At 41.1% G+C, this 144,179-nt stretch overlaps 2 protein-coding genes across 2 annotated transcripts in view; both read left to right on the forward strand.

Annotated features, from left to right (window-relative positions):
• The first annotated feature begins 14,799 nt into the window (after positions 1–14,799).
• Positions 14,800–104,764, forward strand: LOC131748077 (nuclear RNA export factor 2-like). Its single transcript, XM_067023160.1, is given in 18 exon segments — positions 14,800–14,830; positions 21,010–21,026; positions 23,951–24,034; positions 24,150–24,260; positions 24,371–24,451; positions 96,101–96,170; positions 96,317–96,405; positions 96,525–96,632; positions 96,818–96,927; positions 98,727–98,760; positions 99,169–99,237; positions 99,322–99,377; positions 99,517–99,624; positions 99,731–99,789; positions 99,898–100,057; positions 101,637–101,804; positions 104,524–104,584; positions 104,720–104,764. Coding segments are annotated over 18 exon segments (1,461 nt in total).
• Positions 104,765–127,624: 22,860 nt separating this feature from the next.
• The window catches only part of LOC131748078 (melanoma antigen preferentially expressed in tumors-like), a 17,239-nt gene continuing 684 nt past the window's right edge, over positions 127,625–144,179 (forward strand). The window contains exons 1-5 of the mRNA XM_067023161.1: positions 127,625–127,721; positions 129,260–129,381; positions 141,322–141,461; positions 142,186–142,485; positions 142,940–143,539. Of these exons, the coding sequence (XP_066879262.1) occupies positions 127,625–127,721; positions 129,260–129,381; positions 141,322–141,461; positions 142,186–142,485; positions 142,940–143,539 (1,259 nt within the window). The remainder of the gene's footprint in view (positions 127,722–129,259; positions 129,382–141,321; positions 141,462–142,185; positions 142,486–142,939; positions 143,540–144,179) is intronic.

Raw genomic sequence — 144,179 nt, forward strand, 5'->3', positions numbered from 1 at the left:
AATCAGACGAAAAAGGAAATAACATGTACCCACACTGGAAAGGAAAAGGTAAAACCTTTACTCTTTGTGGATGACGTTATACTTTGTATAGAAAGTTCTAAAGCCTCCACCCAAAAAGTATTAGAACTAAAGAATGAATTCATCAAACTTTCAGGATCCAAAATTAACATACATAAATCTGTTGCATTTCTATACACTAATAGTGAAATATCACAAACAGAAAGTTTTTTTAAACTCTGTTTAAAATCACATTGAAAAGAATAAAACACCTAGGAGTAAACCTAACCAGGGAGGTGAAAGCCCTACCTGAAAACTATGAAACACTGATGCAGGAAACTGAAGATGAACAAAGAAATGGAAAGATATACAATGCTATTGGATTGGAAGAATTAATATTGTTAAAATGCCCATACTTCCCAAAGTAATCTACCAATTTAATGCAATCCCTATCATGTACGCATCGTATTTTTCACAGAACTAGAACCAAGAATCCAGAAATTCATATGGAACCACAAAAGACCCCAAACTGACAAAGCAATCTTGAGAAAAAGAAGGAATGAAGCTGGAGGTATAACCCTCCCAGATTTCAGACTATCCAACAAAGCTAATCAAAACAGCATGGTACTGGCACAAAAACAGATATATAGATCAATGGAGTAGAATAGGTAGTCCAGAAATAAACCCATGCAGATATGGTCAATTAGTCTACAGAAAAGGAGGCAAGAATATACAATGGAGAAAGGCAGTTTCTTCAATCAGTGGTATTGGGAAAACTGGTCATCTACATGTAAAACAATGATTAGAACATTCCCTCACAGCATATACAAAAATAAAATGGTTGAAACACCTAAATGCAAGACCTCAAAACATAAAACTCCTAGAGGAGAACATAAGCAGAGCACTCTTTGACAAATACCATACCAATATTCCTTTGGATAAATCTCCTAAAACAAAAGGCGTAAAAACAAAAATAAACAAACGAGACCTAATTAAACTTAAGAGCTTTTGCACAGAAAAGAAAACCATCAGCAAAAATGAAAAGAAAACCTAAGGATTAGGATAAAATATTTGCAAATGATGTGACCGAAAACAGGTTAATATCCATAATATATAAACAGCTCATAGAACTCAATATCAAAACAACAAACAACCCAATGATAAATGGGCAGAAGACCTGAATAGATTTTTCAAAGAAGATGGACACATGGTTAACAGGCACATGAAAAGATGCTCAGCATCGCTAATATTTAGAGAAATGCAAATCACAACAACAATGACATATCATCTCGCCCCTGTCAGAAAGGCTACCTTCAAAAAGTCTACAAAGAACAAATATTGGAGAGGATGTGGAGAAAAGGGAAGACATGTATGCTGTTGGTGGGAATGTAAATTGGTGCAGCCAGGATGGAAAACAATATGGAGCTCCCTCAGACACTAAAAACAAAACTACCATATGATCCAGCAATTCCACTCCTGGATACATATACAGAAAAATAACAAAAGCAATGATTTGAAAAGATACATACACTGCAAGGTTCATAGCAGCACTATTTACAATAACAAGGTTATGGAAGCAACCCAAGTGCTCATCAATAGATAAACTGATAGAAAAATGTGGTATACACACAGACACAGACACACACACACACACACACACACACACACACACACACAAACACACACAATGGAATTTTACTCAGCCTACAAGAATGAAAGTCAGCTATTTGCTGCAACATGGATGGACCCGGACAATAATATGCTTAGTGAAATGTCAGATATAGAAAGACAAATACTGTATGATACCTCTTATATGTGGAATCTAAAAAAGAATACAAATGAATGCATATGCACAATGGAAACAGACTCACAGATGTAGAAAACCCATTTGTGGTTACCTAAAGGGAGAGGGAAGGTAGGAGGGACAAATTAGGGTCATGGGATTAAGAGATACAACTACTATGTATAAAATGAGAAAGCAACAATGATATACTGTATACCACAGGGAATTATGGGCATTATATGATAATAACTTGGAGTATAATCTGAAAAACTGCTGGATCAAACTGCTGTACACCTAAAACAAATATAATATTGTAAATCAACTATATTTCATTTAAAAGAAAAGATAGAAAATTATTTAATAATCTGTTCAGATTGCTTACATATTGAGATGAAGCACTGCATTTCAAACACTTACAAAAAATAGAAAATTAAAATTAATTAACCATGGTGGTTAGCACCATGCTTACATAAAACATCTTTAGTTATGCCAGTCTGCTTTAAGATGATAACAGCTTAACTTTGATCGCATGCAAAATCTCTACACTTTTACCACTTCCCACCTCATTTTATGTTATTGATGTCCCAGTTTTTATCTTTTATATTGTGAGCACTAATGAATTATTGCAACTGTATTTACTTTTAATACTTTTGTCTTTCTGTTTTTATACTAAAGGTAAAAGTGTTTTACCCACCACCATTACAATGTTGGAATGTTCTGAATTTGTCTATATGCTTTTATTATGTATGAGTTATATGCTTTCGTAGGGTATCATGTTGATAATTTTTTGTTTCCACTCAAAGAACTCCCTTTAGCATTTTTTGTAAGGCAGGTCGAGTGGTGAATAACTCCCTCAGCTTTTGTTTGTTTGGGAATGTCATCATCTATCTTTGATTTCTGAACGACGGCTTTTCTGAATAGAGTATTCTTGGCTGTCGGTTGTTTTCTTTCAGCACTTTGAATATATCATGCCACTCTCTCCAGGAGTGCAAGGTTTCTTTCCAGAAATCTCCTGATAGCCTTCTGCTGTTTCCTTGTATATGACAAGTGGCATTTCTCCCACAGACTTAACAATTCTCCCCTTGAATAGATAACACTCTTACAATGTTGGTGGGAATGTAAATTGATACAACCACTATGGAGAACAGTATGGAGGTTCCTTAAAAACCTAAAAATAGAGCTGCCATATGACCCAGCAGCCCCACACCTGGGCATATACCCTGAGAAAACCATAATTCAAAAAAATACATGCACCTCAATGTTCACTGTAGCACTATTTACAATAGCCAGGACATGGAAGCAACCTAAATGTTCATCAACAGAGGAAGGGATAAAGAAGGTGTGGTACACATATCCAATGGAACATTACTCAGACATTAAAAGGAATGAAGTTGTGTCATTTTCACAGACGTGGATGGACCTAGAGACAGTCATACAGAGTGAAGTAATTCCCAAAGAGAAAAACAATTATCATATCATATAACTTATATGTTGAATCTAGAAAAAATGATACAGATGAACTTATTTGCAAAGCAGAAATAGAGACACGGATGTAGAGGACAGACATATGGATACCAGGGCGGGAAGGGGCGGTGGGTTGAATTGGGAGATTGGGATTGACATATATACCCTAAAATATATAAAATAGTTAACTGATGAGAACCTACTGTATAGCACAGGGAACTCTACTCATTGCTCTGTGGTGACCCAAATGGTAAGGACATCCACAAGAGAGGGGATATATGTATATATATCTGGTTCACTTAGCTGTAGAGCAGAAACTAACATAGCATTGTAAAACTACCATGCTCCTATAAAATTTAATTTTAATAGAATTGACAAAACTACTAGATTGTTGTTAAGTATTCAAAATAAATAAGTAAAATATCAAGACAGTTAAGAAGAGAAAAACAATTCTTTCCTTGTCTTTTGATATTTTTATTATAATGTGTCTTCATATAACCACCTATGATATGATGCTGTTCGAGGACTTTTGTGCATCATAAGCTTGGGGGTCCATGTTGCTCCCACAAGTTGGCTGGTTTTCAGCCATTATTTCTATAAATAAAATCCCTGCCACCTCTCTCTCTCTCTCTCTCTCTCTCTCTCTCTCTCTCTCTCTCTCTTCCTCTCTTTCTCTCTCTCTCTTCCCCCTCCACCTCCTCTAGGGTCTCCCATCATCCACCTATGAGTCCATTTAACAGTGTTTTAAAAATCCCATAGATTTTCCTGACTCTTTTTCATTCTTTTTTTTCTCCTCTGAATAGATAACTTCAAATTACTTCTTTTTGAATTCATAAATTATTTCTCCTACTTGATGAAGTCGGCCGTTATAGCTCTCTATTATATTTCTAAATTCATCCATTGTATTCTTCAGCTGCATAATTTCTCTTTTGTTCCTTTTTATGATTTCTATCTCCTTGTTGACTTTTTCATTTTGTTCAGGTATTGCTTTTCTGATTTCATTGAGTTGTGTTGTAGCTGCCTGGGCATGTTTAAAAATATCATGTTGAATTCCTTGTCAGGCAATTCACGGACCTCCATTTCTATGGGGTCAGTTATTGGGAAATTATCTTGTTTCATTGGTGGGGTGTTGGGCTTCCTAGATTTTTCCTGCCCCTGAAAATCTGGTGTTGGTGTCTTCACATTTAAGGAAGAAATCTCCTCCATCAGTCTTTACTGAATTTCTTCAGGAGAGAAACACGTGTACCAGTCAGCCAAGCTAGGGATACTGGGGGGTCTCTGAAGCCTCTACTGTGGATTCACTTGCTCTGCCCCTCTTGTTCCAACTTGTGAAGGAACTGTTTGGATGATACATGCCTTTTCTCAATTGTACAAATCCAGGACACATGCTGTCAGCCTCCTGTTTATTTTCCCCATTTCGGTACCCTGAAGTGTTTAAGGTACGTCTGTTCTCTCCATCGAGCAGAGTGGTGCCAGTTCTCTTTATGCACATGTGCATGATCTGTTGAGGCATGAGTGCACCTTCTGCAGGGGTGCCCATGAAATGCAGGTTTTGAGGGGAACAGGTACATGGAGTGCTGAATGGGCTCATGGGCAAATTTAGGTTTCTGTAGGTGATGGGTCCTATGAGTTTTGTAAGGTACCATCTGTGAGGCAGTTAGTAGAAACTGCAGCCCTTTGTTGAGCTTGCTGCCCTATTTGCTGTGATCCCTTGCTCTCTCTCCCTCTCCTCGCTATCCCAAGACTATTCAGACATGCTCATCACCTCTGGGTTCTGGGTTTGGGCAAGAAAGGAGTGAGATTCCAGGGCAGCATCTAGCACCGCTTGGTATTCATTTGCTCACCACACTCTCACTTTCTCCAATGGGAGGAATTGCAGGCTTAGTGCATAAATCTAGGCATTGATATGTGTAGCCTGGGTGGAAGTGTGATATTGGGAAAGTGAAGTTGTTCTTCCTACTCTCTTCAACGGTTCTGTTTTTGGAATTTTTTTTAATGGATCACGGTGTTGGGACTTCATCACTGGATACCAGAGCTCCCACATAAACACCCTCGCCCACGGCTGATTAGGCAAAATATTTATTTGGAGAAACCTATTCTGCCTACTTCCTGATGTCACGCTCTAGAACTGTTTTGAATGGAAAAATGTTTGAGTGGACAAAAAGAAGCAGCCCAGGAAAAAGTTCATTCTCGACTACTACTATGAAAATCGATGAACCACAATTTTATTTTCAATGGTTTTCACGTGGAAGGGATTTCCAAGTTGTACCAGAGAGTCATATCATCACAAATGACACAGTGCACAAATAAACACCCTGTAAAGAATCCCTATCTTCTCACTTCTCTCCATCCTTTGCCTGGAAAATATTTTAATTGTGGATGTAATCTCCTACTTCACTGCTATAGTAATACTCACAGGATAAGCCTCCTATTTGACCTATTATATTCAACCTAGGCATGTTGAATTTTACATCGTGATGACTGGTGGGTAGGAATATTCAACTCTACGCCACAGGACAGTAACTGCAACCGTTTCTCTTCTTTCTCACTGCTTAACACTGACAATAAACTTACTTCCATATATCTTAATGAATTTCACAAAGGAACAAAGAAAAAATGGTTCTGAAAGCAATTTCCATAATGATACAGTCCCATCTGATGCTATCTCCTGTGTACTGTGGCTAGGTAAATCAACTTTGCTTTCTGAAATTAAAGTCACTTAGGACATCTAGTTCAGTTGCACATATGTGTTTTAGAACCAGAAGAATTGGATTATTTACCTTCAGGTAAACAGCATCACAACTGTTCTGTTGCTCCCCTTTCCCACTTCTCTGTGTTAGATAAAGCCACTCCTCCTCGTAAAACCACTGGCACCAACTTCCAAAGTGGCCACCTCAAAACAAAAATGATAAAAGAAGGAAAATGTGTTCCTGTGAAATCCTGCCAAATCACATGCAAGAGAAATGGTTTATCATGCTGCCTAAACACAGTGCCAGATAAATGTAATGCCTAAACTGGACCCCAGATACACAGATGTTTAACCATAGAGTTTCCTCCCTGCCCCTACGATATACAGTAGAGAGTGGTGACAGGGCCCCACTGATATTAATAAATGTTTTTAAAAGGTCGTGAGGAACTCCTGAGCATCATCTCAGAGAAAGAATGATTGATTTGAGTTAGGTATGAGAGGAGCAAAATCTGACTTAAGAGGGATAATGAGGAAGCCAGAATTGGTCTTTTGGTCTAAAAAGTTGACCCCAATCACCATCGGGTGAGCATAGTTAGGCTCGATAACATTGTTCTACATCTTACACTGTTGATGTGCTCATGTGTATCTAATTATAACGTCTATATCAGATCTTGGTGTCACATTCCATCCTAGGACTACATGGAGATGTTTCCTAAATCCAGCATAAAGTTTCATAATAGGCTGTATTTCAAAGAAAGATATGCCTCCTTTTCTGGCTCCTGAATTTATGTGTCCCACAAATATTTCTCCACAGTTACATGAGACACAGTGACTTGTATGGATAACTGTCTTCTCTTGCTATTCTTTACCCCAAACTAGGACATTTTTCAGTAGGCCTAGAACCACAGAGTCTCTTGTCTTTTCTAAATAACTCAACTTTAACCACAGTGGAAAATGTGATCTATTGCATTTTCTTCAGCTCAATTATGCAGGCATGCCACATTTCAGGCATCTAGCAAAAATAATCCTAACATTGTATAGCGTTGTTTACTGAAGCCAGCAAACCAGAAAGATCAGATCACACTTATACTGGATATACTGATTATCCTGCAATTTACCAAAGAAATCAAAAAAATAGGTGTTACTGGATTTGCAATAACCCCCCCTAAATTATATCTTCTCCTACTCGTTTCTCTGTTCTTCTGGGGAGACACAGACAGACTATACACTGTAAAATCTAATGAATTCAGATTCCACTCATTTGTAATTGTTGTAATTCAGGCACGGGGTGTAGGGCGACTAAACTTTATGATACCTTCTTTTCAGTGTTTATTTGAAAGAAGGAAATGTTTTCAGCTATAATCAAGCAATTCATAAACCACTCATATACACATATTTCACATATTAGAGATACGTTTATATCTATACACAAACCTTAAATAGAGGCCATGAAATAGATTCAAATTTGACTGGGTCTAATTAGCGTGGCATCCCAAAGAGATCTCTCATGAACTCAAATTTTCAGTTACTGGGGCTGATTTGCCAGATTTTCTGAATTAGTAAGGCTGAGCCCAATGTTAACCTTCTGGTGAGGAACCTGGTGGGTGAGCAGAACACAGAGTCTGTAGCTGGCTGGCCTGTGGGCCACTCTTGGTGTGCCACCTGCAATATCCGAGACCTCTTAGTCAACTGATTGATTTAAAACCTCTGGTCTTCAGTGTTCGCATATGTAAAGTTCTGTAACAGTACATAATCTATAGAGTTACCTCTCATAAATGAGTTATCCTTCCCAAGTGCATGGCCCGCAGTACTCACTATACACTTTACTGGAAATTAAAATTACAACTCATTAGATTTGCATTAAATTCCTTTAGACCTGCATTAAACTGAAGTCAATAGCGCTTACCTGTACGCAGTGCTTAGGCTCTTAACAGTAGTTTCTATAGCATGCCCAGGATTGTGGCTTTGGGGAGGACTTATTTCATCCTTATGTGTTAATTTGTTATGTGTTAAATTGCATGTGCTATCGGGGGGAAAAAGCACATAAAATTAATACATTAGAGAGGGGTTGGTGTAGGTAAAGCCCAAGATTGTGTGCTTAGAAGGTCATTAGAAGGCACCAACATCACGGAGGAGATGAGGAATGTGGGCAATCTCTGATCTCCTGTTCTCCCAAAGGTCATGTTCCCCTGAAACATGCAGATCAAGTAGAATCCTACTGTCATTGGACACTCCTGTCAGAAAGCTGACTCAGCCCTCCCAAGCATATGAGCATTGTGGGTTCCTAAGGCTGTCGGTCATCTGGATGCTGCCATCGTGTGGACAATAGTTACTTGACAGACCCAGCCCTTCTTGTCTGGTCAGAACCCTGGGCTCTTAAACCCAAAGGGCATGTGGTCTCTCTGGCCCTGTTGCCGCCATGACCCTGTTGTAGATCCAGCCCTGCAAGTCACTAGAGCAAAGTGGATTCCTAAACCCTGCATATCACATGGCTCTTTCTCTCATGTGACCCTGACTAGCTACCAGCATGTTGCAGCCTCAACCCTTGATGTCATCTACTGCTTAGGGTTATGTGGATGCTATGGTCTGGTACCCTTCCCAGCATGGCACATGTCAAGTTCAGCAATCTCTATCATGTGAAGGTTGTAGGCTACTAAACACTGTAGATCCATGTATGGGCAACAGTGTGGCTCCTACCACACGTGGCACCCAAATTTTTTCCTCATGTGAGCTCTGCAACTTCTGGACTGCTTATGGTCAAGTGGAGCTTACAGTCATGTGCCAAGATGTTGTCACGTGAGACTCAGCTCCCTCAGACATGTGAAGATTGAGGCCTCCTCAGTCTGGTGGTTCAACTGTCCTCCGACGTCATGTGATCACCCACAGTCCTGCAGGAGGGTTTGCCCTTTAAGAGTAGGGAGGGTCTATTGAACTCCAGGTCAGCTAAACCTCCAGAAAAGTCAGACCCATACATGCCGAAGACCTTTAGACCTGTGGTGGGTGCTCTGGCTGAGGAGGGAATTTGAGGAGACTCTGGCTCAGATCCCAACTTTTCAACCAACTTTTATATCCTGCCACGATGGGTGGTACTCAGGAGGGAGGTGTTCCCGCTGGTACTAGAGGTTTACTCAGGGAACTGGGCATTTAGAGGCACCCAAACAACTCCAGACCAAGGTCTGGCAAAGAGCCAAAGGCCAGAGAGAGTGGGACAGAGGTTGGGGTGGGAGGGGGCTTCTGGATATGGCCTAACTGTTGTACAGCTGGCAGAGAAAGCCTGTGGTTGTGTGCAACCTGAACCTGGAATTACGGGATTAGCTGCTGGTAGGGAGTGAAGTGGAGGAGGAGGAAGGCCTGGCCTGGGTGGGTGGGGTGGCCGTGGATGGGATGGCTAAGTTTCATGGACTTGGATGTCATCTCTCAGCAGCAGGCTCCTGGCCGTCATGAAAGTCGTATTGAATGAGTCAAGTGGAGCAGATAGCGAGATTATGTTTACATTTATGGGGAATAAATACTTCTTGATACATGGCTCAAGAATATTGTCACTTGTGATAATTTATATTACATGAAGCTTAAATAATTCACTTTATTTTACTCTCACTTCAGCATTTAGAAGCTTGTTCTGCAAAACACTAGGGCCCCAAAAAACCAGCAACAATGAAATTGGACTCTACTTCTGAGACATGTGGAACATACAGAAATAAAGGTAAATGAATTTCCATACCGTAGGATGTTTTTTATATAATATGCTAATATGCAATATGAATGTCAAAGAGAGGGATAGTTTCCCGAACTTATGCGGGGACAATACATTTTTCCACAGAGCATCTGAGGAACGAGTGTTCCCATAAAATATACTGGGAAGACCTATCCACAGTAAATCACCTACCAGTTTACAACCTTGTGCCTTTGCTTACTAAGAGCAAGAGACTGTATGTTTATAATTATTAAAATCTATTCTTCTTCTCTTTAAGAAATTACTTATTGCTCTGAAACGCATTTTATCTTATCTCATCAGCCAGTCTCTCTCCTGCTTAAAACTATTCACTCTTTAGTCTTCAGAGATAACCTCATTTTCTAAACATATGTCTGATAGCGTGGTGGCAAAGACAAATGCATAAGTGCAAATCATTAAGCAGTCTGATCTATAGCAACAAATATAGTGCCTCCCTCTGGAAAGCGAAGTACAACTTACCTGTCAGGATGTGCAGACATAATACCTCTCATTATGTACAAGTATCCCACACCTTTCCAAAAGAGTTATATTATTATGTAATAATTAATGCTGCCATGTTTTGAGTCCCTATTATGTGTCAAGCACTGTGATAACCTCATCATATAAGTTTAGTCATTTCACCCTCAGAAAAATCCTGAGAGGGTGTTATTTCAGTTGGCAGACGAGATATGTGAGTCAGGAGGGGCTGAGCTATGCTGTGGTTAGAGACAATCCCCAAATCTCAGTGGCTTATTCCTCACTCCCACTACATGTGCATGGCAGGTGCACATCCATCACAGGATGGTGGATGTAAGAGATCTGATCTCTTCTTATTGGAATGACTTCGAGACTAAAAGTGACAGAGCAGACACCATCTAGAAAGTTGTCGATCGCTGTGCCTGAGGGAAAGAGGGCCCTGGGCCTGGGGCGAGGTCTCACACCAACAACCATAGTTTGTGGCTAAGAATTATTTCACATATCACTCAAACCCATTAGCCAAAACTAGTCACACTTATGACCCCGCCCTAACAAAGGGGATAGAGCAAACGTGCAGTTCTGCCAGGGACCTGGAACAGGGCAGAAATGGAAACACTTGGCAAACAGGACCACTGACTGCTGCATGATGCAACTGAAATGCAGAGAGATTGAGTACTTGTGAAAAGTCACATGGGCAGTAAGGGACAGAGCAGGATTTGAATCCAGACAGGTATGTTTTCAAAGTTGATGTTCTTTACATACTCTTTTCTATATTGTATGCTAGTCTCTTAAATTAAATACATATATTCTCTTGACCCCTGAACAACGCGGGGGTTGGGGACGCTGACCCCCTGCACAGTAAAAATTCCGCAGATAACTTTGGAGGCCCCCCAAAACATAACTACTAATAGCCTACTGTTAACTGGAAGCCCTCCTGATAACATAAACAGTGGATTAACACATATTTTGTGTGTTATATATGTTATATAGTGTATTCTTGCAATAAAGTAAGCCAGAGGAGAGAAAATGTTATTAATAAAATCATAAGGAAGAGAAAATACATTTACAGTACTGCACTGTATTTATTGATATTGAACATTTGCATCATCTACTTACAAAATGAATCGTCTTTCCGTCAGTACCTACATCAATAATGTCTTATATGATACAAAACATGGTAGATGTTATATGTATTACTAACACTAGATACCAAAATGGAAAGATCATGTGAAAAGAAATTCATATTTTTTTACAGGTATAGGGATTCGTGCATTGATAATGAAGAAGCAGTGGTATGACTGCCTTATTTTTGTCTAGTGAGATGGATACCATTGCTTCATGGTAGGCTTGAACATATACTAATGAATGAATCATTATAAAACTTTTATGGCATACAGTATCACAGTCATATTCATAATACAGTATTGGAAAAATCGTTATACTAAAAAAAACACATACCAGTGGTGACTATAGGCTGATATGTAGTTTCTCCCATTATGAGAGAGACAGAGACAGAGAGACACAGAGAGACAGAAAGACAGAGAGACGTACTGTATGAGTATGTAATTCTTTGAAAGCAAGTTTATAAAACAGTAAGCAAACTAACACATCATTATTTTTTTACTAAATATCACTCACCTTATGCCTGTGTAACGATAGACTATCTATCCACTTCAATACCTGTCTTGTACACGATGTTCTACACGTTTATTATTTACACATTTGTTGAAAAAAATGCACATATAAGCAGATCCACTCAGATCAGACCCTGTTGTTCCAGGGTCAGCTGTACTTATAGTAGAGATCCTATTACTTCAGTGCTCCAGTTCCCTCTTCCTTAAACATCCGATGTGCCAACAGTGGAACTGAATAGACATGGTTGCAGTGGCAACATTGCAAAGCTGCAGGCCTCCTCCGAACAGATGAATGGATTGGATGTTTGAGTGTTCATAATAGTCAAACATAAAAATTAGAAAATAAACCCTGGTGGTAGAGGAAAAGCCGTTCATGGATCACTTACTTTATAAAAATTACTCTCTGGGCTTCCCTGGTGGCCCAGTGGTTGAGAATCCGCCTGCCGATGCCGGGGACACGGGTTTGTGCCCTGGTCCGGGAAGATCCCACATGCTGCGGAGCGGCTGGGCCGCTGAGCCTGCGCGTCCGGAGCCTGCGCTCCGCAATGGGAGAGGCCACAACAGTGAGAGGCCCGCGTACCACAAAAAAAAAAAAAAAAAAAAAAATTACTCTCATGTCTTTCCAGTCTCTTAAAGGGAAAGTAATAGAAATAAGAACAGAAATTAATGGAACTGAGAACAGATATGACAAGAGTTCAACAAAAACAAAAAAATGAGAGCTATAAGCACTTTAGAGAGATAAGATAAAAAGGAAATATCTAGCAACAAGGGTCAAGAAAATTAGAGATAAGGGTAGGAGAAGCCACTCTGAAATGAGAAAAGCTGTCACACGTTCAGTTTCAGCAAAGATTCAAAAGATACAACAGTGTTATGGAAAAGATATGCTGATAAACTTAAAATTTAGAGAAATCAGATAAATCCCAGAGAAAAACAAGATTTTCCATGAAAAAGAAACAGAAAATTGTGTTATTATTAATAATATTGTTGACAAAGAATACACAAGAAAGCAAAATTTTTAGCCAATCTCAGTTAGTTACACAAATGCAAAACGTATACATAAATTAATAGCAAGCTAAATCCGGCCATGGCTAAGACAGGAAACACAGTATGATAAAGTCGTGTTTAATCCCAGGCATGCAACGTTGCTTTAACATTCGGAGATCTGTGAAGTTAATTTAGCCCATTAGTGAAATAAAGGAAGGAGGAAAGGAGGATTATCACAAAATATTCAGTAAAACAAGGCCAACAAATATTGAAACAACCAATCAGCCGTAAGACTGACAATAACAGGAATTCTCAGCAATTCATAAATAGAAAGATGTTTCTTTAGACTGACAACCAATATTAAAAATAGATTAACCTACATTATACATCATACTTAATAGTGAAACGTTGGAAGCATTCCCTTTAATATCAGAAGAGAGACAAAGATGACTTACATGACCACTTTGTTTTAGCATCATATTACATCTCCTAGTCAGTACAGTGAGCCAGAATGTATATATACAACTATACACATGTGAATTAATAAATGTGTGCAAGTGAAAATAAAGCGGTGAAGATAACAGTGTTACCTTATGTAAATTCAAGAGAGGCTAAGGAAATTAAGATTAATTATAGAGATTAATAAATTTGTTGAGTATAAGTCTAATATACACAAAATAATTGTAACAAATAGAAAGTACCGTTTTCATTCTGAAGGTACCATTTACAGAAGCAAAAATTATAACGTTCTATAAAATCAACTATGAATCGGATTCCATTGGTAACTCTTCTGACATACATTTACACTCATATGCTTTCTGTTCTTTAGTGAGGAAACAGCTAAAAACATGAAACCAGTGTGTGTGTGTGTGTGTGTGTGTGTGTGTGTGTGTGTGTGTGTGTGTGTCTGTACATTAACCAGAGGCCCTTACAGCTCAGGTTCTAAACGGGATCTCGGTTATATGAAGCACATGCACCATCCTGAGACTTGCAGGCGTAACTGAATGACATGGGAGCCACGTATGGCTCAGTGACATGGTCAAGTGTGTATGATGGGAGGGGTCTCTGGTTCTTATGGAAGAGTCACAGCAGAGTGCCTGCACTGCATACATGTCAGTTAGCACACAGGCAGCAGTGGCGTTTCAGCTATAACAGTCCCAAAGCGTCAGTGGACTTCCCCTGGCTGTATAGCTTCCAAGCTGTCTTTTCGGGCCTTCACAGAGTTTTTGTCAGCTATGTAATATATTTTATTACCAACCTCTTATTTTTATAAAATAGCTATTAGAATGAATAGCTGCCATAGGCAAGTGGGAACTGTGATTGATAGAGTACTTGACACCAAAATTTGTTGCAAGCCAAGGGACCTGAAGGAAGTGGGATTCTGAGCAAAGTTATTTGGCTTAGGTACATCTGAAGACAGTAAGGATCCAACTGACATTAGAGGAGGAAATATTGGTGTTCCATGGCACACAATGGTGAAACAGTTGCAGGAGTTGTCGCCTGTGGTCACTTGAATGAAATGCCTTTGAAGTCAATGTGTCGGTGGACCAAATAGATGCTCTTAGGGACTCAGACGACGCTCCCTGCCCCACAGCACTGAGAAACATATTAGTGCGGAGGTCATTTTCATCTTCGAGGTACTCTGAAGTGGCTGACTGGTGTAGGCCACAGATGAGATGGGACATCCCCTCATTTCAGGGAGTATGTTGGAGTCCTGGGGTTGCAGGCCCAGTAGGAGCACTTAACCTCCTGCCTCAAGGTGAGTGCTGTCTATCTTAATAAGCAGCAAAGCTGGAAGAGTAGTCATATTGGTTTGAACTACAGCAATCTTTGAAGGTGGCTAATTGATCAACAGATCCCTTGGATCTTGAAATATCTGAACATACTCCAATGTTACATTTGATTACTGTAAAAATAAATAAAATATTAAAAAGTATGTATTTATAATAAAATATAAGAACAAAAAATAAATAAATCAAGCTCTAAATCTGGTGACTTGAGCTATTGTGATGGTAAATGGTAGTCCCTTACTCAATTCCCACACTTGACCCAGAACACGATGAATGAGTGGACTAAGAAAGGACCCACCAGTGCAGTCGCAAGAACCTACAGTAAATCTTCTTCCCAGGCTTAGCCAAAGGGACTATCAGCCATTTACTGCTGTTACTGTGCATTTGCTTAAAGGACACTTGCTCTAAACCAGAGCTCAAAAACCTTTTCCTGGAAAGGGTCAGATGACAAATATTTGAGGCTTTGTAGGCCTTTCAGTTTCTGATGGAGCTATTCAGATCTGCACTGTAGAGCAAAAGCTGCCACAGACACAGCATGTCTGTCTTCCAAAAAAACTTTATATACGGACAGGAATTGTGAATTTCAAATAATTTTCACATGCCAAGAAATAAGATTCTTCTTTGGATTTTTTAAACCATTCTACTATGAAGAAACAATCTTAGCTTGCAGGTCAGGTCATACAGAAACAGGCTCATGGACCGTAGTTTACCAATCTCCACTGTAAGTTAATGGAATCACTAGGTCCCCAAAAAGAGCACTGAGTGGAAAGTCAGCAAAGTGAGGTGGCAGGCATCCCTAAGGTCTTCTGCCAAGCATAACCCCAAACCAGATGCCTTTTAACATAGTGGTTTTCAACCGTATTTGCACACTGAAATCACATGAAGAGTTTTAAAAATGTGATTGCTTGGGTCTGCCCCAATCTGTTTTAATTGTTGTGGGTGTAGGCTGGTGCTAGTAATTTTTTCAATCTTCCCAAGTGACTCTAGTGTGTAAACAAGTTTGAGAAGAGCCTGAACAATTTAAGTGAATAGAGTGCAAGTATTTTACAATATTTAGTTTGAACATGTTATAATTGTGGTTTTGGAATAATAATATTCCATTAATGAATACATAGAATACTCCAATTATAATAAGTATATAACTGTGCTGGAAAGTATGAAATAAGAATTCCCATGCAATAAACGGAGAATGCTCTCCTTCAAGGAAGGAAAGAAGGAGGGAAGGAGCGAGGGAGTGAGGGAGCGAGGGAGGGAGGGAATAGGAAAACGCAGTGGTAAGGCAGGGGCCACCAGTGGTAGGGTCAGGGAGGAAGGCTGAAACACTGATGAGCCCAGAGCCAGGTATGGGTTAAAGCCAAACACCCAGGAGCCCAGGGCTGACTCGACAGTGAGGTCTTTTCTTCAGGAGACGCTCACAACCCAGGGTAAGCATGGAAGCGACAGAACAAATACAACACATGGAGTGATTGGTACTGAGGGAATAGGAAGAATAGAAAAGTCTGGAAAAGACCTAAAGATAGTATTTCCCTAGAGAGATAAAGGAGTGGTAAAACTTGAAATTATATCCATTGTATAAGAATAGAACACTGACCAGGAAGATGGCTGATTGAACACAAGGGTGGACTTTCACTTCCTCCTGAAACTTCATTAAAACAACATTAAAGGTAAACAAATACAATGGTGCATTACCCAGCAATGAAAAGGCAAGGACATAGGTGGATCTGAAGAAAAACATTTATGCTAAGTTAAAGACGCCAAACACAAAGGAGTACAGGATGTGTGATTCCATTTATATGAAATTCTAGAGCAGGAAAAGCTAATATATGGAAATGAAAGCTGATCAAAGTTTGAATGGGGACAGAGGAAGAGGAGGTGATTAACTGGGAACCTTTAGGGAGTGTGGTACGTGGTCTATATCTTCATTAAGCTGGCGGTTAGCCCTAACCACTGATTTATACATGTAAGGAACCGGGGATCAGGAAAATTTGGGTGAGTCATGTAAACTGTTGCGGCATATTAATCAGCAAGGAGGCACTCATATCTGCTTATCAATGATAATTTGTCCTTGTTATGCTGCGTAAGGAGTCAACAGCTATAGTGCTTCACCCTAAGCACCTGGGAAGACGCTGACCCAGACACAAACATCCTTTTATACAAGCAAAGCATAGATCTGAACGAATAACTATTGTGCATTCCAGTCACCCATTTATAAATGTAGTTGACACTCTCACATGTTCCTTTGGTTAGAGTTCTTAATATTTATAATCACACATAAAAACATAAGCATTCATTAATATGAATTAATATGGTTCATTAATATGAACCATACTGTAATATAAAATTTTATAACCTGCCTTTTTTTTATACACTGTACCATGCGGTGTCAGAAATATTCTGTCTTGCTTTTTGTAATCTACCACTTAAACCCAAACTCTTTCTTGAACAATAATGCTTTTTCTTTCCTTGCGTAGCGTTTGGAAATGGGAACTTCAGCTCTTCCCTCATTAATCCCTCCACATGCCTGTTTCAAGCTCTGAACCTTTAATTTTGTTCCCCTTAAACAGTATGTCAGTGTGTTTCCCACTGCGGTTGCCCAGTTTTACTATTGCCACTTTATAACATACATTAGTAGCTGAAACTGCATCTTGCCCCCATACTGCCATCCACTTTCCTTTTCATAACATCAAACGCTACTAATACACATTCATCCCTTACTGAACAGCAGATACTGTATTAGGTACCTGACCTAGGAATTGATAACCTACTTGTTGTGCTCATTAGGTCACAGGCACTTCTTCAGGGGCTTTCCATGTATTTCCCTATACCAACTCAATTCTCACAATTACCTCACGAGGTAGAAACTATTACTGTCTTCACTTTGGCAGGGGAGGGGGGACGGAGAAACTGAGTCAGCATCAGGTCCAAGTTACTTGCCTTGGACCATAGAATTTAGCAGCAGTATTCAAACTCTTATAGACCTGACCTCAAATCTTTTGCCCATAATCATTAATGTGTGACTCTGTGTTCAGACTGAAACGAGCACTGGGATGGGACTCACAAAGTCGGGTAGGCAGTGATGAGTGTGGGGTCTGGGACCAAGATGCTCTGAACTCCGCCTTCTGTCTGAGAGGCCGATCATTGCATGCTGTTGCCCTGTAAAGTCTCTCCTTTCTAAGACTCTGTGGGAAATGTTTCTCTGGTGTTCAAACTGAAGGTGAAGTAACAGAGACAGACAAGCTACACATGGAAAGAAAGGAAGGTTTCCAGAGGGTGAGTGCATATGGCCAGGATGAATTCAGTCCTTAGAGGCTTTTTTCATTTGTGTTTCATTCTCTTCCCAGTGCTCAGGCTCATTTTTCCAGCCCCTACATCCATCCCTTGGCCTTTACACTCTGTATGTCAGGTACTCACGTCCCTTCTTTTCCACCTGTGCTTGAGTCCAATGACAATCATTCTGCCCCCCTTCTGACAATAGCAGCCACTCTGGTCCCATCATCCTTCTCTGCCAAAGAGGCTGGAAAGCACAGCCGTGTAGCTGTAGGTATATGTTTAGGCAGGAAATATTTTGTATGATAAATTCAAAAAGGGAAATATCTGGGTCAAAGTATAAGAATGACTTCTGAATGGTATAAGCATACTATAAGCAATTACACTCTCATACACTGTTAGCGGAAATGCATATTGCTGTAACTATCATCACACGTCCTTAGAAAACTATGTCTTACATTGAGAAATATTGGTGTGGTTCTTCTGGGAGGCAGAAGAGCAGGGACTCAAGTCCTGGACCTACCCTGAAGCCCAAGCTGTGCTCCACTGGGTTATTTGGCCTCCACCACTGGGGATGCTCGATATCCCTGGTCAAACCCTGGGTATTGTTAAAATTTTTTTGGCACAGAGAACTCTATCACAGTACTTGTGTAATTTAAAGAAATCAGTCAATCACCAATATGAAAAAAATCATTAAAGAGCATATTAAGACTAAGACCAAGGAGCAAAAAATGGTCATATGTAATACAGTGGGATCCAGAAAATGTAGAGTAGGACCAAGTTTTGGGCGCAGTGCATTTACCAACATGATTTGGAATATATGTATCTGTAACCTAGTTATAAAAGCTTATAATGCAAAATATTAACACACACCCATGCACATTCACACTTTTCTCTTCCTCTGAGAAGTAAGCCATGCCTACTGTCTGTCACACAGCTGAGCACCACAGTCATGCCTGTGGGTTCGGAACTTTCTTCCCCCACCCACCAGGCATCCTGGAAGAAGCTGTGTCTGCTGGATTCAAGGAAAGTTTCTCCTTGTCTCTGTATCCCCACTGTTTGCAAAAGCCTCCCTTCCTGTGATCAGAAAAGCTGTAGTTTTAGTGTTAGTCAGCAGGGTGGGGCTGAGTTCTATTTCTAACTGTACATGAATGAAAAATATTAATTTTGCAAAAGCAAGAATCAACACATGGTACTTTTACAAGCAGGTTATGAAACAATTTTGCAGCCCAGTTTTTCTTTTTTTTGTCTGAAATAAATGGATGTGAGTGGAAATGGTTGAGATCTGTGGCTTCTCAAATGTGGCTTTGTTGATGATCCTAAGTTGCTCTTACACACATTCATTTAACAGATATTAATTAGTTGTTATTCTATGCCAGGCATTGCCAGCCCAAGGGGATTTCTAATCTGCAAACCCTGTGATCCAGACAGATTTCTCCTCGACTTCAAGAAAGATATCTCCACTTCATCCGAGGTACATGGACCCACCCAAGCAGGAGTGACTAACATCTGGTCACAAAACATCATCCCAGGTCTGCACACAGAAATCTCTCCCTGAGACCTGAAAGCTCACCGTTAAAGGAGAACCAGTTCAGTAGCTGGAAGTACCCTTAGGATGTGGAGGGAGACTGATAGGTGAAGACACAAACCCCCTTCTGCCACTTACTTGGCAGAGAATCCTGGCACATTTATTGTATCTGACCCCTGTGAACCTAAGAAGGGACCATGGATACAATCATCATGGGGTATTTGTGAAGAGGTCAAAGAAATCTAGTGAGTCTGCCCAACACTGAGCAAACGTAGGTTGCTGCTGGGCCAGTGTAGGCTTACTTCTCACCATGTTCTCTCCCTATGATAGAGAGGATGCTGTTGCCATGTACTCAGTGGCATCGCAATGATGTAGGCAGAATTCCAAAACGACACAAGAAGTCGCCATATGAATACACATGATGTCATAAAGGATACTAACAACTCTTTCTTTGTGGGAGGATCAGACATAAGTGGTGGAGCCTGAGGGGCAACCCAGGCAGCCTGAGTGGGAGGCACTAGTTGCTTTATAATACTCCTGTCATCACCTTTGATTCTGGCAGCCCGACTGAGAGACAGGGAACAGACTGAGTTGCAAGTGGTCAGTAAGTGAATGTATGTGTGTGCGTGTAAGCGTGTGTGTGTGTTGCCCCCTCTGTGGCTTTTGATCACATATCCACTCTCCTGGAAGAGTTCCCAAACAAGGAAATGCCTGAGATTCCTATGTCTGAATCACCTTGCTGAGGGAGGTCTCTAGCCCTGCGGAGGCACCCGAGGTATTTGGTCAGCCGGGGGACTGCGGTAGCTGTTAGCTAGCTCCCTTTTATGCTTTCCCCTCGGCAACTTTATTTCGGAAGGATTGTGGGTTCTTGCAAATGACTCTGATTCTTCCTATACACCGTATGTAGACCACATGCCCTTACTGCTCCCTTGAATATGTGAATTTTTCCCTTTCATTGCTGGATTTTCCTGAAAACGAGTTGGCTGCCTTGCATTCTCCAAAGGTCACCAATAAGGTTCCTCTTTGTTGTTGTTATTGTTGATGTGTATCATTATGAACTCCTGGCTTTTGTATATGTTGGTGGGCTTCAAAGCATTGTTATGTGGTGTTGACCAGATGAGTGAAATGATTTGACTTGCACTCTGCTGCTGGGTTGATATCAGACAGATAAGGGAGCCAGTATGAAAGAAGCGGGGCCAGCTGGACAGCAGTACAGTCCAGGAGATAGATGTTGGTATCATGGCCAGGGTGGTGGTAATTCAGGTGGTGGGAAGTGGCTGGCTTCTGGACATACTTTGGGAGACGGGCCGAGAGAATTTCCTGACCAGTTGGATGTGGCGTGTGGGAGAAAGAGAGCACGCCAGGCCCCCTCCGAAGTTTGGAGATTGAGCAAGTGACATTTATGGGTCAAATGCCCTATTTGTGTTTCCTTTCGCTTCCAGTTCCACACAGGGTAAATCCCAAAGTTGTGAGTAGAAGGTTTGCCCTGACAGCAGGCCACACAGGGAAAGCAATGGTTCCCCAGAGGAGGTCATCTGAGGCCTGGTTGTAATCACTCCATCGGGGATTGATAAACAGTAGATGGATCTTTACTCATAAGTGTGCCCTGAGACAACATGGAATAGTTAATGTACAAGAGGCACAGCACACAAACCTAGAGAACCTTAAGTATGACACCCCAAAGGAAGCTGGTTTCTAACAGTGTAATTATCATAATCCTCCCTCCCCACAAGCCACTAGTATGATTATCTGCTGGTTCACTGTTTCAGTGGAATGTGTTAAAAATAAAATAGCCTTAGTGAATCCACCTATGGGAGAGAGAATTGACACGATCTTATTTCTGCAGGTGCTGAAAGACTTCCAAATCTTTTCCCATGGTGAATTAGATATGTTGGAGGAGAGAATTTGTGGATGAAGGGGTGGACAGCAACACAACTCCTAGGAGTGAATACAAGCTTAGGTATACCCAGGACACTTTCTCAGCATGCCTGTGGCTTCAGTATCCAGTACAGTACATCTCAGAGTAAAGAAAATGAACAAGAGCCAAAGAGAGGCCTTACAGAATGATGAAAGGATCAGGACACCAGGGAGACATAAAGATCCTAAATGTGTACGCACCAAACAACGGAACCTCAAAGTACATGAAGCAAAAACTGATGGAACTGAAAGGAGAAAAGGCCAGATCTATAATTATAGTGGCAGCCTTCCACACCCACCTCCCTCTTAGCAAAGGACAGAATTACTAGAGAGAAAATCTGCAAGGATACAGGAGACCTGAATAACACTGTAAACTAACGAGATGTACATGACATAAATATAACAGTCCTCCCACAAACAGCAGAGTACAGGTTTTTCCCAGAGGGCCTCTAACTTCACCAAGTTAGACCAACTCCTCGACCACCAGACAAACCTCAATAAATTCAAAAAGAATTGTGGTACTTCCTCGGTAGCGCAGTGGTTCAGAATATACCTGCCAAAACAGGGGGCACAAGTTCATGCCTTGGTCAGGAAGATTCCGCATGATGCAGAGCAACTAAGCCCGTGTGCCACAACTACTGAGCCTGCACTCTAGGGCCTTCGAGACACAACTACTGAGGCTGTGAGCCACAACTACTGAAGCCCGCACACAAAGAGCCCATGCTCTGCAATAAGTGAAGCCTCCGCAATGAGAAGTCCGGGCACCGCAACGAAGAGCAGCCCCCACTAGTCACAAGTAGTGAAAGCCCATGTGCAGCAAGGAAGAACCCACACAGCCATAAATAAAGAAATAAATTTATTAAGAAAAATAAATCTAAAAAAAGATGAATTAAAATCTCGCAAAGTGTGTTCCCTGGCCACAATGGAATCAAATTAGAAACCAGTAATAGAAAGCAAAAAGAAGAATCCCTAAACAATTGGAAAAGGTGGTTGACACATCATTCCAGGTTATCATTCACACCCTTGTTATAGAAGAGCTGAAGTGAGGAAGAGATGCCTGCTGAACAGAAAGGCATTTGAGTCTGGCCCAAAAGACAGCTCACTCGGGCTCTTTCAAACAGAGTATTGTTCAGGGCAAGTCTGGAGGGAGGGAGACTGTTCAGGAGGCTGTTACATCAGTGCCACCTGACATTAAAGCTCCTAATGCACTGGTAAATGATGTACAGCTAGCTTGCTGATTGTTAGTGGAATCGGTTTGGTGGCTGATTGGTTTTGGGAGGCACGAGAGAGGTATTGGTGTGGTTGTTGGAAAGTCCTGAGAGAAAGCAAGATTCGGGTGCCTTCCTGGTATATACATGACTGTTGTCCAGTCTAACCCATGGACGCATGCACCTCCGTTCTTTATCAGTCCTGCTCCACTGTTTTAAATATTTCAATGCAGTTGTCTTCTCCTCCCTCCCCTTTCTCCTCCTTCTTTCTCCTCCTTATCCTCCTCTTCCTCATCCTGCTCCTCCTCGATTCTTGCCTTGACAGTGCCATCTGTTGGATAAGGCTGTCCTCTCTGGACAGGCAGAAGAGTGTCCTTTCTGTGGTTTGTGGGATTGGTCCCTTAAGCCAGGTAGGCACTTTGCCTGCCCTACCATCCTGTTAGCCTAAGACATGGTACGTGGTAAGTGGACCACAGATATATCTTCAAACTTGTATTTTTGTTCCTCTTTTCAGAATACAGTGATGGTGGTAGACCACCTCAAGGAAGAAAGAAAGGTTGGAGTTCTTTCCAGGTAATTCTGGCAAGAGGCACCCTCATTATGAACACGATGGGTGTGAGCCTCAGCCCTCACACCTCCAGGAGGATGATGGAAACGTGGTGAAGAGGGATGTCCAGGAGAGCCCTGAAGTAAGACAGTATGTGGCCAGGCAGCAGGGTTTGTACACAGCAGTCCCTGGGACTATGCACCTCTCACAGTCTCCGTGGACTTGTTTTTCTTCTCTCACTGCAAAATTGAAGCATGCTAGAAGTGATATAATGGTTGAGCCATCCTAATTGTAGTGCTGGTGTCAAAGAGATGAGGGTGCACATATGACTTTCTTAGCGTTTGTGGCCACTCACCCAAAATGTATGGAATGTGCAGGAGAGAAAAGCCAGGGGGAGTTGCCTTGATCTCATGTAGAGATGCTGGTTTATTTCATTTGGGACAGTTTGTAATCTGTCCTTTTTATTACCAGGAGTTAACAGTCTTGTTCATCTAAGGGCAGATTCCAAGAAGCAGTGTAAAGGGAACAGGCTGACTGTAAGGAGAACGGAGGAGCCTCTCTCAAAGCAAAGATGGAAACTACTGCCAAGGATATAGAGCAACTCCACATTGGAGTTCTCAGTTTGGCAAGCTGAGTGTGGTAGATGGAGGGTCGAGCCTCTGGAGACCTTGTCTGAGGGGCAAGCAGTGTCTGCACTTAGTAGGGTCTCATTGAAATTTATAAAGTGAAGATCGTCTCTGACACCTTGATTATTTGAAAGAGGGTTTGACTGGAGAAAAAGAATATTTAGGAAATCCATATTATGCAGAACCATAAGAAATCATACCAGTGGTCACTTCCCTAGAAGCCCTTTCAAGCTCAAGAGAAGGCTGGAAAAAACAGGAAAATGTTCATCCTACAGCCTAAATTCCCTGTTGTCTGTCCACCCTCCCATCCCTTCTTTTCATCCATAGATTCCTTATGGGATAAAGTATGACAGGACATGGTTAATGAACTCAATCCAGAGCCATTGCAGTGTCCCCTTCACTCCAGTGGACGTAAGAGATGATGCCAAAGCCAGACGCTTGGGCACAAGGAAGGGGGAGAGAGACACCTGGTTCAGCAGGGTCTGTTGGCTTCTGATACTATTGCTGTTGCAGTCAATCCCTGTAGTTCCACCTCGTGAAAAATGCGGCTCCGTTCTTTGTCCAGGAAGCTAGCACTGCGTGTGCACTGATAGATGTCATCTACAAGATTTGTGATGAGGAAAGCCAAAAGGTGTGTGTCCATGGCATTACACGTACCTCATCCTGAAGAAGGAGTACAGGCCAGGGGCTGGTTGTCTTCTTTGGAACTAGAGTTCCTGGTGCTTACCCCACCTCTTCTTCCTGCAGATACCTGTCTTTGTCAGCCCCTCCGCTGTTCCCTACTCTGTGCGGGATAAGTTGAAGCCAGAAGAAATGGAGCAGCTAAAGGTAATGCAGACTCAAGGCATGTTGTGTGCCAGCGCTCAGACCCACCTCTCCTTCCTCAAGCCCCCCGTCCCCCTTACCCCCAATTTCGCTGCCACCACCGCAGCCTCAGAGCGGCTCTCTCCACCTCTCTCTCCACAGCTGCATCCCGGGAACTTGTGAAGTTGTTGTCAGGGGTCCTGTCACTGGGCTCAGACTGCTCCTATACTTGACCTCCCCATTCCCGACACCCTGGAACCGTGAACAACTGCCCTCTCAGCCTTAGTGTCCAGTCGTACCCTGACTGGGCAGCACCATGTGAGCATGTACAGCACGTGCGACTCTGAGGGGTACTATTGTTTGTTTGCTGTTGAAGTGGAAGGAAGTTCTCAGGGCTGTGTGCATGCCTTCACCCGGACTTCATCACTACCCCTGCCACCTATGCCAGGTGAGAGCCCTGTTGTGGGGAGGAAATCCCATCCCAGACTCGGCTCAGGGCTGTGGGAATGTGGTGGCACAGACCTTACATTTACTAAATATTGTGGAAAGCCAGCATAGAGAACCCAGGAACAGTCTAGCCAAGTGTTTAAGAATAGCATGGATGGGCTTCCCTGGTGGCACAGTGGTTGGGAGTCCACCTGCCGATGCAGGGGGCACGGGGTTGTGCCCTGGTCTGGGAGGATCCTGCATGCAGAGCAGCGGCTGGGCCCATGAGACATGTCCACTGAGCCTGCGCGTTCGGAGCCTGTGCTCCACAACGGGAGAAGCCACGGCAGTGAGAGGCCCGTGTACCGCAAAAAAAAAAAGAGTATGGGCTCTGGAATTGGCCTATGAATTCTCTCCTTGAACCAACACTCACACACTGTGTGACCTGGGTCAAGCCATATGACCACTCTGTGACTCAGTGCCTTCTTCTGAGAATGCGGATCAGATCATCCACTCCTTGGGCTGTGGTAAAGGGTAAATGCTAAATTGTCCGTGGTTTGGGGATAAACTTATAAATCGAGTGAATGTGGTAGACAGTCTCTCCAAAGGTAGGCTCTGTGGGGAGGGCAGAGGTACCAGTCAAGGAACCTCGGAGAGAGACACAGCAGGGGTATGGAAGGAATCTTATTGCTGAGTGGCAGTGGGAGCAGGATCGTTGTTTGGTGTGTGGGGTGCTCCATCTGTCCATTTGTCTGAGGGCCCATTTTTCCTCCAGTCTATGCATTGTGAATGATGAACTGTTTGTGAGGGATACCAGCCCCAGTGAGACTCAGAGTGCATTCCCCATCCCAATGCCTACAATCTCCTCCCTCTCTCAGGAGCAGCAGGAAATGGTGCAGGTTTTCTCCACCATGTCTGGGATGAAACTAGAGTGGTCTCAGAAGGGAGTGCTGAGTGCATGGGAATGAGGTTGGGTAGAAACGGCAGGGGAGTGAATCATGGAATCTCGATAGCAATTTGGAAAAACATATTTTTGAATATGTTGCTTCCAAAAAATAAAAGTGAGCCCATGAAAAAGGAATCATCCTATTATACGTGTAAAGGGATTTCAAGAGAGTATAATGCCCAGTGACATTTTCCTGTATACAGAAAATACAGGACAATCTGCACACACACCAACCAAACAACAAACAAACAAAACACCCCACTAGAACTGTTAACCAAATTCACCAAAGATGCAGGATACAAGACCGATATACAAAACTTATTTGTATTTCCATGTACATTCAATGAACAGCCCAAAAATGAAATTAAGAAAGCAAGCCCAGTTACCATAGCATCAAAATGGTACAACGCTTTGAAACAAATGTAACAAAAGAAGTGCTAATCTCATACTCAGGAGTCTGTAAAATACTGTTGAAAAATATAAAGAAGACCTAAATAAATGGAAAGACACTCCATTTTCATGGGTTGGAAGGCAATATTATTAAGATGGCACTACTACCCAGAGCAAACTAGGTTCAATGCAGTCCCTATCAGAATCCTTCTCTGCAACAATTGAAAAGGTCATCCTAAACTTCATATGGACGTGCACGAAAACACTCTCAAGAAAGAAGAAAAAAGTTAGAAGATTCACACTTCCCAATTTCAAAACTTGCTACAAAGCCACAGTAATAAACACTACGTGGTACTGGCCTGTGGACAGTGTATGAATCAATGGAATAGAAGTGAGAGTTCACAGATAAATCCTCACATTTATGGTGAACTGATTATCAACCTGACAGCGTACTGAAAAAATCTGATGGGAAAGTAATAGTGTTTTCAACAAATGGTGCTGGGACAAGTGGGTATCCACGTGCAAACCAAAGAATTTTGACCCCTGGCTCACACACCATGTACAAACATAGCCTGAAAATGGATCAAAGTTCTAAAAGTAAGAGCTAAGACTATCAAAATCTGGGAAGGAAACATATGTGTAAGTCTTCACAAATTAGGCAATCATTCCTTACATATGACACCAAAAGCACAAGCAACCAAAGAAAAAAAGTAGATACATTGTTGACTTCATCAAAATTAAAACTTTTGGAGCATCAAAGTACAGTATCAAAAAGGTGAAAAGCCCACCAACAGAATGGGAGAAAATATTTGCATATCACGTATCTGGGCAAGAATATGTGAAGAACCCTTGTAACTCAACAATAAAAAGGCAAACACCCAATTTTTTTAAATGGGGAATGGCTCTGAATGGACATTTCTCCAAAGAAGACATATAAATGGCCAACAAGGAAATGAGAAACTTCTCAACATCATTAGTCATCAAGAAAATGCAAATTGAAACCACAGTGAGTTACCAGGTCACACCCACTAAGATGGCCTTCATCGATGAAACGAATGATAACAAGTGTTGGTGAGGATGTGGAGACATTGGAATTCTCATGTGTTACTGATGGGAATATAAAAGGGAGCACTGTTTTGGGAAAACAGTTTGGCACTTCCCCAAAATGTTAAACACGGAGTTACCAAATGACCCAGTAATCCCACTCCTAAGTATCCTACTGGGAGAAATGAAAACATGTGTTCACTGTAAAACTTGTTCAGGAACATTCATAGCAGCATTATTGATAATAGCCAAAAAGTGGAAACAACCCAAATGTCCTGTAGCTGATGAATGGATGAATAAATCTTGGTACATCCATATAGTAGAATATTATTCAGTCATAAAAATGAATACTGTTCTGATACACGTCATGACATGGATGAACCTTAAAAACATTATGCTAAGGGAAAGAAGCCAGTCACAAAAAGTCAACTATTGTATGAAATGTCCAGAATCAGCAAATCCACAGGCACCAAAAGCAGATTAGTGGTTGCCAGGGTTGGGGCGAAGGGGAGGAATAGGGAGTGATCACTAATGTTTAAGGAGCTTCTTTTTGAGGTGGGAAAATTAGTTTGGAATTAGATAGTTGTGGTGGTTGCACAATCGTGTGAATGTACTAAAAAGCTCTGATTTGTATACTTTAAGATGGTGTGTGCATTGTATCTCAATAAAATATGGTTGGAGACTTGTACTTTAGAATTTTTCATTTGTTATTTCTTGAAAAACATCCTTGATCAGTATATATTGAATTCCCTTGTTCTTTTGCACAGCTCTACTTTTCTGTTTTGAATTCTAGTGGGCATGAATGCTAGTGATAGATGCTTTGGTTTTCACTGGGTTTTTCTTCGTCATTACACATAGTGTTCATACTGGTACATGTGTCCCAGCAAGAAAGTGGCATAGATTTAGCGGTGGCATTGCATGGTCAGTGTGACTGTCCTGTGGTACTAATGGAGACCACCTGTGGTTCTCCTACTGCAGGTGCCTTCAGGACAACAAATAGAACTACACGAGAGCTGATCATGTCTTAAGTATGCTCAAGGTGATGTCTGGGAGTCAAGTGGGTTAAAGATGAACATTTCTGGGCCTTCAGGGAGGCCAAAAAGTTGGAGGCTGGTGGCCTGGTAATGTAACTCGGGGAGCAGGCTCTTCTGACATTCCGACTCCTTCTCTCTAGACTGAGGGCAAGATCCTAGAGGAGGCCTTCAAAGAAATACCCTAAAAGGAGCCCTTGGATGCCATCTTTGTCTTCGTCCACATCATCAGTTCCCTCCAGCCTCAGGCCACACCCAAGCCTGGGGTTGGATGCCTGGATGACCAAGAAGCCAATGTTAGGTTGTAGGCCAGGTAACATTGCCACGTGAAGGGTCAGGTGTTCTGTGTCTCTTCCCCACTCACAATTGTTGTTTGGTTTCATAATACAGAGTGCTGGTGCAAGCTGTATGTTGTGTGTCCTCCATTGCTCTTCCCTGCCCCAATCATGAGCCAGTAAGTCCAGGACTGAAAGTCCCTGCCCTCCGCCCCGAGGAGGAGGCACCTTCTAACCCAAACAAGTGGGTTGTTTATACACTTTTTTTCCATTTATAAAACATTAATATTCTGCACAAAAATGGGATAACAATAGGATTTAAAGTGCATGCATCAAAACTCCTTTATGGCCCAGCTAGATGGGTGTACATATATCAGGCATCAAGTTGGGAAATTTAAAAATACATTTACACAATTGAAAATGGAAACACAGCATACCAAAACTTGTGTGACAGAGCAAAAGCAGTGATCAGAGGAAAATATGAGTGCCTCCTCGCTGATTAATAAGCTGCAATACTTTACATGACTTACCCAACTTTTCCTGATCCCCGGTTCCCTACATGTATAAATCAGGGGTTAGTGCTAACCCCCAGCTTAATCAAGATATAGGCCAAATACCATACTCCCTAAAGTTTCCCAGTTAATTTTCTCTTCTTCCTCTGGCCCCATGCAAACTTTGATCTGCTTTCCATTTCCATATATTAGCTTTTCCTGCTCTAGAATTTCATATTAATGGAATCACACATCCTGTACTCCTTTGTGTCTGGCGTCTTTAACTTAGCATAATTTTTTTCTTGTTGAGATCCACCCGTGTTCTTGCCTTTTCATTGCTGGGTAATACACCATTGTATTGATTTGTTTACCTTTTATGTTGTTTTAATGAAGTTTCAGGAGGAAGTGAAAGTACACCCTTGAGTTCAATCAGCCATCTTCCTGGTCAGTGTTCTGTTCTTATACAATGGATATAATTTCAACCTTTAACACTCCTTTATCTCTCTAGGGAAATACTATCTATAGGTCTTTTCCAGCTTTTTCTATTTTTCCTATTCCCTCATTACCAATCACTCCATGTGTTGCATTTGTTCTGTCCCTTCCACGATTACACTGGGTTGTGACCATCTGTGAAGAGAACACTTCACTGGCGAGTCATCCCTGGGCTCCTGGGTGCTTGGCTTTAACCCATACCTGGCTCTGGGCTCATCAGTGGTTCAGCCTTCCTCCCTGACCTTACCACTGGTGGCCCGTGCCTTACCACTGTGTTTTCCCATTCCCTCCCTCCCTCGCTCGCTCCTTCTTCCTTCTTTCCTTCCTTGAAGGAGAGCATTCTCCGTTTATTACATGGGAATTCTTATTTCACACTTTCCAGCACAGTTAAGTATTTATTTTGATTGGAATATTCTATGAATTCATTATTGGAATATTATTATTCCAAAGACACAATTATAAGATTTTTAAACTAAATATTGTAAAATACTTGCACTCTCATCATTTAAATTGTTCAGGCAGATCTCAACTGTGGAGCACGCCATGCCCGTTAAGGGTATTCGGCCTGGAGGAAAATGACTAATTGAGCACAGGCTCCCAAAATAGAGGCAGGCATTCATGCATGCCTCAATAAGGTTGAGCCTACGCTCTTGGGACTTCTCCACCCACGTTTTCCCCGAGGTGATCAGTGCATGACAGGTGCAGGTGAAGCCCATTCTGGACGGATGAAAGCCCCTTTTTGCTAATGTTTATCAGAAAGTCAAGAACAGTATGCCCAGTCATAACAGAAACTTTGGGTACAAACAGAGACGGTAGAAATATTGTTATCAAGAAGTTAGCAGGATGAAGGATAGACTGTTCCCACGAGAAAGAAACTAACCTAATCTTAAACAGAACCTAGTGTGCTTTAACTCCCTGAACTTCCTGTATCTGCATTTTATAAAAGCTGTGCATATAAACAATAAAATTGACACTTGTTTGCAATGGCTCCTGGTGTCCCTCCCGTCCTCACTCTTTCCTCTTAAACTTTTTCCTCATTCCCTTGTCGCCTGAATTCGAGCCCTCGGTCGTGCTGGCAGCGACACTCAACCTTGTTTACATACTAGAGTCACTTGGGAAGATTGAAAATATTACTAGTGCCAGCCTACACCCACAACAATTAAAACAGATTTGGGGGCAAACCCCAGCAATCCCATTTTTAAAACTCTTCATGTGATTGCAGTGTGAAACCGAGGTTGAAAACCACTATGTTAAAAGGCATCAGCTTTCGGGTTATGCTTGGCAGGAGACCTTAGGAATGCCTGCCACCTCACTTTACTGACTTTCCATTCAGTGCTCTTTTTGGGGACCTAGTGATTCCTATAGCTTACAGTGGGGATTGGTAAACTATAGTCCATGAGCCTGTTTCTGGGTGACCTGCAAGCTAAGAATGTTTTTTTGTAGTCGAATGGTTAAAAAAATCCAAAGAAGAATCATATTTCATGGCATGTGAAAACTATTTGAAATTCACATGTCCCTGTCACTATATAAAGTTTTATTGGAAGACAGCCATGCTGTGTCTGTGGCAGCTTTTGCTCTACAATGCAGATCTGAATAGCTCCATCAAAAAGTGAAAGGCTTGCAAATCTTCAAATATTTGTCATCTGGCCCTTTCTAAGAGAAGATTTTGAGCTCTGGCTTAGAGCAAGTGTCCTTAAAGCAAATGCACAGTAACAGCGGTAAATGGCTGATGGTCCCTTTGGCTAAGCCTGGGAAGAAGATTTACTGTAGTTACTTGCGACTGGACTGTAGGGTCCTTCCTTAGTAATCCACTCATTCATCGTGTTTTGGGTCAAGTGTGGGAATAGAGTAAGGGAGTACCATTTGCCATCACGATATCTCAAGTCACCAGATTCAGAGTTTGATTTATTTTTTTTAATGTTCTTATATATTTTATAAATAAATACTTATTTTTATTTTATTTATTTATACAGTGATCAAATGCAACTTTTTAGTATGTTCAGATATTTCAAGATCCAAGGGATCTGTTGATCAATTAGCCACCTTCAAAGATTGTTGTAGGTCAAACCAATGTGACTACCTTTCCAGCCTTGCTTCTTATTAAGGTAAACAGAACTCACCTTGAGGCAGGAGGTTAAGTGCTCCTACTGGGCCTGCAACCCCAGGACCCCAACATCCCCACTGAAATGAGGGGATCTCCCATCTCATCTGTGGCCTACACAAGTCAGCCACTTTAGAACACCTCGAAGATGAAGATGCCCTCAGCACTAATGTGTTTCTCAGTGCTGTGGGGCAGGGAGCATCCTCTCAGTCCCTAAGAGCATCTGTTTAGTCCACTGACACATTGATTTCAAAGGCATTTCATTCAAGTGACCACAGGTGACAACTCCTGCAACTGTTTCTCCATTGTGTTCCACAGAACACCAATATTTCCTCCTCTAATGTCAGTTGGAGCCTTACTGTCCTCAGATGCACCTAAGACAAATAACATTTCTCAGAATCCCACTTCCTTCAGGGCCCTTGGCTTGCAACCTATTTTGGTGTCAAGTACTCTATCAATCAGTGTTCCCACTTGCCTATGGCAGCTATTCATTCTAATAGCTATTTTATAAAAATAAGACGTTGTTCATAAAATATATTACATAGATGACAAAAACACTGTGAAGACCAGAAAAGAAGGCTTGGATGCTATGCAGCCAGGGTAAGTCCACTCACGCTTTGGGACTGCTAGAGCTGAAACACCACTGCTGCCTGTGTGCTAACTGACATGTTTGCCTTCCAGGCACTCTGCTGTGACTCTTCCATAAGAACCAGAGACCCCTCCCATCATACACACTTGACCATGTCACTGAGCCATACGTGGCTCCTATGTCATTCAGTTACGCCTCCATGTCTCAGGCTGGTGCATATGCTTCATACAAACAAGATACAATTTAAAACCCGAGCTGTAAGGGGTTCTGGTTAATGTGTACACACACACACACACACACACATACACACACACATACTGGTTTCATGTTTTTAGCTTTTTGGTCACTAAAGAACAGGAAAGACTATATAAGTGTTCAAGTATGTCAGAAGACTTGCAAACGGAATCTGATTCATAGTTGATTTTATAGAACGTTATAATTTTTGCTTCTGTAAATGATATATTCAAAATTAAAAGGGTACTTTCTATTTCTGACAATTATTTTGTGTATATTAGTCTTATATTCAACACACTTATTAACCTCTATCATTACTCTTAATTTCCTTAGCCTCTCTTGAATTTACATAAAGGTAACTATGTGATCTTTTTTTTTTTTTTTTTTTTTTTTTTTTTTTTTTTTTTTTTTTTTTTTTTTGCGGTATGCGGGCCTCTCACTGTTGTGGCCTCTCCCGTTGCGGAGCACAGGCTCTGGACACGCAGGCCTAGCGGCCATGGCTCATGGGCTTAGTTGCTCCGGGGCATGTGGGATCTTCCTGGACCAGGGCACGAACCCGTGTCTCCTGCATCGGCAGGCGGATTCTCAACCACTGCGCCACCAGGGAAGCCCTATCATGACATCTTTATTTTCACTTGTACACATTTATTAATTCACATGTATATAGATGCATATATACATTCTGGCTCACTGTACTGCCTAGGACATGTAGTATGATGCTAAAACAAAGTGGTCATCTAAGACATCTCTGTCGCTCTTCTGATTTTAAATGGAATGCTTCCAAAGTTTCGCTATTAAGTTTGATGGTTTCTTTTTAACATCTTTATTTGAGTGTAACTGTTTTACAATAGTGTGTTAGTTTCTCCTTTACAACAAAGTGAATCAGTTATACATATACATATGTTCCCATATCTCTTCCCTCTTCCGTCACCCTCACTCTCACCCTCCCTATCCCACCCCTCTAGGTGGTCACAAAGCACAGAGGTGAACTCCCTGTGCTATGTGGCAGCTTCCCACTAGCTATCTAATTTACATTTGGTAGTGAGTATATGTCCCTGCCACTCTCTCACATCGTCACCGCTTACCCTTCCCCCTCCCCATATCCTCAAGTCCATGCTCTAGTAGGTCTGTGTTTTATTCCCATCCTACCACTCATCTCTTCATGACATTTTTTTCCTTAGATTCCATATATATGTGTTAGCATATGGTATTTTTTTTTCCTCCTTCTGACTTACTTCACTCTGTATGACAGACTCCAGGTCTATCCACCTCATTACAAATAACTCAGTTTCGTTTCTTTTTATGGCTGAGTAATATTCCATTGTATATATGTGCCACATCTTCTGTATCCATTCATCTGTTGATGGACACTTAGGTTGCTTCCATATCCTGGCTATCGTAAATAGAGCTGCAATAAACATTTTGATACATGACTCTTTTTGAATTATAGTTTTCTCAGGGTTTATGCCTAGTAGTGGGATTGTGGGGTCATATGGTAGTTCTATTTGTAGTTTTTTAAGGAACCTCCATACTGTTCTCCATAGTAGCTGTATCAATTTACATTCCCACCAACAGTGCAAGAGTGTTCCCTTTTCTCCACACCCTCTCCAACATTTATTGTTTCTAGAGTTTTTGATGAGGGCCAATCTGACCGGTGTGAGGTGATGTCTCATTGTAGTTTTGATTTGCATTTCTCTAATGATTAATCATGTTGAGCATTCTTTCATGTGTTTGTTGGCAATCTGTTTATCTTCTTTGGAGAAATGTCTATTTAGTCCTTCTGCCCATTTTTGGATTGGGTTGTTTGTTTTTTTGTTACTGAGCTGCCTGAGTTGCTTATAAATTTTGGATATCAATCCTTTGTCAGTAGCTTCATTTGCAAATATTTTCTCCCATTCTGAGGGTTGTCTTTTGGTCTTGTTTATGGTATAAGTATGATGTTTGATGTACTTTACTCTTTTTAAAATATTTGTTGTCAGTCTAAGAAACATTTTTCTATTTATGAATTCCTGAGAATTCCTGCTATTGTCAGTCTTACTGCTGATTGGTTGTTTCAACTTTTGTAGGCCTTGTTTTACTGAATATTTTGTGATAATCCTCCTTTCCTCCTTCCTTTATTTCACTAATCAGCTAAACTAACCTCACAGATCTCCTAATGTTAAACCAATGTGTTATGCTTGGGATTAAACACGACTTTGTCATCCAGTGTTTCCTGTTTTAGCCGTGGCAGGATTTAGCTTGCTATTAATTTATGTATACTTTTGGCATTTGTGTAACTAACTGACATTGGCTAATAATTTTGCCTTCTCGTGTATTCTTTGTCAAGAATACTTTTAATAATATTAAGATTTTCTGTTTCTTTTGCATGGAAAATCGTGTTTTACTCTGGGATTTATCTGTTTTCTCTAAATTTTAAATTTATCAGCATATCTTTTCAATAACACTGTTGTATCTTTTGAATCTTTGCTGAAGCTGAACGTGTGACAGCTTTTCTCATTTCAGAGTGGCTTCTCCATGCATTATATCTAATTTTCTTGACCCTTGTTGCTAGATGTTTCCTTATTATCTTATCTCTTTAAAGTGCCTGCAGCTAGCATTTTGTTGTTGTTGTTGAACTCTGTGAGATCTGTTATCAGTTCCATTAATTTTTATTTTTATTTTTATTATTTTTCCTTGACAAGAGTGGAAAGACCTGAGATTAATTTTTATAAAGTAAATGATCCTTGAACAGGCTTTACATCTACCACCAGGTTTTCTTTTCTAATTTTCATGTTTGAATATAATGAACACTCAAATATCCAATCCATTCATCTGTTTGGAAGAGGCCCGCAGTTTGCAATTCGGCCACTGCCACCACGTCTATTCAGTTCCAAGGTTGGCACATCAGATGATTAAGGAAGAGGGAACGGCAGAACTGAAGTAATAGGATCTCTACTATAATTACAGCTGACATTAGAGCAGTAGGGCTTGAAATGCGAGGGTCTGCTTATACATGCATTCTTTTTCAACAAATGTATAAAACATACATGTGTAGAACATCGTGTAGAAGACAGGGATTGAAGTGGATAGCCTATCCTTACATGGGCATAAGGTGAGTGATATGTAATAAAAATTAATGATGTGTTAGTTTTCGTACTGTTTTATAACTTTGCTTTCAAAGAGTTACCCATACAGTACGTCTCTCTGTCTCTGTCTCTCATATTTGGTGAAACTACATATCAGCCTATCATCAGCACTGGCATGATTGCTTTAATATAACAGTCTTTCCAATGCTGTATCATGAATATGCTGGTGATACTGTATGCCATAAAAGTTTTATAATGATTCATTCATTAGTGCATGGTCTAGGCTATCATGAAGCAATGGTATCCATCACACTAGACAACCATAAAGCAATCATATTGCTGCTTCTTCATTATCCATGCACAAATCCTTCTACATGTAAAAAAATATGAATTTCTTTTTCAAACTATGTTTCTACTTTTGGTGTCTAGTGTTAGTAGTACATATAACATCTACAGTGTTTTGTATCATATAAGAAAGTATTCATGTAGGTATTGCCAGACAGATGATTCATTTTGTAAGCAGATGATGCAAACCTTCAGTATCAATAAATACATTACAGTACTGTAAATGTAGTTTCTCTTCCTTATGATTTTCCTAATAACCTTTTCTTTCCTCTGGCTTACTTTATTGCAAGAATACAATATAGAACACATATAACACATAAAATATATGTTAGTCCACGATTTATGTTATCGGGAAGGTTTCCAGTCAACAGTGGTCTATTCGTAGTTATGTTTTGAGGGGATTCAAAAGTTATCTGCAGAGTTTTGACTGTGCAGGGGGTCAGCGTCTCCAACTCCCACATTGTTCAGAGATCAAGAGTGTATATGTATTTCATTTAAGAGAATAGCATACAATATAGAAAAGAGTATGTAAAGAACATTGATTTTGAAAACATACCTGTCTGGACTCAAATCCTGCTCTGTCCCTTACTTCCCATGTGACATTACACAAGTACTCAATCTCTCTGCATTTCATTTGCATCATGCAGCAGTCAGTGGTCCTGTTTGCCAAGTGTTTCCATTTCTCCCCTGTTCCAGGCCCCTGGCAGATCACTTCTTGCTTTATCTCCTTTGTTTGAGTGGGGCCATAAATGGGACTTGGCTAATGTGTTTGAGTGATATGTGAAATAATTCTGGGCCACAACATATGGTTGTTGGTTTGAGACCTCCCCCGAGGCCCAGGGCCCCCTTTCTCTCAGGCACAGCTATCGACAACTTTCTAGATTGTGGCTGCTCTGTTGGTTTCAGTCTCCAAGTCATTCCAGTAAGAAGAGATCAGATCTCTGACATCCACCAACCTGGGATGGACGTGCACCTGCCATGGACATATTGTGGGAGTGAGGAATAAGCCACTGAGATTTGGGGATTGTTTCTAACCACAGCATAGCTCAGCCTCTCCTGACTCACATATCTCATCTGCCAACTGAAATAACACCTTCTCAGGATTTTTCTGAAGGTGAAATGACTTAACTTACATGACGAGGTTATCACAGTGTTTGACACATAATAGGGACTCAAAGCATGACAGCTTTAATTATTACATAATAATAAAATTATTTTGCAAAGGTGTGGGATATTTGTATAAAATGAGAGGTTTAGTGACTGCTCATGCTGACAGCTTAGTTGTACTTTGCTTTCCAGAGATGGGCACTATATTTGTTGGTATAGATAATACTGCTTAATGATTTGCACTTATGCACTTTTCTTTGCCACCACGCTATCAAAAATAAGTTTATAAATTGAGGTTTCTTCTGAAGACTAAAATGTGAACAGATTTAAGCAGGAGAGAGACTGGCTGATGAGGTAAGATAAATGCATTTCAGAGCAATAAGTAAATCTTAAAGAGAAGAAGAATAGATTATAATAATTATATAAACATACAGTCTCTTGCTCTTAGTAAGCAACGACACAAGGTTTTAAAGTGGTAAGCGATTTAGTGTGGACATGTCTTCCCAGAATATTTCCCGGGAACACTCGTGCCTCAGATGCTCTGTGGACATATGTATCATCCCCGCATAAGTTGTGGAAACTATCCCTCCCTTTGACATTCATATTTCATGTTAGCATATTATCTAAAAAACATCCTACGGTATGGAAATTCATTTACCTTTATTTCTGTATGTTCCACACGTCTCAGAAGTAGAGTCCAATTTCGTTGTTGCTGATTTTTTGTGGCCCTAGTGTTTTGCAAAACAAGCTTGCAAATGCTGAAGTGAGAGAAAAATAAACTGGATTATTTAAGCATCATGTAATATAAATTATCACAAGTGAAAATATTATTGAGCCATGTATCAAGAAGTATTCATCCCCCCAAAATGTAAACGCAATCTCGCTCTCTGCTCAACTTGACACATTCAATACCACTTTCTTGATGGACCAGGACCCTGCTGCTGAGATATGACATGAACCCCAGCCACCCCAGCCACGGCCACCCCACCCACCCAGGCCAGGCCATCCTCCTCCTCCATTTCACTCTCTACCAGCAGCTGCTCCCCTAAGTCCAGGTTCAGGTTGCACACATCCACAGGTTTTCTTTGCCATAGGTACAACAGTTAGGCCGTATCCAGAAACCCCTTTCCACACCCACCTCTGTCCAACTTTGTCTCCTGGGCCCTTGTCTCTTTGCCGGACCCCGGTCTGACGTTGCTTGGGCATCTCTAAAAGCCCAGTTCCCTCAATAAACTTCTAGTACTGGCGGGGTTCCCTCCTACCCAAGTACCACACACCTCGGCAAGATATAAAAGTTGGTGGAACTGTTGGGATCTGAGCCAGTCTCCTCAAAGTCCCCCCTCAGCCTGAGCACTCACCACAGGTCTAAAGGTCTTCTGCACCTATGGGTTTGACTCTTCTGGAGATTTAGCCAAACTGCAGTTCAATAGACACTCCCCACTCTTAAAGAGCATATCCTGGGCTTCCCTGGTGGTGCAGTGGTTGAGAGTCCGCCTGCCGATGCAGGGGACGCGGGTTCGTGCCCCGGTCCGGGAGGATCCCGCATGCCGCGGAGTGGCTGGGCACGTGAGCCATGGCCGCTGGGCCTGCGCGTCCGGAGCCTGTGCTCCGCAGCGGGAGAGGCCACAAGAGTGAGAGGCCCACGTACCACACACACAAAAAAAGAGCATATCCTCCTGCACGACCGTAGGTGATCACATGACATTGTGGACCACCTGAACCACAGAAGTGAGGAGCCCTCATTCTTCACATGATTGAGTGGGCTGATTCTCACGTCACCACATCCTGGCACATGACCATAAGGTCCACTTGACCAAGAGCAGTCCAGAAGAGGCAGAGCTCACATGAGTGGAAGAACTGTGGGTGCCACGTGTGGTATGAGCCATACAGTTGCTCATACATGGATCTACAGCATTTAGTAGCCCACAATCTTCACGTGATGGAGACTGCTGAACATGACATGTACCATGTTGGGAAGGGTACCAGACCATAGCATCCACATAACCCTAAGCAGTATATCACATCAAGGGATGAGGCTAGCACATGCTGGTAGCTGGTCAGGGTCACATGAGAGAAGGAGCCATGTGACACACAGGGATTAGGAGTCCACCATGCTCAAGTGGCTTCAGGGCTGGATCTACCACAGGGTCATGGTGCCAACAAGGCCAAAGAGACCACTTGCCCTTTGGGTTTAAGAGCCCAGGGATCTGACTGGACAAGAAAGGCTGGGCCTGTCAGGTAACTATCGTCCATAGGATGGCAGCATCCACATGACCAGCAGCCTTAGGAACCCACAACGCTCATGTGCCTGAGAAGGCTGAGTCAGCTTTCTGACAGTAGGGTCCAATGACAGTAGGGTTCTACTTGATCTGCATGTTTCAGGGGAACATTACCTTCAGGAGAACAGGAGATCTGAGATTGCCCATATTCCTCATATCCTCCGTGATGTTGGTGCCTCCGAGTGACCACCTAATGGCACAAGCTTGGGCTTGACCTACACCAACCCCTCTCTAATGTGTTAATTTTATGTGCTTTTTCCCCCCTCTACAGCACATGAAATTTAACACATAAGAAATTAACACATAAGGATGAAATAAGTCCTCCCCCAAAACACAATCCTGGACATGCTGTAGAAACTACTGTTTAGAGCCTATGTAGTGGGTATAGATAAGTGCTGATGATTTCAATTTCATGTAGGTCTAAAGGAAATTAAAGCAAATCTAATGATTTGTAATTTTTAATTTCAGAGGAAAAGTGTACAATTACTGTGGGCCACGCACTTGAGAAGTATAACTCATTTAAAAGTGGTAACTCTATAAGTTACATACTGTTACAGAACTTTACAGATGTGAACACTGAAGTCCAGAGGTATTAAATCAATCAGTTGGCTAAGAGGTCACATATATTGCAGGTGGCACACAAAGAGAGGCCCACAGGCCGTCTGGCTCAAGACTCTGTGTTCTGCTCCCACACCAGGTTCCTCACCGGAAGGTAACATTGGGTTCAGCCTTACTAATTCACAAAATCTGGCAAATCAGCCTCAGTTACTGAAAACTTGAGATCATGAGAGATCTCTTTGGGATGCCAGGCTAATTAGACCCAGTCAAATTTGAGTCTGTTTCATGGCCTCTATTTAAGGTTTGTGTATAGATATAAATGTACCTCTAATATATGAAATATGTGTATATGAATGGTTTATGAGTTTCTTGATGATAGCTGAAAACATTTCTTTCATTCAAATAAACATTGAAAAGAAGGTAACATAAAGTTTAGTCACCATACTCCTTATGCCTGAATTAAAACAGTTACAAATGAGTGGAATGTGAATTCATTAGATTTTACAGTGTATATTCTGTCCGTGTCTCCCCAGAAAGAACAGATAAAGGAGTTTGAGAATATATATTATAGGGGTTTATTTATTTCAAATCCAGAAACACGTATTTTGCTGATTTGTGTGGGAAACTGCAGGATCATCAGTATGTCCAAAATAAGTGTGATCTGATCTTTCTGGTTTGCTGGCTTCGGTAAACAATGCTATAAATTGTTCGGATTATTTTCCTAGGTTCCTGCAATGTGTCATGGATGCATAAATTAGCTGAAAAAATGCAAAAGATCAAATTTTCCACTGTGGTTAAAGTTGAGGTATTTAGAAAAGGTAAGAGACTCTGTGGTTCTAGGCCTACTGAAAAATGTCTTAGTTTCGGGTAAACAATAGTAAGGGAAGACAGTTATTCATGCAGGTCACTGTGTCTCATATAACTGTGGAGAATTATTTGTTGGACACATAAATTCAGGAGACAAAAATGGAGGCATACCTTTATTTAAAATAGAGCCTATTATGAAACTTTATGCTGCATTTAGGAAACATCTCCATGTAGTCATAGGACGGAGAGTGACACCAAGACCTGATATACTTGTTATAATTAGATACAGATGAGCAGATCAATAGTATAAGATGCAGAACAATTTTATCGAGCCTAAATATGCTCACCTGATGGTGATTGGGGTCAACTTTTTAGACCAAAAGACCAATTCTAGCCTCCTGATTATCCCTCTTAAGTCAGATTTTGCTCCTCTCAGACCTGATAACTCAAATCAATCATTCTTTCTCTGAGATGACGATCAGGAGTTCCTCAGGAACATTTAAAAACATTTAGTTACATCAGTGGAGCCCTGTCACCACCCTCTACTATATATCACGGGGGAGGGGAGGAAACTCTATGGTTAAACATCTGTGTATCTGGGGTCCAGTTTAGGCATTACATTTATCAGGCACTTTGTTTAGGCAGCATGATAAACCATATCTCTTGCATGTGATTAGGCAGGATTTCACGGGAACACATTTTCCTTATTTTATATGTTTTGTTTTGAGGTGGCCACTTTGGAAACTGGTGCCAGTGGTTTCACGAAGAGGAATGGCTTTATCTAACACAGAGAAGTGAGAAAGGGGAGCAGCAGAACAGTTGTGATGCTGTTTACCTGAAGGTAAATACTCCAATACTTCTGGTTCTAACACACATATGTACAACTGAACCTGATGTCCTATATGACTTTACTTTCAGAAAGCAAAGTTGGCTTACCTAGCAACAGAACACAGGAGATAGCATCTTATGGGGCTGTATCATTATGGAAATTGCATTCAGAACCTATTTTTCTTTGTTCCTTTGTGAAATTCGTTAAGGTATATGGAAGTAAATTTACAGTCAGTGTTAAGCAGTGAGAAAGAAGAGAAACGGTTGTAGTTACTGTCCTGTGACGTAGAGTTGAATATAACTACCCACCATCCATCATGATGTAAAATTAAACAGCTCTAGATTGAATATAATAGATCGAATAAGAGGCTCATCCTGTGAGGATTACCATAGCATGGAAATAGGAGACTATATCCACAAATAAAATTTTTTCCGGGCAAAGCATGGAGATAAGTGAGAAGATAGGGATTCTGTACAGGGTGTTTATTCATGAGCTGTGCCGTTTGTCATGATATGACTCTCCAGTACAATTTGGAAAGCCTTTCCACGTGAAAACCGTTGAAAATAAAATTGTGGTTCATTGATTTTCATGGTACTAGTCGAGAAAGAACATGTTCCTCGGCTGCTTCTTTTTATACACTCAAACATTTTTCCATTCAAAACATAATTCTAGAGTGTGATGTCAGGAAGTTGGTAGGAGTCTCCAAATAAAACATTTTGCCTAATCAGCCATGGGCGATAGTGTTCTTTTGGGAGCCCTGGTATCCAGTGATGAAACCCAAACACCCTGATCCATTAAAAAAAATCCAAGAATAAACACGTTGAAGACTGTAGGAAGAACTGCTTCACTTTCTCAATATCAAACTTTCCCCAAGCCTACACAAATCAATGCCTAGATTTATGCACTAAGCCTGCAATCCCTCCCATGGGGGAAGTGAGAGTGTGGTGAGCACCTGAATACCCAGTGATTCTAGACACTACCCAGGAATCCAACTTCTGTCTTGCCAAAGCCCAGAACCCAGAGGTGATGAGCATGGCTGAATAGTCTTAGGATAGCAAGGGGAAGGGGAAAGGGCAAGGGCTCACAGTAAACATGGTACCAAGCTCAACAAAGGCCTGCAGTTTCTACTAACTGCCTCACATACTGTACCTTACAAAACTCATAGGACCCATCACCTACAGAAAAGTCAATTTGCCCACGAGCACATCCAGCACTCCATGTGCTGTCCCCCTCAGAACCTGCATTCCATGGGCACCCATGCAGGAGGTGCACTCATGCCTCAACAGATTATGCCATCCGCATAAAGTGAACTGGCACCACTCAGCTGGATGGTGAGAACAGACATACCTTAAACACTTCAGGGTACCGAAATGGGGAAAATAAACAGGAGGCTGTCAGCATGTGCCCTGGCTTTGTGCAATTGAGAAAAGGCATGTATCATCCAAACAGTTCCTTCACAAGTTGGAACAATACGGGCAGAGAAAGTGAATCCACAGAAGAGGCCTCAGAGACCCCCCAGTATCCCTAGCTTGGCTGACTGGTACACGTGTTTCTCTCCTGAAGATAGTCAATAAATACTTATGGAGGGGATTGCTTCCTTAAATGTGAAGACACCAACACCAGATTTTCAGGGGCAGGAAAAATCTAGGAAGCCCAACCTCCCACCAATGAAACAAGATAATTTCCCATTAAGTGACCTCATAAAAATGGAGGTCCATGAATTGCCTGTCAAGGAATTCAATATGATTTTTTAAGATGCCCAGCCAGCTACAATACAACTCAATGAAATCAGAAAAGCAATACCTGAACAAAATGAAAAAGTCAACAAGGAGATAGAAATCATAAAATGGAGCAAAAGAGAAATTATGGAGCTGAAGAATACAATGGATGAATTTAGAAATATAATAGAGAGCTATAACAGCCGACTTCATCAAGCAGAAGAAAGAATTTATGAACTCAAAAAGAAGTAATTTGAAGTTATCTAATCAGATGAGAAAAAAAAAGAATGAAAAAGAGTGGGGAAAATCTGTGGGATTTTTAAAACACCATTAAATAGACTCATATATGGATGATTGGAGACCCTGGATCAGGAGGAGGGGAGAGAAAGAGAGAGAAACAGAGAGAGAGAGAGAGAGAGAGAGAGAGAGAGAGAGAGAGAGAGAGAGAGAGAGAGAGAGAGGCGGGGGCGTGATTTTACTTATAGAAATAATGGCTGAAAACCACCCAACTTGTGGAAGCAACATATACCCCCTAGTTTACGAAACTCAAAAGTCTTCGAACAGTATCATCTCATAGGAGGTTATATGAAGACACATTATAATAAAAATATCAAAAGTCAAAGACAAGGAAAGAATTGTTTGTTCTTTTCTTAACTGTATTGATATTTTACTTATTTATTTGAATATTTACAATAATTTAGTATGTTTTTCAACTCTATTAAAATTAATTTTTATTGTGGTACAGTTGCTTTACAATGTTGTGTTAGTTTCTGCCCTACAGCAAAGTGATTCAGATATATATATATATATATATATATATATATATCCCCTCTTCTGGATGTCCTTCCAGTTTGGGTCCATCACCACAGAGCTTTGAGTAGAGTTCCCTGTGCTATACAGTAGGTTCTCATTGGTTATTTATTTTATATGTAGTAGTGTATATATGTCAAACCCAATCTCCCAATTCAACCAATCCCCCTTCCCACCCTGGTATCCATATGTCTGTCCTCTACATCCGTGTCTCTATTTCTGCTTTGCAAATAAGTTCATCTGTAACATTTTCCTAGATTCCACATATAAGTTATATGATATGATATTTGTTTTTCCCTTTCTGAATTACTTCACTCTGTATGACAGTCTCTAGGTCCATCCACGTCTGTGTAAATGGCACAATTTCATTCATTTTTATGTCTGAGTAATGTTCCATTGTATATGTGTACCACAGCTTCTTTATCCATTCCTCTTTGATGGACATTTAGGTTGCTTCCATGTCCTGGCTATTGTAAATAGTGCTGCAATGAACATTGGGGTGCATGTATTTTTTTGAATTATGGTTTTCTCAGGGTATATGCCCAGGTGTGCAGTTGCTGGGTCATATGGTAGTTCTATTTTTAGTTTTTTAAGGAACCTCCATACTGTTCTCCATAGCGGCTGTATCAATTTACATTCCCACCTACAGTGTAAGAGGGTTCCCTTTTCAAGGAGAGAATTGTTAAGCCTGTGAGAGAAATGCCACTTTTCTTATACAAGGGAACAGCATAAGGCTATCAAGAGATTTCTGGAAAGAAACCTTGCAGTCCAGGAGAGAGTGGGATGATATATTCAAAGGGCTGAAAGAAAACAACAGACAACCAAGAATACTCTATTCAGAAAAGCCGTCCTTCAGAAATCAATGATAGGTGATGACATTCCCAGACAAACAAAAACGGAAGGAGTTATTCACTTCTCGACCTACCTCGCAAAAAATGCTAAAGGGAGTTCTTTGAGTGGAGACAAAAAATTATCAACATGAAAACCTACTAAAGCATATAAATCATACTTAAAATTAAGCATATAGTCAAATTCAGAATACTCCAACTTTGTAATGGTGGTGGGTAAAACACTTAATTTTAGTATAAAAATGGAAAGACAAAAGTATTAAAAATAAATACAGTTGCAATAATTCATTAGTGCTCACAATATAAAAGTTAAAAACTGGGACATCAATAACATAAAATGAGGTGGGAAATTGTAAAAGTTTAGAGATTTTGCATACGATCAAATTTAAGCTGTTATCATCTTAAAGCAGTGTGGCATAACTAAAGATGTTTTATGTAAGCATGGTGCTGACCACCATGGTTAATTAATTTTAGTTTTCATTTTTTTCGTAGTCTTTGAAATTCAGTGCGTTATCTCAATATGTAAGCAATCTGAATAGATTATTAAACAATTTTGTATCCTTTCTCTTCTTTTAATTGAAATATAGTTGATTTCCAATATTATATTAGTTTTAGGTGTACAGCAGAGTGATCCAGGATTTTTGCAGAGTATACTCCACTACAAGTTATTATCAGATAATGCCTAGCAGTCCCTGTGCTATGCAGTATATCATTGTTGCTTTCCCATTTTATACATAGTAGTTGTATCTCTTAATCCCATGCCCCTAATTTGTCCCTCTTACCTTCCCTCTCCCTTTAGGTAACCAAAAATTAGTTTTCTATATCTGTGAGTCTGTTTCCATTGTGCATATGCATTCATTTTTATTATTTTTTAGATTCCACATATGTGGCATCATACAGTATTTGTCTTTCTATATCTAACATTTCACTAAGCATAATATTGTCTAGGTCCATCCATGTTGCAACAAATAGCTGACTTTCATTCTTTTAGGCTGAGTAAGATTCCATTGTGTGTGTTTGTGTGTGTGTGTGTCTGTGTCTGTCTCTGTGTGTATACAACATTTTTCTATCAGTTCATCTGTTGGTGGGGACTTGGGTTGTTTCCATAACCTTGTTATTGTAAATAGTGCTGCTATGAACCTTGGGGTGCGTGTATCTTTTCAAATCAATGCTTTTGTTACTTTCTGTATATGTATCCAGGAGTGGAATTGCTGGATCATATGGTAGTTTTGTTTTTAGTTTTTGAGGGAGCTCCATATTATTTTCCATACTGGCTGTACCAATTTACATTCCCACCAACAGCATACACGTCTTCCCTTTTCTCCACATCCTCTCCAATATTTGTTCTTTGTAGACTTTTTGAAGGTAGCCTTTCTGACAGGGGCGAGATGATATGTCATTGTTGTTGTGAGTTGCATTTCTCTAAATATTAGCGATGCTGAGCATCTTTTCATGTGCCTGTTAACCATGTGTACATCTTTGGAAAAATGTCTATTCAGGTCTTCTGCCCATTTATCATTGGGTTGTTTGTTGTTTTGATATTGACTTCTATGAGCTGTTTATATATTATGGATATTAACCCGTTTTCGGTCACATCATTTGTAAATATTTTATCCTAATCCTTAGGTTTTCTTTTCATTTTTGCTGATGGTTTCCTTTTCTGTGCAAAAGCTCTTAAGTTTAATTAGGTCTCGTTCATTTATATTTGTTTTTACTCCTTTTGTTTTAGGAGATTTATCCAAAGGAATATTGGTATGATATTTGTCAAAGAGTGCTCTGCTTATGTTCTCCTCTAGAGTTTTATGTTTTGAGGTCTTGCATTTAGGTGTTTCAACCATTTTATTTTTGTATATGCTGTGAGGGAATGTTCTAATCTTTGTTTTACATATAGATGACCAGTTTTCCCAACACAACTGATTGAAGAAACTGCCTTTCTCCATTGTATATTCTTGCCTCCTTTTCTGTAGACTAATTGACCATATCTGTATGGGTTTATTTCTGGACTATTTATTCTACTCCATTGATCTATATATCTGTTTCTGTGCCAGTACCATGCTGTTTTGATTAGCTTTGTTGGATAGTCTGAAGTCTGGGAGGATTATACCTCCAGCTTCATTCCTTCTTTTTCTCAAGATTCCTTTGTCAGTTTGGGGTCTTTTGTGGTTCCATATGAATTTCTGGATTCTTGGTTCTAGTTCTGTGAAAAATACGATGTGTACATGATAGGGATTGCATTTAATCCGTAGATTACTTTGGGCAGTATGGACATTTTAACAATATTAATTCTTCCAATCCAACAGCATTGGGTATCTTTCCATTTCTTTGTTCATCTTCAGTTTCCTGCATCAGTGTTTCATAGTTTTCAGGTAGGGCTTTCACCTCCCTGGTTAGGTTTACTCCTAGGTGTTTTATTCTTTTCAATGTGATTTTAAACGGCGTTTAAAAAAAACTTTCTGTTTGTGATATTTCATTATTAGTGTATAGAAATGCAACAGATTTATGTATGTTAATCTTGGATCCTGAAAGTTTGATGAATTCATTCTTTAGTTCTAATACTTTTTGGGTGGAGGCTTTAGAACTTTCTATACAAAGTATAATGTCATCCACAAAGAGTAAAGGTTTTACCTTTTCCCTTCCAGTGTGGGTACATGTTATTTCCTTTTTCGTCTGATTGCTGTGGTTAGGACTTCCAATACTATGTCAAATATAAATGGTGAGAGTGGGCATCCTTGCCTTGGCCTGAATTTAGTGGAAAGTCTTTCAGCTTTTCACCATTCATTATGATGTTGGCTGTGGGTCTGTCGTAAACGCCCTTATAATGTTGAGACATATTCCCTCTATACACACTTTGTTGAGAGTTGTTGTCATGAATGGATGTTCAATTGTGTCAAAAGCTTTTCCTGTGTCTATTGAGATAATCATGTATTTTTTATCTTTCATTTTGTTGATGTGGTGTCTCACACTGATTGATATGCAAATGTTGAATCATCTTTGTGACCCTGGAATAAATCCTATGTGATATATGGTGTATGGTCCTTTTGATATATTGTTGGATTTGTTTTGCAAATATTTTCTCCAGGACCTTCACATTTGTATTCATCAAAGATATTGCCCTCTCATTTTCTTTTTCTGTACTGTGTTTGTCTGGTTTTGGTGTCAGGATATTGGTGCCCTTGTTGCATTCTTCTTTTATGATGTCTTTGAAATGCCATGTGTTATCATTTCAACAAAGCAACAACATATACAATTCATTTAACATGTTTGTCTTTCTAAGTCAGAAAGGCAGTAGCAAAATGGAGGTAAGAACAAGTTTTTAAATATGTTTATTAATTATTATTTTTACATTATTTTCTCTGTTTTTGAAATGCAGTTTATCACTTCAAAATGTAAGCAAGATGAGAAAATAATTGTAAATTATTTTTTACTGAGCCTTTAAAATGTGTGTGTTATCATTTCAACAAGGAAACAATGTAAACAACATTAATTACACTTACATTCTTCTTTCTTACTAAGTCTTTAAACTGCAATCTGTTTTCAATTAAACAAGGAAAATGCAATATGTTTTCCATTTAACAAGGAAACACAATACACAGAATACTAATTATTTTTCCATTCTTTTCTCTTATCAGATCGTTGACATTTCCTGTTACCATTTCAACATATAAACAGTAGGAACAATGTATTAACTTTATTTTCTCTCAATTAGTCTTTGAAATGCAATGTTTTATCACGTTGACAAGTAAACATATAAACATGTAATTTTTATAACATTTTTCTTACTAAGTCTTTGAAATACAATGTATCTTTTGAACACGTAAGGTTATAAAGAATTTCATTTACATTCTTTTATCTTTACTGCCTTTGATATGCAGTATGTTATCATTTCAACATGTAAACAATACAGGTAACTTATCAATTAGTTATTCTACCTTCTTTGTTTCTTACTAACTCTTGGATACACAGTGTGTGTTCAAAACCGAAGGTACATAACATCTGAGAGTAGCCAAATTTCTAGAGTTCAGAAGCCACATATGGTTAGTGTGCACCATACTGAGCAGTGCAACTCTAGTGGAAGAGCAGACGGAGCAAATACATCTGCAACAATGTGTACCATGAAGGAAATATACATGGTACCTTAAGGAAAAGCAGCAGCAGAATAAATCTCCTTAAATGGGGAAGTAAGAGAAAACCTATCTGAGGAGGTTATTTTTAAGCCATGACCTGAGGCTTGAGCAGCTATCCAACAACATAAAAAGGGCAATATCATTTGAGCAGACTATGTAAGGGGAACAATTGAAAAAATACTCTGTTATGGGGGAATAAATAATTTTCCATGTCCTCTAAGCAAGAGTAGAGAAACTGATAAATCATAGGAATGTCTTCACTCTTAGTGAGATCAGGGACTTTGTCTTTCTTAACACCTGGAAAAGTACCTAAGTCATAACATATACTTGTGAATGTGTGTGGAAGAAGCAATAACTGAGCCAGGGGTCTGAGACCTGGGAAATCAGGCAGCAATATGCTGATGAAGATACCAGTAGATACAGGGCATAGTTTGTTTATTTCCTTTTAGTTGCATGTGGTTTCTCATAAGCCACCTGAGGTGATCAGAAACACAAGAATTTTGCCGGTCTGAAGAGGGTAAAATTATTCAACATCTACCACCTCTAGGAAGAGTTTCAATCGATCTGACTTGTGTCAAGTGCCCATAAATGGATAAGTGAACCAATCAGTGTGGAAAAGGAAATGATGTACAATGACTGGGTCACATTACGTCACATACCCAACGCTGTGGTTAGTAACAAGAAGATGTAGAGGGCAGTGGGCAAGAGATCCAGAGGACCTTTCAAATTCCTCTATTTCCTTTTTAAAGTTCCCCTTTTATAGAGATCAGTTTACATATACAGTGTTCCTAATTCCACTTTCCTAGAACAGTAGAACTTTACATGTGTCTCTACAAACTTGGGTTTCAGGCAAAAAAATAGTGTATGGCCACACATCAGTGTTGAAACACCTCCACATACGGTGGAAATCACTCTGAACAAGTGGCACACTTCATGTCGTCCCGCTGTGCCCTGTGCAGCATCTCCCCCAACTGAGCCTGAACTTCAGCATGTTTCCGTTGGTCCAAACTGTCATGAAAATTCCATTCCTCGTAGCAATGGATGGGGACAGGATAAGTCACATACTTCAGCTTCATCAAGGGTGTCAAGTGCTGCAGAAGGCTCTTGAGCACAGGCATCGTAATGGAATTGAAGGCAAAGCTAAGGACACAGAGGTGGGTACAGTGGCTCAGGGCTGGGAGGATGGCAGAGAGAGTAGAACCAGTTATCATACAATTATTTATCTCCAGATGTTGCAGCGTGCTTGAGAGCTTCTCCAGCAGAGTCTGGAAGGGCTCATAAACTTCTGAGAAGATCTGGTTGTTACTGAGACTCAATACCCTTAGTTGATTGGCCAGAGAGCTCTGGGACAGGACAGTGATATCTCTGCTACAAAGGCCACAGAAAGGTAGATACAGTGCATCCAACTGACGTGGGACAACTCTATAGAGAGAAAAAAGTAAGGTTATTTCAGAAGAAGGAGGGCAATGAGCCCCAAATTATAGGTACCTAAGGCTCTAGAATAAACTCCTGTGTTCATGGTTTGCAATAGGTGGTTAACAGTGTCGATTTTGGGATCAGACTTTATAGATTTGTGACCCTGAGAAAGTTACTTTACCACTCTGAGGTACAGGGTTTTAATCTTGAAAATGTGCACAACAGTAATTATTATACAGAAGTGCGGGAAGGATTAAGTGAAGAAATTGCATGCACTTAGTATATACGACATAATCAGTGTTGGATCTGATTCACTTATTTGGCGATGATGGGTCTGGGAAAGTAGCCAACTGTGGGTTTCCTTTAACTAGTTCCCAGATGACAACCTCTCCATTCAGGGTCTAAGCCTTGGGGGAAATACAGGAGCAAAATTATCTGGCAGTGTAAACTATTGGGGCCCATCCATGGGAATGTGCATGAGTCCTATAGCTTAATGTTTCTCCATCTGAATGCCTCCCTTTCCTCTCTACAGAGATGTAAAGTCCAATAGGAGAAGGACTGAGTCTTTTTCACCAATATATTTACAGACTTATTATAGTGTCTGCCCACGGTCACTGAATGAATGAATGAGCAGAGATTCCTTTTCTAACCTCATCTGCTGCTCACCATAATGTACCCCTCTCTCCCCCGGCTAGGTTCAAACTGCTAGCAGTGCCTATATGCTGTGGCAAAAAGAGAAATGGGTTACAAGGAGCTTGGGAGGATCCAAGCATTGTCTCTTTTGTATTAACAATGAGGTGTTCAGGGAACCCAGGTTCCTCCCCACCTCCTCACCTGAGCAGTTTGTGCAGTTGATATGTGACGCAGAAGAAAGACACGCTGAGCTCCTGGAGATTGTCCAGCTGCCCAAGGTAGAGGAGAAAAGATCTGAAGTTCCTTCTCTTATAAGATTTAAAGGGGATGTTACACAGAGGAAGGCTCTTCAGGTGAATCACCCGAGATAAAAGGGTGATGACTTCACTCAGATTAGCCTGATCCACTTCCAGGTGATCGATGCACCCCAGATCCAGAAACTGCAGGATACTTTTGTGGGCAGACATTCTATCGATTTCCAAATCTCTGCAGCAAAGGTGCAAGGACTCAGAGTTCTGCTGAACTTTACTACAAAGGAAAGAGAGGAATTGCTGTGTTCTCAAGGTACTATTGAAGGAAATATCCACTAGTAATTCCATGGGTTCCTGAGCTGACTGAGGCTCAGACCCGGAATTATCAATCTCGGAGCACCTCACACTCTGCTGAGCTTCTTCTATCTTAAGGATAGATTGCTGAGAGTAAATGCATGACGTAAAACAGAAAGGGAATGTGGTCCCAATCTCAGAGCATATTGTCTCACAGTCCAGGTCATGCCTTAAATCTCGGATCCTCAGTTTGGGTGCCCTGTAAGGAAAGGAAGAGACAGAACACATGAGAGATAGCAGATTTAATATAACCCAGCAAGATCAATGATGAGAAGCAGGGACAGAACACTTTTACCCTGGTTTTCACTTCATTGCCATTCACCAAGAAGTTTTTTCCACACAAATGTAGTGTCTTTCATCCATTCCCCACCCCCTCCTTCACCTCTGGTCTTTCCCTTGCTCAATGCACATATTCCACTTCTGTGTAATCGCACTCAAACCCATTCATAGTATCCTCAAACACCTCTATTCTCTAATCAACTCTAAAAGGCAATGGAGTCCCGAAGGTGACCCCAAGTGCTGACCGACAGCTCTGCAAAGACTGCAGTATTCACCATTAGCTACTGTTGGGAGACGGTTAGGTATTCCTCTGCTCCAGGCTACAGCATACCCTCCTGCTGACTCCCTGTGTCCCTACTGGTCATAGTCTTACAAAGAGGAAGAGTTCCGGGCAGGGAGGATCTGCAGACCATCAATCGTGGCTTCCAAGATGTCATAGTATGCCTCTTGTGTGTTCAATGACCCAATATGGAGACAGCGAAAAGGCCAAACCCTCACCATTGCCTTTACCATCATCTTGTGTCCACCCAAGAAGGAGGCTTTGAACAATGGAACAAAGAGGTCTCTTGGGATTTCGTCCAGGGCATGGATAGCTACAGGCTCATTATTCAACAGACTCTTTGCAGCAAGCTCTAGGAGTGTGACTGTGGTGTTTTGGTCCATCTTCAAAAACCTGCTTCAGAGTGGAGAATATTTAGAAATCCTGAGAAGATATCTATAGTCACTTGTTTGCTTCCAGGGTTACCTATGGACAAAATACTTATTGAATAAGTATGTGGTGAATCATAGGGTCAACTCAAGTGACCTCTACTATAGGAATAGAATGAAAATGGACTTGTGTGTATATTTAATTATATATGTGTACACACACGTGTGTTCATGCACACGCAGACACACACACACTTACATGAGATAAAATGCCATTAGAAATCAGAGGTAAGTTAGCAGAAGACAAGGCTGACCACCTAGATGCCTTCCTCAAATTATTTCCTCCTGAGGAGCTTCAAGATGGTGGAAGAGTAACACACGGAGATCACCTTCCTCCCCACAAATACATCAGAAATACATCTACATGTGGAACAACTCCTTCAGAACACCTTCTGAACCCTGGCTGAAGTCCTCAGACCTCCCTAAAGGCAAGAAACTCCCCAAGGTCTGGATAGGGTAAAAGAAAAAAGAATAAAAAACAGAGACAAAAGAATAGGGACGAGACCTGCACCAGTGGAAGGGAGCTGTGAAGGAGGAAAGGTTTCCACACACTAGGAAGCCCCTTCGTGGGCAGAGACTGCTGGTGGTGAGGGTGGGCCTTCGGAGCCCTGGAGGACAGTGCAGCAACAGGGGTGTCGAGAGCAAAAATGGAGAGATTCCTACACAGGGGATCGGTGCTGACCAGCACTCACCAGCCCGAGAGGATTGTCTGCTCACTTGCTGGGGCAGGTGGGGGCTGGGAGCTGAGGCTCAGACTTCAGAGGTCGGATCCCAAGGAGAGGACTGGGTTTGGCTGCATGAACACAGCCTGAAGGGGGCTAGTGCGCCCCGGCTAGGAAGGGAGTCTGGGAAAAATTCTGGAGCTGCTGAAGAGACAAGAGATTTTTCTTGCCTCTTGTTTTCTGGTGTGTGAGGACAGGGTATTAAGAGTACTGCTTGAAGGAGCTCCAGAGAAGGGCGCGAAGAATTAGTTAATCAAGTCCAGGAAGTACAGAGAGTCCCATACAGGATAAATCCAAGGAGAAACATGCCAAGACACATATTAAACAAACTATCAAAACTTAAATACAGGGCTTCCCTCATGGTGCAGTGGTAGAAGTGTCTGCCTGCTGATGCAGGGGACACGGGTTTGTGCCCCTGTCCAGGAAGATCCCACATGTCGTGAAGCAGCTAGGCCCGTGAGCCATGGCTGCCCAGCCTGTGTGTCAAGAGACTGTGCTCCACAATGGGAGAGGCCACAGCAATGAGATGCCCACATATCACGCAAACAGAAAATAAATACACAGAACAAATATTAAAAGCAACAAGGGAAAAACGACAAGTAACACATAGGGAATCCCCATAAGGTAAACAGCTGATCTTCCAGCAGAAACTCTGCAAGCCAGAAGGGAGTGGCAGGACATATTTAAAGTGATGTAAGAGCAAAACCTACAACCAAGATTATTCTACCCAGCAAGGATCTCATTCAAATTTGAAGGAGAAATTAAAAGCTTTACAGACAAGCAAAAGCAAAGAGAATTCAGCACCACCAAACTAGCTTTAAAATAAATGATAAAGGAACTTCTCTAGGCAAGAAACACAACAGAAGGAAAAGGTCTACAATAAAAAAAAACAAAACAATTAACAAAATGGTAAAAGGAACATACATATTGATAATTACCTTAAATGTAAATGGATTAAATGCTCCAAGCAAAAGACATAGACTGGCTGAATGGATAAAAAAACAAGACACATATATATGCTGTCTACAAGAAACCCACTTCAGACCTAGGGACACATACAGACTGAAAGTGAGGGGATGGAAAAAGATATTCCATGGAAATCAAAATCAAAAGAAAGCTGGAGTAGCAATTCTCATATCAGACAAAATAGACTTTAACAAGACTATTACAAGAGACAAAAAAGGACACTACATAATGATAAAGAAGGGATCAATCCAAGAGGATATAAAAATTGTAAATATTTACGCACCAAACATAGGAGCACCTCACTACAAAAGGAAAATACTAACAGCCATAAAACGGGAAATCAACAGTAACACAATCATAATAGGGGACTTTAACACCCCACTTTCACCAATGGACAGATCATCGAAAATGAAAAGAAAAAAGGAAACACAAGCTTTAAATGATACATTAAACAAGATAGACATAATTGATATTTATAGGACTTTCCATCCAAAAACAAAAGAATACACATTCTTCTCAAGTGCTCATGGAATATTCTCCAGGATAGATCATATCTTGGGTCAAAAATCAAGCCTTGATAAATTGAAGAAAATTAAAATCATATCATGTATTTTTCCGACCACAATTCTATGAGACTAGATATCAATTAAAGAAAAAATTCTGTAAGAAATACAAACACATGGAGGCTAAACAATACACTAGTAAATAACCAAGAGATCAGTGGAGAAATCAAAGAGGAAATCAAAAAATACATAGAAACAAATGACAATGATAACACGACGACCCAAAACCTATGAGATGCAGAAAAAGCAGTTCTAGGAGGGAAGCTTATAACAATACAATGCTACCTCAAGAAACAGAAACATCTCAAATAAACAACCTAACCTTGCATATAAAGCAATTAGAGAAAGAAGAACAAATAAACCCCACACGTAGCAGAAAGAAATAAATCATAAATATCAGATCAGAAATAAATGAAAAAGAAATGAAGGGAATGATCGCAAATATAAATAAAACTAAAACCGGGTTCTTTGAGAAGATAAACAAAATTGATAAACCATTAGCCAGACTCATCAAGAAAAAGAGGGAGAAGACTCAAAACAATAGAATTAAAAATGAAAAAGGAGAAGTAACAACTGATACTGCAGAAATACAAAGGATCATCAGAGATTAACACAAGCAACACTATGCCAATAAAATGGACAACCTGGAAGAAATGGACAAATTCTTAGAAATGCACAACTTTCTGAGACTGAACCAGGAAGAAACAGAAAATATGAACAGACCAATCACAAGCACTGAAATTGAAACTGTGATTAAAAATCTTCCAACAAACAAAAACCCAGGACGAGATTCCTTCACAGGCAAATTCTATCAAACATTTAGAGAAGAGCTAACACCTATCCTTCTCAAATTCTTCCAAAATATAGCAGCGGGAGGAACACTCCCACACTCATTCTATGAGGCCACCATCCCTCTGATACCAAAACAGAAGACAAAGATGTCACAAAGAAAGAAAACTAGAGGCCAATATCACTGATGAACATTGATGCAAAATTCCTCAACAAAATAATAGCAAACAGAATCCAACAGCACATTAGAAGGATCATAAATTATGACCAAGTGGGGTTTATCCCAGGAATGCAAGGATTCTTCAGTATATGCTTATCAATCAACGTGATACACCATATAAAAAAACTGAAGTAGATAAACCATATAATCATCTCAATAGATGCAGAGAAATCTTCTGACAAAATTCAACACCCATTTATGACAAAACCCTCCAGAAAGTAGGCATAGAGGGAACCTTCCTCAACATAATAAAGGCCATATATGGCAAATACACAGCCAACATCATCCTGAATGGTGAAAAACTGAAACCATATCCACTAATATCAGGAACAAGACAAGGTTGCTCACTCACACCCCTATTATTCAACATAGTTTTGGAAGTTTTAGCCACAATAATCAGAGAAGAAAAAGAAATAAAAGGAATCCAAATTGGAAAATAAGAAGTAAAGCTGTCACTGTTTGCAGATGGCATGATACTATACATAGAGGATGCGAAAGATGCTACCAGAAAACTAGTACAACTAATCCATGAATTTGGTAAAGTAGCAGGATACAAAATGAATGCACAGAAATCTCTTGCATTCTTACACACTAATGATTAAAAATCTGAAAGAGAAATTAAGGAAACACACTCATTTACCATTGCCACAAAAAGAATAATATATCTAGGAATAAACCTACCTAATGAGACAAAAGAACTATATGCAGAAAATTGTAAAAAACTGATGAAAGAAATTAAAGAGGATACAAATAGATGGAGATATATAACATGTTCTTGGATTGGAAGAATCAACATTGTGAAAATGGCTGTACTATGCAAAGCAATCTACAGATTCAATGCAATCCCTATCAACCTACCACTGGCATTTTTCACAGAACTAGAACAAAAAAATTCACAATTTGTATGGAAAAACAAAAGACCCCGAATAGCCAAAGCAATACTGAGAAAGAAACACAGAGCTGGAGGCATCAGGCTCCCTGACTTCAGACTATACTACAAAGCTACAGTAATCAAGACAGTATTTTACTGGCACAAAAACAGAAATGGAGATCAATGGAACAGGATACAAAGCCCAGGGGCTTCTCTGGTGGCACAGTGGTTGAGAGTCTTCCTGCCGATGTGGGGGATACAGGTTCGTGCCCTGGTCCGGGAGGATCCCACATGCCGTGGAGTGGCTGGTCCCTTGTGCCATGACTGCTGAGCCTGGGCGTCCAGAGTCTGTTCTCCACTATGGAAGAGACCACAGCAGTGAGAGGCCCGTGTACTGCAAAAAAAAAAAAAAAAAGAAAGCCCAGAGATAAACCCATGCACATATGGTCACCATACTTCAATAAAGGAGGCAAGAATATACAGTGGAGAAAAGACAGCCCATGCAATAAGTGGTGATGCGAAAACTGGACAGCTACATGTAAAGGAATGAAATTAGAACACTCCCTAACACCATACACAAAAATAAACTCAAAATGGATTAAAGACCTAAATGTAAGGCCAGACACCATCAAACTCTTAGAGGAAAACAGAGGCAGAACATGGTATGACATAAATCACAGCAAGATATTTTTGACCCACCTCCTGGAGAAATGGAAATAAAAACAAAAATAAACAAATGGGACCTAATGAAACTTCAAAGCTTTTGCACAGCAAAGGATACCATAAACAAGACCAAAAGACAAACCTAAGAATGAGAGAAAATACTTGCAAATGAAGCAACTGACAAAGGATTAATCTCCAGAGTATACAAGCAACTCATGCAGCTCAATATCAAAAAAACAAACAGCCCAATCCAAAAATGGGCAGAAGACCTAAAGAAACATTTCTCCAAAAATATATACAGATTGCCAACAAACACATGAAAGAATGCTCAACATCATAAATTATTGGAGAAATTCAAATCAAAACTGCAATGAGATATCATCTCACACTGGTCAGAATGGCCATCATCAAAAATTCTATAAACAATAAATGCTGCAGAGGCTGTGTAGTAAGGGAACCCTCTTGCACTGTTAGTGGGAATGTAAATTGATACAGCCACTATGGAGAACAGTATGGAGGTTACTTAAAAATCTAAAAATAGAATACCATACGACCCAGCAATTCCACTACTGGGCATATACCCTGAAAAATCCATAATTCAAAATAATTCATGTACCACAATGTTCATTGCAGCTCTATTTACAATAGCCAGGACATGGAAGCAACCTAAGTGTCCATCAACAGATGAATGGATAAAGAAGATGTGGCACATATGTACAATGGAATATTACTCAGCCATAAAAGGAACTAGGGTTTCCCTGGTGGTGCAGTGGTTGGGAGTCCGCCTGATGATGCAGGGGACACGGGTTCGTGCCCTGGTCCAGGAAGATCCCACATGCCGCAGAGCGGCTGGGCCCGTGAGCCATGGTCGCTGCGCCTGCGTGTCCGGAGACTGTGCTCCACAACGGGAGAGGCCACGACAGTGAGAGGCCCGCGTACTGCAAAAAAAAAAAAAAAGGAATGAAACTCAGGTATCTGTAGTGAGGTGGATGGACCTAGAGACTGTCATACAGAGTGAAGTAAGTCAGAAAGAGAAAAACAACTACTGTGTGCTAACACATATATATGGAATGTAAAAGAAAAGAAAAGAAAAGAAAATGGTTAGAAGAACGTAGGGGCAAGATAGAAACAAAGATGCAGATCTACCAGAGACTGGACTTGAGGATACAGGGAAGGGGAAGGGTAAACTGGGACAAAGTGAGAGAGTGTCATGGACATATATACACTACCAAATGTAAAATACATCGCTAGTGGGAAGCAGCCGCATAGCACAGGGATATCAGCTCGTTGCTTTATGACCACCTAGAGGGGTGGGATAGGGAGGGTGGGAGGGAGGGAGATGTAAGAGGGAAGAGATATTGAGACATATGTGTATGCATAACTGATTCACTTTAAGGCAAAGCAATTATACTCTAAAAAGATGTTAAAAATATTTTTTCCCAGGCTTCCCTGGTGGCGCAGTGGTTGAGAATCCGCCTGCCGATGCAGGAGACACGGGTTTGTGCCCTGGTCCGGGAAGATCCCACATGCCGCGGAGCAACTAAGCCCGTGAGCCATGGCCGCTAGGCCTGCGCGTCCGGAGCCTGTGCTCCGCAATGGGAGAGGCCACAACAGTGAGAGGCCCGCATACCACAAAAAAAAAAAAAAAAAAAAAAAAAAAATTTTCCCAAAAGGATACAAACCAATAAGAAGGGCAATGTACATCTACACAAAAGCCACACCCTCATCATTACATTTAAATGGAGAAGGCCAAACATTCAAAAGAATTGTGAGTAAAAAAAGAAAAATCATGAATCCTGGCATAAGATTTGTCACACTCCCTTTACTAGGCTTTGTGGAAAACAAAAAGACAGACCAAGAAAAGCTGCCAAGATAGAGGAAAGAAGATGGAAGAGGGCTGAAAGCTTATCTAAAACTACAGCAGAATGACTAAGCCCAGAATAAAACTAAAAATACCAAAAAGGTGTCCTAGAATATGTTAGCCCAGACTGCATGGAAGGCACTCCAAAATCAGAGCTTATGAAGGGACAGGGATGATTTAAAGTGCAGTGTTTGAAATATATAACTCCTAGAGAAGAATAAGGGCAAAGAGGTAAGGAGAAGCGTCCATTGGTGGGTGGTTAATGATGGAGAAAATAAACAAAATGGGAAAATTAAGGATCTTGCAAGACATAAGGGAACCGCAAAATCAGAGCACTCAGGACTTCTCCTTTCATCACCAAAACAAACAAACAAAAGAAAAAGTTTCTGGACTTTTCTATACTAACAAAAAATCACATTATCAAACTAGGAACCTTGTCAAAAAAAAACCAATATCATACAGATGAACAGAAAGATGGGAATTCCAAAGAAAAGTTCGTAAAAAAGAAGATGAGGAAACAAAAGTGCATACATATTAAACAACCATGAACGAGAAAAAGACAGGAAGTCAACACTCCAAACAAACTTAGTTATACTCAAGCAAGCATTGGAGGATATGAAACACACATTAAAGAGAATATTTTTAAAAATCTACAGACAGAGATTGACTAAAAAAAGGCTGAAGCAAAGATTTTATAACCAACTGGAATGTCCTTTAAATATCACAGCCTACAGAGAAAGCTTTTCAACTTGTAGAAACTTAGTAAATTCTGCACCCATCAGCCTTCCTAAGAAAGCTACTAGAGCAGGGTCAGCAAACTGGACCACTAAGCCAAATCCAGCCAACTGCTTGATTTTGTAAATAAAGTATTATTGGAACAAAGTCATGATCAATCATTTATGTATTGTCTATGAATGCTTTTGCCCTACAGTAGCAAAGTTGATTAGAAAGACAGTGACACTGTGACCCAGGAACTTACAATATTTCCTATACTTCTCTTTAGAGAATGTTTGCAAAGTAATGTAAAAGAGGAACTGGGATTGAGATCCCAATGCAATGAGAAGGAAAACTTCACCAAAATACCTAAAGGTGAATATTTTACATACAATAGTAAAATCAAGCTTGAGGAAAGGGAAGAAAACTAATGTACAAAGGTTTTATGCTGTGAAAAAAAAACCACAGAAACTGTGCAACTAACAATGAGAGAAGGGAGAGAAGTAGAAGAAAATAGAATAAACTTTTTATCATAATGAAGTAGGTGAGTGTTAAATGATACTGGAGGAAAAATGGCATAGACCAGAGACTAAAGTGTTAAGAAAACAGGTGGTTCAGGAGGATTTTAAGAAAGCATTAAATGTGACCAAAAACATGTCTTAATGATAAAAGCCAAAACTCACAATGAAGATATAACCCTTAGGAATATATATATATATATATATATATATATATATATATATATATATATATATTTTTTTTTTTTTTTTTTTTTTTTTTTTTTTTTTTTTTTGCGGTATGCGGGCCTCTCACTGTTGTGGCCTCTCCCATTCCGGAGCACAGGCTCCGGACGCACAGGCTCAGCGGCCATGGCTCACAGGCTTAGTTGCTCCGCGGCATGTGTGATCTTCCCGGACCAGGGCACGAACCCGTGTCTCCTGCATCGGCAGGCGGATTCTCAACCACTGCGCCACCAGGGAAGCCCCCTTAGGAATATTTATGCACCAATAACAAATATCTTTATAAAGCAAAAATGCAAGGAGATGTAGATAAAATAATAATAACAGGAAACAATAACAGTAGGAGATTTAATACACCAAACTCAGGCTAAGGCTGATCAAGTCATATAAAAAAAGAGAAAGCTAATCAATAATGTTATATATGGAGTATATTCTTGTCAAAAATTGATCATAATTAACTCAGAGATTAGATAATTACTTTCTATAAAGTAGAAAGAGTACAAACAATCCTCTCTAAACCCAAGGAAGTAAAAGTTAGTAACAAATATTGAAAACAGAAAGGCCTTTCCACCTGAAAATTTTTTGAAGCTTCTCTTAGAAAATGTTGACTATAAAAGGAGATGCAAACTGAAGAGTTTTTAAAATGTCTATGAAAAACTACATATCAGCATCTATGGGATACATTTAGAGCAGTGATCTGAGGCAAATTCACACAGTACACACTTTTATGAGTAAAAATGGAAGAATGAAGAAAAATGGACTAAAGTTTGGCCTCAAAAAATGAAAAAAAAACTAGAAAAAAAACAACTAAAGAGAGCAAAACAAAAGCAGAAATGAATGAGATACAAAATAGAAAAATGAAATTTTGTTTTTCAAAACGGAAAAATCCCTAGCTGGCTTGATGAAGGAAGAAAGGGAGAGATGACACATAGACAAAATAAGAAATGACAAAGGAGAGATAATCATTGAAACAGAAAAAAGAAGAGATTACTTTGCCAACCTCTATGCAAATAAACTTGAAAATCTATATGAAACAGGTAACTTCCTAGATAAATACAGATTACCAAAATTCTGATTCTAGTGTTAGAAAGCTTAAATTAGGCAATTTTCATAGAAGAAATAAAGTTATTACAGCAATACCCCCAAGAAGCACCTTGCTCAGATGGTTTTACAGGTGAATTCTAGTAAACCATCAAAGTTTAAATAGTACCAAAGCTCTATGAGTTACATAAGAACATTAGAAAGGAAGGAAGCTTCCCTAACTTCTTTTATGAAGCCAGTAGGATGCTAACAGGTAAAACATAGATACCAAATTACTATATAGAATATTATCAAACATCCAACAATACATTTAGAAACTAATATACTGTGATCAAGTGCAATTTGTTCCATTAATACAAGGCTGGTTCTGTATGAGGAATTCCATTGATATCATTCACTGTAGTAATATAATTAAGGACAAATATCATATGATTAAAACCACAGATGCCAAACAAATCCTTGGGAAACATCAACACCCATTCATGTTAAGAAAAAAAAAAACCCTCAAGAAATGGGAAAGAGGGATGCATTCTTAACATGATGAAAGATATATAATTAATTCCTCATGCCAGTATTTTACTTAGAGGGGGACTACCAGAGGTTTTGCAATAAAGTCAGGAACAAGAAAAGTATGCCCATTATATCATTCCTGTTCAATCTTCAACTACAAGCATTAGTCAGTTGACTTATGAGAATGAATAACAAGAAGTAAAGCCACGTCTGTGTGCAGATGATATTACCGTACACCTAAAAAGCACTACAGAAATAATGACAGATTAAGTAAAACAATAAGAGAAATCAGCAAGGTAGTAGGATATAAAGTTACATACAAAAGTCAATGGTCTTTGTGTACACACACACACACACACACACACACAGCTGGAGGACACTTTAGTAGAGAAAATTTCATATACAATAGCAAAAACAAAGCTTAAATGCATAGAAATAAACTTAGTGAGAGCATCTACACAAGGAAAATTTTTAGACAGTCCTGAACGACATAGAAGGAAACTTGAATAAGCACAAAGACGTTGGTCAATGTTCTTGCATAGAATAACTCAACATTAAAAATAAGTTGGGGCTTCCCTGGTGGCGCTGTGGTTGAGAGTCCGCCTGCTGATGCAGGGGACACGGGTTCATGCCACGGAGCGGCTGGGCCCGTCAGCCATGGCCGCTGAGCCTGCACATCCGGAGCCTGTGCCCTGCAATGGGAGAGGCCACAGCAGTGAGAGGCCCGCGTACCACAAAAAAAAAAAAAAAAAAAAAGTTGGTTCTCCCTAAACTAATGTATAAATTTAATATAATCTCAAAACTATGGGCAAACCTTTTTAGGGTGTTACAAAAAAGGATAATAAAATTAATATTTTTTTAAAAAAAATCATGCAAGAATAGCAAGGATTTAAGTGAAAAAGAAAACCTATAAGTGGGGAGTAATGATACCAGACATTAAAGCATGCTATAAAGCCTTGGTAATTATAACACTGTGGTACTGGTACATGAGTAGGCAAATAGTCCAGTGAAACAGAATAGAAAACCCAGAAAAGCAACATTAATATATTGAAATTTCAGTATATGATGAAAGGGCATTTAAAAATCTCTGAGGCAAACATGTACGTCCAATAAGTCATGCTGCAAAAATTGAGACATTTTGGAAAATAATTATTGTAGATCCATATCACAAACCATACACAAAAATAAACTGTAAACGGGTTAGGAATCTAAACAAATGAAACCATAACAAAATCTTTAAGAAAATATGGCAGGACTCTGCTTTAACCTCAGCGTAGGGAAAGGCTTTCTAACTGTGACTCAAATTTCCAGAGGCAATGAAATAAGACAATGATCTATGTGACTACAAAAGGATTTTTTTAATGTACAGCAAACACATCATAACTAAGTCAAAAGGCAATTGACAAACTGCGATAAAGTATTTGCAGCATGCCTCACAGACAAATAAATAATAGTCCAAGTATATACAGAACTCTGAGTATTGAAGGACAAAAGGCTAATATTTCTACAGAATAATGGGAAAAGATATGAACAGATAATTCATAAAAATATATATAAAACAGTCCTCAAAATAGAGAGTCAAACTTTCTCATAATTAGACAAATGCATACTAAGACAATGCCGAGATATCATTTTTCACCTAGCACATCAATAAAGGTCACAAAAGTAGGGCAACATGTTCTGTTAGTGAGTCTGTGGGGAAACAGTCACAGTAGCTAGTGGGAGTGAAAACCAGTACAACCCTTCTGGAGAGAAATTTGGAAATAAGTAACAGAACTACACATGCACTTAACTTTTGGCCCAACAATACTACTACTGCTGGGAATAAAACTTGAAGATCCAGTTCCACCAACACAAAAATACTTATGCCTAAGGTTATTCACTGCAGCATTGTTTGTAGCTGCAGAATGTTGAAAACAAGTTAAATGCCCCTATATATCTCAGTGGAGTCCAATGCAGCTGTAAAAAAAAAAGAAACATAAAAACAAAACAAAACAACAATGAAGCTGTCTATGGCATAAAGAGCTTTTTTATGGAATGCTGTTAACTGAAAAAGGAAAAGTGCAAAGGAGCATTATAAAATGCTGTCCTTCATTTAATAAACAAGGGAATATAAGAACACATATATGTATCAGTTCATTTGTGCAGAGTAAATACAGGAAAGATTAAACCAGAAACTTAAGAGATTGGTAATCTACAGGGGGAGTGTGGGAAATAAGTGGGGAACGGGAGGGGATTAGAAGGCATGAGGAAAGAGTGACAGTTGTCTAATAGGTGTTTCTGTGCAGCCCTGACTCTTTGAATCACAGTAATATTTCACATACCCCAGAATTAAATAAAAGATTAAAATAAACTAAGATGTGGGGAGGAGGCAAACTCAAATACAAACACCAACAAATTAACCCAAATACTACAAATGAATGTCTTAACCACAGCTGAAGAGGTGAGAAAGAAAATAGCTAAGCTAAGCAACTTGGGGAAATAGTACTTGTTGATTGCATCCTCTGAGGCCTAAGACGTAAAGAACTGTACACAAACAGAACTTATCAAATCAGTTTCTAACAGGTGTATTGGGTAGCATTTCTGCAACTACTTCATGTATATATCAGGAATGAACAAGTAAATATTGAAGATAAGGAGAGCCAGGTTGGACAAAGAAGTTACAAACAAGGCTACAACGCATTAAAATAAGAAGGATCAGTATGAGCTCCTGGCTTTCACTATCTATACATATAGGTAGAAAAATTAAGAAGTATCTGTAAGCATGATTTTGTACATACAATATATTTCCTTCATTTGTTGATCGAGAGGGAAGACATAGCAGTAACAAAACGGCAATAGCAATGAACACACACTGAGATATTGGTTTCTAAATGTCATTTTCCAAGAAAAGGAAGCATGGCTCTTTGAAGAAGTGTTTTGATTTCAGATCCATGGTGGGGACAAAAACACAAGATGCACAGGAATACCTTACAATGCCAGCAAGGAAGTACACAAAAAAGGATCAGGTCATGCTGAAAGAACACAGACCCCACCAAAAGAAGTTTGCAGTCACCAAAGCTGGAACAATTCAAGAAACTAAATAATGATATAATTTGATTATAAGTCACAATATTACATAGTTATTCATGATTCAATACTGACATAAATAATTTGATTAGTTATTTGATTCAATAACTTGAAAGACATTTTATAAAACAATTTTTATAAACAATTTCAAAATTTATAAATAAATAAATGGGGGAGAAAAGACAGCTCTTCAGAATTCCAATGAACCAATGTAGTAGGAATAAGGAAATAGAAAGTCACCATTAAGTCATTATTGTTGTAGGCAACATCAACAGATGGATTTTAAAAGTCGTGAATAACAGTCTGAGAAGAAATAGGATATTTTCATAGTCTGAAAGTATTTCCTGCATGATATTTATTATTTACAAATAGGAAAAAAGTACCATTACAATGGAGCAACACACTTGTCCCTAATTTAATCAAGTGTTGCAAATGAATATCATCATTAATACAACCTATGGACATCATGTACCCCCTCACCTGATGCTTCGAGAAGGGAACAGAATCGCTTTTGCAGCGCTGTGGTATAAGACCTAAAATTAAGGCACAATGACATGTATGCCTTGACATTTGGGGGAAAACCCAGAGGGTCTCAAATGGACTAACCACAAGTTCCCATTCCCCTTTTGTGCTCCCAGGAAGAAGGTCCCCTAGCCAAAGAACCAGCCTTATCATGGGAACTAGCCACAGTGCCTGCTTCCCCTGACTGTCGGGTTTCAGTTCCCTACCAGCTCACAGAAGTATTCAAATAAGCCAATCACATCCTCCCATGTGAACCAAGGGTCACCTCATTCTTTTGCTAATACAGACTGCCCCCCACAGCCCCTGCTTGTTCACTGTCTTCCAGAGAATAGGACTCCTGTGAGGCTCTACCTGGCCAGTAGTGTCCTCCTCCCCAGGCTGTGAGTAAACGTTACTAATAAGCTGCTGTGGGTAGTATCTGTCCAGTGTCAGGTGTCCTGGGTTCAGCCACCCCCATAACACTAGGGTGGAAATTCCTCCATCACCAATGGGATGAAGGGGAGGAGAATAAACCAGGTATTGTTGCCAAAAATCTATAAGTTCAATCAAATCACAAGAATGCATCAGACAAACCCAACTTGACATTCTATAAAATACCTGACCAGTATCTTCAAAAGTGTCAAGATTGGGAAAGACCCAGAAAGCTTAAGGAACTGTCATCCTGGAGGAGACTAAGTAGAAATGATGGCCAAATGCAATGTGGTATTCAGAATGGGATGCTGGAATACAAAAATGAGATTATTGGGACAAATGGTAAAATTCAAAAAAAGTATGTAGATTAGTTAATAGTACTGCATCAATGTTAATTTCCTAATTTTGATAATTTCCAATGGCTATATAAGATATTAACATTAGGGAAATCTGGGTGAAGGCTTTCTATACTATTTGCAACGTTTCTGTGAGCCTAAAATTATTTCAAAATAAAGAATTTTTAAAAATTCAGTGGTTAAAGGAATAGTTATATAAATGACACCGTTTAATAATAGTTTAAGTAATTGAAATGCGGTTAGGAGGATGGATAAATGCTCGTGTTGTATTGTCCATTAAAAGACTATTTCAAGGGCTTCCCTGGTGGCGCAGTGGTTGAGAGTCCACCTGCCGATGCAGGGGACATGGGTTCGTGCCCTGGTCTGGGAGGACCCCACATGCTGCAGAGCCGCTGGGCCTGTGAGCCATGGCCGCTGAGCCTGCGCGTCTGGAGCCTGTGCTCTGCAACGGGAGAGGCCACAGCAGTGAAAGGCCCACGTACAGCAAAAAAAAAAAAAAAAAAAACTATTTCAAACTGCTTTAGAGGGCCCATTAAAATAAATGAAAATGCAGTCATCTCCAAGATGTAAATGTGTATTTATCTGCTCTTCAGAAGATAACCATTTTAAATATAAAAGCAATGAAATAACATATATAGAGAGATTGGGAGACAAGAGAGTGACAGAGAGAGGTGGGGGAGGGGAGAGAGAGACATACATTTCAATACTTACAATTTAGAGATTCGGAGACAAGAGAGTGACAGAGAGAGGTGGGGGAGGGGAGAGAGAGACATACATTTCAATACTTACAATTTAAAGTCTGAAATATCAAAACAAACCACAAGCAAAACTGAGGTGCAAAGGAGAAATACAAGTTCTTTTTTTTAAGAAGCAGAAGGCTGATCGAGGGACTTTAAAGAGAGAGCGCAAAACGATTAGCCACACAACTGAAGCAAATCACAGCTGAGGAAAGAGGAACGCACGGAGCGTGGACAGGACAGTGGACCGAGCAATCCATTTGATTGCCTTTCTTATTAACCCCAAAACCTTGATCCTGGGTAATTTAATTTAGGTCAATGGAGGCATAATTTATAGAAAGAATGCTGTTGTAATTTACCTGATTGGAACAGGAGTTGTAAAAAACTTGAGCTGTCCAAGACCCCAGCAGTAGGAGCACGTTCCTCCCTCTCCTGAGCTCGCAGGGGACAAGCCTCAGTGTTGCCGGCACTGAGCGTCTTAACGATACCCTCTCAACGCTAAACTCACCAGAAAAGGACTTGGATTAGTGCAGCTCAGGTCACGTGACCCCCTGTCACTCAATCTATTGTGTACTGGGAGGCGGGGCCAGATTCACGACCCCACCCAGACTGACCAAGGGGACAGAGCCTTATGCCTGAGAGGGTTCTTCTCAGGTACCCGGCCCACCCTCGTACATCTCCTTGGCACAGTTTCTCTCCTTGTGGCCTGGGCACCGCCTGGCCAGGGTTTCTCCCAGGCTGGGTCTCAAACCTAGAGACCCGATGTCCAAATTGATAGGCTACAGAAAAGAGGGTTTGAATTTAAAAATGAGTGTCCACTGATGACGAGAAGCTGTCAGACTTTAGTGTCCCTGGGGCTCCGCTATATTAAATAAACAAGCGATCGAGTCCCCACCAGAAGATAGGAAAAATGTATTCGTACCTTTGTGCAGTAAAGCCAGCATAGCATTTACAGTGACATTTGACAAAAGCAACGGAATGGAGAAAACTGTTGCCTGCTAATAATTCTCCTATCAATTGCAAGGATAGCTAATAGTATTTGTTTCCAACCCTCTCCCTGGACTCCTGATTCCACTTCTTCCCTGTCTGCTTCCTTTTCTGGTCCCAATTGTTTACCACCTTTTGGAATACAATACACTTTATTCATATGCTATTTTGTAAATTGGCCATCTCCTATGGTGGAAAAATATAAATTCCAGGAGGGCAGGAATCTTTGTTGGTTTGTTCATTAACATATCTTAAGTGCCTAGAGTAATGCCTGGTTCACTGGATACTTGAATAACTGTTGAATGAATTTTTCTCCAGCCACACCAGCCTCTGACCCTAACTCACCAAACATGTTCCCCTACACTTATTTGTTTTCCTGTAACAGCCTGCCCCAGATAGCCCTATAACCACCTTCCTTACTAAACTCACATCTCTGTCACCTTATCAAACAAGCCTTACTTTTTTCAAGTCACTTAGCATTTGATCATAGCTTTTCTGGGTTGTTTCTTTGTTTGTTTTCTTTTTTGTTTTTATTTTCCTTTAGTTTACTTTTGTTTTTTTCTGCTTTCTTTATTCAACAGTTTTTATTTTTTTAAATTTTGATTTTAATTTATTTTTGGCCGCACCGGGTCTTTGTTGGTGCACGTGGGCTCTCTCTAGTTGCAGCAAGCAGAGGCTACTCTTCGTTGCGGTGCGCAGTTTTCTCATTGCAGTGGCTTCTCTTGTTGCGGAGCACAGGCTCTATATGCACAGGCTTCAGTAGCCGTGGCACACAGGCTCAATAATTGTGGCTCACACGCTCTAGAGTGCAGGCTTGGTAGTGGTTGTGCATGGGTTTAGTTGCTCTGTGGCTGTGGGATCTTCCCGGACCAGGGCTCAAACCTGTGTCCCCTGCATTGGCAGGCAGATTCTTAACCCCTGCACCACCAGGGAAGCCCAACATGATTTCTTATACTCTAATTGTAGATTAAGAGGTAGACTAGCCATGGCCATTTGAATTTTTGCAGTACAATGTCATCTTTCGGTAGATGGGGTAATGGCATCAAATATCTTAACACTGGATCCCTGGATTTATGTATCTTAACACTGGATCCCTGGATTTATGGCTTTACCACAGAGTGGTACCACAAGCTACATGACCGTGGCCAGGCACATCAACTCTTCCAAGTTCTCATTACCCATATTCAAAAGGAGAATGGCAATTTTTTTGAATTTTATTTATTTATTTGTTTGTTTGTTTGTTTTCAGCAGGTTCTTATTACTTATCTATTTTATACATATTAGTGTATACATATCAATCCCAATGTCCCAATTCATCCCACCACCACCCCCAACCCCCCCACTTTCTCACCTTGGTGTCCATATATTTCTTCTCTACATCTGTCTCTCTATTTCTGCCTGGCAAACTGGTTCCTCTGTTCTATATTTCTAGATTCCACATATATGTGTTAATCTATGATATTTGTTTTTCTGATTTACTTTGCTCTGTATGACAGTCTCTAGGTCCATGCACGTCTCTACAAATGGCCCAATTTTGTTCCTTTTTATTGCTGAGTAATATTCCAATTTATATATGTACCACATCTTCTTTAACCATTCATCTGTCAATGGGCATTTATGTTGCTTCCATGACCTGGCTATTGTAAATAGTGCTGCATTGTGGTGCATGTGTCTTTTTAAATTATGGTTTTCTCTAGGTATATGCCCATTAGTAGGATTGCTGTGTCATATGGTAGTTCGATTTTCATTTTTTTAAGAAACCTCCATACTGCTCTCCCTAGTGGCTATATCAATTTATATTCCCACCAACAGTGCAAGAGGGTTCCCTTTTCTCCACACCCTCTTCAGCATTTGTTGTTTGTAGATTTTCTTATGATGCCCATTCTAACTGGTGTGAGGTGATACCTCATTGAAGTTTTGATTTGCATTTCTCTAATAATTAGGATGTTCAGCAGCTTTTCATCTGCTTCTTGGCCATCTGTATGTCTTCTTTGGAGAAATGTCTATTTAGGTCTTCCACCCATTTTTTAATTGGGTTGTTCATTATTTTAATATTGAGCTGCATGTGCTGTTTATGTATTTTGGAGATTGATCCTTTGTCCATTGATTAACTTGCAAATACTCTCTCCCATTCTGAGCGTTGTCTTTTTTTCTTGTTTATAGTTTCCTTTTTGCTGTGCAAAAGCTTTTAAGTATCATTTGCTCCCATTTGTTTATTTTTACTTTTATTTCCATTACTCAAGGAGGTGGATAAAAAAGATCTTGCTGTGATTTATGTCAAAGAGTGTTCTTCTGATGTTTTCCTTTAAGAGTTTTATAGTGTCCGGACTTACATTTAGTTCTCTAATCCATTTTAAGTTTATTTTTGTGTTTGGTGTTAGGGAGTGTTCTAATCTCATTCTTTTACATGTAGCTGACAAGTTTTTCCAGCACCACTTGAGAGACTGTCTTTTCTCCATTGTATATCCTTGCCTCCTTTGGCATACATTAGTTGACCATAGGTGCATCGATTTATCTCTGGGCTTTTTCCCTTCTTCCATCGATCTGTATTTCTGTTTTTGTGCCAGTATCATATTGTCTTGAGTACTGTAGATTTGGAGTATAGTCTGAAGTCAGGTATTCTGATTCTTCCAACTCCGTTTTTTTTGCCTCAACATTGCACTGGCTATTCAGGGTCTTTTGTGTCTCCATATAACTTTAAGATTTTTTGTTCTAGTTCTGTAAAAAATGCCATTGGTACTTTGTTAGGGATTGCATTGAATCTGTAGGTTGCTTTGGGTAGTATAGTCATTTTCACAATGTTGATTCTTCCAATCCAAGAACATGGTATATCTCTCCATCTGTTTTTGTCATCTTTGATTTCTTTCATCAGTGTCTTATGGTTTCCTGAGTACAGATCTTTTACCTCCATAGGTAGTTTATTCTTAGGTACTTTATTCTTTTTTTTGCAGTGGTAAATGGGACTGTTTCCTTAATTTCTCTTTCTGATGTTTAGTTGTTAGTGTATAGGAGTGCAAGAGATTTCTGTGCATTAATTTTGTATCCTGCTACTATACCAAATTCATTGACTAGCTCTGGTAGATTTCTGGTGGCATCTTTAGGATTATCTATGTAGAGTATCATGTCATCTGCAGACAGTGACAGTTTTACTTCTTCTTTTACAATTTAGATTCCATTTATTTCTTTCTCTTCTCTGATTGTCGTGGGTAGGACTTCCAAATCTTTGTTGAATAATAGTGGTGAGAGTGGACATCCTTGTCTTCTTCCTGATCTTATAGGAAATGCTTTCAGTTTTTCACCATTGAGAATGATGTATGCTGTGGGTTTGTCGTATATGGCCTTTATTATATTGAGCATATACCATGGAGCATCTAAGCCCGTGTGCCCCAACTACTGAGCCTGCGTGCCACATCTACTGAAGCCCGCATGCCTAGAGCCCATGATCCGCAATAGGAGAAGCCACCGAAACAAGAAGCACATGCACTGCAACGAAGAGTAGCCCCCGCTAACTGCATGTAGATAAAGGCCATGTGCAGCAACGAAAAACCAATGCAGCCATAAAAGAGAAATAAATTTACTTAAAAAATAAAAATAAAAAAAGAATTGAAATCTTGCAAAGTGTGTTCCCTGGCCATGATGGAATCAAATTAGAAACCAGCAATAGAAAGCAAAAAGAAGAATCCCTAAACACTTTGAAATTGTGGTTGACACATCATTCCAGATTATCATTCACACCCTTCTTATAGAAGAGCTGAAGAGAGGAAGAGTTGCCTGCTGAGCTGAAAGGCATTTCAGGCTGGCCCAAAAGAGAGGTCACTCCGGCTCTTTCAAACAGACTATTGTTCAGGGCAAGGCTGGAGGAAGGGAGACTGGTCAGGAGGCTGTTACATCAGTGCCACCTGACATTAAATATCCTAGTTCACTGGCAAATGAAGTACAGGCAGCTTGCTGGATGTTAGTGAAATCAGTTTGGTGCCTGGTTGGATTCAAGAAGCATAAGAGAGGTATTGGTGTGGTTGTTGGAAAGTCCTGTGAGAAGGAAAGATTCAGGTGTCTTCCTGGTATATATAAGACTGGTGTCCAGTCTAACCCATGGATGCATACACCTCGGTTCTTTCTCGGTCCTGCTCCACTGTTTTAATGTTTCAATGCAATTGTCCTGTCCTCCCTCTTCCTTCTCCTCCCTCTTTCTCCTCCTTGTCCTACTCTTCCTCATCCTGCTCCTCCTTGATTCTTCCCCTGATAGTGCCATCTGTTGGATAAGGCTGTCCTCTCTGGACAGGCAGAAGAGTGTCCTATCTGAGGTTTGTGGGATTGGTCCCTAAGGGCAGGTTGGCACTTTGCCTGCCCTACCATCCTGTTAACCTCAGACATGGTACATGGTAAGTGGACCACAGATGTGTCTTCAAACTTGTATTTTGGTTCCACTTTTCAGAATGCAGTGATGGTGGTAGACCACCTCAAGGAAGAAAGAAAGGTTGGAGTTCTTTCCCAGGTAATTCTGGGAAGAGGAGCCCTCATTATGAACTTGTGTGAGTACTTCAAGGACAGCAGGAATATAAAGAAGCTCAAGGACCCCCGTGAGTTTGTGATGAGAAGACTGAGTGGGAAAGGGTGGTTAAGGGGTCAATCATAGGGCCCGAAACATTACAGCCTCTGACCTTTGCTCGCTTCCCCTCCCTTCACAGAACTGCGGGTCCAGCTGCTGAAGTACACAAAATGTGCCATTGTTCACATCCTCGGTTTGTTGTCCAAGACTCAGCATAACTTCAGCTCCTCTGGCATGGACATGTGGTACCAGATGGTAAGTGCCTGCTTCCTCACTTGGGCAGGCCTAGGAAGCCGCAGGTGGGTAAGAGATGGAGGTGGTGACTGGGTGCCTGGACTCTTCCCTTTCAGGAAATGATGCTCTGCTTCTCTGTCAACAGGGTGTTCAAGGAAGGTGAGTGTGTGTAGACCTCCACCCTGGATGTCCCACTGCTGCCTCCCCCTTGCCAGGCTCACTCCCAGGAACTCCCAGGTTCCCTGACACATTCCCTTCCCTTCCCTTCCTTTCCTATCATTTCCATTCTCTTCCCTTCCCTTCCCTCCCCTTCCCTTCCCATCCCTTTGTTTCCCTCCCCTCTCCGTCCCTCCTCTCCCCTCCCATCCCCTTCCCCACTGTTCTCCAGGCCTCATCTTCCCACAGACACCCCAGGTCTGAGCTGTGTCCACACATGTCTGCCCTGCACACCCTGGGTGTTGGGGACACAAGATGTGGAGTTTGGTGGGTCTCATCCCAGATCCTTACTCTGAGAATTTGGGCAATTACTTAACCTCCCAGTTGCTTCATTTGCAAAATGGGGTAGTAGTATCCACCTCTTGCGCGGCTGTGAAAAATGCATACTGTGAACTTGTGTAGTGGTTGTCAGGGACCCTGTCACTGGCTGCAGACCGCTCTTATATGTGCCCTCCCCATTCCCAACACCCTGACCCTTGGAAACAAGGGTCCCCAGTCACACAAGGGTCCCAGTCACACACTGACTGGGGAACACCATGTGAGTGTGTACAGCATGTGTGTCTCTAAGAGGTACTGTTGTTTGTTTGCAGTTGAAGTGGAAGGAAGTTCTCAGGGCTGTGTGTTTTCCTTCACTTGGACCTTCATTGCTACCCCTGCCAGCTATGCCAGGTGAGAGCCCCATTGTGGGCGGGAATGCCTATCCCAGCCTGCACTCATGTGCTTGGGAATGAGGTTGCACAGACCTTAGGTTTACTCAGTATTGTGGAAAGCCAGCAGGGAGATACCAGGAGGAGGAGTCTAGCCTAGTGGTTAAGAAGAACATGGGCTCTGGAATCGGCCTATAGGGTCTCTCCTTGACACAACACTCGCTGTGTGAACTCAGTCAAGTCACATGACCTCTCTGTGACTCAGTGTCTTCTGAAAATGGGGATCCGACTGTCCACTCCTTAGTCTGTGTGTCTATTTTTATAAATAAAATACCCCCCACCTCTCTCTCTCTCTTTCTCTCTCTCTCTCTTCTCTCCTTCTCCTTCAGAGTCTACCATCATCCATATATGAGTCCATTTAATGGTGTTTTAAAAATCCCATAGATTTTCCCCACTCTTTTTCATTCTTTATTTTCTCCTCTGATTAGATAACTTCAAATTACTTCTTTTTGACGTCATAAATTCTTTCCTCTGCTTGATGAAGTCTGCTGTTATACCTATCTATCATATTTTAAATAAATTCATTGTATTCTTCAGGTCTATAATTTCTCTTTGGCTCCATTGTACTATTTCCATCTCCTTGTTGACTTTTTCATTTTGTTTAGGTATTGCTTTTCTGATTTCATTGAGTTGTCTTGTAGCTGACTGGGCATCTTTAAAAGAATCATGTTGAATTCCTTGTCAGGCAATTCATGGACCTCCATTTCTATGGGGTCAGTTACTGGGAAGTTATCTTGTTTCATTGGTGGGGTATTGAGCTTCCTAGATTTTTCCTGCCCCTGAAAATCTCATGTTGGTGTCTTCACATTTAAGGAAGCAATCTCCTCCATCAGTCTTTACTGAATTTCTTCAGGAGAGAAAAACGTGTACCAGTCAGTCAAGCTAGGGACACTGGGGGGTATCTGAGGCCTCTTCCATGGATTCAACTGCTCGGCCCCTCATGTTCCAGCTTGTGAAGGAAGTGTTTGGATGATATACGCCTTTTCTCAATTGCACAAAGTCAGGACACATGCTGTCAGCCTCCTTTTTATTTTCCCCATTTTGATACCCTGAAGTGTTTAAGGTTTGTCTGTTCTCATCATCGAGCAGAGTGTTGCCAGTTCTCTTTATGCACATGGGCATGATCTGTTGAGGCATGAGTGCACCTTCTGCAGGGGTGTCTATGGAATGCAGGTTCTGAGGGGGACAGATACATGGAGTGCTGGATGTGCTCGTGGGCAAATTGAGGCTTCTGTAGGTGATGCGTTCTATAAAGTTTGTAAGGTACAGTCTATGATGCAGTTAGTAGAAACTGCAGCCCTTTTTTGAGCTTGGTGCCCAGTTTGCTGTGAGCCCTTGCCCTTTCCCCTTCTCCTTGCTATCCCAAGATTATTCAGCCATGCTCATCACCTCTGGGTACCGGGTTTGGGCAAGAAAGAAGTGGGATTCCTGGGCAGTGTCTAGCACCATTGGATATTCAGGTACTCACCACACTCTCACTTTCCCCCATGGGAGGAATTGCAGGTCTAGTGCATCTATCTAGGCATTGATCTGTGTAGCCTTGGGAAAAGATTCATAATGGGAAAGTGAAGCTGTTCTTCCTACTCTCTTCTCCGAGTCTGCTCTTGGATTTTTTTTAATGGATCAGGATATTGGGTCTTCATCACTGGATACTGCGGCTCCCACAAAAACACTATCGCACATGGCTGATCAGGCAAAATGTTTATTTGGAGACTGCTATTCTGCCAAATTCTTGATGTCAAACTCTAGAATTATGTTTTTGGTTTTTTTTTTTTTGTGGTACACGGGCCTCTCACTGTTGTGGCCTCTCCTGTTGCGGAGCACAGGCTCTGGATGCGCAGGCTCAGTGGCCATGGCCCAAGGGCCCAGCTGCTCCGCGGCATGTGGGATCTTCCCGGACCGGGGCACGAACCCACGTCCCCTGCATCGGCAGGCGGATTCTCAACCACTGCGCCACCAGGGAAGCCCTAGAATTATGTTTTTAATGTAAAAATGTTTGAGTGGATAAAAAGAAGCAGACGAGGAAAAAGTTCATTCTCAAATACTACTATGAAAATCAATGAACCACAATTTTATTTTCAATGGTTTTCACGTGGAAGGGGTTTCCAAATTGTTCCAGAGAGTCATATCATCAGTAACAACACAGCTCATGATTAAACACCGAGTACAGAATCCCTATCATCTCACTTCTCTCCATCTTTTGCCCGGAATAAATTTTAATTGTGGATGTAATCTCCTATTTCCATGCTATGGTAATCCTCACGGGATGAGCCTCTTATTCTACCTATTATATTCAACCTAGGACTGTTGTATTTTACATCGCAGTGGTTGCTGGGTAAGGATATTCAACTTTATGCCACAGGGCAGTAACTGCAACCGTTTCTCTTCTTTCGAGGTGGATGGACTTAGAGTCCGTCTTACAGACTGAAGTAAATCAGAAAGAGAACAACAAATACCGTATGCTAACATATACATATATACAATCTAAGAAAAAAAGTCATGAGGAACCTAGGAGTAAGCAGGGAATAAAGACACAGACCTACTAGAGAATGGACTTGAAGATATGGGGAGGGGGAATGGCAAGCTGTGACAAAGTGAGAGAGTGTCATGGATATATATACACTACCAAACGTAAAATAGAGGGTTAGAGGGAAGCAGCCACATAGAACAGGGTGATCAGCTCCATGCTTTGTGACCACCTGGATGGGTGGTATAGGGATGGTGGGAGGTAGGGGGACACAAGAGGGAAGAGTTATAGGAACATGTGTGTATGTGTGGCTGGTTCACTTTGTTCTAGGGCAGAGGCTGGCACACCATAGTAAAGCAATTGTTCTCCAACAAAGATGTTAAAAAAACTAAAAAAACAAAAAGAAAACAGTGAAAATAAACTTACTTCCATATATCTTAACAAATTTCACAAAGGAACAAAGAAAAACAGGTTCTGAATGCAATTTCCATAATGGCACAGCCGCCTCTGACGCTATCTCCTGTTTACTGTTACTGGTAAGTCAACTTTGCTTTCTGACAGTAAAGTCACATAGGCCATCTAGTTCAGTTGTACATATGTGTGTTCAAACCAGAAACATTTGAGTATTTACCTTCAGGTAAACAGTATCACAACTGTTCTGTTGCTCCCCTTTCCCACTTCTCTGTGTTAGATAAAGCCACTCCTCCTCATAAAACCACTGGCACCAACTTCCAAAGTGGCCACCTCAAAACAAAAAAGATAAAAGAATAAAAATTTGTTCCCATGAAATCCTGCCAAATCACATGCAAGATAAATGGTTTACCATGCTGCATAAACACAGTGGCTGATAAATGTAATTTCTAAATTGGACCCCAGATACAAAGATCATTAACCATAGAGTTTCCTCCCCACCCCCATGATATATATTAGAGGGTGGTGACAGGGCCCCACTGATGTAACTATATGTTTTTAAAAGTTCTTGAGGAATTCCTGATCATCATCTCAGAGAAAGAATGATTGATTTGAGTTATCAGGTCTGACAGGAGCAAAATCTGACTTATGAGGGATAATGAGGAGGCCAAAATTGGTCTTTTGGTCAAAAAAGTTGACCCCAATCAGCATCAGTTAAGCATAGTTAGGCTCAATAAAATTGTTCTGCATCTTACACTGCTGATCTGCTCATCTGTATCTAATTATAAAAACTATATCAGGTCTTGGTGTCACATTCCATCCTATGACTACATGGAGATATTTCCTAACTCCAGTGTAAAATTTCATAACCGGCTCTATTTTAAATAAAGATATGCCTCCTTTTTTGTCTCCTGAATTTATGTGTCCCACAAATAATTCTCCACAGTTACATGAGACACAGTGACCTGCATGAATAATTGTCTTCTCTTACTATTCTTTAACCCAAACTAGGACATTTTTCAGTAGGCCTAGAACCACAAAGTCTCTTGTCTTTTCTAAATACCTCAACTTTAACCACAGTGGAAAATTTGATGTGTTACATTTTCTTCAACTCATTTATGCAGCCATGCCACATTGCAGGAACCTAGCAAAATAATCTGAACAATGTATAGCATTGTATACCCAAGCCAGCAAACCAGAAATAGCAGATCACACTTATTTTGGATGTAGTGGTGATCCTGCATGTTCCCACACAAAGCAGCAAAATAGGTGTTTCTGGATTTGCAATAAAAACCCCCTAAATTATATTTTCTCCTACTCCTTTCTCTGTTCTTCCGGGGAGACTCAGACAGAATATAGACTGTAATATCTAATGAATTCCGATTGCACTAATTTGTATTTGTTGTAATTCAGGAACGGGGAATATGGGGACTAAACTTTATGATACATTATTTTCAGTGTTTATTTGAAAGAAGGAATTGTTTTCAGCTATCATCAAGCAATTCATAAACCACTCATATACACATGTCACATGTTAGAGATACGTTTATATCTATACACAAACCTTAAACAGAGGCCATGAAATAGACTCAAATTTGACTGGGTCTAATTAGTGTGGCATCCCAGAGAGATCTCTCATGATCTCAACTTTTCAGTAACTGGGGCTGATTTGCCAGATTTTGTGAATTGGTAAGGCTGAATCCAATGTTACCTTCTGGTGATGAACCTGGTGGGTGAGCAGAACACAGAGTCTGGAGCCAAACAGCCTGTGGGCCACTCTTGGTGTGCTACCTGCAATATCCGTGACCTCTTAGTCAACTGATTGATTTAATACCTCTGGACTTCAGTGTTCTCATCTGTAAAGTTCTGTAACAGTACATAATCTATAGAGTTACCTCTCTTAAATGAGTTATACTTCTCAAGTGTGTGGCCCACAATAATCACTTTACACATTTGCTGTGAAATTTAAAACTACAACTCAATAGATATGCTTTAATTTCCTTTAGACCTGCATGAATCTGAAGTCAACAGTGCTAACGTGGACCCACTGCTTAGGCTCTTAACAGTAGTTTCTACAGCATGCCCAGGATTGTGGTTTTGGGGAGGACTTATTTCATCCTTATGTGTTAATTTGTTATGTGTTACATTTCATGTGCTATCAGGGAGGAAAAGCACATGAAATTGACACATTAGAGAGGGGTGGGTGTAGGTAAAGCCCAAGCTTGTGTGCTTTGAAGGTCATTCGGAGGCCCCAACATCACGGAGTAGATGAGCAATGTGGGCAGTCTCAGATCTCCTGTTCTCCTGAAGGTAATGTTCCCCTGAAACATGCAGATCAAGTAGAACCCTACTGTCGTTGGACCCTACTGTCACAAAGCTGTCTCAGCCCTCACAGACACATGAGCGTTGTGGGTTCCTAAGTCTGTGGGTCATGTGGATGCTGCCATCCTCTGGACAATAGTTCCCTGACAGGCCCAGCCCTTCTTGTCTGGTCAGATCCCTGGGCCCTTAAACCCAAAGGACATATGGTCCCTTTGGCCCTGTTGCCGCCATGACCCTGTGGTAGATCCAGCCCTTATAGTCACTAGAGTATGGTGGACTCCTAAACCCTGTGTGCCACATGTCTGCTTCTCTCATGTGACCCTGACTAGCTACCAGCATGTGGTAGCCTCAGCCCTTGATGTGATCTATTGCTAGGGTTATGTGGATGCTATGGTCTGGTACCCTTACCAGCATGGTACATGTCAAGTTCAGCAATCTCCATCACGTGAAGGTTGTGTTCTGCAAAACTCTGTAGATCCATGTATGGGCAACAGTGTGGTTCCTACCACACGTGGAACCCAAAGTTCTTCCTCTCATGTGAGCTCTGCAGCTTCTGGACTGCTTTGGTCAAGTGGACGTTATGGTCATGTGCCAGGATGTGGTCACATGAGACTCATCCCTCTCATTCACGGGAAGATTGAGCGCTCCTCAGTTTGGTGGTTCAGCTTGTCCCTGACATCATGTGATCACCTACAGTCGTGCAGGAGGGTCTGCCCTTTAAGAGTGGGGGTCTATTGAACTGAAGTTCAGCTTAACCTCTAGTAGAGTCAGACCCATAGTTGCAGAAGACCTTTAGACCTGCGGTGGGCACTCTGGCAGAAGGGGGACTTTGAGGAGACTCTGGCTCAGATCCCAACAGTTCCATCAACTTTTATAACCTGCCGAGGTGGGTGGTACTCGGGTAGGAGGTGACCCCGTGGTACTAGAAATTTACTCAGGGAAATGGGCCTTTAAGGGTGCCCAAGCAACGTCAGACGGAGGTGCGGCAAAGAGCCAAGGGCCCGTGAAAGAGTGTTGGACGCAGGTGGGGGTGGGAGGGTGCTTCTGAATATGGCCTAACTGTTGTACAGCTGGCAGAGAAAGCCTGTGAGTGTGTGCGACCTGAACCTGGACTTACGGAAGCAGCTTCTGGTATAGAGTGAAGTAGATGAGGAGGATGGCCTGCCTTGGGTGGGAGGGATGGCCGTGGACAGAATGGAAAGGGTTCATGGACTTGGATGTGATCTGTCAGCCTCAGGGTCCTCATGCATTCATGAAGGTGGTATTGAATGAGTCAAGGTGAGCAGATAGCAAGATTGTGTTTACATTTATGGGGGATAAATACTTCTTGACACATGGCTCAAGAATATTGTCACTTGTGATAATTTATATTACTTGATGCTTAAATAATCCACTTTATTTTTCTCTCACTTCAGCATTTGCAATCTTGTTCTGCAAAACACTAGGGCCACAAAAATACAGCAACAACGAAATTGGACTCTAATTCAGAGACGTGCGGAACATACAGGAATTTCAGTACCGTAGGATGTTTTTAGATAATATGCTAATATGCAATATGAATGTCAAGGGAGGGATAATTTCCCCAACTTATGCAGGGATGATACATTTTTCCACAGAGCATCTGAGGAACGAGTGTTCCCAGAAAATATTCTGGGAATACCTGTCCACACTAAATCACCTACCACTTTAAAACCTTGTACCTTTGCTTACTAAGAGCAAGAGAATGTATGTTTATAAATATTATAATCTATTCTTCTTATCTTTAAGAAATTATTTATTGCTCTGAAATGCATTTTATCTTATCTCATCAGCCAGTCTCTCTGCTGCTTAAATATATTCAATTTTTAGTCTTCAGAGGTAACCTCAGTTTCTAAACATATGGCTGATAGCGTGGTGGCAAAGACAAGTGCATAAGTGCAAATCATTAAGCATTCATATCTGTAGCAACAAATATAGTGTCCCCCTCTGGAAAGCAAAGTACAACTAACTTGTCAGGATGCGCAGACACCATACCTCTGACTTTATACAAATATCCCACAGTTTTCCAAAACAGTTTTATTATTATATAATAATTAAAGCTGTCATCTTTTGAGTCCCTATTATGTGTCAAGCACTGTGATAACCTCTTCATGTAAGTTAAGACATTTGACCCTCAGAAAAATCCTGAGAGGGTGTTATTTGAGTTGGCAGACAAGACACGTGAGTCAGGAGAGGCTGAGCTATGCTGTGGTCATAGACAATCCCCAAATCTCAGTGGCTTATCCCTCACTGCCACTACATGTCTATGGCAGGTGCACGTCCATCCCAGGATGGTGGATGTCGGAGATCTGATCTCTTCTTACTGGAATGACTTCGAGAGTTAAACCGACAGAGCAGGCACCATCTAGAAAGTTGTTGATCGCTGTGCCTGAGGGAAAGAGGGCCCTAGGCCTTGGGGGAGGTCTCACACCAACAAGCATATATTGTGGCCCAGAATTATTTCACATATCACTGAAACCCATTAGCCAGAACTAGTCACTTTATGGCCCCGCCCAAGCAAAGTGGATAAAGCAAGAAGTGCAGTTCTGCCAGGGGCCTCGAACAGGGGAGAAATGGAAACACTTGGCAAACAGGACCACTGACTGCTGCATGATGCAACTGAAATGCAGAGAGAGATTGAGTACTTGTGTAAAGTCATATGGGCAGTAAGGGACAGAGCAGAATTTGAATCCAGACAGGTATGCTTTCAAAGTCGATGTTCTTTACATACTCTTTTCTATATTGTATGCTATTCTCTTAAATGAAATACATATACTCTATTGACCCCTGAACAACGTGGGGGTTTGAGACACCAACCCCCTGCACAGTCAAAACTCTACAGATAACTTTTGAGTCCCCCTGGAACGTAACTACTAATAGCCTACTGTTGACTAGAAGCCTTCCTGATAACATAAACAGTGGATTAACACATATTTTATGTGTTATATGTGTTATATAGTGTATTCTTGCAATAAAGTAACCCAGAGGAAAGAAAATGTTATTAAGAAAATCATAAAGAAGAGAAAATACATTTACAGTAAGGTACTGTATATATTGATACCGAAAGTTTACACCATCAGCTTATGAAATGAATCGTCTGTCCGTCAGTACCTACATCAATACTGTCTTATATGATACAAAACATGGTAGATGTTATATGTACTACTAACACTAGACACCAAAAGTAGAAACATCCTGTGAAAAAGAAATTCATATTTTTTTCACACGTATAGGGATTCATGCATTGATAACGAAGAAGCAGCAGTATGATTGTTTTATGGTTGTCTAGTGTGATGGATAACATTGCTTCATGGTAGGCTAGACCATACACTAATGAATGAATCATTATAAAACATTTATGGCATACAGTATCACAGTCATATTCATAATACAGCATTGGAAACATTGTTATACTAAAAAAAACACATACCTGTGGTGAGGATAGGCTGATACGTAGTTTCTCCAATTATGAGAAACAGAGACAGAGACAGAGAGAGAGAGACGACAGAGAGACGTACTTTATGGGTATGCAATTCTTTGAAAGCAAAGTTATAAAACAGTATGAAAACTAACACATCATTAACTTTTTATTAACTATCACTCACCTTATGCCTGTGTAAGGATAGGTTATCCACTTCAATACCGGTCTTGTACACGATGTTCTACACGTGTATTTTTTTTTTTTTTTTTTTTTTTTTTTTTTTGCGGTATGCGGGCCTCTCACTGTTGTGGCCTCTCCCGTTGCGGAGCACAGGCTCCGGACGCGCAGGCCTAGCGGCCATGGCTCACGGGCTTAGTTGCTCCGCGGCATGTGGGATCTTCCCAGACCAGGGCACGAACCCGTGTCTCCTGCATCGGCAGGCGGATTCTCAACCACTGCGCCACCAGGGAAGCCCTACACGTGTATTTTTTATACATTTGTTGGAAAAAAATGCACGTAGAAGCAGATCCACGCAGTTCAGACCCTGTTGTTCCAAGGTCACTGTACTTATAGTAGAGATCCTATTACTTCAGTGCTCCAGTTCCCTCTTCCTTAATCATCTGATGTGCCAACCGTGGAACTGAATAGATGTGGTGGCAATGGAAGCATTGCAAAGCTGCAGGCCTTTTCCAAAGAGATGAAAGGATTGGATATTTGAGTGTTCATTATATTCAAACATAAAAATTATAAAATAAAACCTGGTGGTAGATGAAAAGCCTACTCATGGATCATTTACTTTATAAAAATTAATGTCATGTCTTTCCACTCTTGTCAAGGAAAAATAATAAAAATAAGAACAGAAATTAATGGAACTGATAACAGATATGACAGAGTTCAACAACAACAAAAATGCTAGCTGCAAGCACTTTAGAGAGATAAGATAATAAGGAAACATCTGGCCACAAGGGTCAAAAATATTAGAGATAAGGCAGGGAGAAGCCACTCTGAAATGAGAAAAGCTGTCACACTTTCAGTTTCAGAAATGATTCAAAAGATACAACAGTGTTATGGAAAAGATATGCAGATAAATTTAAAATTGAGAGAAAACAGATAAATCCTAGAGAAAAACATGATTTTCCATGCTAAAGAAACAGAAAATCTTAATATTATTAAAAGTATTCTTGACAAAGAATATACGAGAAGGCAAAATTATTAGCCAATCTCAGTTAGTTACACAAATGCAAAAAGTATACATAAATTAATAGCAAGCTAAATCCTGCCACGGCCAATACAGGAAACACAGTATGACAAAGTCGTGTTTCGTCCCAAGCATGACACATTGGTTTAACATTCGGAGATCTGTGAAGTTAATTTAGCACATTAGTGAAATAGAGGAAGGAGGAAAGGAGGATTATCACAAAATATTCAGTAAAGCAAGGCCTACAAAAATTGAAACAACCAATCAGCAGTAAAACTGACAATAACAGGAATTCATAAATAGAAAGGTGTTTATTTAGACTGACAACAAACATTAAAAAAGAGTAAACTACATTAAACATCATACTTAATAGCCAAACGTTGGAAGCATTCCCTTTAAAATCAGAAGAGAGACAAAGATGACTTACATGACCACTTTGTTTTAGCATCATACTACATCTCCTAGGCAGTACAGTGAGCCAGGATGTATATATGCATCTATACACATGGGAATTAGTAAATGTGTACAAGTGAAAATAAAGCTGTAAAGATAACATAGCTACCTTCATGTAAATTCAAGTGAGGCTAAGGAAATTAAGATTAATGATAGAGATTAAAAAGTTTTCAGAGCTTCCCTGGTGGCGCAGTAGTAGAGAGTCCGCTTGCCGATGCAGGAGACGCTGGTTCCTGCCCCGGTCTTGGAGGATCCCACGGGCCACGGAGCGGCTGGGCCCATGAGGCATGGCCAATGAGCCTGCACGTCTGGAGCCTGTGCTCCACAACCAGAGAGGCCACAGCAGTGAGAAGCCTGCGTACCGGAAAAAAAAAAAAAATTGAGTATAAGGCTAATATACACAAAATAATTGTAACAAATACAAACTACCGTTTTCATTCTGAATATACCGTTTACAGAAGCAAAAATTATAACTTTCTATAAAATCAACTATTAATTGGATTCCATTGGCAACTCTTCTGACATACATGAACACTCATATGCTTTCCTGTTCTTTAGCGACCAAAAAGCTAAAAGCATGAAACCAGTGTGTGTGTGTGTGTGTATGTGTGAGTGAGTGTGTGTGTGTGTGTTTCTGTACACATTAACCAGAACCCCTTACAGATCACGTTCTAAATGGGATCTTGGTTGTATGAAGCATATGCACCATCCTGAGACTTGCAGGTGTAACTGAATGACATGGGAGCCACGTATGGCTCAGTGACATGGGAAACAGTGTATGATGGGAGGGGTCCCTAGTTCTTATGGAGCAGTCACAACAGAGTGCCTGGAATGCATACATGTCAGTTAGCACACAGGCAGCAGTGGTATTTCAGCTATAACAGTCCCAAAGAGTGAGGGGACTTCCCCTTGGCTGCATAGCATCCAAGCCGTCTTTTCTGGCCCTCACAGAGTTTTTGTCTGCTATGTGATATATTTTATTAACAACGTCTTATTTTTATAAAATAGCTATTAGAACGAATAGTTGGCATAGGCAAGTGGGAACATTGGTTGATAGAGTACTTGACACCAAAATTGGTTGCAAGCCAAGGGCCCTAAAGGAAGTGAGATTCTGAGCAAAGTTATTTGGCTTAGGTGCATCTGAAGACAGTAAGGCTCCAACTGACATTAGAGGATGAAATATTGGTGTTCCATGGCACACAATGGTGCAACACTTGCAGGAGTTGTCGCCTGTGGTCACTTGAAGGAAATGCCTTTGAAGTCAATGTGTCGATGGACCAAACGGATGCTCTTAGGGACTCAGAGGATGCTCCCTGCCCCATAGCACTGAGAAACACATTGGTGCGGAGGGCATCTTCATCTTCGAGGTGTTCTGAAGTGGCTGACTTGTGTAGACCACAGAGGAGATTGGAGATCTCCTCATTTCAGTGGGGATGTTGGGGTCCTGGAGTTGCAGGCCCAGTAGGAGCACTTAACCTCCTGCCTCAAGGTGAGTTCTGTTTACCTTAAAAAGCAGCAAAGCTGGAAAGGTAGTCACATTGGTTTGACCTACAGCAATCTTTGAAGGTGGCTAATTGATCAACAGATCCCTTGGATCTTGAAATATCTGAACATACTCCAAAGTTGCATTTGATCAGTGTAAAAATAAATAAAATATAAGAACATAAAAATAAATAAATGAAGCTCTAGGTCTGGTGACTTGAGCTATCATGATGGTGAATGGTAGTCCCTTACTCAATTCGCACCCTTGACCCAGAACACGATGAATGAGTGTACTACAGAGGAAGGACCCTACAGTGAAGTCGCAAGAAACTACAATAAATCTTCTTCCCCGGCTTAGCCAAAGGGACCATCAGCCATTAACCGCTGTTACTGTGCATTTGCTTTAAGGACACTTGCTCTAAGCCAGAGCTCAAAAATCTTTTCCTGGAAAGAGCCAGATGGGAAATATTTGAGGCTTTGCAGGCCTTTCAGTTTCTGATGGAGCTATTTAGATCTGCATTGTAGAGAAAAAGCTGCCACAGACACAGCATGGCTGTCTTCCAATAAAACTTTATATATGGACAGGGACATGTGAATTCCAAATAATTTTCACGTGCCAGGAAATATGATTCTTCTTTGGATTTTCTTAACCATTCGACTATGAAAAAACATTCTTAGCTTGTGGATCATACAGAAACAGGCTCATGGACCCCAGTTTATCAATAACCACTGTAAGTTAATGGAATCACTAGGTCCCCAAAAAGAGCACTGAGTGGAAAGTCAGCAAAGTGAGGTGGCAGGCATTCCTAAGGTCTTGTGCCAAGCATAACCCCAAAGCTGATGCCTTTTAACATAGTGGTTTTCAACCGTATTTGCACACTGTAATCACATGAAGAGTTTTAAAAATGTGATTTCTTGGGTCAGCCCCCAAATCTGTTTTAATTGTTGTGGGTGTAGGCTGGCGCTAGTGATTTTTTCAATCTTCCCAATTGACTCTACTGTGTAAACAAGGTTGAGAACTGCCTGAACAAGATAAATGATGAGAGTGCAAGTATTTTACATTATTCAGTTTAAATATCTTATAATTTTGGTTTGGAATAATAATATTCCAATAATGAATACATGGCATACTACAATCAAAAGTACATAACTGTGCTGGAAAGTGTGAAATAAGAATTCCCAAGTAATAAACGGAGAATGCTCTCCTTCAAGGAAGGAAAGAAGGAAGGGAAGGAGCAAGGGAGGGAGGGAAGGAGCAAGGAAGGGAGGGAATGGGAAACACAGTGGTAAGGCAGGGGCCACCAGTGGTTGGGTCAGGGAAGAAGGCTAAACCACTGATGAGCCCAGAGCCAGGTATGGGTTAAAGCCAAGCACCCAGGAGCACAGGGCTGACTCGACAGTGAAATCTTCTGTTCAGGAGACAGTCACAACCCAGGGTAAGCGTGGAAGGGACAGAGCAAATACAACACATTGAGTGATTGGTACTGAGGGAATAGCAAAAATAGAAAAGACTGGAAAAGACTTAAAAATAGTATTTCCCTAGAGAGATAAACGAGTGGTAAAGATGAAATTATCTCCATTGTATAAGAACAGAACACTGACCAGGAAGATGGCTGATTGAACACAAGGTTGTACTTTCACTTCCTCCAGAAACTTCATTAAAACAACATTAAAGGTAAACAAATCAATACAATGGTGTATTACCCAGCAATGAAAAGGCAAGGACACGGGTGGATCTCAAGAAAAAAAAATATGCTAAGTTAAAGATGCCAGACACAAAGGAGTGCAGGATGTGTGATTCTATTTATACGAAACTGTAGATCAGGAAAAGCTAATATATGGAAATGGAAAGCAGATCAAATTTGCATGGGGACAGAGGAAGAAGAGGAGTTTAACTAGGAACCTTTAGGGCGTGTGGTATGTGGTCTATATTTTGATTAAGCTGGTGGTTAGCTCTAACCCCTGATTTTTACATGTAAAGAATCGGGGATCAGGAAAAGTTGGGTGAGTCATGCAAACTGTTGCAGCTTATTAATCAGCGAGGAGATACTCATATCTGCTTATCAATGATAAATTTTCCTTGTTGTGCTGTGTAAGGAGCCGACAGCTATAGTGCTTCACCCTAAGCACCTGGGAAGACGCTGACCCAGACACAAACATCCTTTTATACAAGCAAAGCATAGATCTGAAGAAATAACTATTGTGCATTCCAATCACCCATTTATAAGCATAGTGGACACTCTCATGTGTTCCTTTCCCTTGACTTCTTAATATTTATAATTACACATAAAACATAAGCATTCATTTATATCTTGTTCTGAGGAACCATAAAAAAATTAACATGCATTAATGTCTTCTTCTGAGGAGCCACACTGTAATATAGAGTTTTATACCCTGACTTTTTTTTCACATTGTATCATGCAGTGCCAGGAATATTCTGTCTTGCTTGCTGTAATCTACCACTTAAATCCAAACTGTTTCTTGAACAATAATGCTTTTTCTTTCTTTGCTCAGCGTTTGGAAATGGGAACTTCTGCTCCCTCCGCATTAATCATTCCACATGCCTGTTTCAAGCTGTGAACTTTTAATTTTGTTCCCCTTAAACAGTATGTCAGGTTGCTTCCCACTGGGGCTGCCCGGTTTTACTATTGCTACTTTATAACATACATTAGTAGCTGCCCCCCATACAGCCATCCACTTTCCTTCTCATAACATCAAATGTTACTAATACACTTTCATCCCTTACTGAACACCAGATACTATATTAAGTTCCTGACCTAGGAATAGCTAACTTATCTGTAGTGCTCATTAGGTCACAGGCACTTCTTCAGGGGCTTTCCATGTATTTCCCTATACCAACTCAATTCTCACAATTACCTCATGAGGTAGAAATTATTACTGTCTTCACTTTGGCAGGGGAGGGGGGACAGAGGAACTGAGTCACCATAAGGTCCAAGTTATTTACCTTGGACCATAGAATTTAGCACCAGTATTCAAACTCTGATTGATCTGACCTCAAATACTTTGCCCATAATCATTAATGTGTGACTCTGTGTTCAGACTGAAACGAGCACTGGGATGGGACTCACAAAGTCAGGAGGCAGTGATGAGTGTGGGGTCTGGGACCAAGATGCCCTGAACTCCAGCCTTCTGTCTGAGAGGCCTATCGTTGCATGTTATTGCCCTGTACAGTCTCTTCTTTCTCAGACTCTGTGGGAACTATTTCTCTGGTGTTCAAAATAAAGGTGAAGTAACAGAGACAGACAAGCTACACATGGAAAGAAAGGAAGATTTCCAGACGGTGTTTGCATACCGCCAGGATGAATTCAGTCCTTAGAGCCTTTTTTCATTTGTGCTTCATTCTCTTCCCATTTCTCACGCTCATTTTTCCGGCCCCTACATCCATCCCTTGGCCTTTACACTCTGTATGTCAGGTACTCACGTCCCTTCTTTTCCACCTGTGCTTGAGTCCAATGACAATCATTTCTGACCCTCTTCTGACACCAACAGCCACTCTGGTCCCATCGTCCTTGTATGCCAAAGAGCCTGGAAAGCACAGCCGTGTAGCTGTAGGTATATATTTAGGCAGGAAATATTTTGTATGATAAATTCAAAAAAGGAAATGTCTGAGTCAAAGTAGAAGAATAACTTCTGAATGGTATAAGCATACTGTAGGCAATTAGGCTCTCATACACTGTTAGAGGAAATGCATATTGCTGTAACTATCATCACACGTCCTTAGAAAAATATGTCTTACATTGAAAACTATTGGTGTGGTTCTTCTGGGAGGCAGAAGAGCAGGGACTCAAGTCCTGGACCTACCCTGAAGCCCAAGCTGTGCTCCACTGGGTTATTTGGCCTCCACCACTGGGGATGCTCTATAATCCTGGCAAATCCATGGGTATTGTTCCTTTTTTTTTGGCACAGAGAACTCTATCACAGTACTTGTGTAATTTAAAGAAATCAGTCAAACACCAATATGAAAAAAATCATTAAAGAGCATATTAAGACTAAGACCAAGGAGCAAAAAATGGTCGTATGTTATACAGTGGGATCCAGGAAATGTAGAGTAGGATCCAGTTTGGGGGGCAGTGAATGTACAATCATGATTTGGAATACATGTATCTGTAACCTAGTTATAAAAGCTTATAATGCAAAATATTAACACACACCCATGCACATTCACACTTTTCTTTTCCTCTGAGAAGTAAGCCATGCTTACTGTCTGTCACAAAGCTGAGCACCCACAGTCATGCCTGCGGGTTCGGAACTTTCTTCCCCCACCCACCAGGCATCCTGGAAGAAGCTGTGTCTGCTGGATTCAAGGAAAGTTTCTCCTTGTCTCTGTATCCCCATTGTTTGCAAAAGCCTCCCTTCCTGTGATCAGAAAAGCTGTAGTTTTAGTGTTAGTCAGCAGGGTGGGGCTTAGTTCTATTTCTAACTGTACATGAATGAAAAATATTAATTTTGCAAAAGCAAGAATCAACACATGGTAGTTTTACAAGCAGGTTATGAAACAGTTGTGCAGCCCAGTTTTTCTCTTTTTTTGTCAGAAATAAATAGATGTGAGTGGAAATGGTTGATATCTGTGGCTTCTCAAATGTGCCTTTGTTGATGATCCCAAGTCACCGTTACCACATTCATTTAACAGATATTAATTAGTTGTTGGTCTATGCGAGGCATTACCAGCCCAAAGGGATTTATAATCTGCAAAACGTGTGATACAGATTTCTCCTCTACTTCAAGAAAGATATCTCCACTTGGTCCGAGGTACATGGACCCACCCAAGCAGGAGCGACTTTTTTGATGTTTTGGTCACAAAACATCATCCCAGGTCTGCTCACAGAAATCTGTCCCCAAGACCTGAAAGGTCACTGTTAAAGGTGAACCAGTGCAGTAGCTGGAGGAACACTTAGGATGTGGAGGGAGACTGATAGGTGAAGACACAACCCCCCTTCTGCCACTTACTTAGCTGAGAATCCTGGCAAATTTATTGTATCTGACCCCTGTGAGCCTGAGAAGGGACCATGGATACAATTGTCATGGGGTATTTGTGAAGAGGTCAAAGAAATCTAGTGAGTCTGCCCAACACTGAGCAAACGTATGTTGCTGCTGGGCCAGTGTAGGCTTACTTCTCACCGTCTTCTCTCCCTACCATAGCGGGGATGCTGTTGCCATGTACTCAGTGGCATCACAATGATGTAGGCAGAATTCCAAAACGACACAAGAAGTCACCATATGAATACACATGATGTCATAAAGGATACTAACGACTCTTTCTTTGTGGGAGGATCAGACATAAGTGGTGGAGCCTGAGGGGCAACCCAGGCAGCCTGAGTGGGAGGCACTAGTTGCTTTATAATACTCCTGTGATCACCTTTGATTCTGGCAGCACGACTGTGAGACAGGGATCAGACTGAGTTGCAAATGTTCAGTAAGTGAATGTATGCGTGTGTGTGTGAGCGTGTCTGTGGGTGCATGTGTGTGTGTGTGATGACCCCTCTGTGGCTTTTGATCACATACCCACTCTCCTGGAAGAGTTCCCAAACAAAGCAATGCCTGAGATTCCTATGTTTGAATCACCTTGCTGAGGGAGGTCTCTAGCCCTCCGGAGGCACCCGAGGTAGTTGGCCAGCCAGGGGACTGCGGTAGCTGTTAGCTAGCTCCCTTTTACGCTTTCCCCTCGGCAACGTTATTTCGGAAGGATTGTGGGTTCTTGCAAATGTCTCTGACTCTTTCTATACACCGTATGTAGACCACATGCCCTTACTGCTCCCTTGAATATGTGAATTTTTCCCTTTCATTGCTGGATTTTCCTGAAGACGAGTCGGTTGCCTGGCATTCTCCAAAGGTCACCAATAAGCATCCTCTTTGTTGTTGTTATTGTTGATGTGTATCATTATGAACTCCTGGCTTTTGTACATGTTGGTGGGCTTCAAACCATTGTTACGTGGTGTTGAGCAGAGGAGTGAAATGATTTGACTTGCGCTCTGCTCCTGGGTTGATAACAGACAGGTAAGGGAGCCAGGATGAAAGCAGCGGGGCCAGCTGGACAGCAGTACAGTCCAGGAGATAGATGTTGGTATCTTGGCCAGGGTGCTGGTAATTCAGGTGGTGGGATGTGGGTGGCTTCTGGACATACTTTGAGAGACGGGAGGAGAGAATTTCCTAACCAGTTGGATGTGGCGTGTGGGAGAAAGAGAGCACGCCAGGCCCCCTCTGAGGTGTGGGGACTGAGTAAGTGGCATTTGTGGGTCAAATGCCCTATTTGTGTTTACTTTCACTTCCACTGCCACACAGGGTAAGTCCCAAAGTTGTGAGTAGCAGGTTTGCCCTGACAGCAGGTCACACAGGGAAAGCAATGGCTCCCCAGAGGAGATCATCTGAGGCCTGGTAGTAATCACTCCATCGTGGAGTGATAAGCAGTAGATGGATCTTTACTCATAAGTGTGCCCTGAGACAACATGGAATTGTTAATGTACAAGAGGCACAGCACACAAACCTAGAGAACCTTAAGTATGACACCCCAAAGGAAGCTGTTTTCTAACAGTGTAATTACCATAATCCTCCCTCCCCACAAGCCACTAGAATGATTATCTGCTGGTTCACTGTTTCAGTGGAATGTGTTCAAAATAAAATAGCCTTAGTGAATCCACCTATGGGAGAGAGAATTGACACGATCTTATTTCTGCAGGTGCTGAAAATCTTCCAAATCTTTTCCCATGTTGAATTAGATATGTTGGAGGGGAGAATTTATGGGTGAAGGGGTGGACAGCAACACAACTCCTAGGAGTGAATACAAGGTGAGGTATACCCAGGACACTTTCTCAGTGTGCCTGTGGCTTCAGTATCCAGTATAGTAGATGTCAGAGTAAAGAAAATGAACAAGAGCCAAAGAGAGGCCTTACAGAATGATGAAAGGATCAGGGCACCAGGGGCACATAAAGATCCTAAATATGTATGCAGCAAACAACAGAGCCTCAAAGTACATGAAGCAAAAACTGGTGGAGCTGAAAGGAGAAAAAGCCAGATATATAATTATAGTGGAGGCCTTCCACATCACCTCCCTCTTAGCAAGGGACAGAATTCCTAGAGAGAAAATAGGCAAGGATACAGGAGACCTGAATAACACAGTAAGCTAACGAGATCTACATGACTTAAATAGGGCAGTCCACCTACCAACAGCAGAGTTTAGGTTTTCCCAGAGGGTCTCTGTAACATTCACCAAGTTAGAACATCGCCTCGACCATCAGACAAACATCAATAATTTCAAAAAATTGAGGGACTTCCCTGGTGGTGCAGTGGTTCAGAATACACCTGCCAATGCAGGGGGCACAGGTTCAAGCCTTGGTCAGGAAGATCCCACATGCCGTAGAGCAACTAAGTCCGTGCCCCATAACAACTGAGCCTGCACTCTAGAGCCTCTGAGCCAGAACTACTGAGGCTGTGTGCAACAACTACTGAAGCCCACGAGCCTAGAGTTCATGATCCGCAACAAGAGAAGCCGCCACAACGAGAAGCCTGGGCACCGCAAAGAAGAGTAGCCCCCATTAGCTGCAAGTACAGAAAGCCTTTGTGCAGCAACGAAGATCCAACGCAGCCATAAATAAAGAAATAAATTTAATAAAAAAATAAAACTAAAAAAGATGAATTGAAAACTCGCAGAGTGTGTTCCCTGTCCATGTTGGAACCAAATTAGAAACTAGTAATAGAGAGCAAAAAGAAGAATCCCTAAACAATTGGAAATGGTGGTTGACACATGATTCCAGGTTATCATTCACACCCTTGTTATAGAAGAGCTGAAGTGAGGAACATATGACTGCTGAGCTGAAAGGCATTTCAAGCTGGCCCAAAAGAGAGCTCACTCTGGCTCTTTCAAACAGACTATTGTTCAGGGCAAGGCTGGAGGGAGGGAGACTGTTCAGGAGGCTGTTACATCAGTGCCACCTGAAATTAAAGCTCCTAGTGCACTGGCAAAAGAAGACCAGCTAGCTTGCTGGTTGTCAGTGGAATCGGTTTGGTGGCTGATTGGATTTGGGAAGCACGAGAGAGGTATTGGTGTGGTTGTTGGAAATTCCTGAGAGAAGGCAAGATTCGGGTGCCTTCCTGGTATATATATGACTGGTGTCCAGTCTAACCCATAGACGCATACACCTCGGTTCTTTATCAGACGTGCTCCACTGTTTTAAATGTTTCAACGCAGTTGTCCTCTCCTCCCTCCCCTTTCTCCTCCCTCTTTCTCCTCCTTGTCCTCCTCTTCCTCATCCAGCTCCTCCTCAATTCTTCCCCTGATAGAGCCATCTGTCGGATAAGGCTGTCCTCTCTGGACAGACAGAAGAGTGTCCTTTCTGAGGTTTGTGGGATTGGTCCCTTAAGCCAGGTAGGCACTTTGCCTGCCCTACCATCCTGTTAGCCTAAGACATGGTACATGGTAAGTGGACACAGATGTGTCCTCAAACTTGTATATTTGTTCCTCTTTTCAGAATACAGTAATGGTGGTAGACCACCTCAAGGAAGAAAGAAAGGTTGGAGATCTTTCCCAGGTTATTCTGTCAAGAGGAGCCCTCATTAAGAACATGATGGGTGTGAGCCTCAGCCCTCACACCTCCAGGAGGATGATGGAAACGTGGTGAAGAGGGATGTCTAGGAGAACCCCGAAGTAAGAGAGTAAGTGACCAGGCCGCAGGTTTTGTACACAGCAGTCCCTGAGACTATGCACCTCTCTCAGTTTCCGTGGACTTGTTTTTCTTTTCTCACTGCAAACCTAAGCATGCTAGAAGTGAAATAATGGTTGAGCAATCCTAATTGTAGTGCTGGTGTCAAAGAGACGATGGTGTACAGAAGGCTTACTTAGCACTTATGTCCCCTCACCCTCCTTCTCTCCACATTCCCCCTGAAGCTCTCTCTGTACCATCCAAGATAACAAGAGGGGAGTGAGATGGAACAGTGAAGGCCACATGCATATGACTGTGTGGAGAGACAGACAACCTCTTGAGAGAGAAATGTGGGAGGACACACAAGATGGAACCCCAGGGAGCTGGTTCAGGGTCACAGTGAGTATCCTGAAAAATGTATGGAATGTGCAGGAGAGAAAAGCCAGGGGAAGTTGTGTTGGTCTCATGTAGAGGTGCTGGTTTATTTCACTGGGGACAGTTTGTAATCTGTTCTTTTTATTACCAGGAGTTAACAGTATTGTTCATCTAAGGGCAGATTCCAAGAAGCAGTGTAAAGGGAACAGGCTGACTGTAAGGAAAACAGAGGAACCTGTCTCAAAGCAGAGATGGAAACTACTGCAAGGATATGGAGCAACTCCTCATTGGAGGTCTCAGTTTGGCAAGCTGAGCTGGGAGATGGAGGCTCGAGCCTCTGGAGACCTTGTCTGAGGGGCAAGCAGTGTCTGTCTGTACTGGGTAGGATCTCCTGGAAATTTATAAAAGGAAGATCATCTCTGACCCCTTGATTATTTGGAAGAGGTTTTGACTGGAGAGAAAGAGTATTTAGGAAATCCATATTACGCACACCCATAAGAAATCATGCCAGTGGACTCTTCTTTAGAAGCCCTTTCAAGCTCAGTAGAAGTCTGGAAAAGAACAGGAAAAGTTTCGTCCTCCAGTCTAAATTCCCCATTGTCTGTCCTCTCTCCCATCCCTTCCTCTCATTCTTAGATTCCTCTGGGATAAACTATGACAGGACATGGCTAATGAACTCAATCCAGAGCCATTGCAGTGTCCCCTTCACTCCAGTGGACATAAGAGAGGATGTCAAAGCCAGACGCGTGGGCACGGGGAAGGGGGATAGAGAGAACTGGTTCAGCAGGGTCTATTGGCTTCTGATAATATTACTGTTGCATTCAATCCCTGTAGTTCCACCTTGTGTAAAATTAGGCTCGGTTCTTTGTCCAGGAAGCTAGCACTGCCTGTGCACTGATGGACGTCAGCTACAAGATTTGTGATGAGGGGAGCTGAAAGGTGTGTGTCCAGGGATTTACGTGTACCTCATCGTGAGGAAGGAGTACTGGCCAGGTGCTGGTTGTCTTCTTTGGAACTAGAGTTCCTGGTGCTTACCCCACCTCTTCTTCCTGCAGATACCTTTCTTTGTCAGCCCCTTTGCTGTTCCCTACTCTGTGTGGGATAAGTTGAAGCCAGAAGAAGTGAAGCAGCTAAAGGTAATGCAGACTCAAGGCATGTTGTGTGCCAACGCTCAGTCCCGCCTCTCCTTCCTCCAGTCCCCCGTCCCCCTCTCCCCTGATTTTCCTGCCAATACCACAGCCTCAGAGCTGCTCTCTCCATCTCTCTCTCCACAGCTGATCATGAGCAAACAATTTGATGTCTCACAGCAAGCCCTTGACCTCCAGATGCTCCACGTTGACCGAGGTATGGCTGACAGCAGTAATTCTAGGGTAGGCTAGGGCAGATGGGTCTTCCTGGATGGAGACTTAGAGATGGTAATGTGGGAAGGGGATGGTGCTGGCCCCAGACCCCACTCAGCCATCTGATTCCCTCCCCTCTCTTTCCTGGAGCCTTGGTGATCTATGATATTGATATAATTCTGAGTCGAAGAAGCTGCATGGCCGCCACCCTGCAGATCACTGAAAAGAATTACCCTGAGGTGAGGCTGTAGGCCCAGTGCTGGTATTAGGGTTGGGGGTGGAAGAGATGGGGTGGAGAGGAGTTTTGTGTCCAAAGTCCTAGATAGTAACATTCACTTTACCACTTCTTGCCCCAAAGCTGTTGTCCTTGAACTTGAGCAGCAACAAACTATACCAGCTAGATGGCATGTCTGACATTATACAGATGCCTCCTATGGTCAAGATCCTGAACCTCTCCAAAAATGAGGTGATAAGAGGGAGCCAGATCAAAGTTGGGGTGAGAGTAGTGGGGGGCGTGTTAGTGGCCATCAGAGTGATGACAGGAGGTAGGTGAATGTTCCTGTGGTGAAGGGAGGTTGCTGGGGTTGCAGGGATCCGGATGTCCCTCTTTCCCTGGGATTCCTTTTCCCACTTCCGCCCCATATTTCTCAGCTGAAATCTGTGTGGGAGTTGAGAAAGATACAAGGGCTGAAGCTTGAAGAGTTGCGGCTGCAAGGGAACCCACTGAGTGGCACCTTCCCAGAGCAGTCCACCTATGTAAGGTTAGTGTGAACACCCTGTCACCCTTCTTGGTGACCTTCACCCATGGGAGCCTAGACTAACGGTGACAGTGCCGCTTTGCAAAAGGTGGCAGCCATGGTCTTCTGGGAGGATCACAGGCCCCACCTTCTGCTCTCTCTGTGCCTATCACCAGTGAGGAGTTTCCGTCCCCCAACTTGCTCACCTCTGCCGGGGCTCTGGGGTCTGTTTCCAGCTCCCTGCGCCCAGCTATATTCCACCAAGGCCTCCCAAGAGTGTGCCCCAGGAAGCAGGACTTCTCCTCCTCAACCAGGACCAGGAGCGACCAGCCTCGATCCAGATGCTGGCACCCTGGACTGAGAAGGGTCTTCCTGCCCAGGGCCTCATGCTGAGACAAGCCTTCCTTCTTCGTGCTGAGATGAGGCTTGCCTCCACAGTTGTGAGAGGTGCCCTATTCCCCTTCCTCCAAAGGGTCCACCCTCCTCTCCCAGGTTGACATGGGGGCTTTCCTGCACCATGCTGAGGGTTGAGGCCATGGGTGACTGCTGTCATAACGTCCATTCTGCTTGCCCAATGCTAGGAGCTGGACCCTCTTGGGAAAATGCAGGGCTCCTTGAGTCAAGGGGCTAGACATGGGCCCCCGCCTGTGATCGAGGGCTTCCTGAGGCAGGAATGGAAGGCAGTGGGCAGAGGTGGTAGAAGAGACAGAAGGACAAGCCTCTAAGTGGCTCTTCTCATCCCTCCCTGCACACATCACATCATCCCACCTGGTCCTTCACAGGAGCCCTGGGCAGCCTGAGACAGGTATGATTCCTCAGATAAAGAACCAACTCAAACAGGTGCAGGGGTCATCGGGAGAGAAGACAGTGATCATAAGAGTGGGCCACAGATCCTCAGCCCCATACTGAGCTGGGACCTGACCCCTTCCTCCTTCTGGGAAAATGTGCCCCCATGGCTGCTCTGTTTCCCATGCCCAAGTCTCGCTGAGCTCACACAGGTGACAAAGTTTCAAGCAGCATCCAATGGGACCCCAGCCCAACATGTGCATATTTTCTGTTCCTACATGGTGTGTCTGGGCGATTCTGGGGCAGGTGAAGAGCTGCAACATGTGTGCCATTTCCCCTTTCTTCTCTCCTTCCCGGACCATGACCATGGGAGACCTTCTTTCCCTTTCCTTTGTTTTCTCTCTCTCCCTTGTCTCTGTTCCCCTATGACTCTCACATCTATTCCCTCCTACCTTCCCTCCCTTTCTGTCTGCATCCACCTCCATCTCCCTCCCTGCCTCCTGAGCCCTGCCTCCCTCACCTCCCTGCCCCAGCATCATGGGCTATCCCTCGGGGGTGTCCAGACCTTGGCAGAGTGCTGGACCCCCAGTGAGGTACCAGAGCCACGGGCTCCCACCCCATTCCTTCTTTTCTCCACAGCCTTCAGTGGAGCCCTGCAGGAAGGAAGGGAGGGGAAGGAAGCCCTGCAGCATGGGTTTGAAATGCTGGTCCGTGTAGCACTGGAGAAGGGAGTCTGTGTAGTCTGGGTGGGAGTTACCCAGGGGAAAGAGAGAAAGGGAGGGAGGGAAGGAATATTAAAGTGAAGGTATTGAGAGAAATGAGGAGAGTGTACTTTCATGCAGTAAGATGACAGATGATCAGTGCTCAACGGAAGTGGACCGAAAACCCTTAAAATCAGAAGCAGAGGTGGGCAAAGGGGGCAGCTGGATGGGCCAGAACAAACTGATCTCTATTTTTGGTATTAGCATTTTAACTCAAAGGAAGCATTGCAGCCTTGAATTATCAACCACCTCTTCTCTATGTTTGGTTTTGTACAGAGCCATCAGAGAATGTTTCCTGAAGTTATGCTTGGTAAGTGCTTAAGAAAATCATTGTATCTTACTAATGTCAGTGACCTCTGCACCTGCCCTCAAGCCCTTTGGTTCTTGCCTAGATTACATGTTGGCATCAGACCCTTAACCATTTTGTGGCACATGGACTCCTGAAAATGGCATGGATATACTTTCTGGAAAAATACCCATAAATACACACACACACACACACACACACACATACACACACACACACTGAAGTTGCATATAACACTAAAGACTTCCAAGACCTCATGATGAAGACATCCACTGTAAGCTTTCCTATGGAATTTACAGGGCCCTTTCACACCTGACCTCTGAACATCACCTTCCTGGACCCATCTTTTTCCTCGGACATCCAGGGTCACTCCCCTGGTCTCCAATACTGATTTCCTCTTCCCTCCTCCAGGATCACCAGGAGTTACCCTCACCAATGATAATGGACGTTGACACTCTTTACAAAATAAAGCCCTGCAAGGTGACGAACAGGATCAAACAACATTTGGAGAGTTGCAGGAGAGGCTTTATCAGCCTCTAAATCTCAAATGCTTTTTGATTCCAGGAAAGCTATAAAGGATCTGAGACCCTGAATAATCTAGTCCTGCAATTCCTTCAGCAGTAAGTACTGCTGGGAATCTGAGCAAGGGGAGGAGGGCTAGGAAAGTTGAGGCCACCTAAACACAGACCTGCTCATGGGCATTCTCAAGTCTCATTTGATGTCCAGACCACAGAGATTGTCCTCACTACTCCCCCACAGGTATTACTTGACCCATGACTGTGGCGATTGACAGCATCTCCTTGGTACTTATCATGAGGAGGCTTGCTTCTTCCTGACCATTCCCTTCCACTCCGAGGGTGCAACCATGTTAGTATCACAGCCCAGACTCTGCTCCCGGGCCGTGTGGCTCCCCAGCAGACACAGGCCAGCTACTGCGTACACCCACCACTCACTCTTCCTCTTTGTCTCCTAGAAGCAGCTTGTGCAAGTACTTCAAGGACAGCAGGAATATAAAGAAGGTCAAGGACCCCCGTGATTGTGTGATGGGAAGAATGGGTGGGAAAGGGAGGTGAAGGGGTCAATCATAGAGCCCAGGGCATGGCAGCCCCTGACCTTTGCTCACTTCCCCTCCCCTCACAGACCTGAGTGTCCAGCTGCTGAAGCACACAAAATGTGTCATTTTGCACACCCTCTGTGTGTTGCCCGAGACTCACCATGACTTCAGCTCCTTCATGGTGGACACGTGGTTCCAGACAGTGAGCGCTTGTTTCCTCCCTCTGGCAGGACCAGGAAGCCGCAGGTGGGTCGGAGGTGGAGGAGGTGACTGGTTGCCTGGGCTCTTCCCTTTCAAGAGATGATGCTCTGCTTCTCTGTCAACGGGGTGTACAAGGAAGGTGAGAGTGTGTAGACACCCTCCCCAGATGCCCCACTGCTCTCACCCCCTGGCCTGGCTCACTCCCAGAACCGCCCAGGTTCCCTGACCACTTCCCTTCCCTCCCCTTCCCTTCCTTTCCCCTCATTTCCCTTTCCTTCCCTTCCGTCCCTTCGCCTTCCCTTCCCATCCCTTCATTTTCCTCCTCTCCTTCCCCCGCTCTTCCCCTTCCCCACTGTGTTCTCCAGCCCTCAGTCTTACCACAGACATCCCAGGTATGAACTGTGTTCACACCTGTCTGCCCTGCACACCCTGGGTTTTGGGGACACAGGCTGTGGAGTTTGGTGGCTCTCATCCCAGATCCTTACCCAGAGAACTTGGGCCATTACTTAACCTCTCAGTTTCTTCATTTGCAAAATGGGGTAGTAGTATCCACGTCTTGTGCGGGTGTGAAAAATGCATCCCATGGACTTGTGTAGTGGTTGTTAGGGACCCTGTCACTGGTCCCAGACTGCTCCTATGGTTGCCGTCCCCATTCCCGACACCCTGGAACCGTGAACAACTGCCCTCTCAGCATGAGTGTCCAGTCATACCCTGACTGGGCAGCACCATGTGAGTGTGTACAGCATTTGCAGCCCTAAGGGGTACTGTTGTTTGTTTGCTGTTAAATTGGAAGGAAGTCCTCAGGGCTGTGTGCATGCCTTCACTCTGGCCTTCATTGGTGCCCCTGCCAGCTATGGCAGGTTAAAGCCCTGTTGTGGGGAGGAATTCCCATCCCAGCCTCTGCTCAGGGGCATGGGAACGTGGTGGCACAGACCTTACATTTACTCAATATTGTGGAAAGCCAGCATGGAGATCCCAGGAACAGTCTAGCCTAGTGGTTAAGAAGAGCATGGACGGGCTTCCCTGGTGGTGCAGTGGTTGGGAGTCCGCCTGCTGATGCAGGGGACACGGGTTCGTGCCCCTGTCCAGGAGGATCCCATGTACCGTGGAGCGGCTGGGCCCGTGAGCCATGGCCGCTGAGCCTGCGCGTCCGGAGCCTGTGCTCCAAAACGGTAGAGACCACGGCGGTGAGAGGCCTGTGAACGGCAAAAAACAAAAACAAAAAAGAAGAGCATGGTCTCTGGAATTAGCCTATGGGTTCTCTCATTGACCCAACACTCACATGCTGTGTGACCTTGGTGAAGTCACATGGCATCTCTGTGACTCAGTGTCTTCTTCTGAGAATGGGGATCAGACCATCCACTCCTTGGGCTGTGGTAAAGGGTAAATGTGAAATTGTTCATGGGTTGGGGATAAACCTATAAATCAAGTGAAGGTGGTAGACAGTCTCTCCAAAGGTGGGCTCTGTGAGGAGGGCAGAGGTACCAGTCAAGGAACCTGGGAGACAGACACAGCAGGGGTATGGAAGGAATCTAGTTCCTGAGTGCCATTGGGAGCAGGATCGTTGTTTGGGCTGTGGGGTGGTCCATCTCTCCAGTTGTCTGAGGGCCCATTTTTCCACCAGTCTATGCATTGTGGATGACGACCTGTTTGTGAGGGAGGCCAGCCACAGTGAGACTCAGAGTGTGTTCTCCATCCCAATGCCTACACCCTCCTCCCTCTCCCAGGAGCAGCAGGATATGGTGCAGGCTTTCTCCACCCTGTCTGGGATGAAACTCGAGTGGTTTCAGAAGTGAGTGCTGGCTGTGCATGGGAACGAGGTTGGGTAGAAACAGCAGAGGAGTGAATCATGGAAACTCGACAGCAATTTGGAAAAACACATATTTGAATATTTTGCTTCCAAAAAATAAAAGTGAACCCATGAATAAGGAATCATCCTATTATATGTGTAAAGGGATTTTAACAGAGTATAATTCTCAGTGACATTATCTTGTATATGGAAAATCCAGGACAATCCACACACACACCAACCAACCAACCAACCAACAAAACACCCCACTAGAACTGATAACCAAGTTCCCCAAAGTTGCAGGATACAAAACCGATATACAAAACTTATTTGTATTTCCGTGTATTGCAATGCACAACCCGAAAATGAAATTAAGAAAGCAAATCCCAGTTACCATAACATCAAAATAGTACAACGTTTTGAAACAAATGTAACAAAAGAAGTGCAAATCTCATACTCCGGAGTCTGTAAAACGCTGTTGAAAAAAATAAAGACCTAAATAAATGGAAAAACACTCTATTTTCATGGGTTGGAAGGCAATATTATTAAGATGACAGTACTACCCAGAGCAAACTAGGTTCAATGCAGTCCCTATCAGAATCCTTCTTTGCAACAATTGACAAGGTTATCCTAAACTTCATATGGAAGTGCACCAAAACAGTCTCGAGAGAGAAGGAAAAAGTTAGAAGACTCACACTTCCGAATTCCAAAACTTGCTACAAAGCCACAGTAATGAAGACTATGTGGTACTGGCCTGTGGACAGTGTATGAATCAATGGAATAGAACTGAGAGTCCACAGATGAACCCTCACATTTATGGTGAACTGATTATCAACCTGACAGAGTGCTGAAAAAAATCTGATGGGAAAATAATAGCGTTTTCAACAAATGGTGCTGGGACAAGTGGGTATCCACGTGCAAACCAAAGAATTTTGACCCCTGGCTCACACACCATGTACAAACATAGCCTGAAAATAGATCGAAGATCTAAAAGTAAGAGCTAAGAGTATAAAAATCTGGGAAGGAAACATAGGTGTAAGTCTTCACGAATTAGGCAATCATTTCTTACATATGACACCAAAGGCATAGGCAAGCAAAGAAAAGAAGTAGATAAATTGTTGACTTCAGCAAAATTAAAACATTTTGAGCATCAAAGCACAGTATCAAAAAGGTGAAAAGCCCACCGACAGAATGGGAGAAAATATTTGCGTATCACATATCTGGCAAGAATATGTGAAGAACCCTTGCAACTCAATAATAAAAAGGCAAACACCCTAATTTTTCCAAAATGGTGAAAGGCTCTGAATGGACATTTCTCCAAAGAAGACATATAAATGGCCAACAAGGAAATGAGAAACTTCTCAACATCGTTAGTCATCAAGGAAATGCAAATTGAAACCACAGTGAGTTACCAGGTCACAGCCACTAAGATGGCTTTAATCAATGAAACGAATGATAACAAGTGTTGGTGCAGATGTGGAGACATTGGAATTCTCATGTGTTACTGATGGGAATATAAAAGGGAGCAGTGGTTTGGGACAACAGTTTGGCACTTCCCCAAAATGTTAAACACGGAGTTACCATATGACTCAGTAATCCTATTCCTAAGTATCCTACCGGGAGAAATGAAAACATGTGTTCACTCTAAAACTTGTTTAGGAACATTCATAGCAGTATTACTGATAATAGCCAAAAAGTGGAAACAACCCATATGTCCTGTAGCTGATGAATGGATGAATAAATCTTGGTACATCCATATAGTAGAATATTATTCAGTCATAAAAAATGAATACTGTTCTGATACACGTCATGACATGGATGAACCTTGAAAACATGACACAAAGTGAAAGAAGCCAGTCACAAAAAGTCAACTATTGTATGAAATGTCCAGAATCGGCAAATCCACAGGGACCAAAAGCAGATTAGTGGTTGCCAGGGTCTGGGGGAAGGGGAGGAATAGGGAGTGATCACTAATGGTTAAGGAGCTTCTTTTTGAGGTGGTAAAATTAGTTTGGAATTAGTTAGTAGTGGTGGTTACACAATCATGTGAATGTACTAAAAAACACTGATTTGTATACTTTAAGATTGTGTGTGCATTATATCTCAATAAAAGATGGTGGGAGACTTGTACTTTAGAATTTTTCATTTGTTATTTTCGTGAACCTCTTTCTTGATCAGTATGTATTGAATTCCCTTGTTCTTTTTTAAAAAAATTATTTATTATTTATGGCTGTGTTGGGTCTTCATTTCTGTGCAAGGGCTTTCTCTAGTTGTGGCAAGCAGGGGCCACTCTTCATCGTGGTGCGCAGGCCTCTCACTATCGCGGCCGCTGTTGTTGCGGAGCACAGGCTCCAGACGTGCAGGCTCAGCAGTTGTGGCTCATGGGCCCAGTTGCTCCGCGGCATGTGGGATCTTCCCAGACAGTTGCTCAAACCTGTTTAGCTTGCATTGGCAGGCAGATTCTCAACAACTGTGCCACCAGGGAAGCCCTTCTCCTGTTCCTTTGCACAGCTATAATTTACTGTTTTGAATTCTAGTGGGCATAAATGCTAGTGATAGATGGTTTGGTTTTCATTGGGTCTTTCTTCATCATTAAACATAGTGTTCATACTGGTACATGTGTCCCAGCAAGAAAGTGGCAAAGATTTAGTGGTGGCATTACATGGTCTGCGTGACTGTACTGTGGTACTAATGGAGATCACCTGTTGTTCTCCCACTGCAGGTGCCTTCATGACAACGAATGGAACTACAGCAGAGCTGGTCAGGTCTTCAGTATGCTGAAGGTGAGGTCTGGGAATCAAGTGGGTTAAACATGAACGTTTCTGGGACTTCAGAGAGGCCAAGAAAGTGGAGGTTGTTGGCCTGGGAATGTAACTCGGGGAGCAGGCACTTCTGACATTCTGACTCCCTCACTCTAGACCGAGGGCAAGATCCCAGAGGAGGCCTTCAAAGAAATCCCCTAAAAGAAGCCCTTGGAAGTCATCTTTGTCTTCATCCACATAATTTTTCTCTCCAGCCTCAGGCCACACCCAAGCCTGGGGTTGGAGGCCTGGCTGACCAAGAAGCCAAAGTTAGGTTGTAGGCCAGGTATCATAGCCATCTGAAGGGTCAGGTGTTCTGTGTCTCTTCCCCACTCACGATTGCTGTTTAGTTTCATAATAAAGAGTGTTGTTGCAAGCTGTACGTTGTGTGTCCTCCATTGCTCTTCCCTGCCCCAATCATGAGCCAGTAGGTCCAGGCCTGAAAGGCCCTGCCCTCCTCTCCGAGGAGGAGGCCCTTCTAACCCAAACAAGTGGTTTTTTTATACACTTTTTTCCATTTATAAAACATGAAGATTATGCACAAAAATGGGATAACAATGGGATTTAAAATGCATGCATCAAAACTCCTTTATGGCCCAGCTAGATGGGTTTACATATATCATGTGTCAAGTTGGGAAATTTAAAAATACATTTACACAATTGAAAATGGAAACACAGCATACCAAAACTTGTGTTACAGAACAAAAGCAATGATCAGAGGAAAATCTATTAGTAGTTAGGTAAACACAAATGAAAGCCACAATAGGGTGCCACTTCACACCTACTACATTGGCTATAGCTTTTTTTTAAAGGAACATAACAAGATGAACTTTGGTGAGGATGTGGAGAAATTGGAACTTCTGTACATTGTTGGTGGGGATACAAAAGGTTTCACTGCTGTGGAGAACAGTTTGTTGTTTCCTCACAAAATTAAACACAGAAGTACCATATGACTCAGCTACTCAGCTCCTAGGTGTATACCCGAAAGAATTGAAAGAGGTGCCAAAACAAATTATTGTACATGAATACTCACAACAGCATTATTCATTTTATTCAAAAGGTTGAAACAATCCATCTGTCCATCAAGGGATGAGGGGAAAAGTAAATTGTAGTATGTACACACATTGGAATATGTATTTTTGCAATGATTGAAATCCTTGTCATATGTGGTCATGGGAGTTGTCCTTCTATTTTATCAGTGGTCAGATAGTGAATTGACAGACATTTCCTGAAGGGCCTGGAGCCAAAAAGAAAAGGAAAACAATATTGTCTAGTCTTTGGAGATTGGCTTCTGATCTGGGGCACTCCACCAATGCTTAGCCAGGCTGTCTCCAACTCTGCCTTAGCCTTCACACCTCCTGCTTTTGAGGATTCCAAAGTTCAGCTACATATCAAGCCTGGCTTACTGTCAGACCTTTACTGAGCCTGTGTCCTACCTTGTGCATATGCATTGCACTCTGGAATCTCTGCTAAGCCCTTCAAAACTCTTATTCCCCCAAGACTTCTCCTCATCACCCTCACCCTTCCCAGGCTTTTGGGGCTCTCTGCTGCTTGCCTTATCTTCTTTCCCTTGCCCCAGTGAACTATGGGTACGATACGTTTTTAGATGCTTTTGAGAGATACAACTGAGACAGCTACTCCATGGCTGGGAGGGGGAGTGGGAAAGAAATCTCATCTTCTGTGCCATTCCCTCAGTGGTACTCCATAGAGGTCAGAAGGCACAATCACAGTTTTGGGGGAGAACAAGATCCATATTATGACCCCTGGGACCTGCAAGAAGCACCATGAATGTTGCTGTCAGTCGCATGAGAGACACAACAGGGAAGAGATATGGGAATATATGTATATGTATAACTGATTCACTTTGTTATAAAGCAGAAACTAACACACCATTGTAAAGCAATTATACTCCAATAAAGATGTTAAAAAATAAAAAAGAAACAGTTTGGGTTTAAGTGGTAGGTTACAAAAATCAAGACAGAATATTCCTGACACCGCAGGATACAATGTGAAAAGAACAAAGTCAGGGTATAAAACTATACTTTACAGTATGGTTCCTCAGAAGAAGATATTAATGAATGTTAATGCTTTTATGGTTCCTCAGAAGAAGATATATTAATGAATGCTTATGTTTTTATGTGTAAGTATAAATATTAAGAAGTCAAGGCATAGAAACACGTGAGGGTATCAACTATGTTTATAAATGGGTGATTGGAATGCACAATAGTTATTCGTTCACATCTATGCTTTGCTTGTATAAGAGGATGTTTGTGTCTGGGTCAGTGTCTTCCCAGGTGCTTGGGGAGAAACACTATAGCTGTTGGCTCCGCACGCAGCATAACAAGGACAATTTAGTATTGATAAGCAGATATGAGTATCTCCTCGCTGATTAATAAGCTGCAATACTTTACATGACTCACCCAAATTTTCCTGATCCCCAGTTCCTTACATGTATAAATCAGGGGTTATGGCTAACCACCAGCTTAATCAAGATGTAGACCACATACCATACTCCCTAAAGATTCCCAGTTAATCTCCTCTTCTTCCTCTGACCCCATGAAAAATTTCATATGCTTTCCATTTCCATATATTAGGTTTTCCTGCTCTAGAATTTCATATAAATGGAATCACACATCCTGCACTCCTTTGTGTCTAGCGTCTTTAACTTAGCATAATAATTTTTTCTTGAGATCCACCTGTGCCATTGCCTTTTCATTGCTGGGTAATACACCATTGTATTGATTTGTTTACCTTTAATGTTGTTTTAATGAAGTTTCTGGAGGAAGTGAAAGTCCACCCTTGTGTGCAATCAGCCATCCTCCTGGTGAGTGTTCTGTTCTTATACAATGGAGATAATTTCAATCTTTACCACTCCTTTATTTCTCTAGGGAAATACTATCTTTAGAACTTTTCCAGCCTTTTCTATTTTTCCTATTCCCTCAGTACCAATCACTCCATGTGTTGTGTTGTTCTGTCCCTTCCACGCTTACCCTGGGTTGTAACCATCTCCTGAAGAGAAGACTTCACTGTCGAGTCATCCATGGGCTCCTGGGTGCTTGGCTTTAACCCATACCTGGTCTGGGTTCATCAGTGGTTTAGCCTTCATCACTGACACTACCACTTGTGGCCCCTGCCTTACCACTGTATTTCCCCATTCCCTCCCTCCCTCCCTTGCTCCCTCCCTCCCTTGCTCCTTCCCTTCCTTCTTTCCTTCCTTGAAGGAGAGCATTCTCCATTTATTACATGGGAATTCTTATTTCACACTTTCCAGCACAGTTATGTATTTATTATGACTGGAATATTCTATGTATTCATTGTTGGAATATTATCATTCCAACTCCTCAATTATAAGATGTTTAAACTAAATATTAAATACTTGCACTCTCATCATTTAAATTGTTCAGGCAGATCTCAACCTTGTTTACACACTAGAGTCACTTGGGAAGACTGAAAATATCACTAGCGCCAGCCTACACCCACAACAATTAAAACAGATTTGGAGGCAGACCCAAGCAATCACATTTTTAAAATTCTTCATGTGATTGCAGTTTGAAACCAAGGTTGAAAACCACTATGTTAAAAGGCATCAGCTTTCAGGTTATGCTTGGCAGGAGACCTTAGGAATGCCTGCCACCTCACTTTACTGACTTTCCATTCAGTGCTCTTTTTGGGGACCTAGTGATTCCTATAGCTTACAGTGGGGATTGGTAAACTATAGTCCATGAGCCTGTTTCTGTATAACCTGCAAGCTAAGAATGTTTTTTCATAGTCGAATGGTTTAAAAAATCCAAAGAAGAATCGTATTTCATGGCATGTGTAAACTATTTGAAATTCACATGTCCCTGTCAGTATATAAAGTTTTATTGGAAGACAGTCATGCTGTGTCTGTGGCAGCTTTTGCTCTACAATGCAGATCTGAATAGCTCCATCAGAAGCTAAAAGGCCTGCAAAGACTCAAATATTGGTCATCTGGCCCTTTCCAAGAAAAGTATTTGAGCTCTGGCTTAGAGCAAGTGTCCTTAAAGCAAATGCACAGTAACAGCAGTAAATGGCTGATGGTCCCTTTGGCTAAGCCTGGGAAGATTTACTGTAGTTACTTGCAACTGCACTGTAGGGTCCTTCCTTAGTAATCCACTCATTCATTGTGTTCTAGGTCAAATGTGGGAATTGAGTAAGTGAGTACCATTTGCCATCACAATAGCTCAAGTCACCAGATTTAGAGCTTGATTTATTTATTTTTGTGTTCTTATATTTTATTATAAATAAATATTTATATGTTATTTATTTTTACAGAGATCAAATGCAACTTTGGAGTATGTTCAGATATTTCAAGATCCAAGGGATCTGTTGATCAATTAGCCACCTTCAAAGATTGCTGTAGGTCAAACCAATGTGACTACCTTTCCAGCCTTGCTGCTTATTAAGGTAAACAGCACTCACCTTGAGGCAGGAGGTTAAGTGCTCCTACTGGGCCTGCAACTCCAGGACCCCAACATGCCCACGGAAATGAGGGGATCTTCCATCTCATCTCTTGCCTACACAAGTCAGCCACTTCAGAACACCTCGAAGATGAAGATGCCCTCCGCACTAATGTGTTTCTCAGTGCTCTGGGGCAAGGAATGCCCTCTGAGTCCCTAAGAGCGTCTATTTGGCCCACCAACACACTGATTTGAAAGGCAGTTCCTTCAAGTGACCACAGGCAACAACTCCTGCAAGTGTTTCACCATTGTGTGCCATGGAACACCAATATTTCATCCTCTAATGTCAGTTGGAGCCTTACTGTCTTCAGATGTACCTAAGCCAAATAACTTTGCTCAGATTCCCACTTCCTTCAGGGCCTTTGGCTTGCAAACAATTTTGGTGTCAAGTACTCTATCAATCAGTGTTCCCACTTGCTTATGGCAGCTATTCATTCTAATAGCTATTTTATAAAAAGTGAGACGTTGTTTTTAAAATATATTACATAGCAGACAGAACTCTGTGAGGGACAGAAAAGACGACTTGTATGCTATGAAGCCAGGAGAAGTCCAATCACGCTTTGGGACGGCTATAGCTGAAACCCCAGTGTTGCCTGTGTGCTAACTGACTTGTTTGCATTCCAGGCAATCTGCTGTGACTGCTCCATAAGAACCAGAGATCCCTCCCATCATACACACTTGACCATGTCCCTGAGCCATACGTGGCTCTCACATCATTCAGTTACGCCTGCAAGTCTCAGGATGGTGCATATGCTTCATACAACCGAGATCCCATTTAAAACCCAAGCTGTAAGTGCTTCTGATTAATGTGTACAGAAACACACACACACACACACACACACACACACACACACACACACACACACACACACTGGTTTCATGTTTTTAGCTTTTTGGTCACTAAATAACAGGAAAGCATATGAGTGTTCATGTATGTCAGAAGAGTTGCCAACGGAATCTGATTCATGGTTGATTCTACAGAATGTTATAATTTTTGCTTCTGCAAATGATATATTCAGAATTAAAACGGTACTTTCTATTTGTTACAATTATTTTGGGTATATTAGTCTTATATTCAACACACTTATTAATATTTATCATTAATCTTAATTTCTGTAGCCTCTCTTGAGTTTACATAAAGGTACCTATGTTATCTTGACAGCTTTATTTTCACTTGTACACATTTATTATTTCACATGTGTATAGATGCATATATACATCTTGGCTCACTGTACTGCCTAGGACATATAGTATGATTCTAAGGATGCTACCAGAAAACTACTAGAATTAATCAATGAATTTGGTAAAGTAGCAGGATACAAAATTAATGCACAGAAATCTCTGGCCTTCTTATACACTAATGATGAAAAATCTGAGAGGGAAATTAAGAAAACACTCCCATTTACCATTGCAAAAAAAAGAATAAATTATCTAGGAATAAACCTACCTAAGGAGTCAAAAGACTTATATGCAGAAAACTATAAGACACTGATGAAAGAAATTAAAGATGATACAAATAGGTGGAGAGATATACCATGTTCTTGGTTTGGAAGAATCAACATTGTGAAAATGACTCTACTACCCAAAGCAATCTACAGATTCAATGCAATCCATATCAAATTACCACTGGCATTTTTTACAGAACTAGAACAAAAAATTTCACAATTTGTATGGAAACACAAAAGACCCCAAATAGCCAAAGCAATCTTGAGAACGAAAAATGGAGCTGAAAGAATCAGGCTCCCTGTCTTCAGACTATACTACAAACTTACAGCAATCAAGACAGTATGGTAGTGGCACAAAAACAGAAATATAGATCAATGGAACAGGATAGAAAGCCCAGAGATAAACCCACACACATATGGTCACCTTATCTTTGATAAAGAAGGCAAGAATATACAGTGGAGAAAAGACAGCCTCTTCAATAAGTGGTGCTGGAAAAACTGTACAGCCTCATGTAAAAGTATGAAATTAGAACACTCCCTAACACCATACACAAAAATAAACTCAAAATGGGTTAAAGACCTAAATGTAGGGCCAGACACTATCAAACTCTTAGAGGAAAACATAGGCAGAACACTCTATGACATAAATCACAGCAAGATCCTTTTTGACCCATCATCCAGAGAAATGGAAATAAAAACAAAAATAAACAAATGGGATCGAATGAAACTTAAAAGCTTTTGCACAGCAAAGGATACCATAAACAAGACCAAAAGACAACCCTCAGAATGGGAGAAAATAGTTGCAAATGAAGCAACTGACAAAGGATTAATCTCCAAAATTTATAAGCAACTCAGGCAGCTCAATAACAAAAATACAAACAACCCAATCCAAAAATGGGCAGAAGAACTAAATAGACATTTCTCCAAAGAAGATATACGGATTGCCAACAAACACATGAAAGAATACTCAACATCATTAATCATTAGAGAAATGCAAATCAAAACTACAATGAGATATCACCTCACACCGGTCAGATTGCCCAACATTAAAAACTCTAGAAACAATAAATGCTGGAGAGGGTGTGGAGAAAGGGGAACCCTCCTGCACTGCTGGTGGGAATGTAAATTGGTACAGCCACTATGGAGAACAGTAAGGAGGTTCCTTAAAAAAACTACAAATACGACTACCATATGACTCCACAATCCCACTACTAGGCATATACCCTGAGAAAACCATAATTCAAAAGAGTCATGTACCAAAATGTTTATTGTAGCTCTATTTACGATAGCCAGGACATGGAAGCAACGTAAGTGTCCATCAACAGATGAGTGGATAAAGAAGATGTGGCACATATATTCAATGGAATATTACTCAGCCATAAAAAGAAAAGAAACTGAGTTATTTGTAATGAGGTGGATAGACCTGGAATCTGTCATACAGAGTGAAGTAAGTCAGAAGGAGAAAAACAAATACCATATGCTAACACATATATATGGATTCTAAAAAAAAATGTCATGAAGAGATTAGTGGTAGGATGGGAAAAAAACACAGACCTACTAGAGCATGGACTTGAGGATATGGGGAGGGGGAAGGGTAAGCTGTGACGATGTGAGAGAGTGGCAGGGACATATACACACTACCAAATGTAAATTAGATAGCTAGTGGGAAGCTGCCGCATAGCACAGGGAGTTCACCTCTGTGCTTTGTGACCACCTAGAGGGGTGGGGTAGGGAGGGTGAGAGGGAGGATGACACAAGAGGGAAGAGATATGGGAACATATGTATACGTATAACTGATTCACTTTGTTGTAAAGGAGAAACTAACACACTATTGTAAAACAGTTATACTCAAATAAAGATGTTAAAAAATTTAAAAAATAAAAAATAAAACAAAGTGGTCATATAAGTCATCTTTGTCGCTCTTCTGATTTTAAACGGAACTTTTCCAACCTTTTGCTGTTAAGTATGTTGTTTGATGTAGTTTACTCTTTTTTTAATATTTGTTGTCAGCCTAAGAAACATCTTTCTATTTATGAATTGCTGAGAATTGTTATTGTCAGTCTTACTGCTGATTGGTTGTTTCAATTTTTGTAGGCCTTGTTTTACTGAATATTTTGTGATAATTCTCCTTTTCTCCTTCCTTTATTTCACTAATGGTATAAATTAATTTCACACATCTCCTAATGTTAAACCAATGTGTCATGCTTTGGATTAAACACGACTTTGTCATACTGTGTTTCCTGTCTTAGCCGTGGCAGGATTTACCTTGCTATTAATTTATGTATACTTTTTGCATTTGTGTAACTAACTGACATTGGCTAATAATTTTGCCTTCTTGTGTATTCTTTGTCAAGAATGCTTTTAATTATATTAACATTTTCTATTTCTTTAGCATGGAAAATCATGTTTTTCTCTGGGATTTATCTGTTTTCTCTAAATTTTAAATGTATTAGCATATCTTTTCAATAACACTCTTGTATCTTTTGAATCTTTGCTGAAACCTTACATGTGACAGCTTTCTCATTTCAGAGTGGCTTCTCCATGCATTATCTCTAATTTTCTTGACCCTTGTTGCTAGATGTTTCCTTATTATCTTATCTCTCTAAAGTACTGGAAGCTAGCATTTTTTGTTGTTGAACTGTCTTATCTGTTATCAGTTCCATTAATTTCTGTTCTTATTTTTATTATTTTTCCTTGATAAGAGTGGAAAGATATGAGATTAATTTTAATAAAGTAAATGATCCATGAACAGGCTTTTCATCTACCACCAGGTTTTATTTTCTAATTTTTATGTTTGAATATAATGAACATTCAAACATCCAATCCATTCATCTGTTTGGAAGAGGCCTGTAGTTTGCAATTCGGCCAGTGACACCACGTCTATTCAATTCCACTCTTGGCACATCAGGTGATTAAGGAAGAGGGAACTGGAGCACTGAAGTTATAGGATCTCTACTATAATTACAGCTGACATTGGAACAATAGGGCTTAAAATGTGTGGGTCTGCTTATAGGTGCATTTTTTTTCAACAAGTATATAAAACATACACGTGTACAACATAGTTTACAAGACAGGTGTTGAAGTCGATAGCCTACCCTTAAACGGGCATAAGGTGAGTGATATGTAATAAAAATCAATTATGTGTTAGTTTTTGTACTGTTTTATAACTGCTTTCAAAGAAATACATATCCGTACAGTACGTCTCTCTGTCTTTCTGTCTCTCTGACTGTCTCTGTCTCTGTCTCTCTCATAATTGGTGAAACTACATATCAGCCTATCATCACCACTGGTATGATTTTTTTTAATATAACAATGTTTCCAATGCTCTATCTTGAATATGACTGTGATACTGTAAGCCATAAAAGTTTTATAATGATTCATTCATTAGTGCATGGTCTAGGTTATCATGAAGCAATGGTATCCATCACACTAGACAACCATAAAGCAATCATATTGCTGCTTCTTCATTATCAATGCATGAATCCCTATACATGAAAAATATTAATTTCTTTTTCAAAAGATATTTCTACTTTTGGTGTCTAGTGTTAGTAGTACATATAACATCTTCCATGTTTTATACCATATAACACAGTATTGATGTAGGCACTGATGGACAGATGATTCATTTTGTAAGCAGATGATGCAAACTTTCAGTATCAATAAATACATTACAGTACTGTAAATGTATTTTCTCTTCCTTATGATTTTCTTAATAAACTTTTCTTTCCTCTGGCTTACTTTATTGCAAGAATACACTATATAACACATAAAATATGTGTTAATCCACTATTTATGTTATTGGGAAGGTTTCCAGTCAACAGTAGGCTGTTAGAAGTTACGTTTTGAGGGGATTCAAAAGTTATCTGCAGAGTTTTGACTGTGCAGGGGGTCAGCTTTCCCAACCCCCACGTTGTTCAGGAGTCAAGAGTATATATGTATTTCATTTAAGAGAATAGCATAAAATATAGAAAAGAGTATGTAAAGAACATCGACTTTGAAAACGTACCTGTGTGGATTCAAATCCTGCTCTGTCCCTTACTGCCCATGTGACATTACTCAAGTACTCAATCTCTCTGCATTTCAGTTGCATCATGCAGCAGTCGGTGATCCTGTTTGCCAAGTGTTTCCATTTCTCCCCTGTTCCAGGCTCCTGGAAAAAGTGCACTTCTTGCTTTATCCCCTTTGTTGGGGCAGTGCCATAAATGTGACTAGTTCTGGCTAATGGGTTTGAGTGATATGTAAAATAATTCTGGGCCACAACATATGATTGTTGGTTTGAGACCTCCCCTGAGGCCCAGGGCCCTCTTTCTCTCAGGCACAGCTATCGACAACTTTCTAGATGGTGGCTGCTCTGTCGGTTTCAGTCTCCAAGTTATTCCAGTAAGAAGAGATCAGATCTCCGACATCCACCATCCTGGGATGGACGTGCACCTGCCATAGACATGTAGTGGGAGTGAGGAATAAGCCACTGAGACGTGGGGATTGTCTCTGACCACATCATAGCTCAGCCTCTCCTGACTCACGTATCTTGTCTGCCAACTGAAATAACACCCTCTCAGGATTTTTCTGAAGGTGAAATGACTTAACTTACATGACGAGGTTATCACAGTGTTTGACACATAATAGGGACTCAAAACATGACAGCTTTAATTATTATATAATAATAAAATTGTTTTCCAACGGTGTGGGATATTTGTATAAAATGAGAGGTATTGTGTCCATTCATCCTTACAGGTAAGTTGTCCTTTGCTTTCCAGAGATGGGCACTGTATTTGTTGGTATAGATAATGCTGCTTAATGATTAGCACTTATACACTTGTTTTTGCCAACACGTTATCAAAATTAAGTTTAGAAATTGAGGTTTCCTCTGAAGACTAAAATGTGAACAAATATAAGCAGGAGAGAGACTGGCTGATGAGGTAAGATAAATGCATTTCAGAGTAATAATTAAATTCTTAAATAAAAAAGAATAGATTATAATAATTACAAACATATATTCTCTTGCTCTTAGTAAGCAAAGGCACAAGGTTTTAAAGTGGTAGGTGATTTAGTGTTGACAGGTCTTCCCAGTATATTTTCTGGGGACACTCATTCCTCTGATGCTCTGTGGACATATGTATCATCCCTGCATAAGTTGTGGAAACTATCCCTCCTTTGACATTCATATTTCATATTAGCATATTATCTGAAAAACAACCAATAGCATGGAAATTCATTTACCTTTATTCCTCTATGTTCCACACGTCTCAGAAGTAGAGTCCAATTTCGTTGTTGCTGTTTTTTTGTGGCCCTAGTGTTTTGCAGTACAAGCTTGCAAATGCTGAAGTGAGAGAAAACTGGATTATTTATGCATCATGTAATATAAATTATCACAAGTGACAATATTCTTGAGTCATGTATCAAGAAGTATATATCCCCCATAAATGTACACACAATCTTGCTATCTGCTCAACTTGACTCATTAAATACTACTTTCAGGACAGACCAGGACCCTGCTGCTGAGAGATGACATCCAAGTCCATGAACCCCAGCCACCCCATCCACGGCCACCCAACCAACCCAGGCCAGGCCATCCTCCTCCTCCATTTCACTCTCTACCAGCATCTTCTCCTGTAAGTCAAGGTTCAAGTCGCACACACACACAGACTTTCCCTGCTAACGGTACAACGGTTAGGCCATATCCAGAAGTCCCCTCCCACCCCCAAATCTGTCCAAAACTCTCTCTCGGGACCACAGCTCTTTGCCAGATCTCGTTCTGACATTGCTTGGGTGCCTCTAAAAGCCCTGTTCCCTAAGAAAACTTCTAGTACCGGTGGGGGCAACTCCTAACTGAGTACCACCCACTGTGGCAGGATATAAAAGTTGGTGGAAAGGTTGGGATCTGAGCCAGAGTCTCCTCAAAGTCCCCCCTCAGCCAGAGCGCCCACCACAGGTCTACAAGTCTTCTGCACCTATGGGTGTGACTCTTCTGTGGGTTAAACCAAACTGCAGTTCAATAGACCCTCCCCACTCTTAAAGGGCAGATGCTCCTGCAGGACCGTAGGTGGTCACAGGACGTCAGGGATCACTTGAACCAACAAACTGAGGAGCCCTCAATCTTCACATGACTGAGGGGGCGGAATCTCTCATGACCACATCCTGGCACATAATCATAAGGTCCACTTGACCAAGAGCGGTCCAGAAGCTGCAGAGCTCACATGAGTGGAAGAACTTTGGGTGCCACATGTGGTAGGAACCACACTGTTGCCCATACATCGAACTATAACTTTAATAACCCACAAACTTCATGTGATGGAGATTGCTGAACTTGACATGTACCATTCTGGGAAGGGTACCAGACCATAGCATCCACATAACCCTAAGCAGTAGATCACATCAAGGTCTGAGGCTACCACATGCTGGTAGCTAGTTAGGGTCACATGAGAGAAAGAGCCACGTGGCACGCATGGTTTTGGAATCCACCATGCTCTAGTGACTTGAAGGGCTGGATCTACCACAGGGTCATGGTGGCAACAGGGCCAAAGTGACCCCATGCCCTTTGGGTTTAAGAGCCCAGGGTTCGGACAGGACAAGAAAGGCTGGAGCTGTCAGGTAACTAGTGTCCACAGGATGGCAGCATGCACATGACCCGCAGCCTTAGGAACCCACAACGCTCATGTGCCTGGGAGGGCTGAGTCAGCTTTCTGACAGTAGGTCCAATGACAGTAGGGTTCTACTTGATCTGCATGTCTCAGGGGAACATTACTTTCAGGAGAACAGGAGATATGAGATTGCCCACATTCCTCATATCCTCCGTGATATTGGTGCCTCCGAATGACCTTCTAAGTGCACAAGCTTTCGCTTTACCTACACCTACCCCTCTCTAATCTGTTAATTATATGTGCTATTTTTCCCACCAATAGCACATGAAATTTAACACATAACAAATTAACACATAAGGATGAAATAAGGCCTCACCAAAACCACAATCCTCGGGATGCTGTAGAAACTACCGTTAAGAGCCTAAGTACAGGAAAGTGCTGTTGACTTCAGTTTAATGCAGGTCTAAAGGAAATTAAAGCAAATTGAATGGGTTGTAGTTTTTAATATCGGAACAAAAGTGTAGAGTGATTAATGTGGGCTACACACTTGAGAAAGAAAACTCATTTAAAAGAGGTAACTCTATAGATTACATACTGTTACAGAACTTTACAGATGTGAAAACTGGAGTCCAGAGGTATTAAATCAGTCAGTTGGCTAAGAGGTCACAGATATTGCAGGCGGCACACCAAGAGTGGCCCACAGGACTTCTGGCTCCCGAAGCTGTGTTCTGCTCACACACCAGGTTCCTCACCAGAAGGTAACATTGGGTTCAACCTTACTAATTCACAAAATCTGGCAAATCAGCCCTAGTTACTGAAAAGTTGAGATCGTGAGAGATCTATTTGGGATGCCACGCTAATTAGACCCAGTCAAATTTGAGTCTATTTCATGGCCTCTATTTAACGTTTGTGTATAGATATAAACATATCTTTAATCTGTGAATTATGTGTATATGAGTTGTTTATGAATTGTTTGATGATAGCTGAAAATATTTCCTTCTTTCAAATAAACACTGAATAGAAGGTATCATAAAGTTTAGTCACCATACTCCCCGTGCCTGAATTACAACAATTACAGATGAGTGGAATCTGAATTCATTAGATTTTACAGTGTACATTCTGTCTGTGTCTCCCCAGAAAGAACAGAGAAAGGAGTAGGAAAATATATAATGTAGGGTTTTTTTTAAATTTCAAACCCAGAAATACCTGAATTGCTGATTGGTGAGGGAAATTTCAGGATCATCAGTACGTCCAAAATAACTGTGATCTGATCTTTCTGGTTTGCTGGCTTCACTAAACAATACTATACATTGTTCGGATTATTTTACTAGGTTCCTGCAATGTGGCATGGCTGCATAAATTAGCTGAAGAAAATGCAACAGATCAAATTTTCTACTCTGGTTAAAGTTGAGGTATTTAGAAAAGACAAGAGATTCTGTGGTTCTTGGCCTACGGAAAAAGTGTCCTACTTTTGGGTAAAGAATAATAAGAGAAGACAGTTATTCGTGCAGGTCACTGTGTCTCATGTAACTGTGGAGAAGTATTTGTGGGACACATAAATTCAGGAGACAGAAAACGAGGCATATCTTTACTTAAAATAGAGCCTATTATGAAACTTTACACTGGATGTAGGAAACATCTCCATGTAGTCATAGGATGGAATGTGACACCAAGACCTGATATAGTTGGTATAATTAGATACAAATGAGCAGATCAACAGTGTAAAGTGTAGAATAATTTTATCGATCCTAACTCTGCTCACCTGATGGTGACTGGGATCAACATTTTTGACCAAGAGACCAATTCTGGCTCCCTCATTATCCCTCTTAAGTCAGATTTTGCTCCTGTCAGACCTGATAACTCAAATCAATCATTCTTTCTCTGAGATGATGATCAGGAGTTCCTCAGGACCGTTTTAAAACATTTAGTTACATCAGTGGGGCCCTGTCACCACCCTCTACTATATATTGTGGGGGCGGGGAGGAAACTCTGTGGTTAAAAATCTGTGTATCTGGGGTCCAGTTTAGACATTACATTCATCAGGCACTGTGTTTAGGCAGCATGATAAACCATTTCTCTTTCATGTGATTTGGCAGGATTTCACAGGAACACATTTTCCTTTTTTTTTTTTCTTTTTTGTTTTGAGGTGGCCACTTTGGAAGTTGATGCCAGTGGTTTTACGAGGAGGAGTGGCTTTATCTAACACAGAGAAATGGGAAAGGGGAGCAACAGAACAGTTGTGATGCTGTTTACCTGACGGTAAATACTCCAATTCTTCTCGTTCTAACAGACACGTGTACTACTGATCTAGATGTCCTATGTGACTACGTTCAGAAAGCAAAGTTGACTTACCTAGCAACAGTACACAGGAGATAGCGTCAGATGGAGCTGGATCATTATGGACATTGCATTCAGAACCTGTTTTTCTTTGTTCCTTTGAGAAATTCGTTAAGATATATGGAAGTAAGTATATTGTCAGTGTTTTCATTTTGTTTTTTGGGTTTTTTTTAACATCTTTATTGGAGCATGATTGCTTTACAATGGTGTGCCAGCCTCCGCCCTACAACAAGCTGATCCAGCCACACACACACACAGGTTCCCATACCTCCTCCTTCTCGTGTCTCCCTCCCACCGACCCTCCCTATCCCACCCCTCCAGGCGGTCACAAAGCATGGAGCTGATCACCCTGTGATATGCTGCTGCTTCCCACTAGCTCTCTTTTACATTTGGTAGTGTATATAGGTCCATGACACTCTATTACTTTGTCACAGCTTACCATTCCCCCTCCCCATATCTTCAAGTCCATTCTCTAGTAGGTCTGTGTCTTTATTCCGCTCTTACCCCTAGGTTCCTCATTACCTTTTTTGTTGTTGTTGTTGTTAGACTCCATATATATGTGTTAGCATACAATATTTGTGTTTCTCTTTCTGACTTACTTCACTCTGTATGACAGACTCCAGGTCCATCGACCTCGAAAGAAGAGAAACGGTTGCATTTACTGTCCTGTGGCATAGAGTTGAATATCCCTACCCACCAACCACCACCATGTAAAACACAACAGCCCTAGGTTGAATATAATAGGTCGAATAAGAGGCTCATCCTGTGAGGATTACCATAGAATGGAAATAGGAGGTACATCCACAATTAAAATTTATTCCAGGCAAAGGATGGAGAGAAGTGAGAAGATAGGGATTCTGTACAGGGTGTTTATTCATGAGCTGTGTTGTTTGTCATGATATGACTCTCCAGTACAATTTGGAAACCCCTTCCACGTGAAAACCATTGAAAATAAAATTGTGGTTCATAGGTTTTCATAGTACTAGACGAGAATGAACTTTTTCCTGGGTTGCTTCTTTTTATCCACTCAAACATTTTTCCATTCAAAACATAGTTCTAGAGTGTGACGTCAGGAAGTTGGCAGAATAGGAGTCTCCTAATAAACATTTTGCCCAATCAGCCATGGGCGAGAGTGTTTCTGTGGGAGCCCTGGTATCCAGTGATGAAGCCCCAACACCCTGATCCATTGTAAAAAAATTAAAAATCCAACAGCAGACATTTTAAAGAGTGTAGGAAGAACAGATTAACTTTCCCATCATCAAACTTGCCCCAACGCTACACGTATCAATGCCTAGATAGATGCACTAGGCCTGCAATTCCTCCTATGGGGAAAACTGACAGTGTGGTGAGCACCTGAATATCCAGTGGTTCTAGACACTGCCCAGGATCCCACTTATTTCTTACCCAAACCCAGAACCCAGAGGTGATGAGCATGGCTGAATAGTCTTGGGATAGCAAGGAGAAGGGGAAAGGGCAAGGGCTCACAGCAAATACGGCACCAAGCACAACAAAGGCTGCAGTTTCTACTAACTGCCTCATAGACTGTAAATTATAAACCTCACACGACCCATCACCTACAGAAGCCTCAATTTGCCCATGCGCACATCCAGCAGTCCATGTGCCTGTCCCCCCTCAGAACCTGCTCTCCATGGACACCCCTGCAGAAAGTGCACTCATGCCTCAACAGATCATGCCCATGTGTATAAAGAGAACTGGCACCACTCAGCTCGATGGTGAGAGCAGACATACCTTAAACACTTCAGGGTACTGAAATGGGGAAAATAAACAGGAGGCTGAAAGCATGTGTCCTGGCTTTGTGCAACTGAGCAAATGTGTGTGTCATCCAAACAGTTCCTTCACAAGGTGGAACAAGAAGGGCAAAGCAGGTGCATCCACAGAAGAGGCCTCAGAGACCCCCAGTATCCCTAGCTTGGCTGACAGGTACACGTGTTTCTCTCCTGAGGAAACTCAGTAAAGGCTGATGGAGGAGTTTGCTTCCTTAAATGTGAAGACACCAATGCCAGATTTTCAGGGGCAGGAAAAATCTAGGAAGCTAAACACCCCACCAAGGAAACAAGATAATTTCCCACTAACTGACCCCATAGTAATGGAGGTCCATGAATTGCCTGACAAGGAATTAAACATGATTGTTTTAAAGATGCCCAGCCAGCTACAAGACAACTCAAGGAAATCAGAAAAGCAATACCTGAACAAAATGAAAAAGTCAACAAGGAGATAGAAATCACAAAAAGGAACAAAAGGGAAATTATGGAGCTGAAGAATACAATGGATGAATTTAGAAACGTAATAGAGAGCTATAATTGCAGACTTCATCAAGCAGAAGAAAGAATTTATGAACTAAAAAATAAGTAATTTGAAGTTATCTAATCAGATAAGAAAACAAAGAATGAATAAGAGTGGGGAAAATCTATGGGATTTTTAAAACACCATTAAATGGACTCATATGTGAATGACAGGAGACCTGGAGGAGGAGGGGAGAGAATGAGAGAGAGAGAGAGGCGGGGGGTATTTTATTTATAAAAATAGACACACAGCCTAAGGAGTGGACTGTCGTATCCCCATTCTTGGAAGAAGACACTGAGTCACAGAGAGGTCATGTGACTTGACCAAGGTCACACAGCGAGTGAGTGTTGGGTCAAGGAGAGAACCCATAGGCCGATTACAGAGCCCATGTTCATCTCCCTGCTAGCTTTCCACAATACTGAGTACACCTAAGGTCTGTGCAACCTCACTCCCACGCACATGAGTGCAGCCTGGTATAGGCGTTCCCGCCAACAACAGGGCTCTCACCTGGCATAGCTGGCAGGGGTAGCGATGAAGGTCCAGGTGAAGGCACACACACAGCCTTGAGAACTTCCTTCCACTTCAACAGCAAACAAGCAACAGTAAGCCGCAGAGCCACACGTGCTCTACATGCTCACGTGGTGGTCCCCAGTCAGGGTGTGACTGGACACTCATGCTGAGAGAGCAGTTTTTCACAGGGGACAGGGTGTTGGGAATGGGGAGGGCCACTATAGGAACAGTCTGCACCCAGTGACAGGGTCCCTGAAAACGACTACACAAGTTCACAGGATGCATTTTGCACAGCCACACAAGAGGTGGATACTACTACCCCGTTTTGCAAATGAAGAAACTGGCAGGTTAAGTAATTGCACGAATTCTCAGAGCAAGGATATGGAATGATACCCACCAAACTCCACATCCTGTGTCCCCAACGCCCAGGGTGTGCAGGACAGACAGGCGTAGACACATCTCAGACCTGGGGTGTCGGTGGGAAGACTGAGGGCTGGAGAACACAGTGAGGAAGGGGAATGGAGGGAACCGGGGAGGGGAGGGGCGAGGGGAGGGGAGGGGAGGGAATGGAAATGAAAGGATGGGAAGGGAAAGGTAGGGAAGGGAAGGGAAGAGAAGGGAAATGATGGGAAAGGAAGAGAAGAGGAAGGTAATGGAAGGGAACAGAAGGGAAAGGACGGGGTCAGCGAAACTGGAAGGTGCTGGGACTGAGCCTGGCCAGGGGGAGGCAGCAGTGTGGCGTCTGTGGTGGGGGTCTACACACACTCACTTTCCTTGAACACCCCATTGACTGAGAAGCAGAGCATCATTTCCTGAAAGGGAAGAGTCCAGGCACCCAGTCACCACCTCCACCTCCTACCCACCTGCGGCTTCCTGGGACCACCCGAGGGAGGAAGCAGGTGCTTACGGTCTGGTACCACATGTCCACCCGAAGGAGCTGAAGTCATGCTGAGTCTTGGGCAACATACAGAGGGTGTGCACAATGACATGTTTTGTGTGCTTCAGCAGCTGGACCTGCAGCTCTGTGAAGGGAGGGAAGCGAGCAAAGGTCAGGGACTGCCATGCCCTTGGCCCTATGATTGACCCCTTCACTGCCCTTTCCCACCCAGTCTTCCCATCACACACTCACGGGCGTCCTTGAGCTTCTTTATATTCCTGCTGTCCTTGAAGTACTCACAGAAGTTCATAATGAAGACTCCTCTTCCAAGAATTACCTGGGAAAGAACTCCAACCTTTCTTTCTTCCTTGAGGTGGTCTACCACCATCATTGCATTCTGAAAAGTGGAACAAAAATACAAGTTTGAAGACACATCTGTGGTCCACTTACCACATAACATGTCTGAGGCTAACAGGATGGTAGGGCAGGCAAAGTGCCTACCTGGCCTTAGGTTCCAATCCCACAAACCTCAGGAAGGACACTCTTCTGCCTGTCCAGAGAGGACAGCCTTATCCAACAGATGGCAGTATCAGAGGAAGAATTGAGGAGGAGAAGGATGAGGAAGAGAAGGACAAGGAGGAGAAAGACAGAAGAGAAGGAAGAGGGAGGTGAGGACAACTGCACTGAAACTTTAAAACAGTGGAGCAGGACCGAGAAAGAACCGAGGTGTATGCGTCCATGGGTTAGACTGGACACCAGTCTTATATATACCAGGAAGGCACCCGCATCTTGCCTTCTCACAGGACTTTCCAACAACCACACCAATACCTCCCTCGTGCTTCCCAAATCCAATCAGCCACCAAACCGATTCCACTAACAACCAGCAAGCTAGCTGTACTTCCTTTGCGAGTGCACCACGAGCTTTAATGTCAGGTGGCACTGATGTAGCAGCCTCCTGAACAGTCTCCCTTCCTCCATCCTTGCCCTGAACAATACTCTGTTTGAAAGAGCCAGAGTGAGCTCTCTTTTGGGCCAGCCTGAAATGTCTTTCAGCTCAGGAGGCAACTCTTCCTCACTTCAGATCTTCTATAACAAGGGTGTGAAAGATAAACTGGAATGATGTGTCTACCACAATTTTGAAGTGTTTAGGGCTTCTCCTTTTTGCTTTCTATTACTGGTTTCTAATTTGATTCCATCGTGGCTAGGGAACACACTCTGTGAGATTTCAATTCTTCTTTTTTATTTTTATTTTTTAAGTAAATTTATTTCTTTATTTATAGCTGTGTTGGTTCATCGTTGATGCACATGGGGTTTATCTACTTGCAGTTAGCAGGGGATACTCTTCATTGCAGTGCCTGGGCTTCTCATTGCGGTGGCTTCTTCTGTTGCGGAGCATGGGCTCTAGGCATGCGGGCTTCAATAGTTGTGGTTCGTAGGCCCAGGAGTTGGGGCACGCTTGCTTAGTTGCTTCCTGGCATGTGCTCAACATAATAAAGGCCATATATGACAAACCCACAGCAAATATCATTCTCAAAGGTGAAAAACTGAAAGCATTTTCTCAAGGTCAGGAAGAAGACAAGGATGTCCACTCTCACCACTATTATTCAACATAGGTTTGGAAGTCCTAGCCATGGCAATCAGAGAAGAAATAGAAATAAATGGAACCTAATTTGGAAAAGACGTAAAACTGTCAATGTCTGCAGATGACATGGTACTCTACATAGATAATAATAAAGATGCCATCAGAAATCTGCAAGGGCTAATCAATGAATCTGATAAAGTAGCAGGATAGAAAATTAATGCACAGAGATCTCTTGTACTCCTATACACTAACAATGAAAATAAGAAAGATAAATGAAGGAAACACTCCCATTCACCACTGCAAAAAAAGAATAAAATACCTAGGAATAACCTATCTATGGAGGTAAAAGACCTGTACTCAGGAAACCGGAAGACACTGATGAAAGTAATCAAAGATGACAAAAACAGATGGAAAGATATACCACGTTCTTGGATTGGAAGAATCAACAACGGGTGCTGGAAAAACTGGACAGCTACATGTAAAAGAATGAGATTAGAACACGCCCTACCACCAAACACAGAAATAAACTCAAAATGGATTAGAGGGCTTCCCTGGTGGCGCAGTGGTTGAGAGTCCGCCTACTGATGCAGGGGACACGGGTTCGTGCCCCGGTCTGGGAAGATCCCACATGCCGCGGACCGGCTGGGCCTGGGAGCCATGGCCGCTGAGTGTGCACGTCCGGAGCCTGTGCTCCACAATGGGAGAGGCCACAACAGTGAGAGGCCCGCGTACCGTAAAAAGAAAAAAAAAATGGATTAGAAACCTAAATGTAAGACTGGACACTATAAAACTCTTAAAGGAAAACATTGGAAGAACATTCTTTGACATAAATCACAGCAAGATCTTTTTTATCCACCTCCTAGAGTAATGGAAATGAAAGCAAAAATAAACAAATAGGAGTAAATGAAACTCAAAAGCTTTTGCACAGCAAAGGAAACTATGAACAAGACAAAAACACAACCTTCATAATGGGAGAGAGTATTTGCAAGCAAATCAATGGACATAGTATCAGTCTTCAATATATATAAACAGCACATGCAGCTCAATATTAAAAAAATGAACAACCCAATTAAAAAATGGGCAGAAGACCTCAATAGATATTTCTTCGAAGAACATATAGTTGGCCAAGAGGCATAAGAAAAGCTGCTGAACATCACTAATTATTAGAGAAATGCAAATCAAAACTACAGTGAGGTATCACCTCACACCAGGTAGACTGGGCATCATCAGAAAATCTACAAACAACAAATGCTGGAGAGGGTGTGGAGAAAAGGGAACCTCTTGAACTGTTGGTGGGAATATAAATTGATATAGCCACTAGAGAGAGCAATATGGAGGTTCCTTAAAAAAGTAAAAATCGAATTACCATATGGCCCAGCAATCCCACCACTGGTCATATACCCAGAAAAAAACATAATTCAAAAAGACACACGCAACCCAAGACAGCACTATTTACAATTGCCAGATAATGGAATAAACGTAAATGCCCATCGACAGATGAATGGTTAAAGAATATGCGGTATATACATATACAATGGAATATTACTCAGCAAGAAAAAGGAACAAAATTGGGTCATTTGTAGAGACGTGCATGGACCTAGAAACTATCATACAGAGTGAAGTAAGTCAGAAAACAAATATCGTACATTAACACATATATGCGGAATCTAGGAAAATAGTGCAGATGAACAGGTTTGCAAGGCAGAAATAGAGACACAGATGTAGAGAACAAATATATGGACACCAAGGGGAGAAAGTGTTGGGGGGTTGGGGGCGGTGGTGGGATGAATTGGGAGATTGGGATTGACAGGTATCCACTAATATATACAAAATAGATAAGTAATAACTTGCTAAAAATAAATAAATATATAAATATTTTTTTAAAAAATTGCCATGCTCCATTTGAATATGGATAAGGAAATCTTGGAAGAGTTGCTGTGCCTGCCCAAGGTCATGTAGCTTGTGGTACCACTAAGTGGTAAAGCGATAAAACGAGGGATCAAGATTAAGATATTTGATGCCATTACCCCATCTACTGAAAGATGCCATTGTACTGCAAGAATTCCAATGGCCATGGCTTGTCTACCTCTTTACCTGCAATTAGAGTATAAGAAAATATGTTGGGATTCCCTGGTGGAGCAGGGGTTAAGAATCTGCCTGCCAATGCAGGGAACATGGGTGCAAGACCTGGTTCGGGAAGATCCCACAGCCACAGAGGAAATAAACCCTTGCACCACAACTACTGTGCCTGTGATCTAGAGTGTGTGAGCCACAGTTACTGAGCTCCTGTGCCACAGCTCCTGAAGCCCACGGACATAGAGCTCATGCTCTGCAACAAGAGAAGCCACTGCTATGAGAAACCTGTGCACCGCAATGAAGAGTAGCCTCCCCTTTCTGCAACTAGAGAGAGCCCACATGCAGCAACAAAGACCCAAAACAGCCAAAAATAAATTAAAATTAAAAATTAAAAAAAGAAAAAGTGTTGAAGAAAGAAATCAGAAAAAAAATAAACTAAAGCAAAATAAAAACAAAAAAGAAAACAAATGAAAAAACAAAGAAAAACAACTCAGAAAAGCTATGATCAACTGTTAAGGGACATGAAGAAAAGTAAGCCTTGTTTGATAAGGTGACAGAGATGTGAGTTTAGTAAGGAAGGTGGTTATGGGGCTATCTCGGGCAGGCTGTTACAGCAAAACACATAATTATAGGGGAACGTGTTTGGTGAGTTAGGGTTAGAGGCACAAGTGTGGCTGAAGAAAAACTCATTCAACAGATATTCAAGTATCCACTGAACCAGGCATTACTATAGGTGCTTAGGATATGTTAATGAACAAACCAACAAATATTCCTGCCCTCCTGGAATTTATATATTTCCACCATGGGAGATGGCCAATTTACAAAATAGCATATGAATAAAGTGTACTGTATTCCAAAAGGTGGTAAACAACTGGGACCAGAAAAGGAAGCAGACGGGGAAGAAGTGGAATCAGGAGTCCAGGGAGAGGGTTGGAAACAAATACTATTAGCTATCCTTGCAATTGACAGGAGAGTTATTAGCGGGCGACAGTTTTCTCCATTCTGTTGCTTTTGTCAAATGTCAAGGTAAATGCTTATGCTGGCTTTACTGCCCAGAGGCAAGAATACATTTTTCCTATCTTTTGGTGGGGACTCGACCGCTTGCTTGTTTAATATAGCGGAGACCCAGGAACAGTAAAGTCTGACGGCTTTTTGCCATCAGTGGCCACTCGTATTTAAGTTCACACCCACTGTTCTGGAGTCTATCAATTTGGGCATCAGTTCTCTAGGTTTGAGACCTGACCTGGGAGCAACCCTGGCCAGGCGGTGCACAGGCCACATTGAGAGACACTGTGGCAAGGAGATGTACCAGTGTGGCACTGGCGACTGAGAAGAACCCTCTCACACATAAGGCTAGCTCCCGTCAGCCAGTCTGGGTAGGGTTGGGAATCTGGCCCCGCCTCCCAGTACAGCGTAGATTGAGTGATAGGGGGTCACGTGACCTGAGCTGCACCAATCCGAGTCCTTTTCCGGTGAGTTTAACGTTGAGAGGGAACCGTTAAGACGCCCAGTGCCGGCAACACTGAGGCTTGTCCGCTGCGAGCCCTGGAGAGGGAGGAACGTGCTCCTATTGCTGGGCTTCTTGGACAGCTCAAGTTTTTTCAACTCTTGTTCCCCTCAGGTAAATTACAACAGCATTCTTTCTATAAATTACGCCTCTATTGATGTAAATTAAATTACCCAGGGTCAAGGTTTGGGGGTAAAAAGAAAGGCAATCGAACGGATTGCTAGGTCCACTGTCCTGTCCACGCTCCGTACATTCCTCTTTCCTCAGCTGTGATTTGCTTCAGTTGTGTGGCTAATCGTTTCGTGCTCTCGCTTTAAAAACCCTCGAACACCATTCTGCTTCTTAAAAAATAACTTGTATTTCTCCTTTGCACCTCAGTTTTGTTTGCGGTTTGTTTTGATATCTCAGACTTTAAACTGTAAGTATTGAAATGTATGTCTCTCTCTCTCCCCTCCCCCACCTCTCTCTGTCTCTCTCTGGTCTCTAACTCTATATATATATGGTATTTCATTGCTTTTATATTTAAAATGGTTATCTTCTGAAGACCAGATAAATACACATCTGCATCTTGGAGATGACTGCATTTTCATTTATTTTAATGGGCTCTCTTAAGCAGTTTGAAATAGTTTTTTTAATGGATGACGCTGCAGGAGCATTTATCCATCTTCCTAACCGTATTTCAATTAGTTAAACTATTATTAAACAGGGTCCTTTATACAATAACCATTCCTTTAACCACTGAATTTTTTTATTCTTTATTTTGAAATAATTTTAGGCTCAGAGAAACTTTGCAAATGGTATACAAATTCTTCACCCATATTTCCCTAATGTTAAAGTCTTATACAGGCATTGAAAGTTATCAAAATTAGGAAATTAACATTGATGCAGTACTATTAACTAATCTACACACTTTATTTGAATTTCACCATTTGTCCCAGTAATCTCATTTTTCTATTCCAGCATCCCATTCTGGATACCACACTGCATTTGGCCATCATTTCTCCTTAGTCTCCTCCAGGCTGACAGTTCCTAAAGCTTTCTGGGTGGTTCCCAATCTTGACGCTTTTGAAGATACTGGTCAGGTATTTTATAGAATGTCTGTCAACTTGGATTTGTCTGATGTGTTCTTGTTATTTGATTGGACTTATACATTTTTGGCAACAATACCTGGTTTATTCTCCTCCCCTTCATCCCAGTGGTGATGGAGGAATTTCCACCCTAGTGTTATGGGGGTGGCTGAACACAGGACACCTGACACTGGACAGATACTACCCACAGCAGCTTATTAGTAGCGTTTACTCACAGCCTGGGGAGGAGGACACTACTGGCCAGGTAGAGCCTCACAGGAGTCCTATTCTCTGGAAGACAGTGAACAAGCAGGGGCTGTGGGGGGCAGTCTGTATTAGCAAAAGAATGAGGTGACCCTTGGTTCACATGGGAGGATGTGATTGGCTTGTTTGAATACTTCTGTGAGCTGGTAGGGAACTGAAACCCGACAGTCAGGGGAAGCAGGCACTGTGGCTAGTTCCCATGATAAGGCTGGTTCTTTGGCTAGGGGACCTTCTTCCTGGGAGCACAAAAGGGGAATGGGAACCTGTGGTTAGTCCATTTGAGACCCTCTGGGTGTTCCCCCAAATGTCAAGGCATACATGTCATTGTGCCTTAATTTTAGGTCTTATACCACAGCGCTGCAAAAGCGATTCTGTTCCCTTCTCAAAGCATCATGTGAGGGGGTACATGATGTCCATAGGTTGTATTAATGATGATATTCATTTGCAACACTTGATTAAATTAGGGACAACTGTGTTGCTCCATTGTAATGGTACTTTTTTCCTATTTGTAAATAATAAATATCGTGTAGGAAATACTTTCAGACTGTGAAAATAACCTATTTCTTCTCAGAATGTTATTCACGACTTTTAAGATCCATCTGTTGATGTTGCCTACAACAATAATGACTTAATGGTGACTTTCTATTTCCTTATTCCTACTACATTGGTTCATTGGAATTCTGAAGAGCTGTCTTTTCTCCCCCATTTATTTATTTATAAATTTTGAAGTTGTTTACAAAAATTGTTTTATAAAATGTCTTTCAAATTATTGAAGCAAATAACTAATCAAATTATTTATGTCAGTATTGAATCATGAATAACTATGTTATATTGTGACTTATAATGAAATTATATCATTATTTAGTTTCTTGAATTGTTCCAGCTTTGGTGACCGCAAGCTACTTTTGGTGGGGCTGTGTTCTTTCAGCATGACCTGTTCCTTTTTTGTGTACTTCCTTGCTGGCATTGTAAGGTATTCCTGTGCATCTTGTGTTTTTGTCCCCACCACAGCCCTGAAATCAAAACACTTCTTCAAAGAGCCATGCTTCCTTTTCTTGGAAAATGACATTTAGAAACCAATATCTCAGTGTGTGTTCATTTCTATTGCGGTTTTGTTGCTGCTAAGTCCTCCCTCTTCATCCACAAATAAAGGAAATATATTGTATGTAAAAACTCATGCTTACAGATACTTCTCAATTTCTCTACCTATATGTATAGATATTGAAAGCCAGGAGCTCATACTGATCCTTCTTATTTTAATGCATTATAGACTTATTTGTAACGTCTTTGTTCGACCTTGCTCTCCTTATCTTCATTATTTACTTACTTGTTAATTCCTGATATATACATGAAGTAGTTGTAGAAGTGCTAAAAATACACCTGTTAGAAACAGATTTGATAACTTGTGTTTGTGTACAGTTATTTATGTCTTAGGCCTTAGAGGATGCAATCAAAGAAGTACTATTTCCCCAAGATGTTTAGCTTAACTATTTTCTTTATCACCTCTTCAGCTGTGGTTAAGACATTCATTTGTAATATAGTTAGATTAATTTGTTGGTGTTTGTATTTGAGTTTGCCTTCTTCCCACATCTTAGTTGATTTTAATGTTTTATTTACTTCTGGAGTATGTGAAATATTACTGTGATTCAAAGAGTCAGGGCTGCACAGAAACACCTATTAGACAAGTGTCACACTTTGCTCATGCCTTCTAACCCCCTCCCATTCCCCACTTATTTCCCACACTCCCCCTGTAAATACCAATCTCTTTAGTTTCTGGTTTAATCTTTTCTGTATTTACTCTGCACAAATGAACTTATACATATATATATTCTTATATTCCTTTGTTTATTAAATGAAGGATGGCATTTTATAATGCTCCTTTGCACTTTTCCTTTTTCAGTTAACAGCATTCCATAAAAAAAACTCTTTATGCCTTAGAGGTCTTCATTGTTTTTTTTGGTTTTTTTGTTTCTTTTTGTTACAGCTGCATTGGACTCCGCTGACATATATAGGGGCATTTAACTTGTTTTCAACATTGTGCAACTACAAACAATGCTGCAGTGAATAACCTTAGGCACAAGTATTTTTGTGTTGGTGGACATGGATCTTCAAGTTTTATTCCCAGCAGTAGTAGTATTGTTGGGCCAAAAGTTAAGTGCATGTGTAGTTCTGTTACTTATTTCCAAATTTTTCTCCAGAAGGGTTGTACTGGTTTTCACTTCCACTAGCTACTGTGACTGTTTCCCCACAGACTCACTAACAGAACATGTTGCCCTACTTTTGTGACCTTTACTGATGTGCTCCGTGAGAAATGATATCTCGGCATTGTCTTAGTATGCATTTGTCTAATTATGAGAAAGTTTGACTCTCTATTTTGAGGACTGTTTTATATATATTTTTGTGAATTATCTGTTCGTATCTTTTCCCATTATTCTGTAGAAATATTAGCCTTTTGTCCTTCAATACTCAGAGTTCTGCATATACTTGGACTATTATTCATTTCTGTGTGGCTTGCTGCAAATACTTTATCTCAGTTTGTCAGTTGCCTTTTGACTTAGTTATGATGTGTTTGCTGTACATTAAAAAAATCCTTTTGTAGTCACATAGATCATTGTTTTCTTTCATTACCTCTGGAAATTTGAGTCACAGTTAGAAAGCCTTTCCCTACGCTGAGGTTAAAGCAGAGTCCTGCCATATTTTCTTAAAGATTTTGTTATGGTTTCATTTGTTTAGATTCCTAACCCATTTGCAGTTTATTTGTGTGTGTGGTGTGTGATATGGATCTACAATGATTCTTTTCCCAGATGTCTCAGTTGTTCCAGCAGCATTTATTGAACGTCCCTCTTCGCCTCAGTGATTTTAAGTGCCCTTTCATCATATACTGAAATTTCCATATATTATTGTTTTTTTTTCTGGATTTTCTATTCTGTTTCACCAGACTATTTGTCTACTCATGTACCAATACCACAGTGTTATAATTACTGAGGCTTTATAGTGTGCTTTAATGTCTGGTATCATTACTCCCCACTTATAGGTTTTCTTTTTCACTTATATCCTTGCTATCCTTGCATGATTTTTTTTAAAAATATATTAATTTTATTATCCATTTATCTAAGTCCATATAAACGTTTGCTGATACTTTTGAGATTATATTAAATTTATACATCAGTTTAGGGAGAACCGACCTCTTTTTAATGTTGAGTTATTCTATCCAAGAACTTTGACCAATGTCTTTATCTTTATTCACGTTTCCTTCTGTGTCGTTCAGGAGTGTCTAAAATTTTTCCTTGCATAAATGCTCTCATTAAGTTTATTTCTACACATTTAAGTTTTGTTTTTGCTATTGTATATGGAATTTTCTCTACTAAAGTATCCTCCAGCTGTGTGTGTGTGTGTGTGTGTGTACACAAAGACCATTGACTTTTGTATGTAACTTTATATCCTACTACCTTGCTGATTTCTCTTATTGTTTTACTTAATCTGTCATTATTTCTGTAGTGCTTTTTAGGTGTACGGTAATATCATCTGCACACAGACGTGGCTTTACTTCTTGTTATTCATTCTCATAAGTCAACTGACTAATGCTTGTAGTTGAAGATTGAACAGGAATGATATAATGGGCATACTTTTCTTGTTCCTGACTTTATTGCAAAACCTCTGGTAGTCCCCCTCTAAGTAAAATACTGGCATGAGGAATTAATTATATATCTTTCATCATGTTAAGAATGCATCCCTCTTTCCCATTTCTTGAGGGTTTTTTTTTTTCTTAACATGAATGGGTGTTGATGTTTCCCAAGGATTTGTTTGGCATCTGTGGTTTTAATCATATGATATTTGTCCTTAATTATATTACTACAGTGAATGATATCAATGGAATTCCTCATACAGAACCAGCCTTGTATTAATGGAACAAATTGCACTTGATCACAGTATATTAGTTTCTAAATGTATTGTTGGATGTTTGATAATATTCTATATAGTAATTTGGTATCTATGTTTTACCTGTTAGCATCCTACTGGCTTCATAAAAGAAGTTAGGGAAGCTTCCTTCCTTTCTAATGTTCTTATGTAACTCATAGAGCTTTGGTACTATTTAAACTTTGATGGTTTACTAGAATTCACCTGTAAAACCATCTGAGCAAGGTGCTTCTTGGGGGTATTGCTGTAATAACTTTATTTCTTCTATGAAAATTGCCTAATTTAAGCTTTCTAACACTAGAATCAGAATTTTGGTAATCTGTATTTATCTAGGAAGTTACGTATGTCATATAGATTTTCAAGTTTATTTGCATAGAGGTTGGCACAATAATCTCTTCTTTCTGTTTCAGTGATTATTTCTCCTTTGTCATTTCTTATTTTGTGTATGTGTGATCTCTCCCTTTCTTCTTTCATCAAGCCATCTAGGGTTTTGTCAGTTTTGGAAAACAAGATTTCCTTTTTCTATTTTGTATCTCATTCATTTCTGCTTTTATGTTTTGCTTTCTTTAGTTGTTCTTTTTTTCTAGTTGTTTTTTTTTTCATTTTTTGAGGCCATACTTTAATTCATTTATCTTCATTCTTCCATTTTTACTCATAAAAGTGTGTACTATAATAATTTGCCTCAGATCACCACTCTAAATGTATCTCAAAGATGCCGATATGTAGTTTTTCATAGTCATTGTTTTATCAAATTTCTTTACAACTTTAGTTTGCATCTCCTCTTATATTTAACCTTTTTAAAGAGAAGCTTCAAAAGTTTTTTTCAGGTAGAAAGGCCTTTATCTTTTCAATTTTTGTTACTAACTTTTATTTTATTTGTGTGACAGAGGATTGTTTGTACTAATTCTACTTTATAGAAAGTAATTATCTAATGTCTGTGAGATAATTATGATCCATTTTTGACCAGAATATATTCCCTATATAACATTATTGATTAGATTTCTCTTTCTTTTTATATGACTTGATCAGCCTTAGACTGAATTTGGTGTATTAAATCTCCTACTGGTACTCTTTCCTGTTAGTATTATTATTTTATCTACAACTCCTTGCATTTTTGCTTTATAAATGTGTTTGTTATTGGTGCATAAATATTCTTAAGGGTTATATCTTCATTGTAAGTTTTGGCTTTTATCATTAAGACATGTTTTTGGTCACCTTAATGCTTTCTTTAAATTATCCTGAACCACCTCTTTTCTTAACACTTTACTCTCTGGTCTATGCATTTTTTTCCTCCAGTATCATTTGACACTCACCTACTGCATTATGATAAAATGTTTGTTTTATTTTCTTCTACTTCTCTCCCTTCTCTCATTTTTAGTTGCACAGTGTCTGTGTTCTTTTTTTTCACGGCATAAAACTTTTGTACATTAGTCTTCTCCCCTTTCCTCCACCTTGATTTTATTATTGTATGTACAATACTTACCTTTAGGTATTTTGGTGAAGTTTTCCTTCTCTTCGCATTGGGATCTCAGTCCCAGTTCCTCTTTTACATTACTTGGCAAATATTCTGTAAAGAGATGTATAGGAAATATTGTAAGTTCCTGGGTCACAGTGTCGCTGTCTCGGTACTCAACTTTGCTACCCAAGTGCCAAAGCATTCATAGACAATACAGAAATGATTGATCATGACTTTGTTCCAATAAAACTTTATTTACAAAATCAAGCAGTGGGCTGGATTTGGCTCAGTGGGCCAGTTAGCTGACCCCTGCTCTAGTAGCTTCCTTAGGAAGGGCTGAGGGTGCAGAATTTCCTAAGTTTCTACAAGTTGAAAAGCTTTCTCTGTAGGCTGTGATACTTAAAGGACACCCCAGTTGGTTATAAATTCTTTGCTTCAGCCTTTCTTTTTAGTCAATCTCTGTGTTTTGATTTTTAAAAATATTCTCTTTAAGGTGGGTTTCATATCCTCCAATGCTTGCTTGAGTATAATTAATTTTGTTTGGAGTGTTGACTTCCAGTCTTGTTCTCCTTCATGGTTGTTTAATATGTATGCGCTTTTGTTTCCTCATTTTTTTTATAAAGTTTGGTATGGAATTCCCTTCATTCTGTTCATCTGTATGATATTGGTTTTATCGACAAGATTCCTAGTTTAATAATGTGATTATTTTTGTTAGTACAGCAAAGTCCAGATACTTTTTATTTTGTTTGCTTGTTTAGGTGATGAAGGGAGAAGTCCTGAGTGCTCTGATTTTGCTGTTCTCTTATGTCTTGCAAGATCCTTTATTTTCCCCTTTTGTTTATTTTCTCCGTCATTACCCAAGCACCAACAGATGCTTCTCCCTAACCCTTTGACTTTATTCTTCCCTACGAGTTATATCTTTCAATAACTGCACTTTAAATCATCCCTGTCCCTTCATAAGCTCTGATTTTGGAGTGCCTTCCCTGTAGTCCGGGCTGTCATATTCTAGGACACCTTTTTGGTATTTTTAGATGTATTCTGGGCCTCGTCATTCTGCTGTAATTTTAGATCACCTTTCAGCCCTTTTCCATCTTCTTTCCTGTCTCTTGGCAGCTTTTCTTGGTCTGTCTTTTTGTTTTCCACTAAGCCTAGTAATGGGAATGTGACAAATATTATGCCAGGATTCATGAATTTCGTTTTTTACTCACAATTCTTTTGAATTTTTGGCCTTATCCATTTTAAAGTAATGATGAGGGTGTAGCTTTTGTGTAGATGTACATTTCCCTTCTTATTGATTTGTATCTTTTGGGGAGAAAAGATTGTTTTTAAAATTGTTATTAGATTTTAATTGCTTTACAGTGGTGTGCCAGCTCCTGCCTTATAACAAAGTGAATCAGTTATACATACACATATGTCCCCATACCTCTTCCCTCTTGCATCTCCCTCCCTCCCACCCTCCCTATCCTACCCTTTTAGGTGATCACAAAGCAACGAGCTGATCTCCCTGTGCTGTTCTGCTGCTTCCCACTAACGATTTATTTTATGTTTGGTACTGTATATATGTCCATGACACTCTCTCACTTTGTCCCAGCTTACCCTTCCCCCTCCCTATATCCTCAAGTCCAGTGTCTAGTCGGTCTGCATCTTTGTTCCCTTCTTCCTCCTAGATTCTTTTAACCATTTTCTTTTCTTTCTTTTTTTTTAGATTCCATATATATGTTTTAGCACATGGTATTTGTTTTTCTCTTTCTGACTTACCTCACTCTGTATGACAGTCTTTAAGTCCATCCACCTCACTACAAATAACTGAGTTTCGTTCCTTTTATGGCTGAGTAATATTCCATTGTACATATGTGCCACATCTTCTTTATCCATTCATCTGTTGATGGACACTTAGGTTGCTTCCATGTCCTGGCTATTGTAAATAGAGCTGCAATGAACATTGTGGTACATGAATCTTTTTTAATTATGGATTTCTCAGGACATATGCCCAGTAGTGGGATTTCTGGGTCATATTCTATTCTATTTTTAGTTTTTAAGGAACCTCCATGCTGTTCTTCATAGTGGCTGTATCAATTTACATTCCCACTAACAGTGCAAGAGGGTTCCCTTTGCTCCACACCCTCTCCAGCATTTATTGTTTGTATATTTTTTGACGATGGCCATTCTGACTGGTGTGAGATGATATCTCATTGCAGTTTTGATTTGAATTTCTCTAATGATTAATGATGTGGAGCATTCTTTCATGTGTTTGTTGGCAATCTGTATATATTTGTGGGGAAATGTTTCTTTAGGTCTTCTGCCCATTTTTGGATTGGGTTGTTTTTTTTTTTTTTTGATATTGAGCTGCATGAGTTGCTTGTATACTTTGGACATTAATCCTTTGTCAGTTGCTTCATTTGCAAGTATTTTCTCACATTTTGAGGGTTGTCTTTTCGTCTTGTTTATGGTTTCCTTTGCTGTGCAAAAGCTTTTAAGTTTCACTGGGTCCCATTTTTTTATTTTTGTTTTTATTTCCATTTCTCTAGGAGGTGGGTCAAAAAGGATGTTACTGTTATTTATGTCATACCGTGTTCTGCCTCAGTTTTCCTCTAAGATTATGATGGTGTCTGGCTTTACATTTAGGTCTTTAATCCATTTTGAGTTTATTTTTGTGTATGGTGTTAGGGAGTGTTCTAATTTCATTCTTTTACTTGTAGCTGTCCAGTTTTCACAACACCACTTATTGCAGAAGCTCTCTTTTCTCCACTGTATATTCTTGCTTCGTTTATTGAATTATGGTCACCATATATGCATGGGTTTTTCTCTGGTCTTTCTATCCTGTTCCATTGATCTATATTTCTCTTTTTTGTGCCAGTAAAATACTGTCTTGATTACTGTAGCTTTGTGGTATTTACTGAAGTCAGGGAGCCTGATTCCTCCAGCTCTGTGTTTCTTTGTCAAGATTGCTTTGGCTATTCGGGGTCTTTTGTTTTTCCATTCAAATCGTGAAATATTTTTGTTCTAATTCTGTGAAAAATGCCAGTGGTAGTTTGATAGGGGTTGCATTGAATCTGTAGATTGCTTTGCGTAGTACAGCCATTTTCACAATGTTGATTATTCCAATCCAAGAACATGGTATATCTCTCCATCTATTTAATCATCTTTAATTTCTTTCATCAGTTTCTTATAATTTTCTGCATACAGATTTTTGTCTCCTTAGGTAGGTTTATTCCTAGATATATTATTCTTTTTGTGGATGTGTTAAATGCGAGTGTTTCCTTAATTTCTCTTTGAGTTTTTAATCATTAGTATATAAGTATGCAAGAGATTTCTGTGCTTCCATTTTGTATCCTGCTGCTTTACCAAATTCATTGATTAGCTCTAGTAGTTTGCTGGTAGCATCTTTCGGATCATCTATGTATAGTATCATGTCATCTGCAAACAGTGACAGCTTTACTTCTTCTTTTCTAATTTAGATTCCTTTTATTTCCTTTTCTTCTCTGATTGCTGTGGCTAAAACTTCCAAAATTATGTTGAATAATAGGGGTGTGAGTGGGCAACCTTGTCTTGTTCCTGATCTTAGTGGAAATGTTTTCAGTTTTTCACCATTGAGAATGATGTTGTCTGTGGATATGTCATATATGGCCTTTATTATGTTGAGGAAGGTTCTCTCTATGCCTACTCTCTGGAGGGTTTTTATCATAAATGTGTGTTGCATTTTATCAAAAGCTTTCTCTGCATCTATTGAAATGATCATATGGTTTATCTATTTCAGTTTTTTAATATGGTGTATCACATTGATTTATTTGCATATACTGAAGAATCCTTGCATTCCTAGGATAAACGCCACTTGATCATAATGTATGATCCTTTTATTGTTCTGCCAGATTCTGTTTGCAAGCATTTTGTTGAGAAATTTTGCATCTATGTTCATCAGTGATATTGGCCTGTAGTTTTCTTTCTTTGTGACATCTTTGTCTGTTTTGGTATCATAGTGATGGTGGTCTCGTAGAATGAGTATGGGAGTGTTCCTCCCGCTGCTGTATTTTGCAAGAATTTGAGAAGGATAGGTGTTAGCTCTTCTTGAAATGTTTCCTAGAATTCGCCTGTGAAGCCAACTTATCCTGGGTTTTTGTTTGTTGGAAGATTTTTAATCAGTTTCAATTTCAGTGCTTGTGATTGGTCTGTTCATATTTTCTATTTCTTCCTGGTTCAGTCTTGAAAGGTTGTGCATTTCTAAGAATTTGTCCCTTTTTTTGCAGGGTGTCCATTTTATTGGCATAGTGATGCTTGTAGTAATCTCTGATGACCCTTTGTATTTCTGCAGTGTCAGTTGTTATTTCTCCTTTTTCATTTCTAATTCTATTGATTTGAGTCTTCTCACTTTTTTACTTGATGAGTCTGGCTTATGGTTTATCAATTTTGTTTATCTGCTCAAATAACAAGCTTTTAGTTTTATTGATCTTTGCTATCATTTCCTTCATTTCTTTTTCATTTATTTCTGATCTGAACATTATGATTTCTTTCCTTCTGTGAAGTGTGGGGTTTATTTGTTCTTCTTTCTCTATTTGCTTTATGTGTAAGTTTAGGTTGTTTATTTGAGATGTTTCTTGTTTCTTGAGGTAGGATTGTATTGCTATAAGCCGTCCTCCTAAAACTGCTTTTGCTGCATCCCATAGGTTTTGGGTCATCTTGTTTTCATTGTCATTTGTTTTTGCTGTTTTTTGATTTCCTCTTTGATTTCTTCAGTGACGTCTTGGTTATTTATTAGTGTATTGTTTAACCTCCCGGTGTTTGTATTTCTTACAGATATTTTCCTGTAATTGATATCTAGTCTCCTAGCGTAGTGTTCGGAAAAGATAGTTGATAAGATTCTAATTTTCTCTAAATTTATCAAGGCTTGATTTTTCACCCAAGATATGATCTATCATGGAGAATATTCCATGAGCATTTGAGAAGAATGTGTATTCTGTTGTTTTTGGATGGAATATCCTATAAATATCAATTAAGTCCATCTTGTTTAATGTATTATTTAAAGCTTGTGTTTCCTTATTTATTTTCATTTTGGATGATCTGTCCATTGGTGAAATTGGGGTGTTAAAGTCCCCTATTATGATTGGGTTACTGTTGATTTCCCCTTTTATGGCTGTTAGTATTTTCATTTTGTAGTGAGGTGCTCCTATGTTGGGTGTGTAAATATTTACAATTTTTATATCTTCTTCTTGGACTGATCCCTTCTTGATCATTATGTAGTGTCCATCTTTGTCTCTGGTAATAGTCTGGTAAAAGTTTATTTTGTCTGATATGAGAATTGCTACTGCAACTTACTTTTGCTTTCCATATGCATGGAATATCTTTTTCCATCCCCTCACTTTCAGTCAGTATGTGTCCCTAGGTCTGAAGTGGGTCTCTTGTAGACAGCATATATACCGGTGTTCTTTTTGTATCCATTCAGCAAATCTATGTCTTTTGCTTGGAGCACTTAATCCATTTACATTTAAGGTAATTATCAATATGTATGTTCCTTTTACCATTTTGTTAATTGTTTTGGGTTTTTTTATTGTAGGTCTTTTCCTTCTGTTGTGTTTCTTGTCTAGAGAAGTTCCTTTAGCATTTGTTGTAAAGCTGGTTTTGTGGTGCTGAATTCTCTTAGCTCTTGCTCGTCTGTAAACCTTTTAATTTCTCCTTCCAATCTGAATGAGATCCTTTCTGGGTAGAATAATCTTGGTTGTAGGTTTAGCTCTTACATCACTTTAAATATGTCCTGCCGCTCCATTCTGACTTGCAGAGTTTTTGCTGGAGGATCAGCTGTTTACCTTATGGGGATTCCCTTATGTGTTACTTGTCATTTTTCCCTTGCTGCTTTTAATATTTGTTCTGTGTATTTATTTTCTTTTTGCGTGATACGTGGGCCTCTCATTTTTGTGGCCTCTCCCATTGTGGAGCACAGTCTCTTGACACACAGGCTGGGCGGCCATGGCTCACGGGCCTAGCCGCTTCACAACATATGGGATCTTCCTGGACCGGGGCACAAACCTATGTCCCCTGCATAGGTAGGTGGACGCTTCAACCACTTCACCACGAGGGAAGCCCAGTATTTAATTTTTGATAGTTTGTTTAATATGTGTCTTGGCATGTTTCTCATTGGATTTATCCTGTATGGGACTCTCTGTGCTTCCTGGACTTGATTGACTATTTCCTCACGCCCTTATCTGGAGCTCCTTTAAGTAGCACTCTTAAACCCTCTCCTCATGAACCAGAAAACAAAGTGGCAAGAAAAAGTCTCTTGTCTCTTCGCCAACTCAAAACTTTTTCCCAGACTCCCTTTCCACTAGCTGTGGTGCACTAGCCCCCTTCAGTCTGTGTTCACACAGCCAACCCCAGTCCTGTCCCTTGGATCCGACCTCCGAAGTCAGAGCCTCAGCTCCCAGCCCCCGCTCACCCTGAGTAGTGAGCAGAAAATCCTCTCGGGCTGGTGAGTGCTGGTCGGCACCGATCCCCTGTGCGGTAATCTGTCCGCTTTGCCCTCTGCACCGCTGTTGCTGCACTCACCTCCATGGCTCTGAAGCTCCCACCCTTGCCACCAGCAGCCTCTGCCCATGAAGGGGCTTCCTGGTGTGTGGAAACCTTTCCTCCTTCACAGATCCCTCCCACTGATGCAGGTGCTCTCCCTATTCTTTTGTCTCTGTTTTTTCTTTTTTCTTTTACCCTTTCGAAGTCATTGGGGAGTTTCTTTCCTTTTAGGAGGTCTGAGGATTTCTGCCAGCATTCAATTGGTGTTCAGTAGTAATTCCACATGTAGATGTATTTCTGATGTATTTGTGGGGAGGAAGGTGATCTCCACGTCTTACTCTTCCACCATCTTGAAGTTCCTCAGGAGGAAATAATTTGAGGAAGGCATCTAGGTTTTCAGCATTGTCTTCTGCTAACTTATCTCTGATACCTAATGGCATTTTATCTCATGTAAGTGTGTGTGTGTGTGTGTGTGTGTGTGTGCATGCGTGTGTGTACACATATATAATTAAATATACACACAAGTCCATTTTCATTCTATTCCTATAGTAGAGGTCACTTGAGTTGACCCTATCATGCACCACAAACTTATTCAATAAGTATTTTGTCCATAGGTAACCCTGGAAGCAAACAAGTGACTATAGATATCTTCTCAGGATTTCTAAATATTCTCCACTCTGAAGCAGGTTTTTGAAGATGGACCAAAACACCACAGACACACTCCTAGAGCTTGCTGCAAAGAGTCTGCTGAATAATGAGCCTGCAGCTATCCATGCCCTGGACGAAATCCCAAGAGAACTCTTTATTCCATTGTTCAAAGCTTCCTTTCGGGGTGGGCATAAGATGATGCTAAAGGCAATGGTGAGGGTTTGGCCTTTTCGCTGTCTCCATATTGGATCATTGAACACACGAGAGTCATACTATGACATCTTGGAAGCCATGATTGATGGTCTGCAGATCATTCCTGCCCGGAACTCTTCCTCTTGGTAAGACTATGACCAGTAGAGATACAGGGAGTCAGCAGGAGGGTATGCTGGAGCCTGGGGCAGGGGAATACCTAACCGTCTCCCAACAGTAGCCAATGGTGAATACTGCAGTCTTTGCAGAGCTGTCAGTCAGCAGTTGGAGTCACCTTCTGGACTCCATTGCCTTATAGAGTTGATTATAGAGTAGAGGTGTTTGAGGATACTCTGAATGGAATTGAGTGTGATTACACAGAAGTGAAACATGGACATTGAGACAGGGAAAGACCGGAGGTGAAGGAGTCGGTTGGGAAAGGAAGAAAGATGCTGTATTTGTGTGGAAAGAACTTCTTGGTGAATGGGAATGAAGTGAAAACCAGGGTTAAAATGTTCTGTCCCTGCTTCCCATCATAGATCTTGCTGGGTTATATTAAAATCTGCAATCTCTCATGTGTTCTATCTCTTCTTTTACTTACAGGGGGCCCAAACTGAGGATCCTAGATTTAAGGAGTGACCTAGACTGTGAGACAATATGCCGTGAGATTGGGACCGCATTCTCTTTCTGTTTTCAGTCATGCATGTACTCTCAGCACTCTATCCTTAAGAGAGAAGCTCAGCAGAGTGTCAGTAGCCTCAGGATTAGTAATTCCGGGTCTGAGCCTCAGTCAGCACAGGAACCCATGGAATTACTAGTGGATATTTTCCTCAATAGAACCTTGAGAACAGAGCAATTCCTCTCTTTCCTTTGTAGTAAAGTTCAGCAGAACTTTGGGTCCTTGCATCTCTGCTGCAGAGATTTGCACATCGATAGAATATCTGCCCACAAAAGTACCCTGCAGTTTCTGGATCTGGTGTGCATTGATCACCTGGAAATAGATCAGGCTAATCTGAGTGAAGTCATCCCCATTTTGGCTGAGGTGATCCACCTGGACAGCCTTACCCTGGGTAACATCCCTTTTAAATCTTATAAGAGAAGGACATTCAGATCTTTTCTCCTCTGCCTTCGGCGGCTGCACAATCTCCAAGAGCTCAGCTTGACTTTCTTCTGCCTCACAGATCTACTGCACAGAGTGCTCAGGTGAGGGGTTGGGGCGGAACTTGGGTTCCCTGAACACCTCATTGTTAAGACAGAAGAGACCATTCTTGGGTCTTCATAAGCTCCTTGTAACCCATTTCTCTTTTAGTCACAGCATATAGGCACTGCTGGGATTTTGAACCTAGATGGGGGAGAGAGGGGTACATTATGGTGAGCAGCAGATGAGGTTAGAAAAGGAAGCTGTGCTCATTCATTCATTCATTCATTCAGTGACCAGGGGCAGACATTATAATAAGTCTGTAAATATATTGGTGAAAAGGACTCAGTCCTTCTCCTATTGGACTTTACATCTCTGTAGAGAGGAATGGGAGGCATTCAGATGGAGAAACATTAAGCTATAGGACTAATGCACATGCCTATGGATGGTCCTCAATAGTTAACACTGCCCCAAAGGCTTAGACCCTGAATGGAGAGCTTGTCATCTGGAAACTAATCAACGGAAACCCTCAATGGTTGCTTTCCCAGACCCATCCTCGCCAAATAAGTGAATCAGATCCAACACTGATTATGTCATATATACTAAGTGCATGTAATTTCTTCACTTAACCTTTGCCGCAGTTCTGTATAATAATTACTGCTGTGCACATTTTCAAGATTAAAACCCTGTACCTCAGAGTGGTAA

Source organism: Kogia breviceps, chromosome X, assembly GCF_026419965.1.
Source record: "Kogia breviceps isolate mKogBre1 chromosome X, mKogBre1 haplotype 1, whole genome shotgun sequence".
Taxonomy (NCBI): domain Eukaryota; kingdom Metazoa; phylum Chordata; class Mammalia; order Artiodactyla; family Physeteridae; genus Kogia; species Kogia breviceps.